Genomic DNA, 144,179 nt, shown 5'->3' with positions numbered 1-144,179 from the left:
CCCTAGTGTGCCTCTGGACTCAGTTTCCAGAGGGGAGCAGATATGCTGGAAGACTGCTCCAGCCACCGGTATCCGGGCCAGGGCAGTTGTATTCTTTTGAATGATTACCAGCTGCATCTTTAATGTATGGATTATACCAATACAGATATTTCTTGCTGGTTTTTCTGAACTCTTCATGCACATGCAATGATTTCTAGTATTCAAATAGCCCGTTCTCTCCCTCCTCTCTCTCTCTCTCTCTCTCTCTCTCTCTCTCTCTCTAAGTACATATGTGTATATATATATATTTTTGAAAAGTTTATACATGTTTTAATATGGAAATTCTAATAGAGAACATGTTTCTACATACCCTGAAAAATAATTCTTGTTCATAGAGAAAGCATGGTACAATCAGGTTACGTTAGTATAAAGAAAATTTTTTAAAAATCCCAATATTTACCTGATATTCCTTAGAGACCAAGTTTCCACCATTGAACTTCTATGTTTTGAATTCTTTTTTGTAGTTATAAATTCTTCACACAAGAAAGGGTCTCTTTCAGAATCTAAAGCTTAGCTGAATGCTTAAGTGATAAATAACTTTCTAATGCAATATCCAATAGAAATGAAATATCCAAACTCTTTTAAAATTTTAATGGTTAACATCAAAAGTCAGCTTGATAAGATTCAGAGTTATCACAGAGGCAGACTTCAGAACATATCTGTGTATATGTAGTGTGACAGGAAGACCTGCCTGCTGAGGCTGCTGTCATATTAGGGCACGAAAGGAATTCAGTAGCTGCTCATGATTTATTGTCCTTCTCTGACCACAAATGTAAAATGTCTACTGTTTCAAGCTCCGGCTCCTCTGATGTCCTCCCTATGAAAGACTGTGCTTTAAGCTACAGTCTAACGTAACCCATAACCTTTTCTATGGAGTTGCTATTGTCAGAATATTTTACCACAGAAATAGAAAAGGCAACTAATGAAATGTGCATGTATATAAATTACATTCTTACTTGTGTTATGGCTCTGAGGGAGAGAACATAAAATGTTACACTGTAGTCTACTCAGCTTCTTGTAGAGGCTTCTTGCTGCATTATCTCATACAGGGCAAAAGGTGAGGAATCACTGTGAAACATGAAATAGCTGGAACAAGACCAATCTGACAACAATAAGTAATACAATGTCATAATAACAGAATCCATGATAAGTTCATTGTAATTTTCTCATTAGGCCTCATTCTAATTACTCATTCATCGTTCACTTCTGAATAACTTCCTCCTAACATTTGAAAGAAAGTTGGAAATGTACTCAAACCAAATTCAAATATATGCAGACCCTCTTAGTTCATATATCACTGCTGTGGTAAATTCTGTTGGTTCTTTAGTGTTAGTCTCACTCTAGTCAACATGCCTCAGATTTATCACTTGATGAAATGCAATAAAACTAGAGTTTGTGACTAGTTCTTACCTGAAAATGATCCTCAAATTAGGGATATATAAGGTTAGACATTGGGTTTAAATAACATGTTTGGAAAATTGTAGCAATTTGTTTCAAATTATTGGTTTAATGTCAGTAGCATTTGCCCATAATATTTAATAATACATTTTAATAATATTTAATATTTTTGTTTGTTTATAAGTTTATGACAAGTTAAGTATTTTAATTGAATAGCATTCCACTAACCTACTATGTAAATTTTCTTTCAAAGAAAATGAAAAACAGATCAGTGAGTTCTAGGCAGAAGACAGAGTAGGAAGTACCAAAAATGTGTCTTCCTACCTAGAAAAAACTGAACTGGTAGATTCACTCTGATGGAACTAGTTTGGAACTCTCGTATGAATCAAAGGCTTAAAATGTCAGTTGAAGGTTTGGGTACTGAATTACAGAAAAATTTAAATCTTTGCTTGTGTGTGTGTGTGTGTGTGTGTGTGTGTGTGTGTGTGTGTGTACATTCACATGCTTGCATTCACTAGATTGTCCTTTGGTGCTTTCATGGGTGCCAAAAGGTAACTTTTGGGAGTCAGGTTTAGGTTCTGAGATCAGACTGAAATCTTTGTGCTTCCATTGCAATTAGGTTTGCATACCAATACATGTAGCTGGTGAGTTTTATTCTGTCATATTTGTTCTCTGTGCATGCTATCAAAAGCATTTAATGATAGCATTTTTATAATTGTCGGGTAGCTTTCAAGAGTCATAGTTAAGAATAAACACTAGGGTTCTGATTTATTTTGCTTAATTTCTCTGGTCACATATATCTCCCTCCAATCGATTATTTTTTAATAAACAGGTTCAATCTCCTGCATGTTTAGGCAAGCTCAAGTCTTTGTCTCAGAATAGAAAGCAAAAGAGTATTAAAGGACAAAGTCTACCTCCTGATAAAACTGCTATTAGTGTCACTAGAGACTCACTATTTTGGAATGATTTTCGTCATCCTATTGGTATTTCCTGACTTTCTACCTTTTATTAAATCAAACAAAAACTTACAAAAGTATGATACTTTAAGACTCTTTCTTTTTCCCTTAAATATCAACAAAGAAAGTCTTTGTAAATGTAAAAAAAAAAATCATCAGGGGCTTCTGGGACACCAGTGGCACTCATCCTATATTACTCTGGTTTTTCCTGAGACACCTCTACGTCTTTTATGTGTAATAACCCCTTCCTGTCATTTTTTAATTCATTATTTTTTACATTTTTATACTTAGGATGGCCTAACCTTTGTTCTTATGAATGTGGATATCAGTGGAAATTTCCATCAGCCTCTTCTTTCTCATTCATATTCTCTCTCACAATGAAGTCATTCTATATGCTTTGATTCTTTTTTTTTTGTGTGTGTGTGTGAACCAAAACTTAATTTTAAAAAATGCTCTGCCAGCACCTGACTGAGATAGATGGAGATAGATACAGCCAACCATTGGACTGAATGCCGGGACCCAATGGAAAAGTTAGGGGAAGGACTAAAGGAGCTGAAGGGGATTACAAACCTATATGAAGAAGATTATCAACTAACCTGACCCCTTAGTGCTCCCAGTGGGTAAACCACCAACTGGCTCCTGCTACATATATAGCAGAGGACTGTCTTGTCTGACTTCTTTAGGAGGGATGCACTTGGTCCTGTGGAGACTTGAACCTTTTAATTAAAATAAAACATATCTTTTTAAGTTTAAATTGCTCTTTATAATGTCCACGCTTATATCTAATTCATTGCCATATAAGAGCCTACCACACAATAGGCAGTGGGTACTTATTCAATAAAAGACAAATAAAATTAATTATTTGTATGAAGAATAGATTCCAGAGTGGAACTAACAACAAGGTATATGACTTCCAACAGAATGTATAATGAAGTAAACAATAAAGTCTATATTGTGAGCACTGCAAGAGAGTGATAAGATAAGGGATAATTCTTTATATGAGATATTTTAGGGCACATAGACTGAAAGATGATATGTTCTAAGTTAAAATTTTTCAATTAAGATCATTTAATAATATTCATATAATTATTAGAAATAGTATAGATCATTTAGGAAAGGTCAAAAGAATTACTAAAAGTCAATAAAATGTAAATACTAGTATTTTCTATTGTATTTATCAATAAAATGGCTACAGATAGAAAATATATCACTTTTAGTTTAAGACATTTTATATAAATGTTAAAATAAAAATGGTGATACTTTTGTAAAATGAAAAACATGAGTAATTTTATAAACATTTTCAAACCACAGTTATACATAAATATATAAATATATACATATAATAGGCTTACATTGATATAATTTGTTTTATTTTTTTCAGACAAATGAATAAATTTTGATTATTTTTCTCATGCATTAAATGTAAGTCCACAGTTAAGATACAAAAATAGTTTTATTTTTATTACTTTCAAGTTTAATTTCTTTCTTTTATTTGAACAGCTATAGACTTCATTTATTCTTTTTTTGCTTGTACTCTGCTGTTAATTTATAGTGTTCTTTTTTATTTACTCTTCTTTTATTTTTAAATTGGCAGCATGTGGTAGGAATTGGGGAAGCATGTATGAAGTTAGGGTAGTGAAGACATCTACTAAATATAGAAGCATCCTACAAAGATTAAGATTGGAAATAATGACAGGAAGGAAGCTACCAAGACATGAATCATCAGAGGAATCTTCCTTGAGGCACAGGGCAAATATTAGTGGGTAAAGATAAAAATCAGCTTAACTACAACTCCATCCTTTAAAAAAAAAGTAAGTATAAAGTATAAATCCTAGATATGAGGTTAGGGGAAAATGGGGTACTTTGCCATTCTATGTGAACAGTTTACTGTTCTGCAAGCTGTTGAGTGGTAGATGAGGATTTATTTCAAAGATTCAACTAGTCAAACGACTAGTTTCTTCTATTATTTTATTATTTAAAAATCATTCCAATATGTGATGCCAATTCTTGGTTGTACAACTAAATTATGTACAAAGTTAAACTAAACCATAAACAACTGAGTAAACCTTTGAGGGAGTTCTCTTAATCAAATCATTTGAAATGAGGGAACCCACTTTTAATGGATGTCATTCTAGGTGGAAAGATCTACCTTAAGCCAAGACACAACTTCTGGCAGTCTATATAAAGGACAGGGAGAATGGTGCTTGTTCTTTGTCTGCATGCTGTCCTTCTTGCTGACAAATATTTCATTGAAAATAGAGCATATTTCTACAGGATTCCAGCATATATTGAAGAACAACTCAGTTTAAGTTACTCAGTTTAAGTTACTCAGTTACTCAGTTTAAGTTCCTTTAAACTTCTAAACAGCTACAGTGGTAGATTTCCATATGACTCTTCAACAGGTCTTTAGTGTTAGTTTGATTTTCAATAGTTCCTCCTACCATTGCCCTTTTCACTCATCCTATTCTATTTTTCACTTTAGTTTTTTATAAAACTATATTCTGTTTTTTTGTTCTATAAGACACTCCCCACCAAGTATTTTACCATACCCTTGTGGTTACTCTTATTGAAATTCTCATGTCTTAAAATTAAAAGTTAACATCTTATAAGAAAAAAAAATATCCAGTGTTGTATTTCTGCATGTAGGTCATCTCACTCAGGATGATTTTAGCTCCATCTATTTGCCTACAAGTTTCACAAATGTATTCTTCATAATAACTAAATAATATTTTATTGTGTAAACATACCACCCTTTCATTAATTCCTCTGTTGACAGACAAGTAGACTCTTTCCAATTCCTGTCTATTATAAATAGAGCAGCAATAAACAAAGATGAACAAGGGTCTCAGTACATCCCCTTTGTGTATTCTCAAGAGTGGTATAGCTGTATATTTTGATATATCTATTTCCAGCATTTTAAATCTCTCTAAAAATAATGAAAAATAATTTCATACATAGTCACAGTGGTCTATAGAAACACCATAGGCAAAGTGTTGTCATGACTTTAAAGAAAATCACCTATCTTAAGTGATTGAGATTTTTATATTTAGATACTGAAATGCCATATTTACATATTAGAGACTCAAAACCATACAGCTCAGTGTTTCATTTTCCTGAGGCACCAGCATTGTATTTCATTTTGTGTCAGTAAGTTTAGGACTTTTTGATGTTTTAGTAGGTAAAATTGTTTGGGTGTTTCTTGCAGCAATAACATCTTATTTTATTGCCTGTTTTGTTTCATGATATTATTATTATGACTTGAAACCCTCTTGGCATTTTATAAGTAATAGAGTGAATAAAATCATATCAACTTTTTCTCTTATTGGAAAATTCCAGCACTCTGAAGTGTTGATATAGAACTTTAAAGCTCAAGGACTTTAAAACAGGAAAAATTCAAATCCATCTCCTTAGCACAATTTCATGTATATCCCAGGACTATTATAATCACAGAAATACCTACCAAAATAATAGTTATCCATGAACAATTATGTAAATGCATACACATAAAACAGAAATTTCTTAAAATATTTTGAAACAATTTTATACTGTAGCTCATTTTATTCTGTTTTGTTATAGTAGACATATATTCATGCTTTATAAGTAAAAAATGTTACCAAAATTATCTGAATTTTTTTTGATAACAGTAGTTATAAGTAGACTGTTCAGGGCAAGCATATAATTTGCTGTCATTGTGTTTTCTGTTATTGTGTTTGATCCATACAATCCTAAATATCTCCTGATACACACAGACTTGATCATTAAGATTTAAACAGATGTTATTTTGCATATTATCTAGATGCAGGCTATACATAGTATGCAGATACCAATTACTCATTCCAAATGGTATCTATTACCCCTTTTGCAGTGTATTCTCACCACATTGCTTTATGCCATATTCACCTCATGCTGGTGTGATTTTCTCATATAGTTTAAAAGTGTAATTAATATCATCTAATGTTTCTAGAGTCTGTTGCTACTATACAGTGGACATCAACCAAGAGGTAAGGAAATATCGTTTAATATTTACTCAAGCAAACAGTTAGCTGTTCCCTGAGTAGTAGAACACTTGTCTTTTAAATCTTGCAAAAGATTGTGATATGAAGGTTTCTTCTCTAATTTAGGATGATTGGCTCTATAGTGAAGATTCTGAGCTTGTTATTTAATGAGCTCTGTAGATACTGATGTTCTCAGAGAAAAAGATTTCAATGGTAGAAGAATACAGTATAGAGAAAGGGCAAAGTACTTGCTCCTTTCATAGGAGACATTTCCATTGTTTGTGGCTTCTATGGCCCCTTGGTGGGGGATGGTGAAGGAGGTTTTCATACGTCTCTTATAGTATGCATAGCTGATGCCATGCCACATGACATGAAATAGAGGATACTAGCAATCTACTGGAACCTCAGAATGGGTCTAGAGCAATGGTTGTGCACTATAGAATTCATATAAATTCCTCATTAGTCCAAAGGCTATATAAAATTCTTTGCTGCTGCACAACACAGTAAACGTGCAACTCTATGCTGGTTTCCAGAGTCTTTCCAGCATTCTTGACTCCTCCTCCTGTATCCCAGTTCCCATAGCTGCTCACTGTTAAATCTAGCTTAAGGAATACACTGGTTTCTGACTCCTTGAATTAATAAGTCTTCATCCTGCAAGTGATTTGAGGCAGATAAGTGGCCCTGGTGCACAAGAAAGGAAACAGTCTGTATTCTTGGCTATATGTTATTATATGCAGATTAGTTTCATAAAGAAAAAAGAAAATATGTTTCATTTTAACTTTATGCATTATGAAATCATTGTAACTTATGGTTGCTTTGGAAACAACATATGAAATAAAAACTACACATACTGCAATTCAATTTTTGCTTACTCTACTTACTAAGATTCATATTATGAAGTCTTACGAAAAATATAAATTTTAAACTCTCCTATGGTCACAGTTTAATTCTTTTTCAGGAATGTGATAAAAATCAATTCAGATTAATAAATATCTACTGATTCATGAACTATTAGGGTTCTTTAACATTGAAAAGCTTTCACAACCAAATAATTTTTAGCTAAAATGTGTTTAATTCAATATATATCTGAGACTTAATTCTATAGATAAGGTCATGGTACTCCTTCTGCCAACCAACACCACTGAGTTATTTATTCATAGACCTTTTGAAAAAGCTTTTTAGATAATATTTGGTGGTAAATCCATGGAGAAACTTTGAAACAAGCAAATTAAATAGAGATAATAAAGTGCTAAACGTATATTAAAGTTTGTGATCCCTAACATCAGTTTGTGGCTACTAACTGATGGACATTTTGTAATAACTGATATGATGTGTATCATGTTGTGAAGAATATATAAATAGGAATTGAAAAGTCTAGAAAATGGTAGTTGATGAGTTTCATCAATGTTTAGAATATGAAATGATTTGAACGTCTCGCAATATAAATTTTCCTAAAATTTTCAAGGTGGTGTGGGGAAGCTGATTCATCATGTTAGGAATTTACTAATACAAGTTGACAAAGGATTGAGCAAAAACTAGGTTGGAGACAGTCTACAGATAAATTAAGAAGAGAAGAACAAGAAGAAGGCTGAAAAGAGATATATAAGAATGGAATTCAGGGAAATTTCAGGGAAGGAAAGAAAACAAAATAGTTTTTATTTTTCTGTGTATGCAGATTTTTCATTGCTAGGACACTGTAGTATTTATAGTAAATATTAATTCTTAAAAAAAACTGGTATTTTTCTGGCTATGAATTCAAAGACAGAAGACCTTCCATGTTAACTGACTGTAGCAACTAGGTGTTTACAATTATGCTACCAATGATATCACTAGAGAAAGTCTCCTTCATCAAATTTGTGTGATATTTCTCCCTGACTTATTATTCACCTTCAATGAGTAAAGTGTCAATGTTTTTATTTTTTAGCATTTATAATATTTAATGAACTAGTTAATGAAAGTCAGCATAACTAATTAGATGTCATTAATGTCTTAGTACTTATATTTTTGACATTTAAGCTCTCAAAATTATTCTTGAAGAGTGGAACAGATCTCATGAAATAAAACTTATATTATAACCAAAATCTAGATAAGAAGGAAATAGATTGCTAAATGTAGGTTTTCTAAATGGCTTCTTCTTGGGAACAGCCCCATCTGCACTCTTTTCTGCTAAACTGCTGAATGATTTCACGGTAGCTTCCTGCTTTATTCTGTGTAACTTTGAAGAACACAGTTTCAGTTTTATTATAATAACACGATGTGAAGAATAAAAAGATGAGAGAGAAGAGAAGAGAAGAGAAGAGAAGAGAAGAGAAGAGAAGAGAAGAGAAGAGAAAAGAAAATTCAAGAAAAACCTGCCAAATTCTATCGAAAATGCCGGCATTTCTCATCAAGAAAGAAATGTATAGTCCAATACAGATTTTTTTCCATGTACCATTTATTAAAGCACTGGATTTCACAATGCAAGACTAAAAGCATGTAAAGAAAATAAATGATATTGTGCAGGAGAACAAACACAGCATTGCAGCATATGGCTTTACATGGTTTTTCTGAATTATTATGTGTAGAGTCATTAGAAATTGTGATGATAATCTCGAGGTTTCAATAGCCAGAGGCAAGACTGTGACTACACACAGCAGATAGCAGACATGCGCCTTTCTCTTGGGAACACATGTATTCAGCTCCAATGCTCGTGTCCAGACCTGAATGTGAGCAGTTTAGTCTGCATTATTTTTATTCCACTTCACCTAGAATCACTTTTCATGGCACCAAAAGTAAAATTCTCCCTTTTACTGTGCTCCAACCACACTGGAATTTTAAACATTTATGCAATGTGACAAATCCCTTTCCATTTCTGGAAAAAGCATTTTAGACATTTTCTACCCACTGCTTCATGTTTGTGGGTATGTTTTTGTCTCCCACTGTCCACCTGGTTGTTTTTAGTTAACTATGTAGTGATAAATTTAAATGTCACTTTCCTAGAAAAAAATTGCAAATATACTGTCCAGGCTAAAACAATTCCTTTGTGTTACCCTCCCACAGAATCTATGCTTTATTTTTTTTATTTTGCCCTATAATAACAACTGGATTTTAGGTATTTAAGTATATCTCATAACTAAAGCTTATAAGAAAAAAAATGAGTCCATCTTTTCTATCCTAGCATTTCCAGTGCCAAATAATAGTTTTTACATAACCAAACAAATGAAGTCTAGTGACAGATCTCTTGATATCAACCAAAACATTTCCTTATATGTCATCTTTCTTTCTTTTTGCATAAAAGACACTTTTTTAGTGGAGCATGGAAAAGAGGAACATGGAAAGGTTTAACACTGTCACATAAGTGGGAAATGAATTAAATGTGCTAACAATCTTTCCTGGGATGCAATTTACATATACTTTTAAATGTCTTTCAAATTGTGGGTACAGGAAAAAAAACAAGATGTTCCATATTTGGTTTTCATCTTATTTGAATTTTAGGCACATGGTTAAAATAAAAATGAACATTATAATCAACGCTCAAATGATGAACACTAAAATAAGTATTAGGGGAAAATGTGAATGTGGAGACAAGTGAAAATTTCAATCAATTTCTGAAGATTTGCAATGGAGCAAATGCATGAATTTACAAGAGACAGTGCTTGGTGAAAGAATGTGACTACTAAAACCATGAGAATGGTAGATTTTGTATGGTTGCAAGAATTTGAAATAGGTGGATAAGGTATAATGACCAGGACCAGAAATTATCTAGTTACATCTTTTCTGTGACCAACTTGATTTTTCTTTGAATCATATGCATTTGTAATTTAAGTGTAGTAGATGCATTTTAACATTGTTTAATTAAATAATAATTTATGTGAATAATTTGTAGTTGTATAAAGATAATGATCTAAAAATGTGAGTGAACAGAAATGAGAGGTTAAAAGATGCTATTCTACTTAATCACCAATAATGACACAAATATGAAAGTGAAATGTCCTCCATAGGCTTGTGTATTTGAACACTTGGTCCCTAGCAGGTAGAACTTTTAGGAAGAGGAGACTTACATTATATAGGCTACTGTGGATGAGTCAAGTTTAATTTTTTAATTGGTTATTTCATTTATTTACATTTCAAATGATATTCCCTTCCTAGTTACCTTTCTACAAACCCCCTGCCCTGTCCCCTCTCCCCCTGCCTCTATGAAGGTACTCCCCAACTCATCCATTCACTCCCATGTCAGCTATCTATCATTCTCCTTCTTTGGTGCACTGAGCCTCCAGAGGACTAAAGGGCTCCCCTCCCATTGATACCAGATAAGGCAATCCTCTGCTACATATGCAGTTGTTGTCATGGGTCCCGTCATGTTTATTCTTTGGTTGGTAGTTTAGTCCCTGGGAGTTTTGGGGCATATTGTTGGTTGATGTTGTTGCTCTTTTTTGGGACTGAAATCTTGAGCTCCTTCAGTCCTTCCCCTAACTCCTTCATTGAGGTTCAGATCTCAGTTTGATGGTTGGCTTTGTGCATCTGCATCTGTATTTGGTCAGGCTCTGTCAGAGCCTCTCAGAGGACAGTTATAACACTGATAAGCGGATATTAGCTAAAAAAGCTCAAAATACCCATGATACAATGCACAGACCATAATCAACCCAAGAAAAAGTAAGACCAAAGTGTGGATGTTTTAGCCCTACTCAGAAAAGGAAAGAAAATAATCTCAGGAGGTAGAGGAAGAGAGGGATCTGAGAGGAAGAAAGGAAGGGGAGGGAAAAGAGGGGGCAGGATGAGAGGTGGGAGGAGACTGAGGAAATGTACAAGGGTCAGGAATTTGAACAGAGATATGTAGCAGTAGGGGAGGGGGAACTTGAGGCAATCACTAGTAAGTTCCAGATGACAAGGAACCAAGAGGTTTCCAGGACCCAACTGGATGACATTAACCAAAATACCCCAAAAGGGGAGATAAAACCTGTAGAGACTAGGCCTCCGGTTGAGAGATGGGGCCACTCTCCCATCTCAGAAATATTAATCCAGAATTCCTCCTGTCAAAAAGAAATGCAGGGACAAAGAGTAGAGCATAGACTGAAGGAAAGGCCATCCAATGACTGCTCAACCTAGAGATCCATCCCATCTGCAGACACCAAACCAGACACTGTCACTGATGCCAAGAAGCATCTGCTTGACAGGAGCCTGGTATAGCTGTCCATTGAATCAAGAAGTTTTATAGTTTGTTTCCACTTTCTGTTTTCTGACTGTGGATGCAGTATGGCCAACCAGTTCAACAATCCTGTCTTTCCTTTACTTGTGAGCCAGGATAAACATGTTTTCCCTCAACTTGTTTCTTGCTAACCAATGAAAATGGTGATTCCTACACTCAGAGCCTTCTGAGGATACTATTGTTATAGATAATGAAACTTTAATTACAAGACAAGAGAAAATGCAACAAGAGAGATGGAAGGAAGGGTTCATTTGTGAAGATTAAGTTTCTGCAATTATGAATGAATAAAGAAATATCAGAGGCTCATAAAATTCATAACTTGATTTTGTAAGACTTTGGATACCAAAATGCAATAAACTTACAAACTACAATCCTATGTTTAACAATACCACCCTTTAAGAGTAAGGATATATATCATTCAAAGATGAGCTGAAGGAAACAGAAATTTGTATATTTTTTACATTTTTTAACATTTGTTGAACATGATTATATTCAATAGATCACTGTGTCTATCAACCAATCCTTTACTAATTCATTGTGTATTTTCTTTCTTTTATTTATGCAAAAAATAATTTGTTTAAAAATGTATTATAATCATGTGTATATTTTTTCTGGAAAATAGTATCCTTAAGATACTGTTATTCAAAGATACTGCCAATGCTCTTGATTCCACTTCAGAACTTGATCACAAGACCATATCTTTGAAAAGAACACATGTATGAGTCATAGTACAAGGATATATCAAGCTGGTACAGACTTGAAAACTTCTTCATACTGCATAGATTTCCTGATGGTTGACATTGCTAATCATGCTACCATGGGGAAATGTAGTCAATAATCTTACAAAATTGTGAACCTTACAATCCACAATAATTCTTGTCTTGTTAAGACATGGCCATTGGTATAATATTGTCATGAATACTTTAATAGCAACCAATCTCTTTCTAAATTGATTAATGTCCTATGTGACAAGATAAAACAATATTTGGTATTGTTACTGGGCTAGAGACAGCATCTGTACGAGTCATGGGCCCTAGGATGCATCTAATACTAATATTCTGCTAAATTGTCATAGTATAAAACTAACTCCTAATGATACATGAATATTTCCATACATTTACCTTCATCTATCAACTTCCATCATAGTGACTTCTATTGGCAGCAGACACAAAACACATAAACACACAACAGGTCCAAGAGCAGAGAAGATACTGTAGAATGCTCAGCCATCAGTGGGACACTGATCTCATTCATGGTTAAGAGATTATGCTGATATTGTTCTTCCTATAGGACTGCAATCCCCTTCAGCTCTTTACTCACTGATAAGCGGAGATTAGCCCAAAAATTTGAAACAACAAAGATTCAACTACCAGATGACATGAAGCTCATGAAGAAGAAAGAACAAGTGAGGATGCCTAGGTCTTTCTTAGAAGGAGTAACTAAATACCCAAGGGAGCAAATATGGAGACAAAGTGTGGGACAGAATCTGAAGGGGGCGTTGTAGAGAGACCATTCCATCTGGGTATTCATTCCATGGGCAGTCACCAAAAAAGACACTGATAGGGATGTCAGGATGGGAAAGCTGACAGCAGCCTGATAAGGCTGTCTCTTTAGAGGTCCCCCAGAGTTGGACATACCCAGAGTCAGATACCCACAGCTATCCATTAATATGATCAAAGATTCCCAATGGAGGAGTTAGAGAGTAAATTGAAGGAACCTTAAGGGCTGGTGGCCCCATGAGGAGAGCAACAATACCAACCAGCCAGAGCTCCCCAGGGTCTAAACCACCAGTCCAGGAGCACATATGGAGAGGCACATAACTCCAGCTGTATATGTAGGGGAGGATGGCCTTGTTGGGCATAGGTGGGAGACAAGGTCATTGGTACCCTGAAGGCTGAGCACTGAGGGAGGGGATCTGAGGGTGGGGAAGTGGGCTGGGGGTAGGTGGGTAAACACCTTCATAGAAGCAGGAGGATGGGGGATGGGATAAGGGGTTCCTGGGTGGTGGGGGAAATATGGTAAAGGGCCTTCAGCTCTTTCAATTCTTACCCTAGCTCTTCCATTGGAGTCCCTAGGCTCAGTCCCATGATTGGCTGTATCTTCACCTGTATTAGGCAGAACCTCTAAGGAAACAGCTATTCCAGGATCCTGTCAGCAAACACTTCTTGGCATCAGCAATAGTGTCAGGGTATGGTGTCTGCAGATGGGATGGATCCCTCCTATAGCTCCCAGGGACTAAACCACCAACCAAAAAGTATTCATGGAGAAATCCATGGCTGCTTTTGTTTCTTTCTTTCTGTTGCCTGTAATTGACACTGTTATTTAAATATTTAGTGAGTTCAGAAAGCAAACTCCTTCCATTGTAAGTCCATAACAGAGGATCTAGTAGATACAAACCTATACAATACCAACTTTCATTATTTTAAGTTTTCTTCTCATGAATATCTTACACTCTTATACTTTGCTATCTTTTTTCATGAATATGATTAAAGTGTTGATGAATAACCCCAAATATTTTGATGTATTAAAAAGAGAGAGAACAGGAGGACAGGAAGGGACAGCACATAGAGATTGTAGAAAAAGAGAGAGAGAGAAGTGGGGAGGGAGGGAGAGAACATTGATTTAGAAGGTAAACTTCTGTTCTGTTCTATTCTGTACAGGTATCTAGAATTTAGATGGATTCTCAGAACACATGTTAAAAGGCCAAGAATAGCAGCATATTCTTATAAAACCAGTACTGAATGGGAATAAGAGACAAGATACCTATGTTTTTCTTACCTGGTAGTTTAATCAAATCAGTGAATGTCAGGGCCTGCTGCATAATATTTATGATGTTCCTGAGATTCGTACCAAAGATTGTCCTCTAGTGACCACACACATATATACTTATACACACATACCTGTACACACAAATTCATATGCACATGTATGAAAATACACAGAGATTTATATGATGACCCTATATTAAATATGAAGTTAATTAATGTAAAATATTTTATTTTGATTCACATATAATAACAATGACAGCAAGAATGAAAAATATGGGAAATTGTTATTGTTTGCACATACTAGTATGAGAGAATATTTTATACACTCATATTTTCTAAGTAAAGTGTCAAGGAATTATGTTATTATGAATGAAATAATTCACAATTATTTCATTATGAATGAAACATGTTATTATGAATGAAATAATCTCATATCTGAAGTTTCAGGCAATCATTAATTATTCATATTATGAAAAAAGAATGAGAGTAGTAACTTTTCATTATATTCCACAATACTTTGAGTTTATCTTTGGCATCTTTCAAAACTCTTTATTTCTTATATCTGGCAAAGTAGAACTTATCTACAAGTGAAATAAAGTACAAAATATATCTTGATTCCAACATTTACCATACAACTTCAATATAGTAATGTCTTCTTATTACATATATAGCACATAAATCCACTAAAACGCAACTATTAGCATTTCTGCAGAATTTTCCTGTATTGTGTAATAAATAATCCCTGTTTTGATAAATTTTATATTTAGTAACCAGGAGCCTTAAATATTTTCAACTCAACAACTGTATTTATAGAGTTTTGCCAAAATAAACTTCTTTAAGTTATCGTTTTCCATTTGTTGAAATATAGACTGGTAAGCATAAATAATGCATGCAAAATTTGATAAATAAACTATACTGATGAGTAAAAGCTTATTGGTGTACATTTTCTTTCATCTTCAAAGATATGCTTACATTAAGCTTACTATGTAAAAAATAATTATTCCTGTACATACTCTAAATTGCAAATAAATGTGTTATACAACTGGAAGTGCCAGGTCAGTTGGAAACACAAGGTAGATACTCCATGCCTTGGAAAATACAGTGACAGTAAGTTCTCGTATTATATCTCATATTTCTGCATGCTCAAAGCATGAGAAGTCTGCAGGTTAGTTACAGCACATTGATTCTGTGAAAAGCCGGCTTGGAGATTCAATGAGCAAAGACAGGTCTATCGTACTTTGCTGTGATCTGGAAGTGACTTTCTTTGTCTTCCATCGTCTTCCAGTTGTAGACCAGATGGGAAGAGCCTTGAACTTTTGCATTCAACTTCTGCAAAACTGAAGATATGTGGCATTAATTATTCACTAGAAATTGAAATAATTTTCCATCGATAACCAGAGGAAAGGCTCCAGTATGCTGAGACCGCTTGTTGTTTAAGGGTACTAGCCCTTTAGTGAGCAATAACAAAGACATTTTGAACACTGAAGTTGACCTTTCTGCAGTGTTGAAGTTATACACCCCTCATTGTAAGCAAAGTTTACTTTTTACTTTCGTACAAACTAAAGGTGCTTAAATCTATTCTTTTAAACTTAAAGCTTTAGTAGAGAATATTCTCTACTAATGTTATTCAGAACCAGTTTCACTTCATACAAGTGTTTTATGCAGTGGCAATTAAAGATTTTCTTCCACACGTTGAGACTTTGTAAGAAAATGATTCCAGTTGCTTGTTTTGTTTTAATAGTTGCTCCTGCGTTTATAGTCCTATGGTTTTTTCACCACCCCTGATGAAGCAATACACTGTTACACTGTGGTCTTATTATAATCTTATACCCCAGATGCGTTTGGAAATGGTCCCTTGCTAATTTTTTTTCCTAAGACATAAGAATGTGGCCTTCTTGAACTTTAAATTGGCATGAACTTTTGTGGAAGATAAATGACAAAATTGAATGTATCAAATGAAAAGAATTCAGTCTTTAGGGTGATGAGCATTGAGAGCCCATTAAAAAAGAAAACTCCATGGAAATGATAGGCTATGGAGGGCCTGCCATCCCTTCACTAACTTACTAAGTAGTGATAAGAATGTCCACTAAGTCACAGGGGAAAGTTAATCCTAAACATTCTGACCTCAATAAGGGCCGCCATTGCCACCAATCTTTCCTAAAGGAGAATCTGTGGTTTCCATTCATTTGTTCTGATGTGGGATGTTTTCTGTGGTCTTCCTTTCACCATGGTGTTCAGATCACATGAATGGCTGACCAGAGGGAGGACTCTCCAGGTTACTCAGCCACATAGTGAATGTATGAGTGATGAACAATATTCTGAATCTATTTAATAATGGCACCAGAAAAATGGCCATTTGCAAATGCTGTGGGATTTAAACAGAGAAAACTGGACTAAGCTCCCTGTCAATTGCCCTCCTACTGTTGTCTTGGTAGTTTCTGGACTGACATAGTGATGATTTGTTCCTTCTGTATTTATAATGAAACATTTTTTTTTTTTTTTTTTTTTTTTTTTTTTTTTTTTTTTTTTTTAGCGTTTCTAAACGTAGAATCTACTTGTTTCAAAATCAAGTGGTTGGAACACTGTCTGAATTTACTTTATACACAGTGTTGATTGAATGCTTCATTGGGGAAGCTTTCAGTCAGCTTTATCAGTCTGATTCTGTAATAAGCACAGCACCAATTTTGAATTGCTATTTGGAGGATCAGTGGTTATTTCAGCTGGATTTTTGTAACCCAGTAGATTTTGGCTTGAGGTCTGATTCCCCTATATTAAAAAATTAAGAATTCTAATGTTGAAAATTGCATAGGTTTGTGTGGAACAAAGCCTAGAGAAGAGACTGTAGGTGGACTAGTGGTCTAGTGTAATTACAGGCGGGGAAGTTTTGGTGCCATAATTTCTCTTTATTGGTGTTGGACTTTTAATCAGCTGAAATGTATTTCTGTATCACAATGTAAGCTTCAATAAAAGTTTGCTTAATTGTCTAGCAACAACAACAACAACAAAAAAAACATAAACTCAAAGCTTTGATTCTAATGTTTGCCAAAAATACCTATTTCCTAACATTTGTGCTTAGAATTATACATATGTGTTTTGACCCACATACCCTGTTTTGAAATAGTTTTGATGTTCATCACATAAAACTTATTTAACTTCTCTCACTCTTAAATTTCTTGTCTGGAATGTGACTACAACTGTGTCCAGTATACAAAAAAAGTTTTGGGAATATATAAATAATTATTTGTATAAATGTATGAAAGTCTGAATACCAGAGTTGGCTTATATTCAGTGCTTAATTAATTGTACTAACATTTTGATTATGCCTTTATTTCTGAAACTCAGTATAATTAGTATAATGTCTTATACAAATGAAATGCATGTTTAATATATGTAAAGTAAATGAATGTATCTTTGAAATATTTTCTTTATCAGACATATCTTGTTTACTACATCTATGTCTTCTTAAGTAATGTTATTTTGTGACATATTCCTGAAAATGAACTGCTGACTGTCTTTAAGAAAAAATTTTTGCTTTAGCATTAATTATTTCCATTTCAACGTTGTAGTAATCTGGTGGCATATTGTACCTTTATGTCCTTGGATAGCAGTAAAAGAATTGCATAGCTGTTGATTCTCAATTTTTTTCAAAAAGAAAATATAGTATCAAAACATATGCATACATATGCATATGTGGGTATTCTGTTTGCACAAAGAAATATATGACTGTGCTTAAATGTTATATTGAGAAATTTCTTATTTGGAACTCACTAAAAGTCATCTGCATATATATGTTAATTTTTTATGTAATTTGTGATATCTTTGAATCCTATGTTTGGCTTGGCCAACTGCTCACATTTCTTTTTTATTGCTTTTAAATGCCTGTTTGGCATGTGTCCACACTCAGAGCTTAAGTTTTGTAGAAATATTCATCCACAGTTCCATACCCTTGTTTAAATGTGATAAAACATAAAAATTCATGCCTTTATTCTCCAGAAATAAAACATTTTTATATCCTATTACATTCTAGTCACATTTACAATTTTGTATTAAAAGTATTAGCTTAATTGATATTTTATTTTGTTTATTGGTTTGGGTAAAAATAAATAACAGTTATTATTATAACTTTTTTAAAATTTAACTATGTCATGTTTTATATCCTAACTGAAAAAAATTAGTGAAAGTTACTAGTATTCTAATAAATATATTTGACATTTTTATTTTATGTTATATTAAAAAGTCTTTAATTTTCAGCATGTATATAATTGATTATAATATTTTTTTTATATCAGGGCTTATTCTAAAGGAGTGTGATAAATTTACAACTGAATTGTAAAAATATTACAGTCCTAGTTGTTCATTCTCAGTATCCAACAATGTCACAATATAATATTAAATTAAAAATCCATTTTAATGTAAGATATACGGAATAGCTGTATTCAATTTAACAGCTTTGTAGAACTGTATCAAGTAAGTATTTTTAGCTTGTACATTCAAATTTTTCTGGTTTCCTGCTTGTAGTCCCATCACTGGAGAAAGCTATGGACAAAAGGCAAGATTCCATTGTTCCTGATTAGATTTGCATCCCAGGGAATGCTTATCTTGCATTAAGGGAGTTTCACAAATCAAGTATGATTGTGGTATGTTAGTCTTATAATTAGTACTTTCTACCTTTATTCACTAGGGCCAAACTCCCAGTGTTTATACTCACTTCTGTTCTGCAAGGCAAGAAATTTGCATGTTGTAAATGGCAGCACTTTCTAAAATGCAGTTAATCATGAAGGGGGAATAAAACCTCTTGGCATGCATTGTTCAAAGTGCAAGAGAAAGGTATTAATATGGCTGTAATTTTCAATTTCAAAGAATTTCTTTAGTACTTAACATAGATTAATGTCCAAATGCCATTAAGTGTTTCTATACTATTATGTTAAAAGACAGGAAGTTGTTATTATACAAACTGGTGAAAGTTCTCTGCTGAAAACACAGGTCAGGTAAAACTTTAAGGCACAAAGAGGCAATCATTGATTTAAAAATACTGTTTTGTTAGTCTTCAGAAAGATTACTTTTCTGCTTGACCACCATGTGGAAGTGTGGCTGACAGTTTGACAGAAGCACCCTCTGCCTCTAGTTACCTGAGAAAAAGTGGCCAGCAAGAATAGCTCTAATCTTTGTGATGAGGGTAAATGCCTGTTTAGCAAGCTGGAAAAGCCATTCTTGTTTTAATAGCAGCAACAGAAAGAAACAGAGAACTCATCAGTGGCCTAGCTATTACCCATGAATAAGACCAATGGCATCAAACAGGCTTCAGTAAAGCAGCTGTGGCAATTGTTAGCTCATTGCTTTGTAAAACTGAAGTGATAAAAGATGGCAGCAGGAATCCTCTGAAACTCGGAGGAGAAATGAGCTCTTTCCAAACGATAAGTAACTCTAAGTGGAATCTTGACCTGAAAATGAAATCTGATTAATTTTCAAATTCCCGGTTTCAGGCTTCAGATTGCTTTTAGATGTTTTATTCAGACTTTGATTTTCTTCTTTTTTTATTCCTTTAGCCTACTTGCCCATTTCCTTCATATCTTCAATATTATTTTCAACTTACACTCTTACCCAAATGTCTAAGTACTCCTTAATGTTTTGAAATTTGGTATTACTGATTTGATAGTTGCATGAATGGTTCGGCACTGGACAAGCAATTAGTGAGCTCTTCTCTGATGAAGACCACACATTCTGCTGTCAGCCTTTCTTAGTAGCCTGTGTTGAGACATCATGGAATTTCCCCATTCATTCTGGCATGTTCACGGCATTTACCCTTGTTCAGTTCATGACTGGGTAGTCATGTTGGTGAGACGTTATGGGTAGAACTTCTGATCTTACTGATAGACATTCTCACATAAAAATCTCTGGTCCTCTCTCATACAAACTTTCATTTCCTCTTCTTATGTTGTCTGAGCCTTAGGTAATGGAGTGTTGTAGGCTTAGATTTTCAAGACCTACTTGTAATAATGATTCTTAAATATTTTATCATCCCTTCTAGCCCACCACCTACCAGAGGTAGTGGAAAGGAAAATTTAATAGAACAAAGGAAAATATGGACCTATTTAAAAATATTTCTTTGAAGCAAATTCAGTCTGCACTGTCAGCACATCAGTAGTTTATTTCATATGAATTAGCAGTGGCAACTAGAACCACTCACAAAACCCATTTGTGAATCAGCAAAGGCAGGTAGATCAAGAAGAAACCATGCAGCTCTGCCAATCAGTCAGTCAGCCAGGGCACCACAAAAAGTGTTTTGGTGTGTTTCTCTTTATGAAGTCACAACAAATTATAACCAACAAAGAATGGTAAGGTATACCAATGCCACACAGCATCTTCAATGAAGACCAGCATAAACAATGGCAAAGCATAAACAAGTGCATGCAGCATTGTCCACTGTTAGTTGGACTATATTTATATCCTTTCCAAACATCATGTGTTCTCTCAAGCAAAACCTCACATGGCCCTTTCCCAGGCTAGAAAAACATCACGTGTCTGTTCTAAACAAAACATCCTCCTACATGTCTGCTTCAGCAAAAACATCCTTGCATAAGCCAGTTTCAGAAACTACATCACATGAAACAACTGAGTCTCCAAAGAAAGTAGAAACTTCCACTTGATTGTGCTTTGTAACTTATCTATTGAAACTAGTCTTCATAGCTCTCCATATTGATTGGTTATATTATATTGTATTGGTATTCTTGTGTGGCAAAGAGAAATATCCTTGGTGACTGTGAGGAATATAATCATTTATGGTTAAAAGGAGAAGCATTTACATTATTTTACTTATTATACAATACATGTGAATGTAAACACACATATATGTGTATACATATATTCTATATTTAAATATTATATATGACATATATAATATATTATGAGGTGATTATACTATAATACCAAATCAAAAATAAAACAAGGATTTGATACTTGGTAAATATACTGGCTAGTTTTGTGTGTCAAACTTGACACAAGCTGGAGTTACCACAAAAAAAAGACTCTCCCTTGAGGAAATGCCTCTATGAGATCCAGCTGTAAGGCATTTTCTCAATTATTGATTAGGGTGGGAGGGCCCATTGTGGATGGTGCCATCTTTGGGTTGGTAGTCCTGGGTTCTATAAGAAAGCAATCTGATCAAGTCAGAGGAAGCAATTCAGTAAGCAGCATCCTTCCATGGCCTCCGAATGAGCTCTTCCCTCCAAGTTTCTGCCCTGTGTGGGTTTCTGTCCTGATTCCTTTGATGATAAAAAGCAATGTAGAAGTGCAAGCTGAATAAACCCTTTCCTCCCCAACTTGATTCTTCATCATAATGTTTTGTATAGGAATACAAACTCTGACTATGAAAGTAACTATTGTTAGGAGTATAAAGGTTGTTATTTTAATGAACACCAATTTCAAATGAATAGTACACAATTTGAGAGTAAACTGAATAAACATATGTACAAAATAATTGTCAGATGGATTTCCAAACCATATTATCATAAATGCTAATCAAATTTACTAATTTTTAAATCTAGGTAACTCTATATACTTATTTTTTTGATAAAAGTTACTTAAGAGTAGGACCCATGCCTAGAAGTAGATGGCTAATACAAAACAAATTTATTAGTCTGTTTGGAGAGTTCATGTCTCATATTCTTTTTTCTGAACATTATTTGTCTTGCTTATCGTTTGATTTTATATTACAGTTTCCAATGTTAATTTTTTGTGAGTTTAGTATGTGTATGTGTGCACTTTCTTATCTGTTTTTTAAAGTTCTGTGTTTAGGTTTGTTTGTTTGCATGCTTGTTCCATTTCTAAAGGGAAGGAGAAAGAGAGATCAAAAGTTAGTGAGGTAGAAAGATGGAGAGGATCTGAGAGAAGCAGTGGGAATGGAAATGCGATCACAATATAGTATATGAAAATTTTTTTTTTAAAAAACTTTATTCTTGTTTAGTATTAAAATACAAGCATGAACAGGTAAATAGTAAGTTTTAAAAGAAAAAGAGGACAAGTTAAATATATTATTTTCATGTTATTAATTTATTTAGATGGTACATGTTATATATACATGTCTATCCTATCCCTTTTATTCGTGATTTATTTTAATAATTTAATTGAAATATAATCACATCACTTTCTCCCATTTCTTTTCTTCCTTCATTTCCTCTGAAAACTCTTCTTCAAACCTGTCCTGTGGCCTATCACTATCAAGTTGATAGTATCTTTTGTGTCATTATTATTATACACACATATTCATATGTATATATGGTGTATGTATTTATGTGAAAAAATATACAAATATAACCTAGAGAGTCAGTTTTTTTCTTGATATGACAATATTTTCAAGCTTGAACACTGCACTGGACAGTCATTTAATGGGTTCATCCATGGGATAAGTTAATTTTCTTTCTTTTAGCAGTCTTAAGTTACTTGTAGTTCTTTGTCTAGACAGCAGTTCTCTAAGCCATGAGCCCCATGTAGATTGCATATTAGATATCCTGAATATAAGATATTATATAGCAACAAATAATTGTATGTTTATGGGTCACCACAGAATGCAGAACTGTATTAAAGTGTTGCAGCTTTAGGCAGGTTGATAACCACTGGTCTAGAGGCTCTTGAAACAAAGTTATATGTTGAGGACCGCACTAGTCCCACATTGGGGTGGCCAAAAAATGTCTCAGCCTGAGCTAAATGTTGAGGCCCGGGCCGACCCACGTTTGGGCGGCCACTGTATCCCGGCCCAAGCTGCCGCTCTGGTCTGCAGGTCGGGGGTTCAGCAAGAGCGAGGGTGACGGCAGATTCTACCTAATGTCTGAGATTCGTCTCTCATGATCCCTCTATAGTCTCTGATCTCCGTCTATATTCTCTGATCTCTGGTTCTGTCTTCGATCATCTCAATCCTGATCTGTTCTGTCTCTGCCTTTTATATGTCTCACTTCTAAGCCACGCCTCTAAGTTACACCTTTAATCATGCCCTTAGGTCTTGTCTCTGACTCTGATCTCTATACTTCTAAGTATACTATTAAGTCACACACCTTTAATCTCACACACCTTTAATCTCAAGGTATCTAAACCAAGATTATCCGAGTGTTCTCAGCTGTTGTAGGCTATTGTAATTTAAATCTCATGTCAGGGTATATGGCTCAAGATGGCTGCAAAGCTGATAGCCGCTTTCTGCTAAAAGTCGGCCCCCAACAGTTATATTTACAAGCTTGTCTATACTATATATTCAACTGTCTCCAATATAAAAGAAAGAATATTCTGTTTTCTGTTGGTTCTCCAAGTGTTTTAAAATGACAAAGAAAGAAGATTAAAAATGAAGGAAGAAAGAAAATAAAAGAATCAAGGAAGACAGAAAAGAAGGAAGAAAAGAAAGAGAGGTAGATGAAGAAGGCTGCAAGATATTCATTGCTGATGATATGACTCAGAAGTTAAAGGCATCCAAATCCAAAACGATTGTTCTAAGCTGATATTTATCACACAAGGTGGATGGAAACAAATTATTTATACCTTTGCTATGTCTGTGCACCAAAACACAAACTGATAAAAATGCTAACTAACTGATTAAAAATTGAGAATTATAATAATTTATAAATAGCACATAAGGTTGGTATTTTGAAAGAAATCCTAAATTTTTATAATCTTTATTTGTTAAATAGAAACTCAGAACCCATATTATGCTATCCCATCTAAACTAAAGAATATTTGAGTACATAAAATGAGAATAGTATGTAATGACTTTTCACAATCCAGTGAAAAACTTGCATATGAGAAAAAAAATCATGCCTAACTTGCATAACATAGTGTTCAATATTCTCATTATAGTACACAACATAGGAGTAATAACGCACACCTGTATTATAGCACTTAAGAGACAGAGAAAGGCAATTTGCTACTACCTAGAGACAAGTCTGTAACATGGACTATATAATATTTTCAAAACTAACTTGTTATGTTAGAAGATTACCTGTCTCATAAGTGAATGAAGACACAAAGAACTTTATTATAGAGATACTCACCTGTCTGCTTGCCTGTGGAGCATTGAGGTAGGTGGGGAAGAAATGGCTCATAGAATAGTCTAGACCTAGGTTGGGACAAACAAGGCTCAGTCTTTAGTCATGATTATATTACTTCCATTTATCCTGTTCCATTTTCATATTTCTATTCTGCTGTCAATTTTTCATTAGACCTAAGCATAATGAAAGAGCAACTTCCCCTAGAATGGTGAGCTTCATTTCAAGGATTCCCATGCAATTAAAATTTTAGATTGAGTAAATTTGTCTTGTTTAGCTCTTAATAATTGTTTTCTTCATATCTGAATACTGGTTATGAATCTTGGGGTAATTTAAAACAGTTTTTCTTGTATAAACAAACTATGCCAGATACATAGCAAACACATTTAAAATGCCAATAGCATTTAAACCACTGAATAATTTATTTCTATCTCTACCTCTATCTCTCTATATATGTATATATGTATATCATCTCTCTCTCTACATACACACACACACATATATATATACTGCCTACTTACAATTATTTGCAAAGCAAATAGAAATAATTGCTTCCTTAAAATGTATGTAAAAATAATTAGATGTGTAACTTTTATTTGGCTATGAACACTTATATTTCCAAGAGAAAAATGTCACTTTGATTTACATTTATAATAAAAGTTATAATCTTGTTCACCTACTTTGGGTTTCTCCCTGGTGTTCACTGATTCAATTTCACTTATGGCACCTTTTATATAATAAGTGACTAAATTTCATAAAATAATATTCTTTTAATTCTACAATATATTTAGTTTATGTTTCTTGTGTTCTACAAAGAATCCCAGAAGTCTTAAGGAATACAAATGATCATAGCATGCAAAGTATTAAGTGTTCTAAAATGTGGATGTTCTTGAAACAATACTATCCGGTAGAATAATTTTGAAACTTAGAAATCATTAAGACAGAATAGAGATCAGGGTAGATTGCGTCAAAAAAATATTAAATGCTTGTATATTCTTTGTTTATAAAAAGAACAAATTAAAAAAGTTAAAGAAGGACTGGGTCTAAGCCTTGTATTCCTAAATGTGTTATACTGGTACAATGCCTATGAGAGTATCAATATTCATCTCACTTTTATATCAATAAGAAGCTTGTACCAATGAAAACCTTAAAATTTGCCATCTAAGAAATTATATCTTCATCTTGATAATAATTGTACAGATTTCTACGAATAGGTTTTGGCTATGCAATAAATCCTAGTTAATCCTCTCGATTTTCACAAAACCACTAATTTTCCCTAGAAAGACAGCCCAACATTTACCACCTTAGTCCCCAAGCCCAGGGAATAGGGGTGCTGACTCTTCATTAGCTTCTTCAAGCTGATTATGGGCATTGAGATATTAGAAGAGGAGTTGGGGGAAGGGCAAATTGACAATCCTCTGATGCTGTGTCTTCACTGCCTCCAGATGGAATTCCCGGACCTCAAAGGTTTGAGCAGGTCTGCCCAGCTTGCTTGTTGAGTAGATACACCAAGGCTGATCATTCTGCAATATACAATTCTCAAAACAAATTTTAGTATCAAGATAGTTTTTTTTTTTTTTTTTTAAAGAGGGCTGACATTTTATTAAGAATGTTGGTTCTAACCGCTTTTCTATTTTTCCCTCTTTTATTGGATATAATATTTACATTTCAAATTTTATCCCCTTACCATATTTCCCCCACCACCCAGGAACCCCTTATCCCATCCCCCCTCCTCCTGCCTCTATGAAGGTGTTTACCCACCTACCCCCAGCCTCCCTCCCCACCCTCAGATTCCCCCCCCTCAGTGCTCAGCCTTCAGGGTACCAATGATCTTGTCTCCCACCTATGCCCAACAGGGCCATCCTCCCCTACATATACAGCTGGAGTCATGTGTCTCTCCCTATGTGCTCCTGGGCTGGTGGTTTAGACCCTGGGGAGCTCTGGCTGGTTGGTATTCTTGCTCTCCTCACAGGGCCACCAGCCCTTATGGTTCACGGTTCCTTCAATTTACTCTCTAACTCCTCCATTGGGAACTTTGATCAGATTAATGGATAGCTGTGGGTATCTGTCTCTGGGTATGTCCGACTCTGAGAGACCTCTAAGGAGACAGCCTTATCAGGCTGCTGTCAGCTTTCCCATCCTGACATCCCTATCAGCGTCTATTTTTGGTGACTGCCTATGGAATGAATACCCAGACACAATGGTCTCCCTACAACCCCCCCCTTCAGATTCTGACCCACACTTTGTCTCCATATTTGCTCCCTTGGTTATTTAGTTACTCCTTCTAAGAAAGACCTAGGCATCCTCACTTGTTCTTTCTTCTTCATGAGCTTCGTGTCGTCTGGTAGTTGAATCTTTGTTGTTTCAAACTTTTGGGCTAATCTCCGCTTATCAGTGAGTAAAAACCATGTGTGTTCTTTTGTGATTGGGTTACCTCACTCAGGATGATATTTTCTAGATACATCCATTTACCTAAGAATTTCTCAAATTCATTATTTTTAATAGCTGAGTAATATTCCATTGTGTAAATGTACCACATTTTTTGTATCCATTCCTCTGTTGAAGGGCATCTGGGTTCTTTCCAGCTTCTGGCTATTATAAATAGGGCTGCTATGAACATAGTGGAGCATATGTCTTTGTTATTTGTTGAGACATTTTCTGGGTATATACCCAGAAGTGGTATAGCTGGGTCCTCAGGTAGTGCTATGTCCAATTTTCTGAGGAACCGCCAGACTGACTTCCAAAGTGGTTGTACCAGCTTGCAACCCCACCAACAATGCAGGAGTGTTACTCTTTCTTCACATCCTCGCCAGCATCTACTATCACCTGAGTTTTTGATCTTAGCCATTCTGATTGGTGTGAGGTGGTATCTCAGTGTTGTTTTGATTTGCATTTCCCTGATGACTAAGGATGTTGAGCATTTCTTAAGGTGCTTCTCGGCCATTCGAGTTTCCTCAGTTGAGAATTCTTTGTTTAGCTCTGTACCCCATTTTTAATGGGGTTATTTTGTTGTTTGTCGTCTAATTTCTTGAGTTCTTTTTAAATATTAGATATTAGCCCCCTATCAGATGTAAGATTGGTAATGATCTTTTCCCAATCTGTTGGTTGCCGTTTTGTCTTGTTGACAGTGTCCTTTGCCTTACAGAAGCTTTGCAATTTGATGAGGTCCCATTTGTCGATTCTTGATCTTAGAGCATAATCCATTGGTGTTCTGTTCAGGAACTTTTCCCCTGTGCCTAGGTATTCGAGGGTCTTCCCCAACTTCTCTTCTAATATTTTCAGTGTACCTGGCTTTATGTGAAGGTCCTTTATCCACTCGGAGTTGAGCTTTGTGTTCAAAGGTTTGAGCAGGTCTGCCCAGCTTGCTTGTTGAGTAGATACACCAAGGCTGATCATTCTGCAATATACAATTCTCAAAACAAATTTTAGTATCAAGATAGTTTTTTTTTTTTTAAAGAGGGCTGACATTTTATTAAGGACGTTGGTTCTAACCACTTTTCTTTTTTTCTCTCTTTTATTGGATATAATATTTACATTTCAAATTTTTTGATGTTTTATTTAGAAAAAGCTGAGTGGAGTGAACAGACTACAGTCCAGAATACCTTACATGGATAGTTGGTTTTCAAAACGTCAGATGTTCACAGAACTTCATGCAGTTTTACTTATATATCTTTTCATTACATTTCTTAAAGAAGGTCCTTTAATTAAACAGTAACACATAACATGCTGCAGTCTCTGCTATACTGAAATGTTGCTTGTTTACAAATATTTATTGTGTCAAGTCACAGATATTCACAGGACAAATAATGTATGACTAGCAATTTTTAGAGATGATAAATGTATTCTTATCCTTGTACCAATTCTGTAAAAAATCAATTGTTGATATGCTGTTGTGGACAAAAAGCTTTATAATAAATAAATAAATAAATAAATAAATAAATAAATAATATAGAACCAGCAACAATTAAAAACCATGACAATAATGAACTTTTGTCTACCAAATTAGCTATTTTTTAATAATTGCCATTGAAATCAACCATAGCTACAAGATAAACATACAGGTCAATTATCTATTGTTTTTTCATAGACTAGATGTTAATCTAAGTAGTGAATGCTCTGAATGAGTTCTGTATTTGTGTATGCATATATATGAGTATGAATATACATGCTTATAAGTGCATTTATAAGCACAAAAGTATGTTATATGCTGAATTTGTGAATTCATCATCTTCTTTGTACTTTAATATGAACTTAGAAAATATATATAATACATAGGTGTAAAATTTGAATCAGTTAAAGTAATGCTAATGAAATGCTAAATATTTTTATAATATATGGAAAAGTTTTTCTCACTGTGAGACTTTTTATGAATTTGATGTTACCTGTAGTTATATTGCTATGTAGAGTAAATATGACAGAATATATTAAAGTTTAAATGCTCCAGGATTCAAAAGTGTTCTTTATCTATTCCAACAAGGCTGCTGGGAACAATAGTTGTTGAAAAGACCGGAAGTTGTTCACATTTTGTCTTCTCTAATTGACTGTGAAAATGGCTTCCAATCTCACTTGTTGGCCAAACTTTCTCCATGTGATATTGCTTACTTAAAGAAAATGTTTTTTTACAGAAATCTAGAAGGAAAATGATGAGAGCTTTGGTATTCTGGCACTAATTGAAATGTATTGTTTTTATAGACTAATTCTGATTGAAGGTTGAGAAATCACCTACCAGGGACTGCAGAATCATTGAAAACAAACTTACTCAAAAAAATATCACATAGCAAACAAAGGATGCATGAAAATTTTATATTATAGATTTATGGTGAAAACTAAATTAAAAGACAAGCTGTGTATTATTTATGTACATTATTTAACATGACAAATTAAAAGTCGCAGTAGCAATACAATGATTATCATTTTATATCCTTATTATATTTCAATGAATTTGAAATTCTGAGACCAAACACAGTATTTACCTACACTTTCAGATATTTGTCTGATTTATGGTTGCTAATAAAGCTAGTGCCCTATGTGGAGTCAAGAGTCAAATAATAGGTGACCAAGAAATGTGTGTACTGAGATCTGTGCTTTCCGGTTGACAAGTCTATGCTGTCAACCGGCACTTTTCCATACTCGATATTATCAATCTCAGTGGATGCCAGATAAGCCCACATTCTCTCTTACAAAATGAAATGTTCAGAGTAAATATGTGAAAGAGAGCAGTGGTAAAACTACTGTTCTTACTTAATACACAATTAAAACATATTAGGTACTCTCCAAGTGGCTACAAGCCAAGTGCAATTACTAACTTGGAATGAATTTTATAGCAGATGAGATAGACGAGGTGTAGATAGATGCAGACAGGATTCAATATGTCACCAAAGGTGGATTGGCAGAGACATACAGGAAGACATAAGGACCTAATAGTGGAAATGCACATAATGGAAATGTTGGGTGTTTTATATGTACAAAATAAATGGGATAGCTGAAAGTAACTAAGGTTGCCTCATATGAAAAAAGGGAATTAGAATGTAAAGTACACTATAAAGGGCGATTTAACTGTTAAAGGAATCCAGCTCTTTTAGTCCCATAATATAGATTGAAACAAAGTATAAGTATACTTACTCATACAAGTAAATAGCAATTCATAAAATAAAGTCAAAGAGTTGGTAATTACAAATAACCCCCATTTCTGTCATTCCTTTAGTCATTATCGATTAGATTTTAAAACACACTGATGTCCTGCCTGTGGCTAAAGGAAACCTTATTTCACTGTGCTTATTTTGCTTGATCAATGGTAGTTAAGAAGATAAAATGTAATATTTTCTTTAGGGGAGAAAGTTTCTAATGATATGAATTCCTGTATACTTCCTGCTGGGTCTTAGAGAAGCAGATTCTATACCTGAGATTTGAATGCAAGACACTGGGTAGCAACCACCAGCTAAAAGGTTGGGGTAATAGGATTGTTTAAAGGGAGAAAACAAAATTTATATAGGACTAGAATATCCTCCAAGTAAATCGTGATGATATCTGAAGCAGGAATCAGCAGTAGGCTTATTCTACAGCAGACTGAAATAAAAGAGGTCTTAATCCTGTGCTTAGGCTTTAGTCTGTCACGTTTTTGTGTGCAGCATTTGTGCTAAGATTATGCCTTTTATTGGAAAGGTTGGACAGAAGCCAGAAAAAGAATAATATTTTCTGACATGTTTAAATTATATGATGTTAAAATAAGTTGCATTGGAGTGTTAATATCCACACTAACCATTATACTGATATCCTTGTTACAAAGAACACAGTGGCATCACAGTAAAAGAGATTCTATGTTCATGATTTTAAACTTTCCTATAGGTTGCTTTATAAGGCAGTGTTTTCACTCCTCCCCTCCTCCACTAGTCTTATTTAGTTACAGACAGAAATTATGCATGATATCATTCTACTGAAAAGAAAATCCTGAAAGTGCTGACAACCTCAAAAGATCCTCCCATTTCAAGGCATAATCTGGCCATATGGTTTTCCTGTAAAACATGGTGGCACATGTCTATCATAGTGTTGATTATGACAAATTATGTATTAACAACAACTCGAGAAAAAGAAACCCTAATTTCAGTTTAATAATGCATTATCCTTTGCATATATATATATGCATATGTATGTATATATATTTGTATATATAATCTCTTTTATCAAGAGAGATACCATTTCAACTATGTTGAGAATCTCACAAACAATTCTAAAATTATGATTATCAGCAAAAATTTTGTTGAGTTTCTCTAGATGCAGCCATAAATATATTTTCTTTTTTATTATTAATTATTTTATTTGTTTACATTTCAAATATTCTTCTTTTTCCCAGTCTCCCTCCATGAAATTCCCTACCACATTTTCTAGGCGTGCAGCTTATATTCATAATTATTGAGTTGTGTTTTCTTTGACTGGTCTTATTGGGTTGGAGAATTACCGCAACAAATTGACACCCAACTTATTGCTTAGAACTCAACTAACCTGAGGTAAAAGTTCACTGCCCTCCAACTCCCAGAGAAAGGGGTTCTAGAGGCCTACAAAGAATGGCAGAGAGTCTTTCTCTCCCAAGCCCCAGACAGAGAGCTACAGCCAGGATCAGGAACAGCACTCATCCTGCACCTGGTCTTGATTAGTGCCCTGTAAATATTTCAGAGAGGAACAGATGATTATAGAACACAACTGCCTACAAGATAGTTTTCAGGCAAAGACAGTGAACTGAGACCTCCGGACCAGGTAATTCTTTGATATAAAAAAGATATATAATCTTTTGATACTTAAAGATGAGAAACACAATAGATACCTTTTGGGCTTTATGTGATGATATTTTGAATGGTTTGACAGGAATCTACTTAGGGAAAATAGACACCTTATCATTTATCAGTATTGCAATATTTATTTTCTTGATTTACTATGTCTTCTCAAAAGACAGGGCCCTAGATTAAAAAAAATCTTTGCCTTAGAAAAGAGATTACAAGTAACCCTAGAACTAAAGGTTCAGGATTTTATTGGTCAAAATAAGCAACAGAAAGAGAAGAATGAAGGTTAGAGACAGAAGCTGGAAGAGATGCTAGAACAGAAATTCCTGAAGTTTATAAGTGAGGCTGAGGAACAGAGAGATAAGCTTGAGACTTGGCAACATAGCCTAGAGGAAATACTAGAACTAAAGGTTCAAGATTTTATTGGTCAAAATAAGCAACAGAAAGAGGAGAATGAAGTTGGAGACAGAGCTGAAAGAGAAGCTAGAAAAAAGAATTTGACAATTTACAGATCAGACTGAACAGCAAGGAGATAGAGATAAAATTTGGAAACAAAGTCTAGAAGATAATTTACTAAAGCTAGTAAATCAAAATAAGGCAGATGCTGCAATATTACAATTACGACATAAAGAGAAGCTAAGATTATGGAAGCAGGGCTTAGAATAGAAGATACAGGAAATTATAGAGCAGCATAAACGTCAGAAAGAGAACATTATGACCTGGCAATGGGGCTTAGAGGAAACAGTAGAATTTAAGACACAGGAAATTATAGATCAGAATGAGAGACAGTAAGATGAGCATGAAGGTGGGAGACAGGAGCTTGAAAGGATGATAGAACAGAGGATGCAGCAGCTTACAGATCAGACTGAGCAACTGTTGGGGTCCACACTAGCCCCACATTGGGGCAGCCAAAATAATGTTGCAGCCCAGGCAAAATGTTGAGGCCCGGGCCGACCCACGTTTGGGTGGCCACTGTATCCCGGCCCAAGCTGCCGCTCTGGTCTGCGGGTCGGGGTTCAGAAAGAACGAGGGTGAGGGCAGACTTGAAGAATGGAGACCAGACAGGGTGTGATTCAATCCCGTTTATTCTTCAGTCTCTCTTCCTCTAAGGGTCTCCTTCTCTGTCTCCTCTGTCTGCTGTGTCTGATTCTCTCTAGAGCCAAGTGTCTTCTACCTAATGTCTGATGTGTCTGAATCTCTGATCTCAGTCTGATTCTGATCTGTTCTGTCTCTGCCTTTTATATGTCTCACTTCTAAGCCATGCCTTTTGGTCACACCTTTAATCATGCCCTTAGGTCTTGTCTCTAACTCTGATCTCTATACTTCTAAGTCATATTCTTAAAGTCACACACCTTTAATCTCACACACCTTTAAACTCTCGCACCTTTAATCTCAAGGTATCTAAACCAAGATTATCGGAGTGTGCTCAGCTGTTGTAGGCTATTGTAATCCAAGTCTCATGTCAGGGTATATGGCTCAAGATGGCTGCAAAAAGTCGGCCTCCAACAAGCAACAGAGAGAAAATACTGAGGAATCAAAGCAAGATTTGGAGAATTCCTTTTTACAATCAATCAATCAAAATAAAATGGACAGCAAACTATCAGAGTTATAATACAAGGAAAAATTCAAAATTTGGAGGCAGAACATTGAACAGAGACTACAGGAACTCAAGTGACAGGAAGAACGACAGGAGAAGAGATATGAAGCATGGGCACAGACCTTAAGGGAGGAATTTAAAATTTTTAATTAAGGAAAATACTCAGGTAGAGACAAAAGAAATTAGAGAAAGTCAACCAAGGGTTATTAAAGAACAAACTTTAGTCTATCTGGTTAATATACAACAAAGACTTCCAGACATTGATTATCCAGTGTTATTAGGCATTTGAATGGCAACCCGTGGATGTGTTAGATCTGAGAAATTTAAGCAAAGTATCACAATATTTGGAATCCATTCACTATTTGTAAACAAATCTTGGCTTCTTGGGCTATTAAAAATAATATAATCCCACAAGACTGGAAAGATATGGCAAGAACAATACTAAAACCTGCTGCAAATTTACCATGGTTTACATGGTGGAGAGATGAGGTGAAGGAGATAGCATGACAAAATAGAACTGGGGAAGAGAGATTTCCATAGACCAACTGCTTGGTGAAGGTTGCTTTGCTGAGGTAGAGGAGCAGGCCGTATATGATGAAGAAACTCTGGCATTGTGTTGATTGTCAGCCTTAAAGGCCTGGGACAAAGTTGCAGAATCAGGGAAAAGACCTGAAGCATTAACTCAAGTCATACAAGTTAAAAAACAAACAAACAAACAAAAAACCTTCCCTGACTTTTTACAAAGGCTAACCTCAGCTGTGGAAATGAGTATATCAGATTCAGCAGCAAGAAAGGCAATAATTCAATAATTGAGTCTTTAGCATTTGAAAATTCAAATGCTGAATACATGGAAATTATCAGACCACGAAGGGCAAGGTCAGCATCAATAGATGAGTGGATTAGAAACACAGCTGATGTTGGATCTTGCTCAGTTGATAAGATGGTAATAGAAGTTACCACTAAACACCTAGAGATGACCCAAGATTTAAAATGTTTTAATTGTAGTGAATGGGGTCATCTCAGAAATGACTGCAGGAAAAACCAAAGTAATAAAAAAGGAGGCCTATGCCTTCTGGAATATGTCAAAGATGCAGCAAAGGCTGACATCTGACTAGGGAATGTAGGGCAACAATAGACAAATGGAACAATACCCTGCCAAAAAGCTCCCAGGGGGGCCTCTTGCAGGCCCTGATGCCAGGCAGGGAGAGTTCTCTTTCTCAGGACAATTAAATGTCACTGCTTCAAAAACAGATGTTCTGAGACAAGACAAGGCTGAGGAAAGTTTTAAAAAATTATCTTGATACTAATTTTTGTTGAGAATTGTATATTGCAGAATATACAGCCTTGGTGTATCTACTCATCAAGCAAGCTGAGAAGACCTGCTTGAAATTCTGATGTCCTGGAATTTCAGCTGGATGCAGTGAAGACACAGACATCAGAGGCTTTCCAATTTACCCTTCCCACAGCCCCTCTTCTAATATCTCAATGCCCAAATTCAACTTGAAGAAGTTAATGAAGAGTAGGTGCCCCTATTCCCTGGGTTTGGGAACTGAGGTGGTTAATATTAGGCTGTTCTTCTAGGGAAAAGTAAGGGTTTTATTGAAACAGGGAGGAATAGTTGATTACTTAGCTATAACCTATTTGGTAGAAATCTGTATAATTTTTATGAAGCTAAAGTTTATTTCTTCAATGGTACAAAATTCATTTTAATTAATTAATATTGTTACTCTCATAGGCATTGTGCCTATGTAGCACATTTAGGAATACAAGGATTAGACCCAGTCCTTAACTATTTTTTAAACTGATTTGAGATGGTTAGCCTGTGAATTAAGGGCCGATAGCAATTGCATGGCTTTGAGTTTATTGTTAGGTGTTTTCTAGATTTTAATTAGAAATTACTGAGAGGAGTTAGTGGACAGTCCAGATTGCCTTACTTAGATAGTTGGTTTTCAAAAACATCAGAAGTCCATAGAATTGATGTTATAAAGATTTCTGTATTAATGTACATTTTGGTTAGAGACCTGTCTGCTCCTGACAACTTTCCTGTCTTGGATTCTAAGAAGAAATTGAGCATCTTTGGAGTTACTCCAGTTGTGGTAAAACAGCCACTAGGCAAGAATTGCCTCTTTTCATCTACAGAGGAAATACTATCCAGAAAATGGACACACTTGTGGAATAGTTGACCGATTATATCTGCCAAGACAGAGTGATCAGCCTTTAAAAATTCTCTATTACTAGGGATGTCAGATGATCCTGGACCATAAGGGTAAAATTTGGAAGCTCCAACGTTTTGAAGTATAGGAACTGTCCAGGTGTTCAGCAGTTTCTATAAATTGGTTAAGTTTTGGAAGATATGCTTTGTGCTTCCCATATCGTCAATTAATTCAGTCATTCTGGATTTCTGAAGGGGTTGAAGACTTACAGTCTCATAACCAACCCAGGCTATTTATGTTGAAAGAACAGATTTGAGAGGATGGTTTTTACTCATTCTAAAGATAGGACATAAACCAGGTTTATAACTAAGTCTTTTAGTTAGGAGAGATAACAGAACTTCTATTTAGTTAACAAGTGATGGACTGGTGTTAGGTCTATATTGTACTTTAACAATTACAATATGGTAATATAGTTGTGTTCAATTCATATCTGAAAGTAAAGAGTCTTTTAATTGGACAGGAAGGGGGAAGTGTTCTGGATAGTCCCAGCCTTGTATTTTGATGCTAATTCCACTTTCTGGGAAGGGCTGCGAAGGAGGAGTAAACCAGTAAACAAGTGAATTCTGGTAAAACTTCTGCCCACCTTAATTTGTAAAATAAAGGCTAGAGCCAGTGATTGGGCAATAGAAGAGGAGGTGGAGAAATAAAGGTTTGTGGGAAGAGAGAGAGAGAGAGAGAGAGAGAGAGAGAGAGAGAGAGAGAGAGAGAACTGAGGAGGACAGAGGAGGAAGATGATGGAGGAACAGGAGGTGGAAGGACAAGCCTGTGGCTTGGAAAACCCGCAAGTTATAAGGGATCTCATAGATGGGTAATGGAGTAGTATAGTGGTGAATTTGCCCTGTGCCTCTAATAGTGTGTCCCCCACCCACTGACCCACCTACTCCTGCCACATCACACTAACATTGATCTTTGCTGAGGGTCACGCCTCCACAGGATCAAGCTCCTACCCTCCCACTGATGCTAGATAAGGCAGTCTTCTGCTACATATGTATTAGGAGCCATGGACTGGCCCTTGTATACTCTTTGGTTGGTGGTTTAGTCCCTTTTAGTTCCTGTGAGCTCAGAGGAGTCTGGTTAGCTGATACTGTTGCTCTTCCTATGGTGTTGGAATTGCCTTCATTCCCTTCAGTTCTTCCATTAACTCCTCCATTGGAGTCCCAGGGCTCAATCCAGTGATTTGGCTATATTTGAATTTGCCTTAGTCAGGTGCTGGCAGAGCTTCTCAGAGGCAGCAACACCAGGCTCCTCTCTGCAAGCACATCTTGGCATCAGCAATAGTGTTGGGGATTGATGTCTGTGGATAGGATAGATTGCAAGGTAGGGCAGTCTCTGAATGTTCTTTGCTTTAGTCTCTACTCCATTTTTGTCCCTGTCTTTCCTTTAGACAGAAAAATTTCTGGGTTAAAACTTTTGAGATGGGTGGGTGGCCCCATATCTCAATTGGTGGCAGTGTCTATCTATTGGTAGTGGGTGGTCTTTTCAAGTTCTATCTGCCTGTTGTTGGACATTTAGGCTTATGTCATCCCCTACTGGATCTTGGGATACTCTCTCCTCCCTGGCATCTGGGAATTTCTATTCATTCCCTCTGTTCCTGGCCCCCTACTGCTACATATTTCAATTCAATCAAATTTTGAGTCACCTTGAAGTTTTGGCAAATGCATATATGATTCATCAATGAGACAGGGAAGGCAAAGGTATTTAAAGGGCTTTACAAATACTTAGTATTATACAGTATTTCTCTAAATATTGGTCTTGGAAACTTATCATATGTGTCTTAGAGAAATTCTGATTCCCTTAATTTCTCTCCCTGATTATTATTCTTTACAATTCTCTCTGAAATGGGTTCTATTCCAAAGAGTTTTCCTTTAATAGATTCTGCTTTTGTGGCTCTTTTCTGAAAAGTTAGTTTGATTTCTCTCTTTTTTTCTTACTAATTGGCATTTTTGAGTCTAATTGTAGTTCTTTTCATTATTTCTTACAGAACACATGAGCACAATTTTTTGCTGTTGCTTTAATGTTGGTTAATATCTAGACATATAATAAGCCCTCTGCAGTTTAAAAATATCTCCCTCAAAGTTGCTGTCAGCTCATTGACATATTGTCCAAAAAGAACTCATCAAGTTCAAAGGAAAACTCATAATACAGGTCTTGAGTTGTTCTTAAAAGTTAATTTAAAAAGATTTTCTTTGGGTATAAACAAAGATAATCAAAGAATGTTGAGAAAATTGGTGTATTTAAAGAGAGGTCTTATAAAACTAGTTAAAGAATGGGGCTTTTTAAATTCTGCTATACTAAATAACAAGACTGTATTATTAACTTTTGTTTTGGAATTCCTGTTTTAATTTGATAATAAATTCTGCAATATTTCAAAAGTGTTTTACAATCATATTATTTTTATATTTAGCCAACATATCTCTTCCTTCCTCACTTGTACTCTTTATTTCTTTTTTTCTCCTGAAGGCTTTTTTTTTTTTTTTAATGACCCAAGGTACATTATTTAAAAAAGAGTAGCTTTTGCTCAAAAAAAATATTATCTTAGCTAAGAAGAAAAATATTCCAAATCAAATACAAGAAAATGTTGCAATGTTAATGAGATTAATCATAAGCCAATCTTCAAATCAATCATAATCTGAGTGTTTCTCTAATTACTTGGTACTGTTTTTAATTCATTCAAAGTAGACTGCATATAGCCAAATAAAGAACTTTGAGATGGGAAAACTACCACTACAAAGATCCTCAGATTTAGCTGTGAGTTCTCTAGGAAAACAAAGTGGTAATGTGGTAATAGAGATGATTAAGAGGAAAATGGAAAAATTTATATACGGATGCAAAAATTTAAGTACTATTAGGAAATTTTATGTGTTATGAATTTAGCAAGTGAGAATAGTGCATTTTCATGACTTCTATAACCGGTGCTTTTATTTGCCATGCAATTTTTAATGTTGAATAATTCATCCCCCATAGTGGTACTGTCTGTAGATGTTATGGAATCTTTAGAAGTAGTAGATCCCTCTTCCCCATATTAGATACCTGATTGGGACCATGCTATATGCCAGTAAGTAGATCTTTCTTTTTCACCTATGCATAAGTATGCCTAGTTGTAGGGTGCCATAGACACTCAGTAGAAAGTTCTTTGGCATCCACATTTTTTAAAATTTTAAAATAAAAAGAATATGATTTAAATAAATTTGTAGTGTATGAGGATATACTTCTCCTGTTTTTATTTTATGAAGATATTGTTTTAAATTTCATGGAACCACAGTACCTTATCTATGAGCATTATAAGGAACCCCAGTAGTATGGGTAATATTAAATTTTTGAAAAATAGTCTCAAATGCTTGACTGCAATAGCCAGTCCATTATCTGTTATTATTATTATTATTATTATTATTATTATTATTATTATTATTATTAAATATTTTATTTATTACATTTTAGATGGTATATCCTTTCTTCATTTCACATGAGAAACTTCTTACCTCATTCCCCCTCATCTTCTCCTACTTCTATGATGGTGTGCCCCCACTTATCCACACATTCCTACTTCTCCACCCTAGAATTCTACCACACTGGGGCATCCAGCTTTCACAGGACCAAGGCTCTCCTCTCCCACTGATGCACAACAAGGCCATCCTCAACTACATATACTGATGGAGACATGGGTTCCTCCATGTGTGTTCTCAGGCTGGCAGTTTAGACCCTGGGAGCTCTGGTTGGTTGGTATTGTCAAAGAATGATGCTGACTTGTGAGCTTGCTGAGTGCCCTGACAATGGTGACTTGGACATATGATCCTGACCCACCTTTGCTTTTCTCTATCCCAGAAGTGACAAGCTGCCCTGCCTCAAGGTTTTTGGACCTTGTGGGATAGAGAATCAAAAAGAAAACTTGTAATGACTCTTGTATTTTTCATAAATGTATCAGTTATTCAGACTCAGTCATGTACTGATCTAGAAATAAATCCAATATTGAAAATAACAGTCTTCATTTGGAAGGTTGGATCTGGACATTTTCAGTGATATATTTGGAAATTAGCTGCAGTTATCTATGATGTTATGTTAGCAAAAGATAAAGGTGAGACAGGATCTGGATTTTAAACATGTGTTAGTTGTATGTGTTATGGCTCTTTTAATTGTCAAGTTAAAATTACTTTTGTTTCTTCTGTAGTGTTTTATCTAAGTTGAATTGATTATACACTTTCTATTTGTATTAGTGTGTTGAAACCTGGCATATCTGTTACAGAGGTTTATCAACCAGTTTTGTTTTATTGCCCTGAGTATCACAGAACGTTGGTCTTCTGAAAAAAGCTTGCAAGTACTAGAAGAAGTGAGTTAGGTTTTAAGCAGATGCAAGAGGGTAGTGGGCTTGATTATTTCTCGTATAACAGCTTTAATTACATTAATTGCTAGCACCACTGATTCTGCAATTGCTTTGACACAGAAGTTAAGACAGGTACTTTTGTTAATCATTTAGCAAAAAAAATGTTACTAATGTGTTGAGTATACAAGAGGATTTAGATAGGCATTTGGAACATCTGACTGATGCTCTTTTTCCTATTCAAATTATTGAAAGGAGGGTCACAGTTTAAGAGTAAGAAGCCATCTCTAGTGTCATGCCAAATATCATTGGATTTATGTTAGTTCTAAAATTACAATGGTAGTCATAATTAGGAAAAAGTTTAAAGACATTTGCAGTGTACTAGGCATAATTCTAACAACTCTTTGGATATTTTAATGTTACATAATGAGATTATAAATTTAAACAATGCTGTTCTGCTGATCTTTGATGCTACAGATACTGCTGATAAAAGTATACATAGCTCAAGGTCAGTATTTTTATTTTAGTCAAGCTTCAAGAATGACATATGTAGCTTGATAATGCTAGCCCCTTTTGTCCTGAGAATACTTTTATTCCTGCCCATAGTGTTAAAGTTTGTCTTTAACAACATCAACATGTTGGCAGTCAATGTATATGACTTGAAACTGAAAATGGACCCCCAGACAGAGTTATTAAATTAACAGGCTGGCAAGCCAAGAATGGCTAAGTTTCTTTACAGAGTCTTACTAACCTAAGACAGAAGTGCATTGCTTTTGATAATGCATATTCTATGATAGGCAAAGAAGGCATTATTGTCAGAATGACCTAACACTGGCTCAGTCTTGCTTATAAAAGAAAAACAGGAGAGATGTGGAGAGCTTTTGGGGCTGCTTAGCAGGAATCTGACATTGGCCAAGGACAAGAAAATGGGCTTCAGGCACAAATCTAAAATTAGGCTAGAACAAAGAATTAATTTCAGGCAGAAATCTAAATCTTAGGCTAGAACAAAGAAGTAGGCTTCAGGCATGGAAATGACTTTGGGCTAGGACAGGGAATTAGGCTCAGATATTTCGGTCATTCTGACAGGTCCTTAGAATCAATGATCATAGTGGTGATCATGGGACTTTGTTTTTTGCCTTGCTTATACTTTGACTATTTTTATTTATTATCTTGCTTGTTTCTTGACTGTTTGCTTCTATTGTATTGCTAGTTCCTCAACCTAGAACTGACTTGAACACTTGCATATAATTAAAATGGTATAAAAGAAGAATGGGGAGGGGGATGGGATGGGAGTTTCTGGGGGGTGGGGAAAGAGAATATCATCTGACATGTAAATAAATAAAATATTCAATAAAAGAAAAGGAAAAAAAAAGTAGCAGATCCTAGGAAGTTGGTGCTACTCTGTACACTTCACTCATTCAACCTCTTGCTTGTGGTTAACCTTGAATTCTTGCTCAGGCCACTTACTGCCATGCTTGAGTGCTAAGCTTGACTCATCATTATTGAACAGTATGTTAAAAATAAGCACCATCATCTATGAATTGCTTTGGTCATGGCATTTTATTACAGCAACAAAAACATAACTAATATACATGCCTGGAATATATTTACCAAAACAGTAACCTCAATGGCTCAAGTCCAGGTGTCCAACATTATAACTGCCTTAAACTACCATTATCTGGGAAAAGCTATTCAAACTTATAGATACTTTGGGCTGTTTAATATTCAAATCATGGGTGCAGAAATGAGAGTTCATCAAACAGGGGTGCTGTTTCTCTTACAGGACTGTTTTACTCCCAGTACCCACATAATGATTCACAATCCATAACTGTAGTTCTAATGTATTTGAATTTGAGAGTCTCTTCTGGCCTCCATAGGCACTACATTCAAATGGTATACATACATACAGATAATTGAAGCAAAACATGCATACATATTAAATCAATTAATCATTTATAAATCAATCAATAAATTTTAATGTAGATCCAAATTATGACACACACTTCCCCAAACAAATATCTATTTTATTGGTATTTGTGCATTTTTTATTTATTTATATGGAATAGGCTCAGGTAATGCTGGCAATCACAAAAACTTTCAATTTACAAGTTACAAACCTAAAAAAATCTCATTGTGCTGTTCAGATTGAGTCCAAAGCTTGAGGAATGGTCATAACTTAATAACTAAAGTTAAACAACAAAATCATGCATCAGACAGAGAGTAAGGTCATGCTTTTTCTGTCATTGTGTTCAACTTAGATCTGCTATAGTCTGCATGAGGCCTATTCACAGTATATAAATTAGTCTGTTTTTTTCAGTTTATTGATTCAGAAATAATTTCATCATGAAACATTTTTTACAGACACATCTATGAATGATATTCAGACTATATTGGTTATCCTGGGTTCAGTGAAGTGGTCTCCTATACAACCACTATAATCATCAATCACAATTGATAACTTTTTCACAAAATGAATTTCTTCTGTTCTAGAAGTCATAGTATCTAACTCCCAAGTACCATTTGTATGCAAACATGAGAACCAAGGATAATTATTTCTAAAAATGTTGAATTTCACCAGTTACTTAAGTAGGTAGATATTTTAAGGATTACATATTCATATTTAGGCATAATTTATAATTAAATATGTATCCATCAGATAGTTTGTGTTCAAAACATCAGAAGTCCACCGAATTGACGTGACAAACATTTCTGTATTAATGTTCATTTTGATTAGAGACCTGTCTGCTCCTGACAGCTTCCTGTATTGAATTCTAAGAAGAAATTGAGCATCTTTGGTGTTACTCCAGTTGTGGTGAGACAGCCACTAGACAAGAATTGCCTCTTTTCATCTACAGACAAATTACTGTCCAGAAAAGTTCACGCTTGCAGAATAGTCCACGGAATACATCTGCCAAGACAGAGTAATCAGCCCTTAATAATTCTGCATCACTAAGGTCTGTCAAATGATCCTGGGCCAAAAGGCTGAAGATCAGATGCTCTAATGTTTGGTAGTATAGGGACTGTCCAGATGTTCAGTGGTATCTATAAAATGGCTAAGTTTTAGAAGCTATGCTTAGTGCTTCCCATAATTTCAGTCAACTCAGTCATTCTGGATTTCTGATGGGGTTGAAAATTTATAGTATCATAGCCAATCCTGGCTATTTACTTTGAGAGAAAAGATTTGAGTGGATGGTTTTCAGCTGACATTCATTCTAAAGCCAAGAAAAAAGCCAGGTTCAGAACTAAGTGTTTTAGATAGGAGAGATGACAGAGGTTCTGGTTATTCAAAAAATGATGGACTGGGTATTAGGACTATCTTGTACCTCACTGGTATAAATTGGCATAATTATGCTTTAATTGTATTTTGAGAGAAAAGATTTATTTTAACAGGAAGGGTGATATGTAGGAGGAGCTAAGGTGGAAGGAGTACTGAGAGGAAGAGAAGGAGTAAGGAGAGGAGGAGAAGAAGGAGAGGAGAAGCTAGGTAATGAGAGAGAGAGAGAAAGAGTGGGGAGACAGGGAGGCAGATGTTCACCTGTCTCCACCCGTCAAAGATAGTTGATATATCTCGGTTGGGTATTGGGTTACTCTTCTGATTGAGCATTATCAAACTTATAAAGCCTTTGACTAACATTTTTAAAAATTTGTATAAAACCAAAAAGGAAAAGGGGACATGGGATAGAGATTTTCTAGGGAGGGGAAATGGGAAAAGGGGATAGCACCTGAAATGTAGATAAAATATCCAATAAAAATTATAATAATGAAAAAATAATTATTTATCCATCATAATACATAACTTTCAAAAGTGGCATGTTATAATTTATATTTTATCAGATTGATTTTTGGGTGTTGGGATATGAATATACTCATTATGATTAGTTTTAATATTGATGCATAATAAGTATAAAAGATAACAGTAGATTGAATTACATAGTAAAATAATCAGTAATGAGAGGAATATGGTTTATATTGAGGCCTCATAGAATAGCTAGACAAAATGGTCATATGTGAAGAAACCAAGGAGTAATTTTCTAAATTTTGAAAGTGAGAAGAGGATTTTGAGTTAAATAAAATACAGTTTGAGATATGCATTCAATGCCTAAGTTGACATATTACAAACTACACTTGCTAAGTGGCACTTAGAGTAAAAATATAAGTTGGAGACACATTGAAACACTCAAATATTCTGCTTACCAACTTTCTATCATACACAACCAATTTTGTTGCACGATAGTTTATCTGTCATCTATTCCCTCAGGTATGTCTGCCATGTTTTCTTTTCAATACAACCTCTCCATATAACTAGCTTTATATATAAAAATCATGGGTTTTATAGTTTCATTTCTTCTTACACATTTGAAGTACAAGGTATATTCTAGAGTATCATATTCACTTGATTTAGATTGAAATGCTGTCTGAAGAATATTATTCTTTCTCCAGCTTTCAGATATCAAAATTTAATTTTCAGAAGGTTGGCACTGAGTTTTCTTTCATCACTGTTGCAAACATGTTTCTAACTGTGGTATCACAAGCAATCGAGAAGATCTCTAAATAAAATTCTTATTGGCAGCTTCTGATCTTAGAGGCTTCTGAGCTTAGACTGTACCTATTTTTTTTCTCTGTCAGTTTTTTCTCTATCTCAGGGATTACTCATTAGGATTTAGCTAGTTTCCTCCAACATCACATCTCTGATGCTGAGATTGAGTTGTGTTAATGAATAAATGTTACCTGTTACAAAGTTACCTAGTTGTTTCTATGGCTTGTTATGGTTCTAGTTACCATGTATTGATGATACCTATAATTTGTCAACTTCTTTGTTGTCAGCATGACTTTATATTGAATGAATAACAATTTAGAAATGGAAGGCACATCTGTGACATATTTTCTGATTGATTTTGAGTGGGTAAGTCCACTTCAAGTTCAGAACCTTGAGGTAGAAAAACATATATGCCTTTGATCTGAATTAGTTCTGATCTGGAGGTGGGAAGACACATGCTTTCAATACAAGCCTTGAGGCAGGAAGACATATTTGTAATATAGGCCATACCTTTAACAAGATCCAAAAGAAGGAAGTATTTGCTCTTTGCCTGGTTGCCCTCTTGTTGTTATCACATTTATTTCTTCACTGGCATTGAAGCCTAATACTTCAAAATTCAAACATATACAGAAAATCAGCTGAGATATCCAGCCTTGAAGACTGAGAATCTACTAGATTCTTGGCCTTTATTTTTACTTCTAGCCATTGTTGGATAAATGTGCAACATAAGGCATTTCAATACACAGACAGAAAGCAATACAAACATACATATATACATACATACATACATACATACATACATATATACATACATACAGAGACAAAGACAGTTAAAAACTCATTTCATAAGTTTTGTGACTCTAAATATTCCTGGCTAATACAATAGCATAACAACCCTTTGGATTTCTGTTTATTATTTAACTGTTTCCTTTAATCTTTTGTCTGTAATGTGTTGCTTGAATATGTGGACTGTTTAACATTATGAATCAGTGGAGCAAGTTCAAGAAGCTAGATGGGGATTGTAAAGTGAGAATAAATGTGTCATGTAGAAACTAAGGTGAAATATGACCCAGAATAAAATAAGTAAGGACTGGGTATTAGTACTATCTTGTACCTCACTGGTACAACTAGGAATAAGTATGCTCTAATTGTATTTTGAGAGAAAGTTTTACTTTAACAGGAAGAGTGATATGTAGGAGGAGCTAAGTGGGAAGGAGTACTGAGAGGAAGAGATGGAGTAAGGGAGAAGATGAAGGAGAGGAGAAGCTAGGTGATGAGAGAGAGAAAGAGAGAGGGGGCATGGAGGCAGATGTTCACATGTCTCCACCAGTCAAAGATAGTTTTTATATCTAGGTTGGGTGTTGGGTTACGCTTCTGATTGAGCATTACCAAACTTGTAAATTCTTTGATTAACATTTAAAAAGATTGTATAAAAGCAAAAAGGAAAGGGGAGGGGCATGGAACAAGGGTTTTCCAGGGAGGGGAAATGGGGAAAGGGGATGGCATCTTAAATGAAAATAAAATATAAAATAAAATTAAATAAAAAAAATAAGTAAGTTAGTGTTAATTTTCAACTTGACAAACTCTAAAATCACCTGTGCCTCTGGGTTCTCCTGTGCTGGACTACCTTGATTATATTAATTAAACTCAAAAGACCTACCTACAATGAATGATGCTATTCCAAGTCTGAAATCATATACTGTATAAATGAAGACAGGGAACTGAGTAGATGGAATACACCTGTCACTCACTTCAATTTTTCCTATTAATTATTTATTCAATTTATATCAACATATCAGCCCCTTACTGTCATCTAGTCCCCCTTCCCACATCTTGTTCCCCCATTCCCCCTTCCCTCCTCTTCTGAGAAGGAGGAGGCCCCCTGGGTGTCACTCTACCCTGGAATATCAAGTCACTTCAGGACTAGGCACATCCTCTCCCACTGAGGACAGACAAGGCAGCCCAGTTAGAAGAATAGGATCCATAGGCAGATAACACATTTAGACATAGCCACTATACATTGGGGACCCAAATGAAGACCAACCTGTAGAGTTTCTACATATGTGCTAAGGGCATAGGTCCAGCCCATACTCTGTCTTGTGTTGGTATTTCAGTCTCTGGGAACCCCTAAGTGTCCAGATTAGTTGACTCTGTTGGTTTTCCTTGTGAGTCCCAATCCTTTTGGGTCCCTCAATCCTTCACCTAACTCCTCCACAAAACTCCCTGAGCTCCATCTAATGTTTGGTTGCTGGTATCTGCATCTGTTTATATCAGCTATGATTCCCAGTGTAGGGATAAGAGAACAGCAACCACTCACAATGGCTTTGACCTAAAATGTGCCTTGCCTATAAGATATGCATAAAGATGGAGCAGAGACTGAGGGAATGGCACAAATTGAGACCCATTCAATGGGCAAATCCCAATCCCTGACACTATTAATGATACTCTATTAAGCTTATAGACACATAACTAATATAACTCTGAAAAGGCTACTCCCAGCACCCAATTGAAAGAGATGCAGAGAGATTCACTTCTTGTTGACTTTGGATGATATGTAACTGAATTCTTAATACTCTTGAAGATGTTATTGGACTACAAATCAGTAATACAATATGAACAGTTATATAAAACTGCTTTCCCATATTTTCTTGTCAGGACATTACATCACAACAGAAACAACAAATAAGCAAAAACCTAAGACATCAAGGAACCTCAGTATTCTGAGACTCAGAGACTTGGTAATGGGTTTGAAAGTCATTAGGAAGCTATAGTAAGCTAAAGAATAATACTGTCACTATGATAATTATAAAATTTGTGTGACTGAAATAATATTGAGATTCATAGAAAATAAAGCATGGTCAAAAACATTTCAGGAAAATATGAATATATATATATATATATATATATATATATATATATATATATATATGACTTACTCTGTTGGTTAGTGATTGTTTCAACAAGCTTTCCATCTCTAGAAAGTTAAATAACCCCAATGATGAGTTGGGGAAAGGACTGAAGAAGCTGAAGGGCTTTGTACCCACATAGGAAGAACAACAATATCAACCAAGCGGACTCCCACGAGCTCCAAGGGACTAAACCACCAACCAAATGTACACATAAAAGGGACCATGACTTCAGCTGCATATGTCTCAGAGGATGGCATTTTCTAGCATCAATGAGAGGAGAGGCCCTTGGTACTATGAAGGTCAATGCTCCAATGTAAGGTAATGCCAGGGTAATTTGGTGGGAGTGGGTGGGTGAGTGAGCATCCTTATAGAAGCAGAAGAAAGAAGTATAGGATAGGGGTTTGGCAGAGGGGAAACAAGGAAAGGGGATAACCTTTGAAATGTAAAAAAATCCCATAAAACAAAAGCAAATTAAACAAACAGATAAATTGGATATTAACATATTAAGAAAAGTTTAATGACTTTTTTTCTTGAAATATTTGTAGAAATGTGTTGATAATGTTCATTTAATAATTTCTTATGATTACATTAAGAAAGTTCTGTCTGTAAGAGCAATAAGGAGAACTTCTTTTAGAAGTGCATGACAATCAATAACATTTACCTATGTTCCAAGACAATATGTAATGCATTGATTTTTCACTTTAATTAAAAGTACTTAAAGGATTAGAAATAAAGTACTTATTTATCAAGGAAACTCTTTTAATTTGACTTCAGTAATGTCTCCTCAAAAGAAGAAGATAAAATCATTTAATTGCTTCCTATTAATGAGATAAACATGTTTCAGATTAGCCAAAGAAATGAACAGCATGCCATCTATACACAGATACACAATCTCAGCAGGAATTTTAGAAGTGAGTATTATTTCTAAACAACCTAAATAATAACTTCAAGTGCCACCAGTCTTCACGTGTAGATCTATAACTGATTAGTATTATTTCATGATTTTATTATAGTCTATATAAATTTTACTTTGATCATATTGTCCTCACTTAAACTTTTTCAGGGAGTTATTCTTTTGAACAAATTGCCTTTCTATTTTTATATCTTTCCCTTTTCTTTGATTTGTGGTATATTATATCTAATTTTGGTGGTATATAGAAGCAGGGGCTAGAAGTGTTATTTACTAAAATAGGTAAAATTTCTATTTCTCCTATGGTGAATATTGATGGATATATCTTGTGTAAATCTAATTCTAGTCATGACAGTTGTGAGAGCCCATGGGCACAACAACTTTGTCCTTTCTAAAAGAGATTTCATATCACTTCACATTTTCTAATTTTTATCCCACCACTTCTTTTGTGATGTGTTGTTTTGAATAGCTTACATCATGTATCATAAAATTCTCCAATATTTAAATGTAGTTTGTTTGACACACTAAAGTATTCACTCATGGCAATGCCAATTGGTCTTTATCATACTACACTGAATGTCAGTTACACATAGGTTAACTATAAAAGTTAGTGTGTAATTACTATCAAAGAGAATGGTCATCAATTTTAGTACAAGTAAAGGAGATTAAATTGGGATTTTTTTTCCAGTAAACCACTGCAATTATAATCCAGAGAACCACCATAATTTTGATCTTATAACTTTTTACAAACATTTATTTTCTTTCCTATTGCTTGAATGCCAACATTTTATTATCATCTCTCTAGCTTAATTTTCATGTTACATAGTTTTGAGTATTCCATAAACACACTATATTTGTATTTATAACTGCAATTATTTGTATGTATAATTATATCTACAATATGTTTTTCATTATCACTTAAATGAGGAATTTTAAGAGGGCACTGATTTATTTTACTACCAATGGATAATCTGTAATATCTAGTAATTTATTTTTAAATTATTAATATTTACTGACAATCTCAACATTTCATGATGATTAGGATTGTCTGAATTTATATACGGCTTTAAAATCTCAATAAGTATTTTATTATTTGTATTCTCAGAAAGCTAAAATGAAGATGTATGAAAATTCTGATGAAGAAATTACAGAAAAAGGAAAAGAATTGTGAGACAATGAATATTTTACACAGTATAATCTATTTCTAATTTAGACATTTGACAAATGTGGATTCATCTTTATGTGTTGCTTCAATAAACATGGTGGGGCAAATGCATAGATGCATTTACTTAGACTCTTTATCCTTATCACATTCTCAGTTTTCCACTTTGTATTGAAAAAAACCTGTAGGTCACCTGACAAAAAATTCTATTGTCTGAAAATTTAGGAAAGCTGTGGTTATACAAATGCAGACCAGCAAAGATTTACTCCTTTGAGTTTATTTAATGTTCTGCCCTAGGATCACTTAAAATTTAATATTTAATGGGAATTATAAATACTCTAAAGGAAATAGGATATGAATTTTGTCATTAGTTAAATACAAATTTTTTTGAAAGAGTTCTAATTTAATAATTTTAGAATAGCAGTGCCCACAGGATTTCTCACTGTGGCCATAATTATTTGCTGAGAATGTAAAACTTTCAATTGGTAGAAGAAATCTGGGTCATTCAAACTCTCTTCTTTCTTTGGCTTTTGAAGACATATGAAGTAAAATTCCTTCTGCCTCTATTCTTGAAAATAATCATGTTATAATTCTTTATTCTTATATTGTGACTGAATACATCTAATCACAGTAAATATCACTGCAATAATATCTGCTGAAATTGGGATTCTGAATGTCTCTAACAATACCAGGTATTTACAGCTTAGTCCCAAGTCTGAAAGCTATATTCAGACTTGATATTCAGAAGATAGAATCTAAATGAAGGAAGTTAGGTCAGTGAGTATACAACATTGTGAAAAATATTGGGAGCCAGGTCTTACTTATTTGTGGTTCTCTTTGCTCCCCAGTAGCAGAATCATTCACTATGCTCATACACATATGTACTTTCTTACTACAGGACCAACGTCAATAGTGTAAAGTGTGTGTGAACTGAAACACTTGAAACATGGAGAAAAATAATAAATCTTTCCTCCTTGTAAATTGATCACGTGAGATATTATGTCACAGAACTGACACATCAGCTAAGATTAGATCAGCATACAAAAAGGAGCACCCTACAAATTTGCTATATTATATCTAAGCAGCTGCATAGTTATGCCTAGTCTCTTGAAAAGGTAACAGATATACTTGTTGACTAGGCAAAATTGGAACATTAAGTAGATAATACTGTAGTGTAGAGATTGTGTGATGCTGTTGGAGGAGGATAAAGTCTAAGGAATCAGTACTGCTAGATAAGAATAAGAAAGAAGAAAGATAGCAAATAACATTTCAAAGTAAGAAATCCAGAAGATACAGTGTCCCATGGGCCTCTGAAAACCTCTGGCTAAGATGATAGAACCATAGAATTCTGTAGAAGTGTAGTTTTCACTCACTCCACTCATATTTTCTTTATATTTTATATGTAATTTTACATATTTTTCTCAGCTTGATCACTTGAAGAAGGAAACCTAAGATCTATTGTTTTTGCCACAATAGAGAGCCAATGACGAATTAACTAAATGATCCTGAAGATTCAGCTATAATAATATTAGCCGTCACATGTGCCATTCCAATATAATCCTTTATCACCAAATTATACCACTATATTCTATCACTTATCCTTTGAAAAGGCATATTTTGTTGGCAACTTAAATTCCTAACCTCTGTGATTATTTGAAAAGAAATATTCATATCTTAAGATTTAAAGCGGAAATGCAGAAAATGAGAGAAAACCGAGACTATCAATCTTCTTAACCAATCTCCAGATTTGAAAGTGTGACCCTATTACAGATGACACCACATATTTGAGTCACAGAACATGTAATAATCATGACAATACTCAGGTGGAATCTTCCTTCTTATTTTCAAATTGTCACTGAGCAGGAAGGTGTTACACATGTTGCAAAAGAGAGAAGAGAAATCTCCTGTTTCCCCTAGCTATGAACAACAACCAGTGACTTGACAAGTTATGTCCACTTGTGCAAGAGTGGCAGAGATGTTATAGGAGTAACATTCTGATCATATCTAAGACATGTTCCATGAGATAAAATTTCTAGGAGCAACTATTAGAGAAGCCAATATCCTGTGGATAGATATGTCAGAGGCCCAAGGGAAGAACTGATGCTATTGTTAAAGTAAATGGAAATAATAGTAAAATAATTTCTAAGTATTTCTTAGTTTATAAACAGTTGATAATTTCCCTCAGCCATCATCAAAGAAGTATTTTATTTGCTTGTAGTAGAAGGTAATTATCAAGTAAGACCCCCTAGAAACCTATGAATGTGCAAGGAACACAATAATTTGGAATGTTGAGACTTACCTTGGACATGCATACCACACTACACACACACACACACACACACACACACACACACACACACACCAATGCTTACTGATCTTTGTGGAAAGGGGTTGAAAAGATTGTACAAACCTGAAATGGTTTATAATGTTAATTAAACTGTTTTTTTTTCAGACGTGACTGCAGCTGCACACTTCTGCACAGTGATTTTGCCAGTATACATAAGGCCTGTGACAGCTTCTCCTAGACAGAATCCCACCATACAAAGTGTAGGGTAGTCACTAAATCCCATCACTAGTTGAGGAGCTATTTACATTTGATAGATACTGAAAGAGGGTGGGTCAGTTTTCTTTAGAGTGTAGTGGGAAGATAAAATGTGAGAGAATCAGAGTATACAGACTATGGTTCTAACATCTTTAAATCACAGTAGTTTGAAGTTAATAAATCCATAATCTTTAGATTTTACTAGTTACATTCCTATGATTGTCATATGTAAAATTTTATTAATAACAAAATTTTTTTTTTGGTTTTTTGAGACAAGGTTTCTCTGTGTAGTCCTGGCTGTCCTGGAACTCACTCTGTAGACCAGGCTGGCCTCGAATTCAGAAATCCACCTGCCTCTGCCTCCCAAGTGCTGGGATTAAAGGCGTGCGCCACCACCGCCCAGCTCTTAATAACAAAATTTAAAAATGACATCTTATTACATTGAAAGTGTTAAGTGCATTTAGAGTTGTTTCTTATATACTTAAGAAATCTTTCTTTTCAAAACTTTAATCAGCACTTAAACATAAACAAAAGCTTGATCAATTTAAACAATATACATCTATTATGATTTATAAATTGTGTCTTTTGATGATTATTAATAGTAATTGCCATTTGTCTAAAGATTTTCACATGCAAAAATGAGGTACTTTTAATAAAACATCATTTCATTGGTTTTTCTAAAATCAAATGTTTTCTTCTTATGCTAGGATAAATGAACTGATGCAAGACTACCATGTTTCTTGTACCTCATTTATTTACTTCCATACTATTTATTAAATAATTAAGAGTTATTGAATAGTCAGTACTTATATTAGAGACAAGATTTGATATTAAAAATAAAATAATATACTTGATCATGTCTTTACTCTTATAGGATTTGTATTCTAAAATCAGGAACAAAGCAAATAAATACATGATTATAGTGTTGACTAAGAAACTTAATCTGGCCTTATTTTTAAAATTAAAAGCATGTATATAATAATGTCTATGAACATATTTATATAGGCTGTGAAATTATGTCCACTGAGTATAACATGGTTAATGCTATCTTGTATTCACAGAAGCTCTAATTATGAACTTAGGAAATTCAATAGATTCTAACCATTGATGTCAACTCTCATGGCTTAGCAAAGGCCTAGCAAATGGTTGAGTCAGTTCAAGAGAGAGTGACAGATGTAGTGAAACAGACTGTCCCTCTGACAAGATTTATAAGCATTTAACAATTGTTGGGCACAAGGACACATGTCCTTCATCAGTTTTCTGTAAATTACTCATGCTTATTTAGGTAGCCAATGCCCTCCAACCATATAAAATACTACAAGTAAAGGCATTGCTTCATAAAACTTTACTGGAAGGGAATTGTTTCATTCTGCTGTCACTTGGTCCATCCTAGAGTTAGGAAATTTCTTTTCCTATCTTGCCAGAATAAGTAAACACATCAAATTCTAACAGCAGTTATTGACAATCCTTCTTTATAGGAGTCTAGAAAATATATATCAATATTTTCAGAGGTTAATTTAATAAAATTAGCAATTTCAGGAACAATGAGACAGGTTGACAGGAAACATCTGAATCAAAGAGAACAGCTATAGTGTTCTCATTATCTAAAAGCTCCAAATCCAGATCTCATGTTACTAATTGTGCATAAATTCTCTACAGAGCAGTGAGAAATATTTTCCTTCATCTAAGTACATATAGAAGTCTTTATTTTGTAAAAATGTATTTATTTTATTTATATGAGTACACTGTAGCTGTCTCCAGATGCACCGATATAGAACATTGGATTCCATTACAGATGGCAATGAGCTACCATGTAGTTGCTGAGAATTGAACTCAGGACCAGTAAGTTCCCTTAACTGCTGAGCCATTAGTATATGGGCTCTCCAGGCCCATATACTAATCTTAATCCATTTTCTTCTTTCCTTGCATTAAGTCTCATCACTACAGGGTGTTCTTTAAACACCCTTCTTATTTTCTCATTGATTTCCTTTCCACAATTCTGCTGCATCATATATGAAATATCTGCAAATCATACCTTGTATAACAGATAATAGAATCTTTAGGTTTTTAGATATACCACTTGAGTTATAATTATTCAGCTCACTTAGAGAGACATGGACACAACCATACACAAATGCATAAATAAATTAGCTGAGTTCATTAAAATGGCACCTGCAAATCATAATGGCAATCCTTATTTGCCCCATGAACTGGAATGTGCATACCTCTAATGGATATGAAAAATCCCTCTGCTGAGTTATTTTTAACTATAATAATGTGTACTCCAGCATTAAAAATTAGTAAAGGTAAATTTTACAAAAGGTACATGCATGTGAGATACCTGAGAGTTTTAAAAACACGACACAAGCTTAAAAAATAAAATCTGTTATCTACATAATTTAACTACAATCTTGATAAATACAGCTCCATAAACACAAAATCAACATTAAATCCAGAATTTTTCACTTAGAATTCCATATCAAATATCATTGCAGAGAGTTGGATGATGCAGTGTATTTTCTTGTTAGGCATAATATTCTGGCTTTAAAAACAGTAGAGGGAAAATATAGAGTTTATGACACAGAGACAAAATGTTGCTCTTGTCTTTTTCTAGTTTTTGCTCTCCAGTTGTTTTTCTAAACAACATGGCTTTCAAGTCTTCAAAAATTGTATGTTAGTTTAAAACCAGAAACAAAAATTAAGGGAATATAATTCTGCAATAATTTTAGCAAGTACATATCTTGAACTGCTTCTCAGCCATTGGAAGTTCTTCTGTTGAGAATTCTGTTTAGCTCTGTACTCTATTTTTAATTGGCTTATTTGGTTCCTGATGTCTAATTTCTTGAGTTCATTATATATTTTGGATACCAGTGTGCTGCTCTGTGCCGTAGACCTCCAGCTGCCTGACCATACTCGCCCTTGGTAGTTGAGGATGAGGTGGCACAGAATCAATGGATCAGACTCCAGGAGAAGATAAGAATATTGCAGCAAGCTCATTCAGTATTGCATTGGGAGACCTTTATACCCTCCACCCTTAACCCATTCACCCCAAGCAAGCATCTCTTCCACATGACAGTTCCTGATTGACTGACACTATCTGTGTCAACAATCTCTAGGTTCTTGGGGAGGCTTCAGTTTGGCCCCCTGTGGAAGTTGTTTCCTGGGCTGTGTGGCCTCCCTCTTCCGTGACTTGTCAGTGCTCCCACATTAGTCCTCTGTCAGATGTCAGGTTGGTGAAGATCTTTTCCCATTCTGTAAGCTGTAGTTTTTTTTTTTTTCCTATTGATGGTGTTGTTAGCTTTGAAAAAGGTTTTCCTTTCCTTCATCTCCTCCTCTCCTTACTCCTTCTCTTCCTCTCACCTTAACTCCTCCTACATATCACCCTTCCTGTTACAATAAACTTTTCTCTCAAAATACAATTAGAACATAATTCTACCAATTTGTACCAGTAAGGTACAAGATAGTCCTAATACCCAGCCCATCATTTTGTTGAATAACCAGAACCTCTGTCATCTCTCCTAACTAAAACTCTTAGTTCTGAACATGGCTTTTTTTCTTGGCTTTAGAATGAATGTCAGCTGAAAACCATCCACTCAAATCTTTTCTCTCAAGGTAAATAGCCAGGATTGGCTATGAGACTATAAATTTTCAACCCCATCAGAAATCCAGATTGCCTGAGTTAACTAAAATTATGGGAAGCACTAAGCATAGCTTCTAAACCTTAGCCAATTTATAGAGACCTCTGAACACCTGGACAGTCCCTATACTACAAAACATTGGAGCATCTTATCTTCAGCCTTCTGGCCCAGGATCATCTGACAGACCTTAGTGATGCAGAATTATTAAGGGCTGATTACTCTGTCTAGGAAGATATAATCAGTCGACTATTCTGCAAGTGTGTCCTTTTCTGCACAGTAATTTGTCTGTAGATGGAAAGAGGCAGAGCGAAAAAGGGGGAGGCATGGAGGCAGATGTTCACGTGTCTCCACCAGTCAAAGATAGTTGATATATCTAGGTTGGGTATTGGGTTACACTTCTGATTGAGCATTACCAAACTTATAAAGCCTTTGATTAACATTTAAAAAAATGTATAAAAGCAAAAAGGAAAAGGGGGCATGGAATAGGGGTTTTCTAGGGAGGGGAACTGGGGAAAGGGGATGGCATCTGAAATGTAAATAAAATATCCAATTAAAAAAAAAGAAAGAAAGAAAGAAAAAGGTTTTCATATTCATGAGGTCCAATCAGTATTTGTTGATCTACATGCCTGTTCTATTGGTGTTCTATTCTTGAATTTGTCTCCTGTGCCAATGAGATCAAGGCAGTTCCTCATTTTCACTTTTATCAAATTGAATGTTTCTTGTTTTATGCTCATGTCTTTAATCTACTTTGACTTGAGCTTTGTAAAATTTAATAAATCTGGAACTATTTGCATTTTTCTACATGAAGTTATCACATTAGAATAAACACCATTATTTGTTGAAGAGTCTTTCATTTTTCATTTGTATAGTTTAGTGTTCTTTGTCCAATGTCAAAAGTCCATAGGTATCAAGGTTTATTTCTGATTCTTTGATTCTATTCCATTGATCACCCTTTTAATTCTTACACCAATGCCATGTGGTCTTTATTACTATTGCTCTTTAATATAGCTTGAAATCTGGTATGGTGAAATGTCCAGAAGTTCTTATATTATACAGGATTGTTGCATCTATCCTAGGTTTTTGTTTTTCCATTTAAATTTAAAATTGTTCTTTCAAGGTCTGTAAGAATAGTGTTGAAATTTTGATGGATAGGAATTGCACTGAATCTGTAGATTGCTTTTGCTAAGATGGCCATTTTCTCTGTGTTATCCCTACCAATCTATGAACATGAACGTAAGATGTCTTTACATTTTCTAGTATCTTCCTCAACTTATTTCTTCAGAGCCTTGAAGAAAGATCCTGTCATGTAAGCCATTAACTTGTTTGGTTAATATCACACTGTTGTGGATTTAGTTTATTGTTTGTATTATGTTAATTGTGTTTACAAAATTATATGGGAATTAGTTTATCTGTATGTAAGGAACCAAAGTTCCCTGTCCCTAGTGAGTTTTGATCAGTAAAAAAAGTTGTCAGCAGCCCTTGGCTCAGCAAGGAGACAGAAGCAAAACTTTTGGGATTACCAAGAAAGAAACACTGGAAGAAGCAGAATCCCAATGCACAAATAGGAATAAAAACCTGGCTTGAGAGCTGCAGGAAGAGATGCATTTCAATCATGTAAGAGACAAACAAAAGAGATCCCAGTATCCTATCCCAATTGGACTTGGGGTAGCAAAGATGGGATATAAATTACAGTAAGTAATAATCCAGGAGTATCAGAGGGGAGGTGTTAGCAACCTGGAAATTTGGGAGTGGCTCAGCCATTGAGCTGATTGAGGCATATAAATATACAGCTGTGTATATGTCTTTCACTTGAGAATCCAGAGAATTGAGGCAGAAGTGAGGAACTCGTACTGTAGTCACCAGGGAGATTAGAACAGGTTAATATCCAATGGCTACATTACACCAAGAGATTTTATATTATTTGTGGATATTATAAAGGGTGTTTTTTCTCATCTTGTTTATCATTTTTATGAAGCATGGTTACTGATTTATTTATTTACTTATTTATTTTTGAGTTAATTGTGTATCCAGAAAATAGGGTGAATATGATTATTTGCTATAGTTCTCTGGTAGAGTTTTGGTATTATCTGAGAATAGTGATGTTTGACTTTCTCCTTTCTAATTTATATCCCTTTGACCTTAAGTTGTCTAATGCTCTAGCTAGAACTTCAAGAATTATATTGAACAAATATGGAGAGAGTTGATATCCCTCTCTTTTCCCTGATTTTAATGGAACTGCTTTAATTTTCCCTCTAAATAATTTGACTTTGGCTATTCACTTGCTGTTACTGCCTTTGTTTTACTTAGGTATGTGCCTTAGATCTTAGAACTCTCTAAGACTTTTAATATGAAGGAGTGTTGGGTTTTGTAAAAGACATTTTTAGCATCTAGTAAGATTACCAATGACTGTGTGATTATTTTTTCAGTTTGTTTATATTGTTACATTGATATTGATTATATTGATCAGTTTTTGTATATTGAACTATCCCTGGATCCCTATAATGAGGCCTATTTGGTCATGGTGGATGATGCTGTGTTCTTGGTTTTAGATTGAACATATTTTATTGAGTATACTTACATTAATATTCATAAGAGAAACTGGTGTGAAATTCTCTGTTGTTGAATCTTTGTGTGGTTAGTTATAAGGGTAACTGATGTCTCATACAAGAAATGTTGCAATAATTCTTTTCTTTCTATTTTGTGGAATAATTTGATGTGGATTGGTATTAGCTTTTCTCTGAATATCTTATAGAATTATAGACTAAAGCTATATAACCCTGGTTTTTGTTGAGAAATTTTAATGACTGCTTCTATTTCTTTAGAGGTAATAAGACAATTAGATTGTTTACCTGATATTGATTTACTTTGGAAAAAGGCACCTATCTAGAAAATTATCCATTTCATTTAGATTTTTCAATTTTGGGGAATACAAACTTTTATAGTAAGATTTGATAAGTTTTGGAATTTCCTTAATTTCTGTTATGATGTCTTCATTTAATTTCTGATTTTGTTAATTTTCATATCAACACTCTGTTTTTTAATTTGTATTGTTCTCTTTGTTTCTTATTTATTGATTTCATCCCTGAGTTTGATTACTTCCTGTTGTTTTCCTGTTTTGAGTGTGTTGTCATCGTCATCATCATCATCATCTCCTCCTCCTCCTCCTCCTTTTCTTCTTCTTCTTCTTCTACTTCTTCTTCTTCTTCTTCTTCTTCTTCTTCTTCTTCTTCTTCTTCTTCTTCTTCTTCTTCTTCTTCTTCTTCTTCTTCTTCTTCTTCTTCTTCTTTTTCTTCTTCTTCTTCTCCTTCCTAAAGCTTTCATATGGAAAATTACTAGTATTAGATATCTATAATTTCTTCAGGAAGCCATTTAGTGCTATGAAATTTTCTCTTAAAATAGATTTCATTGCTTTTAACATTTTTGTATATAGTGTGCCTTATTCTAGGAAATCTTTAATATATTTATTTCTTCTGTGCTTCAGTGATTATTGAGTAAAAATTTATTCAGTTTTAATGAATTTGTAATATTTCTGTGGTTTCTGTTCTTAATTATTTATTCCATAGTGGTCTGATCCCATAACAAAAGTTATGTTAATTTTCTATATCTATAGAGGCTTGGACCAATTACTATGGTCCAGTTTGGAGGAGCATAAAGTGCTAACAGTGTATTATTTTGTTTGGGAGTAAATGTTCTATAAATATATTTAAGGCCATTTGCATATGACATCGGTTAATTTCACTATTTTTCACTTTAGATGCTTTTGTCTTGATGACCTGTGCATTATTGAGAGTAGGATGTTGAAGTCTCCCAAAAGTAATGTGTGGGGTTCAGTGTGGAATTTAAGACATTAACAATATTTCTTTTATATATGTGTGTGGCATTATGATTAGGGCAAAGATATTCAGAATTGATATGTCATCTTGGTGGATTTTTACTTTGATGAGTATACCATGTTCTTTCCCATCTATTTTAATTAATTTTGTTTAAAGATACATTTTATTGCATATTAAATGTATACTCCAGCTTGATTCCTGTTTTTGTTTGCATGGAAACCTCTTTTTCCAACACTTCACTCTAAGGTAATGCCTCTCTTTACTGCTGAGATGTGTTTCTTGTATGCAGCAGAGTGATGGATCCCATTTTGCATCCATTCTATTAGCCTGTGTCTTTTTATTTGGGGAATTAAATCTATTGATATTGAAAGATGCTAAGGACTGATGATTCTAGATATTTTAAAATATTGGTAATATTAGTATTTGTGTGTACTTGTGTGTGAGTGTGTGTATGTATGTATGTGTGATTTTTTCATTTTCATTTTGATATAGAATTATTTTTATATTCTGTGTTTTATTCTGTGTATTTAACCTCGATAGGTTGGAAATTACTTTCTAATATTATCGGTAGATCTGAATTTTTATTTTGTGGCTAAATATTACTTTTTGTCTTGAGTCCTGGCATATTTTTTTTATTTTTGTTTTTTTTTCTTTTTTCCTCTTTTTTCCCCCCTTTTTTTATTTCTCCAGTTCTATTCATTTTCTGTCTATTTTTATTTTTTTATTGGCTGTTTTATTTATTTACATTTCAGATGTTATCCCCTTTCTCCATTTCTTCCCCAGAAACCCACTATCCAATTTACCTCCTCCTGCTTCTATCATGGTGTGCCCCCAACCATACACACTTCTACCTCTCTGCGCTCAAATTCCCCCACATTGGGGCATCCAGCCTTCATGGGATCAAGGACCTCATCTTCCACCTATTCCCATCAAGGCCATTCTCCACTAGATATACAGTTGGAGTCATGGGTCTCTCCATGTACCTTCCCAGGCTGATGGTTCAGACCATGGGAGCTCTGGTTGGTATTGTTGCTCTCCCCATGGGGCCACAAGCCCCTTCAGCTCCTTCATTCTTCTCTGTAACTCCTAAACTGGAGACCCATGATCAGTTCAATAGTTAAGATGTTAGCATCAACTTCTATATATGTCAGGCTCTGGCAGAGCCTCTCAGAAGACAGCTAAATCAGGTTCCTTTCAGCATGCACTTACTGGCATCCACAACAGAATCTGGATTTGGTGACTGAATATGGGATGGATCTCCAGGTGGGGCAGTCTTTTGAGGGCCCCTCTTCCAGTCTCTCCTCCATACTTTGTCTCCATATTTGCTCCTGTGCGTATTTTGCCACTCCTTCCCAGAAAGACAGAAGCACCCACATTTTGGTCTTCTTGTGACTTTTGTAAAGGGTGTAATTTCCTTAATTTCTTTCTTAGCCTGTTTACCTTTTGAGTACAGGAAGGTTAATGATTTGTTTGCATTAATTTTATATCCAGCCACTTTGCTGGAATTGTTTATCAGGTTTAAAGTTCTCTGATGAAAATTTTGGGGTACTTAATTAAACTATCATATCACTTGCAAATAGTGAAATTTTGACTTCTTTTTTTCCAATTTGTATCCCTTTGACTTCATTTGGTTTCTAATAGCTCTGGCTAGGACTTTAAGTACTGTATTGAATAGGTAGAGAGAGAGTGTGCAACCTTGTCTAGTTCCTGATTTTAGTGTGATTGTTTCAAGTTTCTCTCCATTTAGTTTGATGTTGGCTACTGGCTTGCTGTATATTGCTTTTTCTATGTTTAGGGCCTCGAATTCCTGATTTTCCAAGACTTTTACCATTAAGGGATGTTGAATTTTGGCAAATGCTTTCTCAGCATGTAGTGAGATGATCATGTGCTTATTTTTTCTTTGAGAGTGTTTACACAGTGGATTAAATTGATGGATTTCTGTATATTGAACCATCCCTGCATTCCTGAGGTAAAGCCTACTTGATCATGATGGATGATTGTTTTGATGTGTTCTTGGATTTGGTTTGAAAGAATTTTATTATTTTTGCATCAATATCTATAAGGGAGATGGGTCTGAAATTCTCTTTTTTTGTTGGGTCTTTGTGTAGTTTAGGTATGAGTTAATTGTGTCTTCATAAAACTAATTGGACACTGTTCCTTCTGTTTCTATTTTGGGGAGTATTTTGAAGAGAATTGATATTAGGTCTTCTTGAAAGGTCTGATTGAGTTCTGCACTAAAGCCATCTGGTTCTGGGCTTTTTTGTTGGGGAGACTTTTAATGACTGATGCTATATCTTTAGGAGTTATAGAACATCTTAGATGGTTTAATCTGATCCTGATTTAACTTTGGTACCTGGTATCGGTCTAGAAAGTTGTACATTTCATCCAGATTTTCTAGTTTTGTTGAGTATAGGTTTTTTTAGTAGGAGCTGATGATTTTTTTTTTAATTACCTCAGCTTCTGTTTTATGTCTCCCTTTCAGTTCTGATTTTATTAATTTGCATACTGTCTCTATGCATGCTGGTTAGTATGGCTAAGGTTTTATCTATCTTGTTGATTTTCTCAAAGAACCAGCACCTGGTTTCACTGATTCTGTGTATAGTTCCTTTTGTTTATCCTTGGTTGATTTCAGCTCTCAGTTTGATTATTTCCTGCCATCTACTACCATTTGGTGTGTTTGCTTCTTATTATTCTAGAGCTTTTAAGTGTTCAGTCAAACTGCTAATGTATGCTCTCTCTAGTTTCTTTTCGTAGGCACTTAGAGCTATGAATTTTTCTCTTAGCACTGTTTTCATTGTGTCCCATAAGTTTTGGTATGATGTGCCTTCATGTTCATTACATTCTAAAATGTCTTTCATTTCTTTCTTTACTTCTTCCTTGACAAAGATATCATTAATAGAGTGTTGTTCAATTTCTACATGTATGTGGACATTCTATTGTTTTTGTTGTTACTGAAGACCAGCCTTAGTTCTTAGTGATCTGATAGGATGAATGGGATTATTTCAATCTTCTTGTATCTGTAGAAGCCTGTTTTTGTGACCAATTATATAGTCTATTTTGGAGAAAGTACCATGAGATGCTCAGAAGAAAATATTTTCTTTTGTTTTAGGATGAAATGTTCTACAGATACCTGTTAAATTCATTTGGTTCATAACTTCTGTTAGTTTCATTGTGTCTCTGTTTAGTTTCTCTTTCCATGATTTGTCTATTGTTGAGAGTGGGTTATTGAAGTCTCCCACTATTATTGTGTATGGTACAATATGTGCTTTGAACTTTAGTGAAATTTCTTTTATGAATGTGGGTGCCCTTGCATTTGGAGCAAAGATACTCAGAATTGAGAGTTCATCTTGGTAGATTTTTCCTTTGATGAATATGAAATGTTCTTCCTTATCTTTTTTGATAACTTTTGGTTGAAAATCAATTTTATTCAATATTAGAATGGCTGCTCCAGCTTGTTTCTTGAGACCATTTTCTTGGAAAATTGTTTTCCAGCTTTTTATTCTGAGGTAGAGTTTGTCTTTGTCACTGAGGTGTGTTTCTTGTATGTAGCAAAATGCTGGGTCCTGTTTATCTATCCAGTCCTTTAGTTTCTGTCTTTTTATTGAGGAAGTGAGTCCATTGATGTTAAGAGAAATTATGAAAAAGTTATTTTGTTTTTTTGTTATTAGAGGTGAAATTATGTGTGGCTATCTTTTTTGGATTTATTGGAAGATTATTATTATTATTATTATTATTATTATTATTATTATTATTTTGCCTTTTCAAAGGTGTACATTTCCTTTTTGTATTGGAGTTTCCCACATATTATCCTTTGTGGGCTGGATTTGTGGAAAGATATTGTATAACTTTGGTTTTGTCATGGAATATCTTGGTTTTTCCACCTATGGTAATTGAGAGTTTCAATGGTATAGTTTGGGCTAGCATTTGTGTTCTCTTAGGGTCTGTACGGTGTCTTTACAGGACCTTCTGGCTTTTATTGTCTCTGGAAAGAAGTCTGGTATAATTCTTATAGGTCTCCATTTATATGTGACTTGACCTTTTCCCCTTACTTTTGCTTTTAATATTGTTTCTTTGTTTTGTCCATTTGGTCTTTTGATTATTATGTAAAGGGAGAAATTTCTTTTCTGGTCTAGTCTATTTTGAATTCTGTAGGCTTCTTGTATGTTTATGGACATCTCTCTATATAGGTTAGGGAAGTTTTCTTCTATAATTTTGTTGAAGATATTTACTGGTCTTTTAAGTTGGGAATCTTTGCTCTCTCCTATACCTATTATCCTTAGGTTTGTTCTTATCACTGTGTCCTGGATTTCCTGGATATTTTGGGTTAGGAACTTTTTGCATTTTGCAATTTACTTGATAGTTCTGTCAGGGTTTTTGATGGTATCTTCTGCACCTGAGAGTCTCTGTTCTATCTCTTGTATTCTGTTGGTGATTCTTGCATCTATGACTCCTGATCTTTTTCCTAAGCTTTTTATCTCCAGGGTAGTCTCCCTTTGTGATTTCTTTATTGTTTCTACTTCCATTTTTAGATCCTTAGTGGTTATGTTCAATTCCTTCACTTGTTTGGTTGTATATTTTTTCAATTATTTAAGGGATTTTTGCGATTCCTCTTAAAGGGCTTCTACCTGTTACCTGTGTTCTCCAGTATTTCTTTAAGGGAGTTATTTATGTCCTTCTTAATGTTCTCTATCATCATTATGATAAGTGATTTTTAATCTGAATTTTGCTTTTCCAGTGTGATGGGGTATCCAGGACTTGCTATGGTGGAAGAATTGAATGCTGATGATGCCAAGTAATCTTGGTTTCTGTTGCTTATGTTTTTATGCTTGCCTTTCACTATCTGGTTATCTCCAGTGCTACCTGCACTCACTGTCTCTGACTAGAGCCTGTCTCTCCTGTTATCTTGGTTATGTCAGAACTCCTCAGAGTCCTGTTGTCTCTGTGAACCTGTGACCCTGCAATTCTGGATGGAAGAGCTTCAGGGACTCAGGCTGCTTCTGAGATCCTGAAATCCTATGAATCTGGGCTTTTTAGAGTTCCTTGGAGCCCAGCTTCCTTTATGATCCTGGACATGTTAGAGCTCCTGGGAGTCCAGCTTCCTCTTGTTGTGGGATTGGTTGCAGAATTAATGTCCAAGGTCTGTTCAGGGCACCAGCTCAGACTGGAAGGAACCCATGCCAATGGGTCAGGATAAGGTATCTTCATGGGAGCAGACTATCTAGGAGGCTACCCCAGCCAAAGGGGAATATCTTGTTTTATTCATCTATGGTGATTGATTTTTGCTGGGTTGAGTAGTCTAGGTTGGCATATTTGGTGTCACTACAAGATATTTGTTAAGTCCTTTCTAGCTTTTAGAGTTTGTATTGTGAATTCGGGTGTAATTCTGATAGGTCTGCTTTGTAGGGCATTTGTTTTTTTCCTTGCAAGTTTTATTATTCTTTATTTGTTCTGTAAATTTAGTGATATCATTATAATGTGGCAGTAGGTTTTTTTCCTGGTGCCATGTAACTGGTGTTCTATAAGCTTTGTGTGTTTTTATAGACATCTCTTTATAATTTTCTTCTACAATTTCAGTGAAAATATGTCTGGTCCTTCGAGCTGGGACTCTTAATTTTTTTCTATTCCTATTATTCTTAAGTCAGGTCTTTTCACAGTTTCCCAGATTTCCTGGATGTTTGGTATCAGGATTTTTTTTTTTTTTTTTTTTTTTTTTTGTAGATTTAACATTCCTTAACTGACCTATCAATTTCTTCTATAGTATCTTCTACACATGGGACTCTCTCTTTTGTCTCATAATCTGTTGGTGATGCTTGCTTGCACCTCCTTTTCTTGTTCTCTTCCCTAGATTTTTTCATTTCTAGCACTACATTAGTTTGTGGGGTTTTTCCATTTTCAAGTCTTGAACATTTTTATTAATTTTCTTCACCTGCTTAATTGCATTTCCCTGTAATTCTTTGTTTCCTTTTTTCAAGGATTCTACCACCTTTATAAGTCTGGGTTTAATATTATTTTCTTGTGTTTTGGTTTTTAAAGCATATCCAGGGCTTGTTGTAACAGGACAACTGTGTTCTGAAGGTTCTATATTGCTCTGGAATTTTTTTTTTACTGTGTTGTTATTCTAGTCTTTACCCATTCGGGTGTCACAGGAGTTCTTGATTAAACATGTATTGGCAAAGTGAACCTTACTTGGATTTTTCTGGTGCAACATATCTCCAATACCTAGCCTTGGGGTGAACATTGGAACTCAGGGAAGAGTACAAATTTCCCAGCCGCTGGTCATTTTTTGGGGGAACATGGTAAAAAAAATTACAAGTAACATGACTGCTTTAGCAAGGAATCACATATGAAGAGCTTCCAGATTTATGCGACCTGGCTGGAATGCAGATGTGTTCTGAATTGCAGTTTTATCAGGCTGAAAAACAGACATGCCCTTAGTATATACTTATAATCCCAGACATTGAAGGTAAAGTTAGTTTGTTAAAGGAAGTAGTCATGTTTGAAAGTGATATTTAATTGAGAGCAGACAGAGTCACCATGTCAGAGAAGAATTTGATACAATGAGTCAGACATAGTAGAATCCCAACTATCATAGAAAAAATATAAGAAAAAGATACAAGATACATAAGAGCAGCAGGGGGAGATTAGAGAGAAGGAAATTTCAGTGAATGCAGTTAAGTTTGCGGTTCTAATTTTGTTGTTGTTTTGGTTTTGGTTTATTTCCTTGGCCTCTGCAGTAGCTGCTTCACACCAAGCAGGACTTAGCAAGTGGGGAAGAATAGAGCAAAGCTGAGTTGACATAGTCTCCACCTTCCCTTGAGGTGATTAGACCTAGTAGACACCTTCTCTGAAGATTTCAATGTTCCAGTTCTTTTGTGTAATAGCTTTTGTGTTACAGCTCTGTTAGCTAGTATTCCATGAAACAACTGTCTTAGAGAATATTCAGTGAAATAACTTGTTTACTCAGAGTGAGAAAAGGACTATATAAACCTCAGGAAGTAGGCAGGGGTTCTCCTTGAGGTGAAATTTTATTGGTTGAGGTTTAAAGTTCTGGGGATATCTCATTTACATGAGGATGTGTTCCAGACTGATAAACCTGTAATTTTACCAAGGAATATATGACATTCCACAGGTAGAGTGTGGGGGTTTTGGCTCCTCAGATAAAGTAGAGAGTTTAGGTAATGCAGAGAAATTCACCTGAGTTCAGATCAGTGCAGTTCTGTACACTTCATTTGAATGCAATTGAATTCATTGATTTTTCTGCAGTTCCATTCAATTTGTGCAAGTATTGCAGCAAGAATAGTTCAGTTAGTGGAATTCAGAGACAGTTTTTCCAAGCAGAGCAATTCAGGGAGAAAGTGAAAGAAGCCAGTTTGAACAGACTTTTTGGAACATTTGATTTTAATGAAGGCTAGAAGCTTACAGACCTAGGTATAGGGATTGATGTAACAGAGAAGGAAACACTCTGGGCTCAGCCCCAGCCTTATTTTTTGACAGCTTGGGTAAGGCTCTTATGTTATACCTTTATCTGAGGAAATAAAAGATATGTTTACGCATACACATATAAATGATGGGGTCCATTGAAAACAAATAGTCAAGGAACAAGCAAGACAATAAACACAAATAGTCAAAGAACAAGCAAGGTACTAAACAAAATCCCATGATCACTCCCATGACTGTGATTACTGTTTCTAAGGACTTATTAGGATGACCTGAATATTTGAGTCTAATTTCCTGTCCTACCCAGTCATTTTCATGCCTAAGGCCTACTTCTTTGCTCTACCCTAAGATTTAGACTTCTGCCTGAAAGTACTTCTTTGTTCTAGACTAATATCAGATTACTGCCTGAAGCCCATTTCCTTTTCCTTGGCCGATATCAGATTGCTGCCAAGTAGTGACAAAAGTTCTACACATCTCCCATTTTTCATTTCATAAATAAGGATGAGCCTGTCTTAGGTCTTTCTGACAATCATGCTTTCCCTATCCATCATGAAATATGCATTATAAAAAGCAATACATTTCTGTGTTAGGTTGGTAAGGCTGTATGCAGAGTCTTACCCATCCTTGGCTTGCCAGCCTGTTAATTTAATAACTCTGTCTGGGGGTCCATTTTCAGGTTCAAGCCATGTACTTTGGTTGCCAACACATTGATGTTGATAAAGACAAACTTTAACATGATAGGCGGGAATAAAATTATTCCCAGGACAAAAAAGGCCAGCATGATCAAGCTATAAATGCCTTCTTGAAGCTTGACCAAAGTGCAAATACTGACATCAGGCCATGGATAATTTTATCAGCAGTATCTGCAGCATCAAAGATCAGCATAGCAACTCTCATTACTATTTCCTAATACTAAGATACAAAACTCATTGCCTACTTGCATTGCATAGGTTTAATTCACTCATTTTGAATACAACTTAAATTTCAATCTCTTGTCTTTATAATTCACTATGGGATTTGTCCAAAGGCTACCCTTGGGAATGTGTTTTGATCAAAGTAAATCATGTAAAATAAGTCCATGTATGTTTTCTATTTGCTATATACTCAATGTGCTTAGGTGGACTTGTATGCTATTTTCAAAACTAAAAAAAATAAATTAATTAATAAAAAATAAAAAATTGAATATCTTCTAATAGAAAACTGCATATGATTAAGCTTTGTCAAATATTTATCCAATGCTTGCTGATGAACCAATAGCATTTATGGAATAGTTCTTAGACAAAGATTAAAATTTGAATTGGCTATGATAAGTAGAAATTCTTCAAAATTTAATACTAAGACTGCATCATCAATTTGAGCAATATTTAATATAAATAATTTTGCATATCAGTTAGAGGAAAGATTAGAGGAGAGTCGAATGTTTATTCTTAGAATCTAGCTTAAAGAAAGTAGCCATAGTTTTAGGTAAATAGAAGTAAAAAATATAAAGCTGCATTTGGAATTTCAAATATCTGCTCCTCCCTGAGATGGTTCTCTATGCTAGCTTTCATATTTAATATTATTCACTTAATTTTTACAATGAGAGTTAGGTTTTAATTTTTGCATTTTCTACTAACTTCTTCAACTTATGGGGTTTGAACTCAGAATAGTGTATTCCATACTATCAAAAACCAATGTTAATATTAAAGGTATATATTTAGGGCAAATCAAAGTATAGAAAAACTGTATTTATAAGTATAAAATTTTCAGCCATCAAATTTCTAATATTTAAAGCCATAAATTAATCTGATTCACAGGAAACAATATGTTCAGTAAAAGAAAGCCAAAAAAAGTTTCTAAGAATACCAAATATATTAAGAGTTCTCCTTTACTAGAAAAGCAATAAGACCACACAAATAAAATTTTGTAGTGAGCAATGAAAAACTGACAGATACCACTATCCCTGTTACAGTATAAGGAACCAAACTATACTATTAGATTTATCATTAAGCTAATATAAATATACTATTTGATTTACTTAATAAAATATATTAACAATAAGAAGACTTTTCATAATAAATTTATTTGATATCATGAAGTTATCCCTACAAATTAACTATAATAAAGATGAAAAATGGATGGTTGTAAAATGTTTTGGTTGATCAGTAGACCATTCAGCAGTATGTGGTAATTACTAGAAATCATATAGTCATGAGATGAGATATTTTGTGACTGTTGTACATCTTTGTTATGTTTGGTTGGCCAGAGTTGCTTGCTATCATGCATACTCTCTGGATCTTACAATTTTTCTCCTCCTCCAGAGTGTTAGGAGCCGCGGTGAGCGTGACAACTACTCGCCATTACAAGATGGCGCGGACATCCTGTGCTCCCACAAGTAAACAACTAACTGTGCAGGTGTAAAAGGCAAAAGCACGCCAAGCCACTGTCCATCCCGGGGCATAATATGGGGTGATGAGTGAACAGCCAATCAGAAGTGAACACACCACTCTAGGGTACATATAGCATTGCCTTTCCCAGGCTTGGGGTCTTCCGCTTCTACTGATACAAGAATAAAGCCTCATTGTAGTAACTACCCGAACACTGCCTCACGTGTCTCTTTTGCGGGCGAAGGGGACTCGGAAGGGGCGCGGAATATCTGGAGCCGAAACCCTGGACTTTCAAGGTGCCACGAAAACCCCCTGAGATTTGGGGTGGGTTAAAAGACTACAGGATCGAGGTACGTCTCTGAGAGATATGTTTGGGGTGGAAGCCTTCATTGCAAGCGGATTTTCACCCATTGCCGCCGCTGCACTAGTTGGCCTCTTGCTTGTGTTGCTTTTGCTTTTAGCTTATTTGTGTTGTGGGGATCCAGCTCGCAGCACATCTATTAGGGCAAGTCAAGAGGTTTCAGGAGAGGTCTACTCCAGGTATCAGAGGTCCAGGGTATCAGAAAAAGAGTGTGTTAGCCGGCATCAGGCCAAGGAGCCTGGAAAGGAGAAGCAGGCAAAAAAGCCTGGACAACAGAGACAGGCCAAGGAGCCTGGTCAAAGAAAAGAGTACTCAAAAGGAACAGGGTCCAATGCAGGGCCTATTAAGGTTAAGGACCCTTCACCAGCTGGTGAAGAGAGAGTAGAGGTCAAAAGGACCCCCCTATACCCCATTAAGGAGCTTGCCGCCATAGACCTTAGCAGCTCCAAAGAAGAAAGCCTACAGGAGGAGGCAGCCGCCTATACAAAAAATAACTGTTCTGAGATAAGACTAAGAAAGACCTTGAGTCCCTCGGCCCCTCCCTTGCCTCCGGCCTATGCTCCAGGCAGTGTCTCTAATTCATTTCTCAGCCCAGGAGATCGGAGACAGCTACAGCTGGCATTTCTGGTCTTTGAAGGGGCAGAAGGCGCCCGTGTTCATGCCCCAATAGAGTATAGGCAGGTCAAAGAATTAGCTGAGGCAGTACACGCATATGGAATTGGGGCTAATTTTACTGTAACCCAAGTGGAGAGGTTAAGTGCAGCTGCTATGACGCCAGGAGACTGGCAGGACACAGTGAAGGCGGTACTTAACAATATGGGCCAATACCTAGAGTGGAAGGCCTTGTGGCACGAGGCACTGCAAGCACAAGCCAGGATTAATGCAAACACTGAGGGACAACAATTATGGACTTTTGACATGCTGGCTGGAGTTGGCGTACACGCGAACGACCAGACCACTCATCCCTGGCAGGTCTATGCACAGATAGCATCAGCTGCAATAAAGGCATGGAAGTCTCTCCCTAGGAAGGAAGGCAGTAATCTTTATTTGTCCAAAATAACTCAGGGGACCAGTGAGTCATCCATCTCTGACTTTGTGGCCTGCATGACTGAGGCAGCTGGCAGAATCTTTGGGGATCCAGAGCAGGCAATGCCATTAATTGAACAAATGATCTTTGAAAATGCCACAGCTGAATGCTGTGCAGCCATTGCTCCTCGGAGAGCCAAGGGATTACAAGACTGGTTAAGAATCTGTCACGGCTTGGGAGGTCCCCTCACTAATGCAGGACTTGCGGCAGCAAATTTAGAGATGGCTCCTGTCCTTCTCCAAGGTCAGGGATACGATAGACCCCCGCCATGGCCGTGGAGGGGAGCTGTCTGTGTTTTTCCACAGGGTGAAGACAATCCAATTTGGGTCCCCACGCGACTGGTGTAGATCGTGAAGAATGAAGCTAGATTGCAAGATAATGGCTCTGATTCTCCTGATGCTGATGTTCGATTTGGGGATAAGTATACCAATATGGGCCATAGTTAGATCTTGGCCTGTTCCCATGCCAGTACATTCAAATTCTACAGTGCTGCCGTTGTTTACAGCTACTGAGTGTTACATGGATGCCCCATGCTCTTGGCGCACCTACCAGCAGCCTGAGTTATATAATGCTACAAGTTTTCCATTAAATTTTACACTTTGTTTTATGGCAACAAGCAAGGATAATAGACAAGTAAACTGCATACACCTTGTATGATTCTTAAGAAAGCTACTCTTGCTAATTGGGTGGATCCTGTGACTTACAGTAAGGTGGAGACAGGAGTGCTAGGGGCTGTCTTGAATCAGATTAGTTCAGGACAGATGGAAGGATCGGGAAATATCGGTCTGAATTAATCAGCACCTATAAACAATACCACCACCATGATTAGAAGTAATGTTACTATAATTAAGAGGTCCAATTGGCATACCAATAATGCCACTTCACAACAGATGATACCGTGGTACTATCCAGATTTGTCCTTTCCAGTGGTGTTTTCACCTTGCCAGACTAAGATTAAACCCAAAAAACAAATTGCCAGAGGATTTAATTTATCCCTTCCTCTCGATTTGGCTATAATGAATAATACAGGTAAGAACACTGACATAGAAAATATTTGGCCCTTTTATCATTGGGTGTTGAGTAATGAGGCTGGAGCTAGTGCCAGTGTATCTGCCTTTGCCTTGTTGAATGGTATATTTCATGAAGTACAAAATGTTTCAGCTACACGATCTAATATCTCTAGCCATTTGAATAACATTAAAATTAATAAGGTGTGTAAGAATGCATCTACACAACCAGTGTCGGTGTGTGTGGACCCCCCATTTTGCTTTATGTTATCCAACTTTCAAAATAATTCTGATATCTTGGATTATAAGAATGTTACATGCTTTTTAACACAATGCTGGAATGGATCACTAGACCTAGCCTTGGTCTTGGACCTTTGTGCCCATCCCAGTAGAAGCTGATCCTGAAACTTTCCCTATTACATCATTAATAAGACATAAAAGAGACTTTGGCATTACTGCAGCCATTATCACTGCTATTACCATCTTTGCAGCTGCAGCTGTGACAGCCGACATAGCCATGGCTAATCAAGTTACAGCAGCTACTGTTGTTAATCAAATTTCAGAAAAGACTTCTGAGGCTTTGACCACTCTACAGAAAGTGATGCACACTTGGCATCAGACATTCTGTTGGTCAATCAGAGAGTTGATTTGCTCCAAGCCCATATAGAACAACTCACAAATGTGGTTAAAATGAGCTGCGTGTCAGCAACCGCACATCTATGTATTACACCTCTGAGATTTATGAATGATACATTTATTCAAAGCCATAACCTTTCTGCTTATTTACAAGGGAATTGGACTAGGGAGCTGGACCAGATGCAACAACAATTGCAGATCCGGATCTTGAGCCTTGATGGAACACGAGTGGACCCTGCTACCCTTGGCGATTTTACTTCTTGAATTTCTTCTGCCTTTTCTTTCTTTAAGGAATAGGTGGGGATAGGCCTGTTTGGTGCAGCCCTATGTTGTGGATTGGTGTTCATGTTATGGTTGGTCTGCAAGCTCAGAGCTCAACAAAAACGTGACAAGGTCGCTATTGCCCAAGCACTCATAGCCTTGGAGCAAGGATCTTCCCCTGAAATTTGGCTATGTATGCTAAGAAAGAATCTGATGACTGAGACCCTCAGTTGATGCACCCCAAGGGTTCAGCCCATTGCACTGGGTCGATGAGAGGTCTAAGTCTAGCCAGCCCTTGCCTGAATAACTGTGGTACCTAAATATTTAGAGGTGTTTGTGAGTGGGTACTCGACAGGGAATGTTCCACGAGTGTGGATAGATTTCCTGAAAGTATGCCTGATTGCACAAAGGTTTGATGCCAAAACCTCCTCTCCGCGCACGGATGGCCGCCGGGTGCTCCAGAGTGGAGGCTCCCTTTCCCTGACAAAAAGGCATCGAGATGGGTATGGGAAGTATTACTCATTGCACGATGACAAGAGAAGAAACCCATTACAATATCTCATTTTGCACAGGGGATCAGGCCTCTGCTTTCCCTCACTGAGTTGGTGCTGCGCTTGATAGGCAAAAGGCTGTTCCATCTTAATAAAATTGAAAGGGGGAGATGTTAGGAACCGCGGTGAGCGTGACAGCATTCGCCATTACAAGATGGCGCGGACATCCTGTGCTCCCACAAGTAAACAACTAACTGTGCAGGTGCTAAAGGCAAAAGCACGCCAAACCACTGTCCATTCCAGGGCATAATATGGGGTGATGAGTGAACAGCCAATCAGAAGTGAACACACCACTCTAGGGTACATATAGCAATGCCTTTCCCGGGCTTGGGGTCTTCTGCTTCTACTGATACAAGAATAAAGCCTCATTGTAGTAACTACCCGAACACTGCCTCACGTGTCTCTTTCGCGGGCGAAGGGGACTTGGAAGGGGCGCGGAATACCAGAGGATCCACTGAATCCTGAAGGCAGAGATTTAGTAAGAGACATCCTTTTAAAAACTAAGTGCGAAAAGGTCTCTTATTCTATTCACATTGTCAATCTGAAGGTGCTCATATGTGTTTCTTCCCACTACAGATGGAAGCTTCTTTGATTTTCGTTGAATAAGACACTGATCTATGACTGGTGCTTAATGTCTTTAATATATTACATACCTTTAGCACAACAGTAGTATTTATTTTCTCTGAGATCCATGGTCTGTATTGTCTCAGGATAACACCACCAAATAAGTCTCTGGCTTTAATATCTTTTTCCCATCTTGGGATGAAAAAGTCCTAAAGTTCAGGATCCCTTTATGTGTCAGTCTCTAATTAACAAAGAGAATGTTCTTAGCCTGAGAAAGTATCTTGTAAGTTTGAAGTTTAACTCTTTACTATTATTTCCTTAAACAGGAAATTTAAATTCTATTGAGGGCCTTATGAAATAAAATAATAATAATATGGAAAATACTACTTTAAAGTAGATTTATCACTGAAATATTTCAATAAAAAATGAAGAATATGGTTTGCATCTATTCACTTCCTTTTCAATTTATTGACTTTTCTATATAGATGAGGTGCTAAAATGATTTTTAAGAGCTTTCACAGTGATCAAATATATTTATTTGCAATTTGTTTCATTTAGATTGCCAAAATCTTGCATTAATGAAGATCTTTACCAATAATTTCTACTAAATCAGTTAATTAATCCTTGTCTGATCTATTTGCTGATTATTATCCTTCTAAATTTTATAGATTGCCATTCAGAATATTTTTTTAAATGTGCAGACTTAATTTGTTACTAACAAGAAGTTTCTTTTGTTCAAAACATTTTACCTACATGTTATAACTTCAAAAAAGAACTTGCTATCATATTAATATTTAAAATTAAATCATATTGAGGTATTAGTAATTTATACAGTAAATTTATATTTTATAATAATTGTGTTAATTCTCATTACCAATGGCTGAAAATGTTCTTATTTTGCTTGGATATTTGGTAGCTTTTTAATATATATCAGGTAGACATAATTTTTCAGCTTTCAGTGACCTCAAATTATTACTAGATTATGGTTCACAAAACAAATAAGAAAAATAAAAATAGGATAGTTTAGATGCATTTTCTGAGTGATAATTAGGAAATGGTGAAGTGAGTAAAATCCCATTTTTCTTTAGCTTGATTTACAACTTGTCTGCAGTGGTTTTACCACTATCTCAGCATAATGTATAAACTACAACGTATCAGTGTCTATACAGGAATAAGGAATATAACTTTTGCATCATAGCCATTCAAAGAACATTTATTAAACCTTATGTAATATTGTGAAAAGAATATTAATATAATTACCTACCCCCATATATACTAGCACTTAGCACTTGAAAGGTAAGTACAATTATTCCTATTAGACAGTACCACATTTGGCCAACATACTGTGTATACATAAAGGATAAAAGGTGGAATATGTACATGTTCAAACTATTTGAATTAATTCTCCATAACCAAGCACAATAATATTTATAGTTCCATATACTGTCAAATTGTTGGGGGCCGACTTTTAGCAGAAAGCAGCTATCAGCTTTGCAGCCATCTTGAGCCATATACCCTGACATGAGACTTGAATTACAATAGCCTACAACAGCTGAGAACACTCTGATAATCTTGGTTTAGATACCTTGAGATTAAAGGTGTGTGAGATTAAAGGTGTGTGAGATTAAAGGTGTGTGACTTAGAAGTATAGAGATCAGAGTTAGAGACAAGACCTAAGGGCATGATTAAAGGTGTAACTTAGAGGCGTGGCTTAGAATCAGACTATAGAAGGCAGAACCAGACATCAGACCAGAGAGAGAGATTCATAAACATCAGACATTAGGTAGAATCTGCCCTCACCCTCGCTCTTGCTGAAACCCGACCTGCAGACCGGAGCAGCAGCTTGGGCTGGGATACAGTGGCCGCCCAAATGTGGGTCGGCCTGGACCTCAACATTTTGCCTGGGCTGCAACATTTATTTTGGCTGCCCCAACTTGGGGCTAGTGCGGTTCCCAACATTATTTTGGTGCCTGAACGTGAGGCAGCAAGAACGAGAGACCCAGTGATGGACTTTACCAGAAGAAGGATCTGTGGATTGTCCCAGGAATCTGCCTCGTTGAGAAAGGTAAGGAAATGGGACAAGAGATTAGTCAACATGAATCCAACTCTCTGTTTTGGTTTGCTTCGAGAAAGGTAATGAAAATGGGACAAGAAATTAGTCAGCCTGAATTCAACTCTCTGTTTTGGTTTTGTTATTTGCTGCTCACATGTGTTAATTTTCTGCTTTTGTTCTTGAATGCTGTCTTTTTTGTTCAAAATAAAAGGAAGCGTAAGTTAGAATCCAAAATACAACCAAAGGTTGATGACAATTTGTCAGAGCCAGATTGTGCTGACCAAGAGAAAGAGGAAGTCAAATTTTAAGACACTGAAATGCCCCCTCCCCATGCACCTCCACCTCCAAGTGCTCCCCCAATGGAGATGGTGGTTATAGATCCCATAAGGGAGTTACAGGAAAAAAATATCTGTTCTTAAACAACAAATAGAGTTAGAAAAAGAGTATCAGGATTTAATTAATCAGCTACAAAAATTAAAGACAGGAAAGATGTCTCAAGAGGTAAACTATGAAAATCCCCTGGCTCCTTGCATTACTCAACCAGGAATCCAAAGGCAGTCCCTATCACCTAGCTTAAGATTAGCCACAGATCAGCCAGAGGAGGGAAAGGCTGAGGCTTTCCCTGTATCTGAGACTAGAGACAATCAAGGAGTTGCTTGGAGACATCACACAGGTTTTAATTTTCAAATTATTAAGGAATTAAAAAATGCAGTATCTCAATACGGTGCCACTGCTCCTTTTACTCTTGCAATTTTAGACTCTGCCACAGAGGAGTGGCTAACTCCTAGTGATTGGAATACGTTAGCGAGAGCAGTTCTTACTGGTGGAGACTATTTAATTTGGAAATCAGAGTATCATGAGAATTGCAAAGAAACAGCTAGGAGAAATATTCAGGCAGGTAATGGTTGGTCCTTTGATGCCTTAGTAGGAGAAGGGCAATTTGCTTCTAGTGATAACCAGATGCAATATGACCCAGGTTTATTTGCTCAAATTCAAAATGCAGCCATGAAGGCTTGGCGTAAACTTCCGATAAAGGGAAACCCTGATGCATCTTTAACAACAGTCAGGCAAGGGCCTGATGAGCGATTTTCTGACTTTGTTCATCGATTAATGACAACAGCAGGAAGGATTTTTGGTAATGCAGAGGCAGGTATAGACTATGTGAAACAACTTGCATATGAAAATGCTAATCCTGCCTGCCAAGCGGCCATTAGACCTTATAGGAAAAAGACAGACCTTACGGGGTATATCAGACTTTGTTCTGACATAGGTCCCTCTTACCAACAGGGCTTAGCTATGGCGGCTGCCATGCAAGAAAAATCAGTAAGAGATTTTTTGGCAAGTAAAGACAGAAAGGCATGTTTTAAATGTGGTAAGCCTGGACACTTTGCAAGAGATTGCAAAGTAGAAAATGAGTTAAGCCAGAGACAGCCCAGAAAACAGCCTGGGCTCTGCCCAATTTGCAAACGTGGAAGGCATTGGGCTAGTGATTGTAGGTGTAGTGCACAGCCTCGTCGATAAGGAGAACGCCACACTCAGGATTCTTCTGACAGCATTTATTGAACAGCTCTTCAAGATGGAGAAAAGAGGAAGGACTCCAAGCTCAGAAAGCCCACTGCTTAAATAGAGCTTTGAGAGACGTGCAGATCCCTCATTGGCTCAAATCTTTCATCCAATTGTCATACTCGGTTTTCGCGCCACGCGCAGGCGCATTCTCAAGTAAAGCTTCCGTGAAGAACCAGGAAGCAGAAGCCTGTGCCATCTTTTAATGGCGAATGCGGCTCCTCACATCTCCCCCTTCCTTATTAAACTGCAACAACAATCGAGGACTGTTAGGTTGCCGATCTAGCCCACCGTTCTACCGATAGGCATTCAAGGCAGTTAAACAGTACGAGACCCTTCACACCTTTTATCCCGTGCAATGGGAACCTGAGACCCGGGAAGTATGGAGGACCACCACTAGGATACCTGGTGCAATGGGAACACGAGCCCTCAGGATATCCTGTTAAGTGATGGTGTCTCATTGTTTAAGCAGATTCAACCAGGCTTGAGGGGATGTTCCCTGCTCCACGGCAAGCAATGCTTGCGTGATCACCACCTTATCCTTTTGATGTTGTTGTTTGAATTTGCAGAGCAACCAGAGGGTAAGCAGCACTCCCCCAAAGATCATGCAGCCAAATAACCCTACCCCCACCCATTCCTTAAAGTAAGAAAAGACCAAAGAGATCCATGAGGAGAGTCCCTGGGTCAAGGAGAAATCCAAGCGAGTAGAATTGATCTGGACGATAGCAATCTGCAATCATCGCATGGTCTCATCAAAATCAGCCGTTCAATTCTGCAATAGCTGCTGAGATAAGGTTCTTGAAAGGTTAGCTGCCCGAGTAAAATTTTCATATTGAATGGAGGCATTTATATACACAAGCAGGAGAACACAGGTGAAAACACTTTACCACGTGCACCATACAGCTGAGGTCACTAAACAGCAAAACAAGCTATGTGGGATAAACAATATATTTATCAGAGTGCGCTTCAGCTGTTATAGGCTTTTGACAACCAAGTCTTTCATCAGGGTATATGGTTCCAGATGGCTGCAAAGTTGATCTAGCCGCTTTCTACCAAAGCCATCAGTTTGAGCAGCATGAACCCGAGAGACAAGAGACTTAATATCTAGACTGTTGATATAAAAGCAACACTCTTTAAGGCAACACACAACTTCCCCTGTTGGAGAAGTAAAAGGTCTAAGCCTTGTACCCACAAATTTTCAATAGAAGAAATTATACCAATGAAATCCTTGAATTTTACATCAGCTTAGTAACAATTATACAGATTAAGACAGCCTAATATTAATCACCTCAGTCCCCAAGTCCAGGGAATTGGGGTGCCGACTCTTCATTAACTTCTTCAAGCTGAACATGGGCGTTGACTTTTAGAAGAGGAATGAGGGGAAGGGTAAATTGATAAGCATCTGAAGTCTGTCTTAACTGCATCCAGCTGGAAGTCCAGGGCATCAGTGAACATGCAGGTGATAAGAAGATTCATTCACCAAAGCTGTGTATTCTGTAATATACAAATCTCAAAACAAGGTTTAGTATCAAGATAATTATTTTGATTCTCTGAAATCTAGTGTTCTGGAGGCCTACCTCTGTCATGTCTGATCCATATAATTCTGGAAGACATAACTACTACATTAATGACCTCATCAGAAAACACATAGAAAAACCTTTTCCAAATCAGCCTTTCCTTAAGCCAGTAACCAGAAAAACCTTTACATTGAGTTTTTATCCAGAAAAATATTATACAACTCAGAATCACACCCATTTTGAAAGTTAAATCAATTAACATTATCATTCTGCTTAGCTCTCTGTCTAGAGCAGCCTTCTATTTATTCCTCGCATCTTTAAAGCCTTTTTCATCTGTTTTTACTCACTTATTTCTTGCCCCATTTTTGTTACTATACAATAACCTTTGTTTCACTTCCAAATTCAGCTAGCTCCGTCAGTCGACTGGTTCTCCAGCACACGGTGTCTTCCACTGTATCCCGCTTACTGGAGTTCCTTGCAGAAAAGCGTCTAGACTCTCCGCTCTGTCAGTTCTGAATCCTCTGCGAGCCAACAGGGTCCTTCGTGACTGGTCACGAAGTAAAGCTTCTGTGAAGAACCAGGAAGCAGAAGCCTGCGCCATCTTTTAATGGCGAATGCGGCTCCTCACATGTAGGTCTAAACAAGACGCACAAGGTAATAAATACCCTTTCCCATAATCAGGGAAACGGGAACAGGGGCCAGCTCCAGGCCCCGAAGCGACGAAAGCCAAAACAGGCTTATGGAGCAGTCAGTGTCCTACCAGCGAACACCAATCCCTTTCTGAACTTAGTTGAGCAACACCAGGAAGTGCAGGATTAGACCTCAGTTCTGCCACCCACACAGTATTAACCCCAGAAATGGGACCTCAGGCCTTACCCACTGGAGTGTTTGGACCGCTTTACCCAAATGTGTTTGGCCTGATAGTGGGAAGAAGCAGTGCTACTATGCAGGGACTACAAATTTTTCCTGGAGTTATAGATAATGATTATCAGGGTGAGATTAAAGTAATGGCACAAGCAATTCAAAACATAGTCACCATTCCTGCAGGAAAGAGGATAGCTCAACTATTGTTACTTCCATTGTACCCTACTAATCACAAATATAATAATCCTAAAAGAGGGGATCAAGGTTTTGGTTCCTCTGATGCATACTGGGTACAGCCTATAGTTAAACAAAAACCTATGATGACAATTTGGCTAGATGGAAAGGCATTTCAAGGCTTGGTTGACACAGGAGCTGATATAACTATCCTAAAACAAAGTGATTGGCCTGCTACCTGGCCTCTGACCCCAACCTTAACCAATTTAAGGGGTACTGGCCAAAGTCAAAACCCACTACAAAGCTCTAAGGTGCTGATGTGGAAAGATAAAGAAGGAAATACAGGAAATATACAACCCTATGTCATCCCAGGCCTTCCCATTAATCTCTGGGGCAGAGGTCTGTTATCCCAGTTGGGATGATCTTGTGCAGCCCTAATGAAATGATCACAGCTCAAATGATAAACCCTGGATTTTCCCCCAGGGAAAGGATTAGTAAAAAGTGAAGAAGAGATTATCTAACTTGGATCTGCCAGGCGGTGGTGGCGCACGCCTTTAATCCCAGCACTGGGAGGCAGAGGCTGGTGGATTTCTAAGTTCAAGGCCAGCCTGGTCTACAGAGTGAGTCCCAGGTTAGCCAGGGCTACCAGGTCCTCTCTCTGAAGGAAATACCAAGGCAGAACTAGCTACTCATATAGCTGCAGTGACTTTAATCAAATCAGAAATCTAATTTGGATCAGGCCATAAAGACTCATGAGTTACATCACCTTAATTCTAAAACTTTAAAAGGTATGTTTAAAATTACCAGAGAACAAGCTAGACAAATTGTCAAACAATGTCAATCATGTGTTAAACTTTTACCAGTTCCTCATTTGGGTGTAAATCCAAAGGGACTGATACCAAACAGTATCTGGCAAATGGATGTTACTCATTATAATGAATTTGGCAAGCAAAAATATATACATGTATGTGTAGACACATACAGTGGTTTCATCTATGCAACATTACAAACTGGAGAAGCAAGCAAGCATGTGATCGCTCATATGCTTGCTACAATCACTGTATTGGGTGTGCCTAAACAGATAAAAACTGACAATGGCCCAGGTTATACAAGCTCCAGTTTCCGCCAATTTTGTGAAAGATTGGGAATACTACATAAAAAGGGTATTCCATATAATCTACAGGGCCAAGGTATAGTAGAAAGGGCACATCAAACCATTAAATGTCAATTTGAAAAAATTAAAAAGGGGGAATGGTACCCTACCAAGGGATCCCCCAGAAATATCCATCATCATGCACTCTTCATTTCAAATTTTTTAAATTTGGATTCTGAAGGAAAATCTGCTGCAGATAGATTCTGGCATGCTGATACCAAAAAGAACTTTGCAACAGTCCTCTGGAAAGACCCATTAACTGGAACCTGGAATGGGCCAGATCCAGTGCTTATCTGGGGAAGAGGTTCTGTTTGCATATATTCCCAAACTGCAGATGCTGCACGTTGGCTGCCAGAGAGACTGATTAAACAAATAGACAACAATAACAAATCCAGGGAGGAGAAACCCCCTGAGAAGCGTATTTTTTCTTCACAGGAAACATGAAGATGCTTCACAATTGCCTTCAAACTGGAACAGATCAACTAGTAAACCTGACTTGGGAAGTTATCAGTGCTGAAGGATACATCACCACCCATATCTCCAGGGTGGCTCTATTGGACTCTTGATTCCCTGACTTATGATTTAGTGGGGAACTATATTGTTTTAGATTTAGTGGAAATTTAGATTGTTTAGACCCAAGAGAAAACCCACTACCACAGTTACTATAGTTGTTTTTTGGGTTTGAGATTGACTAGAGCAGGAACAGGGATTTCCTTAGTTTTCTTTAGATCAAAGCTATGATCAGTTTTGTATTTCTATAGATTTAGATTCTGATATAAGACATTTATAAAGAGAATAGAAGAAGCTTACACTTTTTACTCCTCTGATAGAGGGAGTTATATGTTGCCCTTTAAAAAGAGTGTTTCTGTCATACTAACTATTCAGGCATTGTTAAGTCTCTTGTCTTTTGGGTCCATGCGGTTCAACAAACTGATGGCTTTTGTATGAGATGCTATTCAAATGAAACCCACACAGGTCCATTATTACAGGCTGGAAGTAAGGGATTGTAAAACCTCTGTCATCAAGACTAATGAGGTATATCCCCTAACTTACGCACTAAGCCGGATAGTCAGTGACGGGTAAGAGAGCATACCGAGACCCTTGCCCCTAAAAGAAGGGAGGCCTCACCATCCTAAGACAGGAGCTCAACCAATGGCTGTTGAGTATCCAAGGACAGGAAAGGGAAGCTGGGGTCCTTTGCTCCAACCTAGGGCAGGCACGGTTTCTGTAAGTTTTCCCAGCCTTCCCTTTTGAAAAAAAAATTTAAAAAGGGGGACCTGTTGGGGGCCGACTTTTAGCAGAAAGCGGCTATCAGCTTTGCAGCCATCTTGAGCCGTATACCCTGACATGAGACTTGAATTACAATAGCCTACAACAGTTGAGATCACTTCGATAATCTTGGTTTAGATACCTTGAGATTAAAAGTGTGTGAGATTAAAGGTGTGTGAGATTAAAGGTGTGTGACTTAGAAGTATAGAGATCAGAGTTAGAGACAAGACCTAAGGGCATGATTAAAGGTGTAACTTAGAGGCGTGGCTTAGAATCAGACTATAGAAGACAGAACCAGACATCAGACCAGAGAGAGATTCATACACATCAGACATTAGGTAGAATCTGCCCTCACCCTCGCTCTTGCTGAAACCCGACCTGCAGACCGGAGCAGCAGCTTGGGCTGGGATACAGTGGCCGCCCAAATGTGGGTCGGCCCGGGCCTCAACATTTTGCCTGGGCTGCAACATTTATTTTGGCCGCCCCAACTTGGGGCTAGTGCAGTCCCCAACATCAAATAGTATCTAATATATCTCCTCTGATTTGAATATAAAATCGTACATACAGCCTATAGTTAATGATGTGATCAATAGTAGCTGATGGACTCCCTGCCTGGAACACTGGTTCCTTCCTGTCTGGGCCAGAGCACTGAGCAGATCTTTGGTGGCAGCTCTGCCCCCAACATCCAAGAACCCAGAGGAAACAGGGATCCCAGGCGCTCGAACTTAGGCAGTATCTTAGGTAAGCAGACAGCAGGGCCCGCCCTAAACAGGGAGTAACTGGGAACCAAAAGGACCCAGGAAGTCACTCCCGGCCTGGAACACTGGTTCCTTCCTGTCTGGACCAGAGCACTGAGCAGATCTTGGGTTGCAGCTCTGCCCCCAACATCCAAGAACCCAGAGGAAACAGGGATCCCAGGCACTGGAACTCAGGCAGTATCCTAGGTAAGTAGACAGCAGGGCCTGCCCTAAACAGGGAGTAACTGGGAACCAAAAGGACCCAGGAAGTTACTCCTGGCCCAGAACACTGGTTCCTTCTGGTCTGGGCCAGAGCACTGAGCAGATCTTGGGTGGCAGCTCTGTCCCCAACCTCCAAGAACCCAGAGGAAGCAGGGATCCCAGGCGCTCTAATTTGGACAGTGCCTTAGAAACTAGTTCTCAGATCTGAGGCCTAGATCAGACCTCTGCCAGGTCTGCTGTTGTGTGGACCCCGGATTCCACCTGAGACATACTGGAAGTTCCACTCAATCCAGATCCACAGAGGAACAAATGAACTCAGAGCTTCAGACAACGTATCCTGAGATATTCTAGAGGAGACACTGCACCCAGAACAGCAGACACCTAGCTGGACTACTACCTTGGAGGCACCATATCCTGAGGCATCCTAGAGGTACCACTATAATCAGTGCAGCTGGAAAAGATCACAGAGACATCTGGACCCCTAGGAGATCAGACACAAGCTAGATAACTAGAAAGACAGGTTTCAGTCAGAGACAGCAAGTACAGGCAGCACTAGAGTTAACCAGATGGCAAAAGGCAAGAGCAAGAATGTAAGCAACAGAAATCAAAGTTACATGGCATCATCAGAACCCAGCTCCCCCATCAGAGCAAGCCCTGAACACCCCATCACACCAGAAAAGCAGGAATCAGAATTAAAATCACTTCTCATGATGATGATAGAGGGCTTTAAGAAAGACATAAATAACACTCTCAAAGAACTTAAGGAGAGCACTGGTAGACAGATAGAAACCCTTAAAGAGGAAACACAAAAATCCCTTAAGGAATTTCAAGAAAATGCAACCAAACGGGAAAAGGAATTAAACAGAACCATGCAGGATCTAAAAATGGAAGTAGAAACAATAAAGAAATCACAAAGGGACAATACCCTGGAGATAGAAAACCTAAAAAAACGATCAGGAGTCATAGACACAAGTATCACCAACAGAATACAAGAGATGGAAGAGAGAATCTCATGTGCAGAAGATACCATGGAAAACATTGACACAACTGTCAAAGAAAATTCAAAATACAAAAAGCTACTAACCCAAAATATACAAGAAATCCAAGACACAATGAGAAGGCCAAACCTAAGGATAATAGGTATGGATGAGGGGGAAGACTCCCAACTAAAAGGACCAGTAAATATCCTCAACAAAATTATAGAGGAAAACTTCCCTAACCTAAAGAAAGAGATGTCCATAAATATACAAGAAGCTTACAGAACTCCAAATAGTTTAGACCAGAAAAGAAATACTTCCCGCCATATAATAGTCAAAACATCAAATGTACAAAACAAAGAAAAAATACTAAAAGCAGTAAGGGAAAAAAGGCAAAGTAACATATAAAGGCAGACCTATAAGAATTACACCAGATTTCTCACCAGAGACCATAAAAGCCAGAAGATCCTGGACCGATATCATACAGACCCTAAGAGAACACAAATGCCAGCCCAGACTACTATACCCAGCAAAACTGTCAATCATTATTGATGGAGAAACCAAAATATTCCATGACAAATCCAAATTTACACAGTATCTCAACACAAATCCAGCACTTCAAAGAATAATTGGTGGAAAACTCCAACACAAGGAGGGAAACTACAACCTAGAAAAAGCAAGAAAGTAATCTTCCAAAAACCCCAAAAGAAGAGAGTTACACAAACATATCTCCACGGATGTTAGCCCAAAAGCTTGGATTATCGAAGACTCAACCCACAGACCACATGAAGCTCATGAAGAAGGAAGACCAAGAGGGGATGCCTCAGTTCTACTAAGAACGAGAAATAAAAATGCTCAAGGGAGCAAATAGGGAAACAAAACATGGAACAGAAACTGAAGGAGGGGCCATCAGGAGACCTTTCCACCTGGGTATTCACCCCATGTACAGCCACCTAATCTAAACACTGTTGTGAATGGCTGGAAGTGCATAATGTGAGGAACATGATATAGCTGTCTCCTTAGAGGTCAGCCAAAGACTAAAACTCTCAGAGGACAATGTTCACAATTAACCACTAATATGATCAGGGGTTTCCCAATGGAGAACTTAGTGAGAGGACTGAAGGAGCAGAAAGGGTTATTGACCCCAGGTGGAAAGCAACAATACCAAACAACCAGAGCCCCCCAGGGTCTAAACCACCAGCCTGGGAACACATAGGGAGGGACTCCAGAGGTATATGTAGGGGAGGATGGCCCTGTCAGGCATAGGTGGGAGAGGAGTTTCTTGGTCCCATAAAAAAAAAATGAATGAAAAATGAATGAATGAACACACAGTGGGGGGGGGATGTGAGGGCGGGGAGGGGATAGTGAGGGGGGTAGGTGTGGTCACTGCCTCATAGAAGCATGAGGAGGGAGATGGGATAGGTTTCTGTGTAGTGGGAGGAAGTAGGCTAAGGGGATAAAATCTGAAACGTAAATACTACAACCAATTTTAAGAAGCGGGGGGAAAAAAAAAAGTCTTCAGAACCAACATCTTTAAAAAAAAATGTCAGCCCCGTGGGGGTGGAAAAATTTTTTTTTCTTGATACTAAAACTTGTTCTGAGAATTGTATATTGCAGAATACACAGCCTTGGTGTATCTACTCATCAAGCATACTGAGCAGACCTGCCCAAACCTCTGATGTCCTGGAATTCCATCTGGATTCAGTGAAGACACAGCATCAGAGGCTTATCAACTTACTCTCCCCCCCACCCCTTTTCTAAAATCTCAACGCCCTTAATCAGCTTGAAGAAGTTAAAGAAGAGTCAGCACCCCTATTCCCTGAGCTTGGGGACTAATGTGGTTGATAATGGTCTGTCTTTCTAGGGACAAGTAGTGGTTTTGTTGGAACAGGGGGCATTAGCTAGGACTTACTGCATAGCCATAACCTACTGGTAGAAATCTGTATACTTATTATCAAGATGAAGTTATAAATTCTTAAATGGTACAAAATTTACTTTGATCTCAAATTTAAGGTTTTCATTGGTACGAGCCTCTTATTAATATAAAAATGAGATGAATATTGATACACTCATGGGCATTGTGCCTGTATAACACATTTAGGAATACAATGCCTAGACCCAGCCTTTTTTTAACTTTTTTAACTGATTTGCGATGGTTAACCTATGAGTTAAGGGACTATAGCAAATTCATATTTTTGAGTGTATTGTTAGGGTGCTTTCCATATTTTACTTAGAAATAGCCGAGAGGAGTTAACAGAAAACAGTCCAGGTTACCTTACATGGATAGTTGGTTTTCAAAACATCAGAAGTCCATAGAACTGATGCTACAAATATTTATATATTAATGTTCATATTGATTAGAGACCTGTCTGCTCCTGACAGCTTCCTGTCGTGGATTCTAAGAAGAAATTGAGCATCCTTGGAGTTACTCCAGTTGTGTGGTAACAGCCACTAGGCAAGAATTGCCTCTCTCCATCTACATACAAATTACTGTCCAGAAAAGGACACACATGCAGAATAGTCGACTGATTATATCTGCCTAGACAGAGTAATCAGTCCTTAATAATCCTGCATCACCAAGGTCTGTCAGATGATTCTGGGCCAGAAGGCTGAAGATTTGATACTCCAACTTTCGGTAGTATAGGGGCTTTTCAGGTGTTCAGAGGTCTCTATAAATTGGCTAAGTTTTAGAAGCTATGCTTTGTGCTTCCCACAATTATAGTTAACTCAGTCATTCTGGATTTCTGACGGGGTTGAAAACTTATAGCTATTTACCGTAAGAGAAAAGATTTGAGTGGATGGTAGTCAGCTGACATTCATCCTAAAGCCAGGTTCAGAACTAAATGTTTTAGTTAGGATAGATGACAGAGGTGCTGGTTAGTCAACAAAATGATGGACTGGGTATTAGGACTATCTTGTACCTCACTGGTACAAATTGACATAATTATGCTCTAATTGTATTTTGAGAGAAAAGTTTCATTTTAACAGGAAGGGTGATGTGTAGGAGGAGCTAAGGTAGGAGGAGTACTGAGAGCAAGAAAAGGAGTAAGAAGAGGAGGAGAAGAAGGATAGGAGAAGCTAGGTGATGAAAGAGAGAAAGAGGGGGGAGACAGGGAGGCAGATATTCATGTATCTCCACCAGTCAAAGATAGTTGTTATATCTAGGTCGGTCAGTGGGTTACACCTCTGATTGAACAATTCCAAACTTATAACGCTTATGATTAACATTATTTTAAAAAAATGTATAAATGCAAAAGGGAAAAGGGGGCATGTGATAGGGGTTTTCTAAGGGGGGTGGGGGGAATGGGGAAAGGGGATGGCATCTGAAGCGTAAATAAAATATCTAATAAAAAAAAGAAAAAAAAATAGTAGCTGATGGCATTGTGTCTTAGTTAGGGTTTTCTTGCTGTAAATAGGCATCATTACCAAGGCAACTGTCTTAGGATTTCCATTGCTGTGAAAAGATACCAAAGCAAGACAACTCTTATAAAGATCAATATTTTATTAGGATTGTCTTACAGGTTCAGAAGTTCAGTCCATTATCAAGGCATGGCAAGGCAAGGAGCATGGCAACTTCCAGGCAGGCAGGATGCAGGATGACTTATAAATTTTGATCTTACTGCAGCCAGGAGAAAACTAATTCTTGTACATTGCATTGAGCTTCAAAGACCCCATTCAAAATGACACACTTCTCCCAAGAAGGCCACAAATCCTAACAATACCACACCCTATGTGCCACGCATCTCCAATCTACCACAGCAACTTTAATAAAAAACAATATTTAACTGAGGTTGACTTACAGTTTCAGAGGTTCAGTTCACTATCATAATGGTAGAAAGTATGACTGTAGGCAGGTAGACATGGAAAAAGTACTCTACATCTTGGTCAAAAGCAATTCGAAGACAAAAGAGAAGACTTCTTTCCTAGGCAGCCAGATGTAAACTCTTCCACATTGGGCAAAGCTATAGCATAGAACCTCAATGTACACCTGAACAGAGATGCCATTCCTCCAACAAGGTCAAAATTACTCCTACATGGCCACACCTTTTTGTAGTAGAACTTCTCATGGACCAAGCATATTCAAACTACAACATATTCACTCAACAAAATTCTAGAAAACTTAGCATTTAGAAAACGTATGTCATTAGAAAACATAACAATGGTAACAGTAACTTGTAACCTCTTACATTCTTATTTCTATCTACCATGAGTTTAATTACTTTGCTGATTCAACCCTTTCTGAGATGATCCCAGGATGCAGGACATGTAATCACCCTGCAGTAGAGTTAAACCTCTAAAAATATATGTCAAACATAATTTCCCTATGTATAGATATTCTTTCTGATATTTTGTCACAAATAAAAGCATCGAACAGAGATTAAAGATACTTGTGGAGTCTATCTTTTGGGAGTTAACTTGACCATGAGTTTCTGAGGACTCAGAAACTAGGATGTAAGTGACACTGATGTATTTGACAATGTGGACTAGACAAGAGAATGTCACAAACAAATCTAAATTCACTGACATGCAAGAGTGCTGTGGATCAAATATGCAGATTGAAATGTGAACAGTCCACACTGCTCATGAAGAATAAAAGGGAAAAATACCTACAAAAGTAGACTAGAGGCTGGCAAAGAATATTTTTATGTACTGTCTGTGTTCTGAAACTTGGGGGAAGGAAGAGTGTAAAGAGATTGAATAATTGTTGAAGAGAAAATTCCCTTAGGCTATGAAGTTATTATGTATTATTTCCATTCGCAAGTCACTTCAGACTTGATCTGGTCACTAGTACTGCTCAAATACTGTTCAAATTGATAGTGCAACTTTCCCTTGTTTATGGGATGCTGACTTTGAAGGAGAACAAAATTCACATGTTACTGGATTGAAGTAGGAATTAGAATTTAAAGGATGGCTTTGGAGGCCAATACAGTTTTTCAGAATCAGAATTCCTGGCATACACTTTTCAAATATATTTCCACATTCACAATATCTAACCCATGGAGCAAGGGTTCACTGGATAGAACTCTCATGACCTAATTAATCACTTCCTCAAGATCAAACTATTGCTACAGTAAACATTAGACATAAACTTTTATGATTATAAAAGTTATAATAGAGTTTCAAATCATCAGTAACCTTGTTTCAACTTTCATTTGAGGAGATATCTAAAACACTACTTTATTTTTAAATGAGTTTTGCCATCTAAATATCCCAGACATAGAAGATTATGTAAATGCTAACTTAGCTATATATAAAACTTGAGTGACAAAATTTAATAACTAAAATGTTCTCAAATCTCAAATCTTAAAAAAGATTAGAAGGGATTAGGAATGATATCTTTCTTCTTAATGTCACCACACAAATAAGATTGAACCAAGATTCCATGCATGGAAAAACTGAAGAAAGTTGTTTTATTAAGCTTTGTAAATCATGCCTATGGAAACATATGAACAGAACTGGGTTATTTAGTTTTATATACATGTGTTTGAATTTGTGTGTATGTTTGTGTGTTTGTGTAATTAAACAGCTTGAATTGTGTAGTGCATAGTTGTTTTTTCTGAAGATTTTCTTTAAGTCATATATTTCTATATATGATTTATATATAAGTATATATAGTTATATCTTTAAATAACTAATATATAACATATACATATATGGATATTTGTAGTATGACTTTAACTGATAAAAATAATTAGTGATGAGTTGTTGAATTGAAGCAGGAGTTATACTTTCTTTTATGAACACTCATAAAGCAGATTGATTAAACCTGTTATTGCTCTAAGAAAACTTACACATTTTGTGTATTGCTTACCCTCAGCCCTTTTTGAATCCTCGTATTGGGAATGAAAATTAAGGTTAGTGTACTAGCCAGGCATCTGGGCCTTGGTTGTCTTGTCAGTAATTGGAATAATTACACATTACTAGTGTACACCTGTAACTTGGGTTCAGGCAAATCTCTTAGAAGCATGGTTTATCCAAATGGTATTTTCAATAACTACATGGGCTGTCAGCTGTCAGAATGTGTTTTCATTCTCAGGTTTCACACAGGGTGAATACAGAATAACTTAGTTTGCAAATTATAATTTTTCTGATAGCTACTTTTGACTTTTCTTCAATCTTTCCATATCCAGCAAGCTCAATTATATAACTACCATTTCTTCTTTGTAATGCTCATTCATTCTTTCTTTGACAGCAAAGGCCTGGACTAAGTACAATGCTCAATCTGAAGAAATACCTTATGGAAGAAAAAACTATATTCAGTATTCATAATAGAGAAAAAATAAATATAACTATTCAAAATCTAAAAGATTAAGAGAATAATTTCAGATCATAAGGCATAGCCTTCCACACTTCTGCAGATAATAAAACTCAATTCAGCACAGTACTGTAAATGACTCACAACCCAACGTATATAGGTGAATACTTTACTTTCGACCATTCAGTTTAAAAATTACAAAATTACTTATATTAAGCAATACATTCTCAGAATATAAAAGTTCAACAACTAGTTAAACATGAACAAATACAAAAAGCTTCACTAATGTTTAGTTAACAAAATAATAGTGAATAGATGTTCTGAAAGGTTCTATAAGTCTGACACTAGTATCTTATCAATTTAATTTAGATAAGGTTTTCAAAGTTTATGCAGGAAATAATGCAATTTTGAGTCAACAATAAATGAGAAACTATTTTTATATAATTAATATGTTACTCTTTCTATTTTGTGATGTATGTTTTGTAATGTGATGACTTTAGAGATGACAGTACTGAAGCTCAAAAATATACTAGTTCAATAAACAAAAATTTTCATATCATCTTCTTCAGTCAGTCACCAAAAAAGAAAGGAAAGAGAAAGTCTAATAGAAAGTTTAAAATAGACTTAAGTTTTCATTATCTATCTATCTATCTATCTATCTATCTATCTATCTATCTATCTATCTATCTATACAGATAAAGCTGAAGCCAGAGAATCATACAACAAAAGACAGTTTGAGCTACAAAGTGAGACTCTGAAAAATAATACTGAAAATTAAAATGTTATGAAAGGTAAACAGTGAGGTAATTTATGGTGTAATATATATGTGTGTTTCATACTAAAAGGGTACACTAGCAGTAGTTGAATGAAAATCTTTATAATTTCTCTGTTTTTATTAAAATTGTTTGCATTTTAATCTTGTAAAACATCAGCACAGGAGATTATTGAGATTTCAATTATGAATATTATTCATGTCTTATGTTGCCATTTTCTGACAGTTATTTGTGACAGATTCAAATTTCTCTTTAAAATACTAGTAGAAATTAATGAAAACCTAGATGATCTTAAAATGTGAGCAACATTTTTGCATCACACTGTTTATGTTAATTATATTAAAAGACATTTCTGTTTTATTTCAGTTAGTTGGCCAAGTTAAGTTTCTTAGTATTATATCAAAACCAGAATGTTGAAAGAAAAGTTTAACCTTCCTAAAAATTAAAAATGCTTTTTACATCTTAAATGTGAAGATAAACCAGGTTCAATAACTTCTTCAGTTCAAGACAAAAATATTCAGAAGTTAATAAAGGATGTTTACTACAGATGTATATGTATAACCTACATGAAAGATGTAAAATGACAAATCTCCTTTTGTTCATGAAGGAAGGCATCTTTCTTTCATCGTGACAGTGTCTCAGCTTTGTGTGACAATGGTACTATAAACACCAAAGGATGTGTTGTTGGTGAAAAGAAAGTGATGTCTGTCTGTCTGTCTCTTTCATTTTTCAATGATGGAAAAGTAATAGGATTTTTATATTTTGAAAAGGAAGTTTTTGATACTTTTTTGCTGTTTTTGAAAGAAAGTGGTTTAGAAAATACAAGGGTTTTTTTTGGATATTTTATTTACACTTCAGATGCCATCCCCTTTCCCCATTCTCCCTCCGCCCCAGAAAACCCCTATCCCATGCCCTCTTTTCCTTTTTACTTTTATATACTTTTTTAAAAATGTTAATCACAGGCCTTATAAGTTTGGTAATGCTCATTCAGAAGTGCAACCCAACACTCAACCTAGATATATCAACTATCTTTGACTGGTGGAGACATGTGAACATCTGCCTCGATATCCCCCCCTCTCTCTTTCTCTCTCTCATCACCTAGCTTCTCCTCTCCTTCTTCTCCTCCTCTCCTTACTCCTTCTCTTCCTCTCAGTACTCCTCCCACCTTAGCTCCTCCTACATAGCACCCTTCTGTTAAAATAAAACTTTTCTCTCAAAATACATTTAGAGCATAATTATGCCAATTTCTTATATTCAAAGTGTTACCACTGGATTTATAGTCTAAAAATGTATTCATAACTGTGTTTAAAAAATTACCTATGTAGAAAATCCAAAACAATGAAAAAAAATACTTATCAGAAACTAATTTATTACAATTACAGAAACTTGCCTGATAGGAAAGTTTTGATGCTGAAGATATTTGCAGGTTAAGCTGGCCATGATAGATGGCCAAGAAATAGTAATATTCCTTATGTACAATATACATACTTAATGTAAATAACAGGACATAGAGTGGAATTTAATTGACAGAAACTAATCATAAATGCAGTGTTAAATCCTATTAGTTTTGTTTTGAGAATCTCTAACATACTAGTATTGAGAGTAGTTTCTCAATAAATTAATATATTTGAAAAAGGTTAGTTACTAGAGAGTTTGGTAAATTGAGATGGGAAATACAGCATGTGTAGTACACATGTTAACCTGAAAGTAAACTGTATAAAAATGCTATAATTACTAGTCATTCTTTTTAGTTAAATATGTTCAGTTACTTATTTCATATTTTTCTAATAATTTATAATAAAGTCCATGGCATTATATTCTTTCACTTATAGATACCCTAACAAAGTATTAATGTCATATATTTAGAAAAAGGAAAAATATTTGTTTGGAAAAATTAAAACTTGTGTGAGTCACGCCACATGCTCATGCACATTAATTTTAACAAAATAAACAAGACCTCAACAAATATAAGCCAATGCAGTAACATAAAATTTTTGATATTGAATGACTACATAATTTATTTGTCTTATTTCAAGGTTTATCAACCCTAATAAAATATCCAGTCAAGTATACAGTTGCTAATTTGTGAAATAATTCTCATTTTCCACAGATACTAATTTTGAATAACAAATTTCCTTTACCGAAATAAGTGTACCCATTAGTGCTTGCTGTACTTTGATTTTGAAATTTTCTTTGTATATTATTTATTGCCACTTTAGGTTTTCTGATCAATATATATTATATATAATATTTACATTTTATGTGTTATATAATACATATGTTATATTAATTATATTATTTATTTATTTCCCAGTACACAATTAAAATAAAATGCTAAAATACCAATCTTTATTTTTCTTCCTCCTCCTCTTCTTACTTCTTTCTTTCATTTTCTCTCTTTCTCTCTCTGTCTCTCTCCTCTGTCTTGGAGTCACAAACACAGTTTGTGGATGAGGAAGGGATTGTAAAAACAGAAAATATTTACTGTGTCTTAAATAAATAGGGATTTTTTTCTGGGAATAATAAGGCAGAATCTATTTCATGAGAGAAGAATCTTATAAAATACAAAGTTTCCCAACTAAGGAGATAGAGAACCTATCCAAAGGTTAGGTATGGCCTTGTTTGAGGGATGAGGCCACCCACCTAACTCAAAATTTTTAACCCATAATTGCTCCTGTCTAAAAGAAATACAGGGACAAATTGTATAGCAAAGACTGAAGGAAAGGAAATCCAGAGACTGCCCCACCTCAGGATTCATCCCATATTCAGACACCAAACCCAGTAACTATTGCTGATAAGCCAAGAAGTGCTTGCTGACAGGAGCCTGACATAGTTGTCTACTGAGAGGCTCTACCAGAGCCTCACCAATACAGATGTGTATGCTTACAGCCAACCTGCAGACTGAGCATGGGTTCACCAATGAGGAGTTAGGGGAAGGACTTAAGTAGCTGAAGGGGCTTGTAACCCCTTAGGAAGGACAACAATATCAACCAACCAGATCCTCTAGAGCTCCCAGGGACAAAACCATCAAGTAAGGAATACACATGGAAGGACCCGTGGCTCCAGCCCCATATCTAGCAGAGGATGGCCTTGTCAGGCATCACTGGGAGGGGAGATCCCAGGTCCTGTGAAGGCTCAATGCCCCAGTCTAGGGGAATGCTAGGGCAGTGAGGTTGGAGTAGAAAGGTGTTTGGGAGAGCACCTTCATAGAAGCAGTCGGAGGGAAAATGGGTTTGCAGAGGGGAAAACAGGAAGAAAGATTATATTGGAAATGTAAACAAATAAAATAACCAATAAAAAATCAAACAAACCCCAAAGTTTTCAAAAAAATTGACAAATTTCCCCTCTCTTCCCTCTTCCTATCTTTTATAATGACTAGTTATTCTTTAATATCTTGCCTATTAGCAGAGGCCCTGATTTACTGTGCTGCATAAAGAACCTGATTGTAATTAATTTAGCTGATACTGGTATTATTTCATTATTTCTACTGTTTTAGGATAGATCCAACCTGAGGACAGAGGTCATACTGCCTTCGTTTAACTTCCAATATTCAGTTTTCAACTGTTCATAATTTTTCTGGTGTAGAGACAAATGAACTTTTTATTACAGTGCAATAGTATAAATGAATGTAAAAATCAGATGAACATGATACTGTCTGCCAGCACTTCAAGGATCCACAATGTAAACTGAACAGATTCTATTTATATATTAATGCATATATATATATATATATAAAACGAAATGACAGCTAAAATAAAAGATGCCATGAATTTGAGTGGGAGTAAGAAGAATGGCAGTATTTGAAGAGAGCACACTAGGGCAGGTTTAAGGGAGTTACAGGAAAAGGGTGAATTGTGTATTATAATTTTAATTAGAATAAAAATTAAGAAAAATATATTTTCAAATATTTGGAAGCAGTAAACAGCAGCATAAGTCTCTGGCCTGGTAGGTGCATAGTGAAGATTTTTTTTAAACCTGTTCAGCTCCTAAGTATATTGTCCAGTGAAACTTGGGGTTGTAGCCTTCATGATAGAATAAGCATTGCAGTGATAGATATGCTTTTGTTATATCCATATCTTGTAAATTGCCTCAATAGACAACACATTTGCTCACTCAGTTTGACTTTGGCAGATCCAGTTATTTGGTCTGTCTTGGATCTCTCTCTCTCTCTCTCTCTCTCTCTCTCTCTCTCTCTCTCTCTCTCTCTCTTTCTCTCTCTCTTTCCTGAACATTACTTCTTTTTAAAATTTTTCCATTAATTCACTTTCACTTTACATCTGGATTGAAGTCCTAATCAGTCCTGCAGTGACTTTATGTCTTTTTTTTTTAAGTATGATGAATAAATTTTTCTATGTTCTTAGAGAAATCACAATTAGGAACAGGAACAGTTATAAATGAATAAAATTATAATCCCTCATTATCAAAACATGAAATGGTTTATTTTGTATTTAGATTCATGTTTTAAGGTATTTTGAAATACAAGTAAAAGTCTTCTAAGATACATGAATTTAATTTTTACAAAGAGAACAGTTTTGCTTTATATACATGTTTGAGGCAGTATTTATTTCATTTGTACTGTTTCATTTTGAATGCATCATTTCTGATGATCACTATTAAAAGCAATGAAAAAAAAAGATGTAACCCACAAGAGGAAGATATTTGCCAAGAAAAACATTTAACATTCTCAAAGCAAATGGGCTGTTTGCTCAGTCATGTGAACAACAAAATCAAACTGAGGCATTGAAAATACACTAAAATGTTTATGCATGAAAATACATGCAGCAAGTGGATATAAAAGCCCTGAAGTTTCTGTAATATATTTAGCTCTCATGGAGAACAAACAAATATAGAAAATTAAGATACATGCTGGACTTCTTCTAAAAAGTGAATATTCTTATGTTCTGGGAGATTCCACATTAACATACACAGTTTTTTTTTCTCCTTGATCTGATGAATCAAATCTTTAAAGTACATGAATTATAAAGAGTATTTTTAGTTCAATTACAGTTTCAACTCTAAGTCCAAAGTATGCTCTAATCAGTGAGGTACCCAGAACAACAAACTGTAATAGAGATAACACTAATTTTTACTTGTGGTTTTCTATGTAAGTGATGGTTTACATTACGATGTTATTAAAAAGGTAGTTACTAAACAATTCGTTTTTTTTTTTCATTTTTGTAATAATGTCATGATGTTTTCACATGTCCTTCAAGTAACTTAATCCCAAGTTCAATTGGTCACTGGTTGGCCTTTCCTTCAGTCTCTGCTCCATTTTCCTCCTGGTTTTGTTTTTGTCAAGAACAAATCTGAGTCAAAAATTTGGAGGCATGTTGGTGAAACCATCCCTCCACTGTGAGCACTGTGTATCTGCTAGAGGTGATTTCTTCGGGTTCCATCTCCTTACTGTTGGGCGTATTAATAAGGCCATCAACACAGTCCTGGGAACCTTTCACATGCCAAGTCTCTGGGACCTTCTAGAGGTTCTCCCAAAGTTCCATATTTCTATTCATTTTTCTTGCCCATTGGGCTTCTTTCCTGTCTCCCACACACATGATTTTGGCACCCTTTCCACTACTATCTTCGTTTTCCGACCCAGATTTCTCCCTCCTTCTGCCTCCCGTGGTTACTTTGTTCCTTCTTCTAAGTGGGATTGAAGCATCCTCATAATATCTGTGGTTATTCTTACAAATGTATCTTCTGCAAATGAATCAAAAAAATCAAGAAACAAATAATTATTTATAGAGAAAAAAATTATAGTAGGAACAGGAGGAAAGTACATCTGATTAACATGTAGTGAATTCCAAAAGGGGCAAACACAAAGACATAGAATTCAGTTATAATTGAGATATGAAGATTTGTCAGTTCCTTTGAAGTATTAATTTTTCTTGTTGTATTTGACCACATTAATACATGCATTTACCATTTACCTGAAAGAGATTTGTTTGTATATTTTTTTATTAAGAAATTATTAGTTTTCCTGTCAGTAAAAATTGCTCAATTCTCCTAAAGTGAATCTCTCTTGACAATACATAATTGGTTTTCATTAGCATAAATGATCCTTTTTTTCCATAGATACTATAGTGAGAGTAAGATAATGAAGATGAATTAAAAGCAAGGGACAATGGGTCAGTGTCAACACAGTTTTTTGCTTTACCTATTTTTAAATAGGATTGACAGAATGAAGCCAAATCATGAAATGTACTTCCCCCAAAGAAAAAAGGAAGTATTGTGTAATTATTGCCAGATTAGAGACATTTGGAGATAAAAAAAAGTAGGCAAGACATTCTTTAAGTGGATTTATCTTGTATAACATAATTAATGGCACATTTTCACACCCTAGCTTTTAACAAGTGTGCTATGATGAAAACATTAATATGCAATTGATATGAAGTAGATTTCTTATAAACATCTTTTAAAAGACGTTTGAGAGGCTAGAGTGATGGCTTTGCAGTTAAGAGCACTGACTGCTCTTCTAAAGGTCTTGAGTTCAGTTCCCAGCAACCACATGGTAGCTCACAACCATATGTATTGGGATTCAATGCAAGCTTCTGGTATGTCTGAAGACAGTGACAGTGTACTCACATACATAAAATAAATAGTCAAATATCTAAAAGTAAGTTTGAGTATATATGATTGTTTTTTCTCTCATATCTTTATTCGATCACTGTAACTCTAACTTTGTACAACATAGGATCTGTTTCAAAACCTCAATTGCTTTAAAAATATAGCATGTAGAATTTTTTTCCTGGATTCCAAAACTTGATGAGTAAGTTCAACATGATGTACTGAAACTTTCTCAGGAAAAAATAACATTACCAAAGGCAACAATAAGGAATTAAAAGGCACATAATCATGAAATGCAATATATTTTGTTCTATAAGCCAGGAATAGACATACACAATATGTTCTGGTATGTAAACACTGCTTGCTCAGAGAAACAAGTAGATTTCTTATTGACCAATAAAACTTAATGATAGATAATTTGATTATAAATATGTAATCCAACAATGAATATAATGAGTAAATAAAAAGTATATTTTAAAAATATTGTCAATTGGCCTTGTAAATAAGAAAAATTTATATCAGTGCTATCTATTTATATTCAGTGTGCAAAGAGATATGTAAATATTCTGACATTTGTATTAGGTTTGAATCAGAAGAATTTGAAATTAATTTAAGCATAATTCATGAATAACACAGAGAACATATTAAACACATGAAGTTTTTTGGACTGTGATAGTTTGAATGTAATTTTTCTCCATAGGTCCATAAGAAATGGCACTATCAGTAGGTGTGACCTTGTTGGAGTAGGTATGAGGAAATATGTCACTGTGGAAGTGGGCTTTGAGGTCTCAATGCTCAAGCTATTGAGTGTGACCAATAGTCTCCTTTTATTGTCTGCTGATCAAGATGCAGAATCTCAACTTCTTATCCTGTACTTTGTCAGTATGCATGCTGTCATGCTCCCAAACATGACAATAATGCACTAACCCTGTGAAATGTAAGTCAGCAACTACTTAAACAATGTTCTTGTCATGCTGTTTCTTCACAATCATAGGACCCAAATTAATACATGGACTACAAATGCAAGTCTTGTGTATTTGATTCTTTGTGTTCTAGGGCTTTCGGGTGTCCTGTTAAGCTGCTAGTGTGTGCTCTTTCCAGTGCATTTTTTAATTTTTTTTATTGGGTATTATATTTACATTTCAGATTTTATCCCCTTATCCCACTTCCCACCACCAACCAGAAACCTCCTATCCCACCCCCCTCTCCTCATGCATCTATGAGGCTGTGCCCCCACCTACCCCCACCCCTACTCTCCACTCCCCACCTTCACATTCCCCCCTACTCTGTGTTTGTCCATCATGGGACCAAGAATATCCTCTGCCATCTATGCCTGAAAAGGCCATCCTCCCCTACATATACAGGTGGAGTCATGGGTCCCTTCCTATGTGCTCCCAGGCTGGTGGTTTAGACCCTGGGGAGCTCTGGTTGATTGGTATTGTTGCTCTCCTCATGGGGTCACAAACCCTTTCTGCTCCTTCAGTCTTCTAACTTCTCCATTGGGAAACTCTTGACCATATCAGTGGTTAGCTGTGAGCATCGTCCTCTGAATGTGTCAGTTTCTGGCAGACCTCTAAGGAGACAGCTATATCATATTCTTGTCAGCATGCACTTCCAAGCATCCACATCAGTGTCTAGCTTAGGTGACTGTACATGGGATGGATACCCAGGTGGAATGGTCTCCAGATGGCCCCTCCTTCAGTTTCTGTCACACGTTTTATTTCCATATTTGCTCCCTTGAGAATTTTTGTTACTCTTTCTAAGTAGGACTGAGGCATCCCCACTGGGTATTCCTTCATGAGCTTCATGTGGTCTGTGAGTTGAGTCTTTGCTATTCCAAGCTTTTGGGCTAACATCCACTTATCAGTGAGTAAATACCATGTGTGTTCTTTTGTGATTGGGTTAACTCACTCAAGATGATAATTTCTAGATCCATCCATTTACCTAATAATTTCTCAAATTTATTATTTTTAATAGCTGAGTAATACTCCATTGTGTAAATGTACCACATTTTTTGTATCCATTCCTCTCTTAAGAGACATCTGGGTTCTTTTCAGCTTCTGGCTATTATAAATAAGGCTGCTATGAACATAGTGGAGCATATGTCTTTGTTATATGTTGGAGCACCTTCTAGGTATATGCCCAGGAGTGGTATAGCTGGATTCTCAGGTAATGCTATGTCCAGTTTTCTGAGGAACCGCCAGATTGATTTCCAGAGTGGTTGTACCAGCTTGCAATCCCACCAACAATTGGAGTAGTGTTCCTTTTTCTCTGCATCCTCGCCAGCATCTACTATCACCTGAGTTTTTGATTTTAGTCATTCTGACTGGTGTCAGGTGTTATCTCAGGGTTGTTTTGATTTGCATTTCCTGATGGCTAAGGATGTTGAGCATTTCTTAAGGTGTTTCCCGGCCATTAGTGTTTCCTCAGTTGAGAATTCTTTGTTTAGCTCTGTACCCCATTTTTAATGGGCTTATTTTGTTGTTTGGGGTCTAATTTCATGAGTTCTTTGTATATCTTGGATATTAGCCCTCTATCAGATGTAGGATTGGTAAAGATCTTTTCCCAACCTGTTGGTTGCCGTTTTGTCTTATTGACAATGTCCTTTACCTTACAGAAGCTTTGCAATTTTATGAGGTCCCATTTGTCAATTCTTGATCTTAGAGCATAAGCCATTGGTGTTCTGTTCAGGAACTTTTCCCCTGTGCCTAAGTATTCGAGGGTCTTCCCCAACTTCTCTTCTATTAGTTTCAGTGTATCTGGTTTTATGTGAAGGTCTTTTATTCACTTGGATTTGAGCTTTGTACAAGGAGATAAGAATGGATTGATTTGCATCCTTCTACATGTTGACCTCCAGTTGAACCAGCATCATTTGCTGAAAATGCTAACCTTTTTTCACTGGATGGTTTTAGCTCTTTTGTCAAAGATCAACTGATCACAGGTGTATGGGTTCACTGCTGCATCTTCAATTCACTTCCATTGATCTTCCTGCCTATTTCTGTACCAATACCATACAGTTTTTGTCACTATTGCCCTGTAATACAGTTTGAGGTCAGGGACTATGATTCCCCCAGAAGTTCTTTTATTGTTGAGAATATTTCTCGCTATCCTGGGTTTTTTGTTACTCCAAATGAATTTGCAAATTGCTCTTTCTATCTCTATGAAGAAGTGATTTGGAATTTTGATGGGGATTGCATTAAGTCTAAAGATTGCTTTTGGGAAGATGACCATTTTTACTAAATTAATCCTGCCGATCCAGGAGCATGGGAGATCTTTCCATCTTCTGAGATCTTCTTCTATTTCTTTCTTCAGAGACTTGAAGTTCTTGTCACACAGATCTTTTACTTGCTTGGTTAGATTCACTCCAAGGTATTTTATATTGTTTGTAACTACTGTGAAGGGTGTCATTTCCCTAATTTCTTTCTCACCCTGTTTATCCTTTGAATAGAGGAAGGCTACTGATTTATTTGAGTTGATTTTATATCCAGCCACTTTGCTGAAGTTGTTCATCAGGTTTAAGAGTTCTCTGGTGGAAATTTTAGGGTCACTCAAGTATACTATCATATCATCTGCAAATAGTGAAATTTTAACTTCTTCCTTTCCTATTTGTATCCCTTTGACTTCCTTTTGTTGTCTAATTGCTCTGTCTAGGACTTCCAGTTCTATATTGAATAGGTAGGGTGAGAGTGGGCAGCCTTGTCTATTCCCTGATCTTAGTGGGATTGCTTCAAGATTCTCTCCATTTAGTTTGATGTTGGCTACTGGCTTGCTGTATATTGCTTTTACTATGTTTAGGTATGGGCCTTGAATTCCTAATCTTTCCAAGACTTTTAACATGAAGGGATGTTGAATTTTGTCAAATGTTTTGTAGTGGATTACATTGATGGATTTCCGAATATTGAAACATCCCTACATTCCTGGGATAAAGCCTACTTGATCATGATGAATGATTGCTTTGATGTGTTCTTGGATTCAGTTTGAGAGAATTTTATTGAATATTTTTGCATTAATATTCATAAGAGAACTTGGTCTGTAGTTCTCTTTCTTTGTTGGGTCTTTGTGAAGTTTAGGTATGAGCATAATTGTAGCTTCATAGAACGAATTGGGTATAATTCCTTCTGTTTCTATTCTGTGGAATAGTTTGAAGAGAATTGGTATTAGGTCTTTTTTGAAGGTCTGATAGAATGCCGCACTAAAACCATCTGGCCCTGGCCTTTTTTTGGTGGGGAAGCTTTTAATGACTGCTTCTATTTTTTTAGGGGTTATGGGACTGTTTAGATGGTTTATTTGCTCCTGTTTTAATTTTGATAATTGGTATCTGCCTAGAAAATTGTCCATTTCATCCAGATTTTCTAATTTTGTTGAGTTTAGGTCTTTGTAGTAGGATCTGACAATTTTTTAAATTTCCTCAGTTTCTGTTGTTATATCCCGCTTTTCAGTTCTGATTTTAATTTGAGTACTATCTCTGCGCCCTTTGCTTAGTCTGGCTAAGGGTTTATCTATATTGCTGATTTTCTCAAAGAACCAGCTCCTGGTTTTGCTGATATTTTGTATAGTTCTTTCTGTTTCAACTTGGTTGATTTCAGCCCTGAGTTTGATTATTTCCTGCCATCTACTCCTCTTGGGTATATTAGCTTCTTTTTGTTCTAACACTTTGAGGTGTGTTTTCAAGTTGTTTGTGTATGCTCTTTCCAGTTTCTTTTTGTGGGAACTTAGAGCTATGAGTTTTCCTCTTAGTACTGTTTTCATAGAGTCTCAAAAATTTTGATATGATATATCCTCATATTCATTAATTTCTAATATGTCTTTGATTTCTTTCTTTATTCCTTTCTTGACCAAGTCATCATTGAGTAGAGCATTGTTCAGTTTATGTGCATATGTGGGCTTTCCATTGTTTTTGTCAACATTAAAGACGAGTCTTAGTCCATGGTGGTCTGATAGGGTACAAGGGATTATTTCAAGCTTTTTTTATCTGTTGAGGCCTGTTTTGTGACCAATTATATGGTCTATTTTGGAGAAGGTGCCATGAGGTGCTGAGAAAAAGGTATATTTTTTTTTCCAGAATGAAATGTTCTATAGATGTCAGTTAAGTCTAATTGGTTCATAACTTCTGTTAGTTTCATTGTGTCTCGGTTTAGTTTTTGTTTCCATGATCTGTCCATTGCTGAGAGTGCGGTGTTGAAATCTCCCACCATTTTTGTGTGAGGTGCAATGTATACTTTAAGCTTTAGTAAAGTTTCTTTTATGTATGCGGATGCCCTTGCATTTGGGGCATAGATGATCAGAATTGCAAGTTCCTCTTGGTTGATTTTTCCTTTGATGAATATGAATTGTCCTTTATCTTTTTTGATTACTTTTGGTTGAAAATTGATTTTATTTGATATTAGAATTGCTACTCCAGCTTGTTTCTTGGGACCATTTGCTTGGAAGATTGTTTTCCATCCTTTTACTCTGAGGTAGTATCTGTCTATTTCACAGAGGTGCGTTTCCTGTATGCAGCAAAATGCTGGGTCAAGTTTATGTATGCAGTCAGATAGTATATGTCTTTTTATTGGAGAATTGAGTTCATTGATATTAAGACATATTAAGGAAAAATGAATGTTGCTTCCTGTTATTTTTGTAATTGGAGGTGGAGTTATGTTTGTGAAGCTATCTTCTTTTAGGGTTGTTGGAAGATTTCTTTCTTGCTTTTTCTAGGTTGTAGTTTCCCTCCTTATGTTGGAGTTTTCCACCAATTATCCTTTGAAGTGCTGGATTTGTGGTAAGATATTGTGTGATTTTGGTTTTGTCATGGAATATTTTGGTTTCTCCATCAATATTGATTGAGAGTTTTGCTGGGTATAGTAGTCTGGGTTGACATTTGTGTTCTTTAAGGGTCTGTATGATATCAGTCCAGGATCTTCTGGCTTTTATAGTCTCTGGTGAGAATTCTGATGTAGTTCTTATAAGTCTGCCTTTATATATTACTTTACCTTTTTCCCTTACTGCTTTTAGTATTTTTTATTTGTTTTGTACATTTGATGTTTTGATTATAATGTGATGGGAGGTATTTCTTTTCTGGTCTAAATTATTTGGAGTTCTGTAGGCTTCTTGTATATTTAAGGACATCTCTTTCTTTAGGTTAGGGAAGTTTTCCTCTATAATTTTGTTGAAGATATTTACTGGTCCTTTAATTTGGGAGTCTTCCCCCTCATCTATACCTATTATCCTTAGGTTTGGCCTTCTCATTGTGTCTTGGATTTCCTGTATGTTTTGGGTAAGTAGCTTTTTGTATTTTGCATTTTCTTTGACAGTTGTGTCAATGTTTTCCATGGTATCTTCTGCACATGAGATTCTCTCTTCTATCTCTTGTATTCTGTAGGTGATACTTGTGTCTATGACTTCTGATCTTTTTCCTAGGTTTTCTATCTCCAGGGTAGTCTCCCTTTGTGATTTCCTTATTGTTTCTTCTTCCATTTTTAGATCTTGGATGGTTTTGTGTAATTCCTTCACATGTTTGGTTGTGTTTTCTTGCAATTCATTACAGGATTTTGTGTTTCCTCTTTAAGGGTTTCTATCTATCTACCTGTTTTCTCCTTAAATTCTTTGAGAGTGTTATTTTTGTCTTTCTTAAAGTCCTCTATCATCATCATGAGAAGTGATTTTAATTCTGAATCCTGCTTTTCCGGTATCATGGGGTGTTCAGGGCTTGCTATGATGGGGGAACTGGGTGGTGATGATGCCATGTAACTTTGGATTCTGTTGCTTACATTCTTTCGCTTGCCTTTCGCCATCTGGTAACTCTAGTGTTATCTGTACTTGCTTTGTCTGACGGAAGGCTCCCTTTCCAGTTATCTTGCTTGTGTCTGCTCTCCTCAGGGTCCAGATTTCTCTGTGATCTTCTCCAGCTGCTCTAAGTACAGTGGTACCTCTAGGATGAGTCAGGATATGGTGTCTCTTAGGTAGCAGATCAGCTAGGTGTCTACTATTCTGGGTGCAGTGTCTCCTCTAGAATGTCTCAGGATAAGGTGTCCACTGCTCTGAGTGCAGTGGACCCTCTAGGATGTCTCAGGAGGAATCCAGTGTCCACACAGGAGCAGACCAGTCAGGGGTCTGTGCCAGGTCTCAGATCCGGGAAATCCCAGTGCATTTTGAAAAGAGAAGAATTAAGCTTATTGTTACCTATTGTATAACACTATTACCGAGTAGACATAAACAAAATTCTTACTAATTTAAATTGAAAACTGAAGATAAACCAAAGTGTAGAACCTACTAGACCATAACATGGTGAACAAGTTGAGCCATATTTAGTTACATAAAGAAATAGGAATGATAGGCTACTAATTGAAGAAGAGGTATTATAAAGACAACTGCATCACCAAAGTCCACTCAGTCTTGGGTGAGAGTTTATAAATAATGAATACCTAAAGTATACTACATAGCCTATAAGAAGCAAGAAAATGGCTTCCCAGGCAGCTTGACTGGCCTCTACTTCTTCCAAGCCAATTATTCTGAATGTTTTTAAGGCAGTATTTCTAGTATGGAGTCTTCATTGCAGTTTGCTTTCTCTGAGTTTGAGTCTTTATTGCTCATGACTGAGGGTCAATTTCAGGGACTTACTAAAGCTATTTTGATTTGATTATATGTTTCATCACTCTTAGAACATCCTGGTCCTTTACATTCCAGAAAATATTCTGTTCTAATATATCATGTTGTTTACTTCTTTTTTTGTAAGATGCTTAGAATGATTCCTCCTCAAGTGAAAGGTTTTTATTTCAACAGGAACTGCCACTAAGCCCCACTTCCAATATTCAAAATTTTCGGGTTGGCGAAACACTAGATCAAATGATTAAAACATACATAAATTATCTTATTATATTGATGAAGATTACCTTAAAATATGTTAAGGGCCTATGTTATATTATATCAAATTACAATGCTAACATTACAGAGGTTTAACATAAACACATACACATTTAAAGAATAATTTAAATATAACCCTTGTACTGTTACAGGAGAATCTAATCTGTATTACGGTTTCTGGCTCACAAGATTAAGAGACTATCCTTAATTATACTTTCTATTGCTGAGAAGAGATACTATGATCACTGCAACTCTTAAAAAGGAAAATATTTAATTGAGGCTACCTTAAAGGGTTTTTTTTAATTTTTATTAATCATTCCATTCTTTTATATCTCAAGTTATATCCCACTTCCTTGTTACCCCTCCACCACCATCACTTCATCCCACATCTGCCCTGCCCCTTAGTTCATCATTATTCTGTCAGTGTTAGGCAGACATGGTCGTGGAGATGGAACTGAGGCTCCTACATCTTGATCAGTAGGAAGCAGAAGCAATTTTGAGAATATGTCTAATATTGTGAGCAATTCTGGGCATAGCTTGAGCATATGTGACCTATAGGTTTCAGTCAACAGTGACATACTTCCTCCAAAAGCCCACTCTTATGTCAACCTTATAATACTTCCTGTAGTCCAAGCAAACACATGGATCTATGGGGCCCTTTCTAGTCAAACTATCACATATCCTGTGCCTGATTCTGTGAGAATCTCCACCTTCTTCTTCGGTTCATGAATATCTAAAACTATATACAAGTCTAAATAAGATTTTTAAAATATGACTCATATTCTCATTTCTTTGCAAAAATATTCATTAGTTCTACATCTCATTTTGCATGAAATACAAAATCATTTCCCCAAATTATAAACCCTTAAGCTGTTTCTCCATTTGGTTAAAAAGATCTTATAATTTATTATTATGAGATTTGCTTCTGTATGATTTGGAATTAAAGGACATTATTTTTGAAGAAAATATATTTGTTATAATGCTTAATTATTTTCTAAATTAACATATAAATCCCATGTCAAAATTAAATGTCTACATATATCTGCTCATTCCTGATGTGATTCTTTATTTTATTAACAAGTACAATTTGTTTAGTCCCTTAATTTGTTCTTTCCTTTTATCTTTGTATTAGTTGCTTTAGATGTGAAGAGTTTTTGGTTTCTAGGAATTTGACAGGAACTTGACATTGTGCTATAACAAGGAAGTAGGCTCCAGGCCAATTTCTTCCTTGTATCTTGGTCCTACTGATAAATTATTAGATGCAGTGACCATGGAACTTTGTTTATTGCCTTGCTTATTCTTTGATTGTTTTGTTTATTCCTTAGGATTGATGATATTTTTTATGTACATAAAATGATATAAAAGCAGATTGAAAAAAAATAATCCTGTTTCAGCTTCAGAACTGGTGGTGGTTATGTTATAGTGCTGTCTAATTATCTTTTCTTTTCAATCCTCTCTCTCTCTCTCTCTCTCTCTCTCTCTCTCTCTCTCTCTCTCTTTCTCTTTCTCTTTCTCTCTCTGGAGACCCTGTTGGTTGACTGAGCTAGCTTGGTTATTTAGACCTCTACCTACTGTTTCCAAAATTTATAGGTCAAAATCCAGGAGAAAATGTGTTCCATAACATTCAGTGGGTTGTTACTGAACATACAGAACACTGTGAAGGAAAGTCAATACTCATTTTTTCAACTTATTAGTATAACTATAATGTTAGTGTGATATTACTATGCATTTATGAGTATACATTAAAACACTTTCTAATGTTTATAAATAGCATTTACTGAAACTGTTTTTTGATCTATCTCAATTTATATGTTTTGTTCCTTTTGTCATGTAGATGTTGTACATTACAACACAAACACATTTATTTCATTAACGTTTCATTTATGTTGTGTTTAAAATAAAAATAGCTGTCATTTTATTTCATATAGTCTATGCTGGTCTTACCAAATTCTGGTCTTTAACAGTAGTAGGTGATATTTTTCTCCCTTATATTTGGCTTGACAAGTTTCTATTGTAATCAATGCATTTGAATGAATGTTAAAGTGTCTCATCTAACTTTAAACTAAACATATCTTTCTCTGTCTTCTTCCTATCTTCCCACCTTCCCTTTTGTTTTGAGTCAAAAGAATATCAAGTGTTGTTTGTGAGTTAATGATTATTATGAATTAAAAATCTTTTTTCAGTTTGTCCTGGCAAGTTATTTATATAGGTAATCTCACATGTTGCCAATGTTTCTAATGAGAGGAAATCACTAAATAGGTCCCATATGATTTGAGATTGTTATTACATTTATGATTACCTGCATTTGTTACTTGATAATTAAAATTTACATGTCTTTCAGTTGATTTTTGACACCTGGTATTTTCACTAGACTTTCCAGGATATAATTATATTGTCTATTTGGTATTAAATTTCTCATGTTTATTCTTTAGATAATGAATGTGTTATTTCATATAAGTGAGATGCTTAATTCATTCATATACACATTTTCTTTCTGTAACACTTAAAACATGAAGTTTTGATATTTCAAACATCAAACTATTTTAGCAATGTTCTACACTGTTGAGAATTATGTTTTGTTAGTTCTTTTACTACTGTAATCAGGATATAACATAAAAATAAGTTTAATATTTTTGTATCTAATTCCTTTTTTTAAAAAGTCATTGAATTATTCATTGTGCTCTGTACTGTATTGTGTCACATGATAGAATTTTATTTACATTTTTATGTTTTGAGAGTATAATGTAATTATATCATTTCTCACTTTTCCCTGCCTTCAAGCCCTTCTATACACCATTGCATGCTCTCTTTTAAATTCATAACCTTTATTTCTTTTAAACTTTTTTTATCTTATTGGGTATTTTATTTATTTACATTTCAGATGTCATCCCCTTTCCCCATTTACCCTACACCCAGAAACCCTCCATCCTATTCCCCTTCCTTCTTTTTGCCTTTATACCATTTTAATTACATGCAATTATTAAGGTCATATCTAGACTGAGGAAATAACAATACAGATGTAAATTATCAAGGAACAAGCAAGACAATAAACACAAATAGTTAAGGAACAAGAAAGGCAATAAACAAATTTCTGTGATTAGTCCCATGATCACTATTTCTAAGGGCTTATCAGGATTACCAAAATATCTGAGCCAACTTCCCTTTCCTAGCTCAAAGTTATTTTCATGTCTGAAGTCTACTTCTTGGTTCTAGTCAAAGATTTAGATTCCTTCCTGAAAATACTTCTTTGTTCTAGCCATAGGAATATTTAGTCATATTCTTGCCTGAAGCCCACTTTCTTGTCAATGGTCAATGTCAGATTCTTGACAATCAGCCACAAAAGCTATCTGCCTCTCCTCCTTTTTTTATTTTATAAACAAGACTGAGCCTGTCTTAGGCTATTCTGACAAGAATGCCTTCCTTACCCATCATGGAATATGGATCATCCAAAGCAATGCACATTTTGTCTTAGGTTGGTAAGACTGTGCAGAATCCTACCCATCCTTGGCTCGCAAGCATGTTAATATAATAACTTTGTCTGGGGGTCCATTTTCAGGTTCAAGCCATGTACTTTGGCTGCCAACATGATGTTGTTAAAGACAAGCTTTAACACAATAGGAAGGAATAAAAGTATTCCTAGGACAAAAATGGCTTGCATGATCAAGCTATGTATGCCATTCTTGAAGCTTGACCAAAGTAGAAATATTGATATCAGAGCATGGGTAATTTTATCAGCAGTATCTGCCACACCAATTCACAGCAGAGCAGCATTCTTTATTTTTCTTTTTGGTTTTGGTTTTTCAAGACAGGGTTTCTCTGTATAGCCCTGGCTGTCCTGGAATTCACTCTGTAGACCAAGCTGGCCTCGAACTCAGAAATCCGCCTGCCTCTTTTTCCCAAGTGCTAGGATTAAAGGCATGCACCACCACTGCCTGGCAAGCAGCATTCTTTAAATTCATAAGCTCACTATGATAACCTTTATTTCTTTTCATTATTGCTACATGTATATACACACATATACACATTTACAAATATAACCCACATAGTCTGAATTATAGTATTTATAATCACATTCCTGAGGCCAATAATTTGGTATTGAACAATGATTAATCAGTATTGGTTTTCCTTATTGTAATTTAAACCAATGTATATTTTTCAGGTTCTCATTACTGTTTCTCTTCCTTACTCCTCAAATACATGTTATTCATTTATTTCTTCCATCCTGCACCTCTTTCTTATTCCCTAAATACATGTTCTACATACCTATTCTCTATCCTTTTTTCTTTCATGTCATGTGTGTTCTATTGCCCTGCTCCTACTGCCTCAACATCTTTTATTCTACATACTTTTATAGTGTTATGTTAGACCCACACTTGCATAAAAACTTACATATATTATGTGCTATAATCTACATATAAGACATAAGAGACATTTTCTGTAGTGTCAGTTATTGCATTTAATATAATAATATTAGGTCAATATTCTGCAAATTTTAATTTATTTTTCAAAGCTGAATAAGCTTGCATTTTGTATATGAATAATTTTTCATTTTATGCTCATTTGTTGACAAATAGGTCAGTGCTATTACCTAATTAATATCAATAATATAGCAGTTTGATGACTGTGGATGTGGACTACAAATCCACCATGACAATAATACCATGATACTGGCAATAAAAGAGATAAAAATACAAAATTGGACCATGATAACCCCTTCATAGCTATTTGTTTTGACATTGACGCACAGAGACACACTCAGCCTCTCTCTGTCTCTCTGTCTCTCTGTCTCTCTGTTTCTCTCTCTGTCTCTCTGTCTCTCTGTCTCTCTCTCTCTCTCTCTCTCTCTCTCTCACACACACACACACACACACACACACACACACAAGATAGCCTGCATTAAAAACTGCTATGGGCTGTCTGGGTATCTACAGTCAGAGAATGAAAAAATATCTATATCTCTAACCAAGCCTAAAAATCAGTTCAAAATAGATTCAAAACAAAAGACAAAGACAAAAATGAAACCCTTTAATTTACAAACTGAAATTGCTGGAAGAATGTATAGAGAACTGACTTAAAATGTAGATATAGATATAGAAAGGAGCCTTTTAACTAAAACAATAATAGTACAACAAATATTCTCTAGAATTTAAAATCTGGACTACATAATAATGTAAATTTTCCAAATGAACCAAAATCTGATTTACCTTGAGACCATCTCCCAGAGGAAGAAGCTGACTCTATCTGGTGACTCTATCTCTTCATCTTATACTATTCTCCAATAATTACACAGAAAATTACTACTTACTTATTACTGCACTTCAGTAGCTTAGTAGTTACATGATCTCTCTTTATGTTCTATACTAATCTGGCTATTTCCCTACCCCATCCCAAGATATTTGCAGATTAATATTGATCTTGATTTCCTTGATCTCTGTCTGGACAACTTCTTCTTGGCTCCAAATTCTCCCTCTCTGATTCTCCCTCTCTCCTTTCTCTGGTTCACAGATATCCTACCCTCTTCTGTCTTCTGCCAAGCTATTGGGTTATTGAATAATCAGCATTTATTGACAAGGCAGAGAGTAAATGCTAAGAATTGTTTACACAAACTTCAGACAAGAGATTCTTGATATAAGCATTAGAATACCATGTCTGGATTGAAATGAGATATGAGGGAAGAGAAATTAGTATTTGAATACTTCAAGGGTAAACTTTACACAATATCCAAAACCACAGTGTTGTTAGAAGCCCATGCTTTGTACTGCCTGAATGGCCAGAAACTGGAGGCTGGAAACCCAGAAACAGACACACAGTTAGATGTTATTGGGAGAGAGAGAGAGAGAGAGAGAGAGAGAGAGAGAGAGAGAGAGAGTTTATATGTCTATATTGGAGGTTTACATCGGTTCACTCTTTTCCTTGGAAAAGAGGAAGGAAAGACTATAGTAGTCAGAGTGAATGGTGGATAACAAAAAAAAAAAGGCCCACTAAGTAAACTAAGCAGGGTTCATATGGGCTCACAGAGACTTCAATGACTTCAGACATAGGGCCTCCAGTCTGAAAGGGATTCTCTGCATAAATATTTTGGCTATTACCTTGGTTGTTTTGTGGTACTTATACCTCTAGGAGCAGATGTATGTGAGACTATTTGCATGTTCTTGGGAGTCTTTTATTCCTATTGATTTGTTGTGTCCAACCTTGATAGGAGGTCTTTTGCCTTGTTTTCTTGCAAATTTTTTATTGACTTGGTTGTTGTCCTGAGAGGGGAGAGGGTGGGTCTGGAAGAGAGAAAAGGTGAAGTCTACTGAGACTAATAGAGGGAGGTGAAACTGTGGTCAGTATGTAATGGATGAGAGAATAATCTATTTTCAATAACAAATTTTAAAAACGTTAAAAATTTTAATATATAGAAAATGAAACCAATAGCACAGTGAACACATACCTTACAAAATGAAAGACAATATTTTCCATTTTGTTGGTGGTTTGAATAGCTATGTTCCCCATAGAATCATGTTTTTTAATGGTTAGCCCATAAAGATATCACTATTAGAAGGTAAGTCCTTGTTAAAGTAAGTATGGCCTTGTTAGAGAAAGATTTTATTGAGTTCTCCTATGCTCAAAATATGACTAATAATAATCTCCTGTTGCCTGTAGATCAGGATATAGAACTCTGAGCTCCGTCATCCACACCATTTCTGCCTTGGACACTGCCATATTCATCTCTCTGATAATAATGGACTGAACCTCTTAAAAGTTAAATTAGCCCCAATTAAAATGTTTTTCTTTTAAAAAGTTCCCATGATCATGTTGTCTCTTCACTGCAATGGAAACCTTAAGACATATTTATATATCATATGTGGTTTAATATTCACAAATATATAAAGAAGTATATCCTGATGCTCTCCTCTCAAGTCTTTTCTATCCCATTGCCACCTTTGATCTTTTATAGACCCATTTATCTGTGGATTCTCCATATCATGTACTCACATTTGAGGATTTGAAACTAGAACCACAGATGAATAAAGAACTAGAATCCCAGTGAGATTTGCCTTTCTAGGTCTTGGTTAATTTACCTTATATAACCTTTTCTACACCCATTCACCTTTGTAAAAATTTCTGGATTGCATATTTCTTTACAGCAGAATAGTATTCAACTGTATATACATAGGACATTTTATTATACATTTCTTGGTTGGATGACATGTCAATAGCTTCTAGTTCTTAGTTGTTGCGAATAAGGCAACTCTAAATATTTCTAAGGAAGCATCTGTGTGCATAGGGTAATATTTCATCTCTTGCCATGTATTTCTTATTGTTTTCCTGAATATTCTACATTCTGATTTCCAGAGTTATTGCATTCATTGGTATTCCCAGCAAAGTGAGAACTTCTCTTTTTGCACAACCTTATAAGCCTTTGTTATCACTTGTTTTATTGATCTTGACCATACTCACCATTGTAAGATGATATCCCGAAGTTGTTTTAACTATATTTCCATTATCACATGATGATAGCCAACACTACTTGAGGTGTTCATAACTTGAGTTATTTTTATTCTTTTAAATTATTTAAATTACAGGGCCATTTTTAATGGGTTCATTTGTTTCTTTGACTTTGTACATTTGAGTTTTTTATAGATTATATACAGTAATCCTATTCCAAATTAATCACTGGCAAATATTTTCTAAAATTTTGTTTGTTTTTCCTTCACCCAGTTGATAGTTTCCTTAGCTGCAGAGAAGTGTTATCATTTTATGATATTAACATTGTTGATCAATGGCCTTAATATTTTAGTAAACAAATTTCTGTCCATAAAATGCTTTTGTACACCCATGTCTTGTAGAGCATGGATTATTTTTCTTCTAAAAGTTTTAGAGTTTCAGGTTTAAAATTGAGGTCTTTAGTCCAGTTCGATCTAATTTTGTGTGATATGATAGGTATGGGTCAAATTCCTTTATTCTAAAAATGAACATTCTAGTTTTTATACAAGCATTTGTTAGACATTTGTATTTATTATAATGTATGTGTTTTTTGCTCTTTTTCACATTTCAGAAAAGTGCAGATATGGAAGGACAATGGAGGAATAAAACAAGGCCTGGAAAAAAATCACAAGTTGTAAGGGATCTCATAGCTGGGGAATAGAGTAGTGCAATGGTAAATCTGCCCAATCTAGGCCTCCAGTTTATATCCATAAATATTGAGGTGTTTTTTTTCTTTGGTTTTTCAAGACAGGGTTTATCTGTGTAAGCCTGGCTGTCCTGGAACTCACTCTGCAGACATCGTACTCAGAAATCCACCACCTGGTGAGTTGTGGTTTTCTTTACAGGACTTACTTGGGTTGGAGATTTACCACAACTTTGAGTGTTCTATTTTATTCCATACCTACATAAGTTTGTTTTCGTTTTAATGCCATATTGTTTTTATTGCAATCACACTACATTTCAAAGTCAGGAATAGCTATTCCTAAGTATTCTTATTTTGCCCAGGCTTCCTTTTCAATTTGTTGTCTTTTTGGTTGTATATTAATTTTGATACTTTTTTCTATTTATATTAAGAATGTAGGTATATTTACTGAAATTTCATTGAACCTATAAGATTTTATAATATTAATAAAACTGATACAGAAGCATGGGATATAGTTATATTTCTTAATATCTTTTTCAATCCTTTCCTTTAGATATGTGGAGTTTTCATTGTAGAGAAATGGGAAATGTCATAATTGGGAGGAGAATTTAACTGAAGAAAAGTCACAAAGAACAAGGAGGAACAAATAATAACATAGGTGTTTTCTAATGCCTCTAGGAATATGTTCTTTTATATTTACCCAAAATTGTATACAGTAGAATGTGTGTGTGTGTGTGTGTGTGTGTGTGTGTGTGTGTGTGTATGTGTTCCTATATGTATATATTACTAAAAGGTCCTACGTGGACTTATACACCTGTCTAAGAACCATAAGCTAATAAGAATCTCAGTATTATCCATAAGAAACCTCCTATTGAAGGGTTGATTGTGGTAGCCCAAGTATATCTAAAAACAATATAAATTAATCATTCTATTTTTGATTGCCTCTCCTAGATAGCCAAAGACACCACATAATTAAGAAATATGACTCAGATAACTCAAAATGAAAGAAACATATTTAAGACTGTTTTCTGCATTTTTGCTTTCAGTACTCTAGAATGTGCTATGAAAGTTTCCAAGCAAGGGAAGAGAAAAATTAAAAATCTTTCTTTCCTACAATACCTACAAATAACAGCACGTAACTACATGGTAAGACATACGTAAAGGTGTATATGAGGCATTCACATGTCACTGGAAACCAAAGTTGTCCAATTGGATTTAAGCCCTACTCAACAACAGGAAAATATGTTTCATGCTGAGTATATAAATATGGAAGACTACAAATTCTTAATAATTACTTAAGATAATGAGTTTTATTTTTCATTTTAAAAATGTGCTCTTTTTAAGCAATGAATATTAAAATACTTAGCTTTTAAATTTTTCTTTGTTTAATCTATCATAATTTTTTCAAAACTTTCTAAGTATATAATAAAAACATATATTTACTGTTTCTTCCAAGTTCATTGTATGCTTTTATCATGAAATGACATGACTTTTACTTCCTAACAAACTTTTTATATAAATTCATTTTTTATTGTGCACATAATTATACAACTGTAGACTGTCTTGAGTTGTGGCTTGGATTGTGATTATTTTTTACATTACTTTGTAAAAACATAATATATATTAAGTATAAACTCCAGTTCTAGTTCAAATTGTGATGTTTAAATTTTTCTTTCACTGTTGAACAGTGAACTACTTCACTTAATTAAATGCCATACTATTGAATGTCAGATAAATAGAATGAATGTCAGATAAATACAACGAATGCAGTTAAGCAATTTAATTAGTCTAACTTCTTCAGGATGCTTTCTGGAAGATCAATTTGGGACATTTCTTAGTAGTTGGAGCTTTTGGATGTGTTTTATTCATTTTTCTCCCTTCAATGGCTCATATCATGTTAGTTGTCATGGCTACTGTATGTCTCTCAGCTGTTCTTCAAATCCACTTCAAGCTCACACAAAGAAAATGCACTTTGTTTGCTGATTCTCTTTTAATGTGCAGTTCCTGATGGTTTATGATGTTTCCATTTTTTGAACTGATATTTTATCACCATAAATCTTCTGTGAGGTGTTTTGGCATACATTGTTTCTTTACACTGAGCTGCATGTTTTTTTCTCATTATGGGGTATATTAGGATGCCAGTCTTTAAACATCTCTGTCTCAAATTTCTTCTCCATCCATTACTGACATTTAATTTTTAGTTTCATGGAATAAATATTTTATATACCTCTGATATGTGAGTACTGATATTTAAAGGCACACAGCCTCTCCCTGTACTGCCACCTAAAAATTTTAAAGTTCTAAATTTTGCATTTACATCTGTGGTCTATTTTCAAGGACTATGTAAACAATATATGATATTTGTTTAGACTCTTGGTTTAACAATGGGTTTTAAAATATTTGAATTTCATTCCTTCTGTAGTCAGTATCATTGGAAACCATCACCTTTTCAGTACCATCTGTCATATGTAGACATACAAATACACATATAATTGTTTTTTATTGGCTATTTTCTTTGTGTACATTTCAAATGTCATCCCCTATCCAAGTCCCCCTCTCCCCCCCGCGAACACCTTATCCCATTCCCCACTACCCTGCTTCTATGAAAATATTCCCCCAGCCACCTATCCACTCCTGCCTTCCCACCCTCAAATTCTCCTACACTGGGACATCAAGCCTTCACTGGGCCACAGGCCTCTCCTCCTCCTATTAATGTCCAACAAGGCCTCCTCTGTTACATATGCTGCTGGAGCTATAGGTTTCTTCAAGTTTACTCCTTGGTTGCTGGTTTAGTCCCTGGGAGCTCTGGGGGTCTGGTTACTTGATATTATTGTTCTTTCTATGGGATTGCACACCACTTCAGCTCCTTCAGTCTCCATTGGGGTCCCTGTGATCAGTCCAACAGTTGGCTGCTAGCATCCGCCTCTGTATCTGTCTGGCTCTGACAGAGCCTCTCAGGAGACAGCTATATCAGCCTCCTGTTGGCATGCACTTCTTGGCATCCACAATAGTGTCTGGGTTTGATGAACATATATGGGATAGATCCCCAGGTGGGGCAGTCTTTGGATGGCCTTTCCTTAAAGATGAAGCTTCGTTAGTTGAGGATTGAGGTACTAGGAATAATTCATTTGCATGGAGAAAGTAGTATTTCAAAAAGTTGAACCTTTAATTTTGTCAAAGATTACATGACATTCTTTAGGTAGAGTGTTGAGATGGGGCTCACCAGATAAGGTAGAAGAGAAGCCCTGCTAAGAGAGTCCTCCATTTTGTGCTGATCTTAGGGGAGTTGTTGCCCTGTCAGAGTAGACTACAAACTGTAAATAGCAGGATCTTTCAACAGATGTCAATATGAATATGAATACCTATCTGTGTATATTTTATTGGAGTCTCACAGACTTACAGAACTTTTCCCCATACATATCATTAGAAAGATCAATTTTATATCTGCAAGGCCACATGGTAGTTCAAGATTAGTAAAGTTAGAATAATTATTGACTGCTGCCAGGTGTTTAACCTGTTGACAATTCCTTTTAGAAACATTTGGTCTTTCTTGTAAATTTGAACATCCATCAGCTCTTTATACATTCCTCCCATATCTGACAGGATAATTCCAGTCTTCATTACAGAGCTCAGAGAAATTCCTGCAATTATTATAGCTATGACCCATTTTCCCCAGCAGATAAGTATTATGGTAAAATTCAGGAAGAGGGCCATTTGGCTTTGGGAAGCAGCCTGAAATCTTTCACTCTAAAGTTTCCAGGTGGTGCTTTACAAGAGGCAGGTTGTGGCTTGCCTTCCCAGGATGCAAAGACAGAGGGCTAACAGCTTTGTTAGGTCCTGACAGTATGTTTAGACATTTGACTTGCTCTGTGAAAGAGGATAGTCTGGACCCTGATGTGAGACTTCCCTTAACATTGGCATTCCACTTCACACCAATGAAAATACTAACTTTTGAAATTCTGCTCACAATCTTAAAAATGCTTGCCTTGAACTGCACATGTATGACAGCCTGTCTACTGCATTCACAAACCAGTGTGTATGTTCAGTGGGGTAAAATGTGGTTTTTGAAACATTTGATAATTTAAATCAATATTCTTATTATTTGAATCTACTTGAAGCTCATGAAGAAGGAAGAACAAGTGTGGGTGTTTCAGTCCTTCTTAGAAGGAGTAACAGAATACTCAAGGGAACAAATAGGGGGACAAAGTATAGGATAGAAACTGAAGGAAGGGCTGTCTGGGGACCAACCCACTTGGGTATCCATCCCATGTGCAGTCACCAAAGGTAGACACTGATGTGGATGTCAGGAAGTGTATGCTGACAGGAGCCTGACATAGCTGTCTCCTTAGAGGTCTGCCAGAGTCTGACGTATTCAGAGGCGGATACTCACAGCTAACCATTGAACTGATCAAGGGGTTCCCAATGCATGAGTTAGAGAGAAGAATCTGAAGGAGCTGAAAGTGTTTGTGGCCCATGAGGAGAGCAACAATACCAACCAACCAGAGCTCCCAGGGTTTAAACCACCAGCCTGGGAGCACATAGAGATGGACCCATGGCTCCAGCTATATATGTAGGGGAGGATGGCCTTGTCAGGCATAGGTGAGAGAGAAAATCCTTGGATCCATGAAGGCTAGATGCCAAGTGTAGGGGAATTATAAGGTAGGGAGGTGGGAGTCGGCAGGTGGGAGTTGGGGGTGGGGGCACATTCTCATAGAAGCAGGAAAACAGGGGATGTGATAGGGGGTTCCTGGGCAGGGGTGAATGGGGTAAGAAGATAACATCTGAAATGTAAGTAAAATATCCAATAAAAATTAATTGCTAAATAAATAAATAAATAAATAAAAGTAAACTATTCCTGTGTGCTTATGATAACTCAGTGAGAAAAGTTGCTTGTTACAAAACTATTCCTCTGACTTCCACACTGATGTCATAGATGTGACCTTAGACACATGACAAAGAAATGTAACTTTAAATTATTTTTTATATGTTGTGGTCAGTGTAATTTTAGTAGGTCATAAAGACATCTTTGTCAATCATATAAAGTAGATGATAAAATTGGTAGAGGTCATGAGCCATGGTGTTGTACACAGAGCAAAGTGGAAAATAAGAACCACATTTATTATATTTAAATTTAGTCAAATATAAAATAATAATGGTATATGTGTTCAGTGGACAAATGCAGCACAGGAGGTCTGAAATAGGGTTTAAGTTTCTGTTGCTATAGCTTGAACATCTCTGAACTCAACTCATAAAATGGGGATAAGAAATTAACTACTTGAGGCAATAAAGATGGCATATAGAAGCCAATAAAATATAAAGTAGATGCATTATGTATTAATATAATTAATCACTGTCAAAGTGAGAACATGATTTGTAGTCTGTACCTGTGTTTGCTATTTATTCAATATTTTATAATTTTGCTGCCTCCAGAACACAGACCAGTGCTTTAGTATGTTTCTTCTGGTCCATGAGAACTTGAGATTGAATAAATTGACATAGTTCACAGTTGACTGAGACATTTCTTAGTTCTATTTAGATAGTTAATGTTCTCTATGTCATATGACATACTTATAAATATAAAAATATATGAGGAGATGATGGAAGCCCAAGGAAAAGATGCATAAAGCACAAAGTGTGATAATATTTGGGAATGAGTGCAGAAAAGACTTTTACAAATGTATGTCAACTTTTCTGCGAGTATGAAAACTTTGTATCACAATTTCCTTGCAAAAAAAGAGTGTGTTTAATATAAAGGTTTTAATTTCTTTTTTCTGATCAAAATCCCCAAAACTGTTTAGGAACAAATAAGTAACTGACATGCAAGGTGTCAATTTGTTTACAGAAATAATAAAATAATTGTAAAATCAATACACACATCTTTCATTTCTGACTTGTAATACGGACTTCTTTGTGGTATGGATGTTTAATAAACTTAAAGCAGTGAAATTATTTTCTATTTTTTTTTACTAATTTTAGGACTTTGCAGTCATCAGTTAATGCATATCCCAACTATTTAAAAATTCTACATCTATTTAAAAATACATACATTATGCCACATATTGCCTGTAAATCACTCTTGGATGTCACTGTGGGCATTTTGCCAATGATATACAATTTATAATTATACCAGGAGGATCAGCTTATATTTTATCTAGAATCATAAATATAGTTATATTGAATCATCTCAATCCTTTGTTAAATTTTCTAATAAACAGTAGAATAATAAAAGAAGAGAAAAAAGAAAAATAAGTATTTTTCTTCAATGAATATTAACAACTATCACTATTTATGTATACTTTGATAGACAATTCAAGGCATTCCTTTTTGGCAGCCATATTTTAATTTTAAATAAATTTTGTTTTATTGAGAGATTTTCCTATCCGTTTCCTATTATCTTTAAAATTGAATTGCATATACTTAATGAAATATAATTACTTTAACCCAATGTCATTTGGGTTAAAGGCCCTGACTCAAAGGAAGATCTGTTTTATATCCCAATTATTTTAGAGTTGACTCATGATCATTGGCTACTTTGTTTTCTTATGAGAGAGAAAGAAAGAAAGAGTGTAGATTTCAGCGGGTATGGATTTGGCCATATTTAGTAACAGTTGGGAGAAGAGAAATAATAATGAACATATATCATATGAAAAACAAACTATTGTAAATAAAATAATGATGATGATAATAAGCATAATAATAGACAAAACACTTATACTCAACTGATAAAGTAAAATAAAACTTGTGATGTGTATTGACTGTAAGAAGAAAAATATGGAGTAGACTGGTGTACCTGCACCACAGGTTTGTTTGTCTCCCAGGAGGACTGCTCTAAAAAAGACACAGATCTGCTCTAACCAGAGGCATAGCACTGCCTGCCTCTCAGGAGGCCTGCTCTTACTTGGAACATACAGCCCTGCCTGTTTCTAGGGAACACTACTCCAACCTGAGACAACAAGGAAAGTTGACACAAGAGACATGGTGAAAGGCAAGTACAAGGATATAATCAACAGAAGTCGATGCAATTTGTCACCATCAGATGTCAGCTAATAAAACAAGTCCTGAATACTATAAAAAACATGAAGAGCAAGATTCTGATATTAAATCCCATCTCATGAAGATGATAGAGGACTTTAGCTAGGATATAATTGGCTTGAAGAAATATAGGAAAACACAGACAGAGAGGTAGAAACCCTTAAAGAGGAAAGAAAGACATCTTATAAAGAAATACATAAAAATACAATCAAACAGGTGAAGGAATTAAAGAAAGTTGTACAAGACACAAAAGTGGAAATAGAGGCAGTAAAGATATCACAAATGTAGGCAACCCTGGTGATGGAAAACCTAATAAAGAGAATAGGAAATAGACATACAAACATCATCAACAGAATACAAGAAATAGGAGAGAGAATCACAGATGTAGAAGATACCATAGAGGATATTGAAGCATGTGTCAAGGAAAATGCCACATGTTCCTAACCCAACACAACAAGCAAATTTGGGACACAATGAAAACATCAAACCTATGAATAATAGGAATAAGAGAGAGTGAAGACTTCAAGTTCAAGGTGCCAGAAAATAATCTTCAACAAAATCATAGAAGCAAACTTCCTTAAACTAATGAAAAAGATGGCCATTAATGTGCAAGAAGCCTACAGAACACCAAATAAATTGGACCAGAAAAAAATCATTCTGCCACTTAATCAAAATACTAAATGCACAGTACAAAGGAAGAATATTAAAAGCTGTAAGGGTAAAAGGCTAAGTAAATATAACAGCAGATCTATCAGAATTACACCTGACTTCTCAACATAGATTTTCAAAGATAAAAGACCTTGTACAGATAGATGTCTTTCAGACTGGAAGAGTCCACAGATGCCATTCCAGACTACTATACCCAGCAACACTCTCAATCACCATAGATGGAGAAACCAATATATTCCATGACAAAACTAAATTTAAACAATATTTTTCTACTAATCCAGCCCTACAGAATAACTAGAAGGAAATTTCCAACACAAGGAGGATAACTATACTAAAGGAAACACAGGAAATTAGTTATCATAACATACCCTAAAGAAGATAAATACAGACTCATAGAAAATTGTCCAAAACCAAGACATTAGGAATTAATAATCAATGGTATCTCTCAATATCAATTGACTCAATTCTCCAATAAAAACACAGGATAACAGACTGGATACATAAACAGGACCCATCATTCTGGTGCATACAGAAATCATACTTCGGCAACAATGATAGACACTACCTCAGATTAAAGGGCTGGTAAAATGTTTCTCATTCAAACAGTACCAAGAAATTAGCTGAAGTAGATAGTCTAATATTCAATGAAATATACATTCAACAAAAAGTAATCATAAGCCATGGGAAAGAAAACTTCACACTCATCAATGAAAAAAATCAACCATCATGAAGTCTCAATTTTGAACAGTTTTTCTCAAAATGTAAGAGCATTCACATTCATAAACAAAGCAAAATAAAACAAAAACTTTACTAAAGTTCAAAGTGCACATTGAACCCCACACAATAATATTGGGAGACTTCAACACTCTGATCTCAACAATGTACAGGTCATTCAAACAGAAACTAAATAGAGACACAAAGAAACTAATGTAAGTTATTCATCAAATGAATTTAGCAAATATATACAGAACATTCCACCACCCCCAAAATATACCTTTCTCTCAGCACCTCATGAAACTTTTTCCAAAACAGATCATATAATGGGGCACAAACCAAGCTTCAGCAGTTACAAAAGATTGAAATAACCCTTTGCATTCTGTCAGATCATCACAGACAAAGGCTGGGATTCAACAAAAACAGAAGCAACATACTCATTGAAAATCTACATACTTATTGAAACTGAACAACTCCAAAAAGTTGATAGCTTGGATAAGAGAGAAATGAAGAAAGAAGTAGACTTTAAAATTCAATGAAATGAAAGGCACAACCTACCCAAACTTATGGGACACAGTTAAAACAGCATTAAGAGAAAATTTTGTCATACTAAGTGCCTTCATGACAAAATTTGATAACATCATATATTAGCAACTAAACAGCATACCTGAAAGCTCTAGAATAAAAAGAAGCAAATACACCTAAGAGAAGTAGATGGAGGAAATAGTCAAATTCAGACTGAAATCATCTGGCTGCCAGATAATTAAAAACAAACAGAACAATAGAAAGAATCAAGACAACTAAGAGCTAGTTCTTTAAGAAAATTAATAAAATAAACTGTAAGACTCTGGAAAACACTGAAGGAAGGCCCCAAATTAACAGGCTGGCACCTGGTGTATTTGTGGTGTATATCTTATGACTTTTGAGTAACAGTATCTGTAACACCTTGGAATGTATTCTAAGTTTCAGAAGTCAGCTGCTATCTCAGAAGTAAGCAGTCCTATTATAAAAGGGACACAGATGTCTCTATCTGGGTTGCCGTTCTGAGCAAGGCTAACCTTTGCATACTAGATGTTTCTGTGGAATAAAATGCTCTTTGTCTTTGCATGCTATCTGAATTTGTTTTTTGAGACAGGCTTTCTCTGTATAGCCCTGGCTGTCCTGGAACTCATTCTGTAGACCAGGCTGGCTCGAACTCAGAAATCCACCTGTCTCTGCCTCCCAAATGCTGGGATTAAAGGTGTGAGCCACTACTGCCAGCCTGTTAATTTAATAACTCTGTCTGGGGGTCCTTTTTCAGGTTCAAGTGTATACTTTGGCTGCCAACATGTTGATATTGTTAAAGATAAGCTTTAAGAAGATGGGCAGGAATAAAAAGTATTTCTCAGACAAAAAAAGCTAGCAGGATCAAGCTATATATGCAGTTCAGGCAGGAATTCAAATCTTAGGCTAGAACAAAGGATTTCAGGCAGGAATCTAAATCTTAGCCTAGAAAAAAAAAGAAGTAATTTCAGGCAGGAACCTAAATATTATGCTAGAACAAAGAAATAGGCTTCAGACATGAAAATGACTTTGGGCTAGTACAGGGAAATAGGCTCAGATATTATGGTCATCCTGATAAGCCCTTAGAAACAGTGATCATGGGAGTGTTCATGGAATTTTGTTTATTGTCTTGCTTGTTCCTTCACTATTTGCAGCTATTGTATTGCTAGTTTCTCAAACTAGAATTGACCTTAATACTTGCATGTAATTAAAACTGTATAAAAGCACAAAGTAGGAGGGGGAATCAGATGGGGGATATTCTAAGGAGGGGAAATGGGGAAAGGGGATGGCATGTGAACTGTAAATAAATAAAATATCCAATTAAAAAACAACACCAAAAACAAATAAAAAACAAAATATGAAAATTAACCTCCTTAAGACAAACCCCTTAGCCAAACTAAAAGCATCAAGACAGTATCCTAATTAACAAAATCCAAAATGATTTTGGAGAGGTAACAAGAGAAAGTGAGGAAATTAAAAAAAACAAAAACCAAAAAACTTTAGGTCTTACTATAAAATCTTATGCCTAAAAACCTTGAAAATCTAAATTAAATGAATGATTTTCTAGACAGACACCACGTACCAAAGTTAAGTCAAGACCAGATAGCCTTTCTATATAGTCCCATAACTGCTGGTCTGTGTATTGGACACTGCCTGTGGAGATCTGGGGAGCTGCATGATAACCTGGCAGGGGGCTGGAATCAGATACATGCAAGCTGCCCAGTCTCTTTGATGGCCACCACTACTCTGGTGTTTACACAGGACAGGAGCTAAGAACCAAGATTGCAGCCACAGAGTGAGAAGTGACAAATGTAGGCTTGATTAGCTTCCAGCTGCCAAAGCTTTAGGAATTTTTCTTCCCCTAAGTGTTACAGCTCTATATAACAGAAGTGCTCAGAGAGTCCTTGATAAAATAACTCATGTGTCTGTATTTCTTGTGGACAGGTTCTTATAGACATTTTGGAGTGGGTTGGGGGTCTATAAGCAAATGCTTTCTATGGGCTTAATCTGAGATGTTAGGCATACTGCATCTGCATGTGGAGGGGTTTTGGGTGCTGCCATTATGTGACTGATTGTCACAGTCCTCTACAGGAGGAGTCAAGGTCATGTGTTCTAGGACAGAAGTCTGGTCTGGAATTGTTAAAACTCCTACCTGTTGGGGCCCGAGCTACCTCACCTTTGGGGGCCAAAAATGTTGAGAACCACTCTACCCCATATTTGGGGGCCAAAATGTCTTAGACCGTTCTGTCAATGTTGGGACCCACACTGCCAAAAGCTTTGGGGGCTAAGTTGTTAGAGCCTGCACTACCCCAAGCTGCTCTGGTCTGCAGGTCAGGGTTCAGCAAGAGAGAGCATGAGGACTGACTCGAGGAATGGAGACCAGACAGAGTGTGATTCGATCCAGTTTATTCTTCTGTTTCACTTCTTCTCCAAGTCCCAAGTCTCGAGTTCTTAGTCCCTAGTTCCTAGTCCCTAGTGCCTCCAAGTTCCAAGTTTCTACTCTCAGTTTCAAGTGCCTAATACCTAATAATCTGTTCTTCCTCCAAGTGCCTAATAACTAATAATTCTTCCGAGTTCTCTAGTCCAAGTGTCTTCTTCCTCAATACCTAATTCCTACTCCAAGTTGTACTGTTCTGAGTGCCTAATTCCTACTTCCAAGTTGTTCTCTAGTTGTACTTCCGAGTGCCTAATAATCTGTTGCCTAATAACTAACTCCAAGTTGTACTGCCGAGTGCCTAATAATCTGTTGCTCTCTTCTGTCTGCCTCTCGCCTTTTGTATGTCTCACTTCTAAGGCACGCCTTTAAGTCATGCCCTTAGGGCTTGTCTCTAAATCTGATCTCTAAGTCACACCCTTAAATCACACACCTTTAAGTCTCACACACCCAAGGGAAAATCCTGGGTATCTAAAGCAAGATGTTATCAGAGTGTGCTCAGCTGTTGCAGGCTAATGTAATCAAATCTGTTATCAGGGTATATGGCTCAAGATGGCTGCAAGGATGATAGCCGCCTTCTATCAGCTCCCCACACTGACCTTCTTCAGGTATAAGGGTACCTGGGTTTCAGAATCCACATGACCTTTCCTAGTTTTTATCTGGTAATATGGTACTGCTTTCCCTGCACATAACCCCTAAGGAAATAGAAGCAGTCATTAAAATATTCAATAAAACAAAATAATAACAAAACAAACAAACAAACAAACAAACAAACAAAAAACACTGTGTAGGACCATGAAAGTACAGCATTGTTTCTGGTCAAGCACTAGCTAGAGATGGCCAGAGACCCAGCAGATTGAAGACCTCAGAGGTTTCCCTGCAAGGAACTGCATGCATGTCGCCATGCTCCCAGACTCCAAGCTCCTGTCATAAGGCTGAAGAGCTCCATCAATCCGCACCTTTTAGGAATATAGGACAACCCTCTACAGCCCCTCCCAAGAGAGGTTTGTGGCATTGGTCACATAGCACAGTTTTGACACAGCTGCAGAGCCTCAAGACATCTCCATATTCATGAGATATCTAAAGGTCAGAGGACATAACCAATTAAGCATTCCTTCCCAGACCCTCCTTCTCCTTGCAAAAGGTATTTAACCTTATGCCCGCCCTGAGAACACAGGGTACATTCATTTTCCACACAATAAATATTTTAAAACCATGAACTAACTCTCGTCTTTGGGGCCTGCCATGAGGAACCATGGAGAAGGTCTTCAACTATTGAGCAGCCAGCCGGCTAACTTCCCACCCCTCTATTTTCTAGCCACAGAGGCTACCCACTCAAGAAAGCTAGCTGAGCAAGCCATGACCCAGCCAAGTGAGTCACTGTGACCTGCAGGCCTCCACTGGAGCTCATCTTCTCCCTCTTGCCCCTTCCGCTGTGGGTCGATCCAGCCCTTATGCCTCCATCTCAACCCCTCCACAGCACCTGAGTGCCCAAGGGCTTGAGACAAGTCAGTCTCTGGACGCTGCCTGGCCCAGGGGATCCCCAACCCAAAAGCTCTGCCTCTATGGGGCCTCAGACTGTGTTCTCTCCATGCCTGGAGTGGGGGAGACCTGTGGCTTCTCACAGACTGGTGTCCACCTGGCATTGTGTAGAGTAACACAGTTGAATTCCCACACTTCTTCCCTCTGAGCCATGGCTCTAGCCGCCTGGGACACCAGACTCGAGGAACCCACTGATTCAGCCCAACAGGACCCACAGATGTGCACACCACAGCCCAACACACCGAGGGACAGATAGTTTTGGAGCTAAGTCGTACTAGAACATCAAAGAAGATACAGTACCAATACTCTTCAAACTATTTCACAACATAGAAACAGAAGTAACACTACCTAATTCATTGTATGAAGTCACAGTTATTATGATACCTAAACTATACAATGACCCAACAAAGAATGGTAACTTCATACCAATTTCACATTTGAACATCTTTGAAAAAATACTCAGTAAAATTCTCACAAACTGAATCCAAGAACATGTCAAAACCATCACTCAACACAGTCAAGTAGATTTTGTCTCAGGGATGCAGGGATTACTCAATATACAAAAAAAAAAATCCATCAATATAATCCACTATATAAACAGACTCAATGAAAAAATCATATGGTCATCTCATTAGATGCTAAAAAAATCTGTCAAGAAAATATAGTATCTCTTCATGTTAAAAATCTGAGAGAGATCAGGAGTTCAAGGTGCATATCTAAAAAAAGAAAAAGCAGTACACAGCAAACCAATAGCCAATATCAAATTAAATGAAGAGAAAATTGAAGCAATCCCACTAAAGTTAGGTACAAGACCAAGCTGCCAAATCTCTTCCCATATATTCAATACATAGCTTGAAGTTCTAGCTAAGGCAATGAGACAACAAAAGGAAATCAAAGGGATACAAATTGGAAAGAAGAAAGTCAAGGCTTCACTATTGATGGATGATATGATAGCATCCATAAGCAACCCCCAAAATTCTACCAGAAAATTCTTATAGTTTTAAAGCACCTTCAGCAAAGTGGCTGGATATAAAATTAAAGCAAAGAAATCAGTAGTGTTCCTTTACCCTAAGGATAAATAAACCGAGAAAGAAATGAATGAAATAAGACCCTTCACAATAGCCACAAATAATATATATTACCATAATTATAACAAAACAAGTAAAAGATCTGTATGACAAGAACTTCAAGTCCCTAAAAAATGAAATCAAAGAAGACCTCAAAAAATAGACTGTTCTCCCATGCTCATAGATCAGTAGAATTAACATAGTGAAAATGGCCATCTTACCAAAAGCATTCTACAGATTCAATATAATCCTCAGCAAAATTCCAACACAATTCTTCACAGACATGGAAAGATCAATTCTCATTTCATATTGAAATAAAGCCCAGGATAGCTAATATAATTCTTAACAATAAAGGAACTTCTGTTGTAACACCATTGCTACCCTCAAGCTGAACTTCAGAACAATAGTAACGACATGGTATTGGTACAGAAGCAGACAGATTGGTCAATGGAATAGGAGCTGAAGACCTAGAAACAAACCCATACATCTACAGACACTTGATTTTTGACAAAGAAGCCAAAACTATACAAAAGAAAAGAGTCTTTAAAAAGTTGTGCTAGTCTAACAGGATGTGTTCATGTAAAATAAATGTAGATCCATATATATCACCCTGCACAAAGGTCAAGTCCAAGTTGATCAAGTACCTCAACATAAAACTAAATACAATCAATCTAATAGAGGAGAAACTGGAAATAACCTCAAAAATATTGACACAGTGAAAAATTTCAAGAAGAGAATACCAGTGGTTCAGGCTCTAAGAACAACAATTGAAAACTGGGACATTATTAAACTGAAAAGTTTATGTAAGGCAAAGGATACTGCCAATAGTACGAATTGGCAGCCCACAGATTGGGAAAAGACCTTTACTCACTCTACATCTGATAGAGGACTAATATCCAAGATGTATAAAAAACTCAGTAAGTTAGACTCCAAAAAACAGAATCGCCCAATTAAAAAATGGAATAGAGAGCTAAGCAGACAATTTTCAACAGTGGAATCTTCAATGAAGATAAGTACTTGAAATGTTCAACATTCTTAGACATCAGGGAAATGCAAATCAAAACAACCCTGAGATTCCACATTACACCAATCAGATTGGCTAAGATTAAAAAAGCTCAAGTGACAGGGCATGCTGGAGAGGATGTGAAGAAAAAGAAACACTCTTCTATTGTTGGTGTGATCTGCAAACTGGTATAACTACTCTGCAAATTAATCTGGAGGTTTTCAAAAAATTGACATTTTTCTACCCGATGACTCAGCTATACTCTTCCAAGAAATATATCCCCAAAACGGTCAACTATATCACAAGGACACCTGTTCCACTATGTTTATCAGGGATACTATTTAGCTATTAAAAACAAGGACACCATGAATTTTGCAGGCAAATGAATAGAACTAGAAAATATCAAGTTCAGTGAGGTAACCCAGACCCAGAAGTACATGCATTGTATGTCCTTACTTATAAGCAGATATTAGGAAACTTTGTAGAATACCCACTGTTCCTAAGAAGTTAAAGATGGATGGCCCATGCAAAGATGCTTAAATCCTACTTAGAAAGGAGAACAAAATAGTTGTGGGTGGCAGAGGGAGGCAGGGACCTGGAAGAGAATGGAGAGTAGGAGGACAAATTGAGGTGGGTAGGCAGGATCAGGTATGGGGTTAAAGAGGAGAAAGTTGCAGAGTGCCAGGAGAATGAATGCAAACATCCAGCTGCTGGTGGTGGTTGGTGGTGTGGGGGAACCTCTAGAAAGTCTCAGAACTGGAGTCGGGGAGATTTCCAAGACTCAATGTGGGTGACCTTAACCAAAATGCCCAACAGTGGTCATAGGGAACCCAAAGAAACCACCTCCAATATTCAGACAGGATCTCTAGTGGAGGGATGGTAACATCAACCCACCTACAAAACTTTTGACCTCAAATGGCTCCTGTCTAAAAAACAGTAGAGACAAAAATGGAACAGAGACTAACAGAATGACTAACCAGTGACTGATCCAACTTGGGATACATCTAATGGGCTGGTACCAAACCAAGATATTATTACTGATATAATGTTGTGCTTATAGACAGGAGCCTAGTATGGTTGTCTTCTGAGAATCTCTACCGGTAGGTGACTGAGACAGATGCAGATACTCATAATCAAAGCATTGAACTGAAGTCAGGGACCCCAGTGGAAGATTTAGGGAAGGGTTGATGGAACTGAAATGTATTGTAATCCCATAGGAACACCAACAGTGGTAAATAGCTTGACTTCTAGGAACTCCCAGAGACTAAGCCACCAATCAAAGAACATAAACAGGCTGGCCTGAGGTCCTCAGCACATATGTAGCAGAAGGCTACCTTGTCTTGTCTCAGTGGGATAGGATACATGTAATCCCATAGAGACTTGAGGTCACAGGGTGTGTGGATACTGGGGGACAGAGGGAGGTGTGGTGGGTCTTAGAGACAGATGGGTGCATGATGGGGACTAACAGGAAGGAAACATTTGGGATGTAAATAAATAAAATAACTAATTAATTTTTAAAAAGATGAAAAAAGTTTGTCTTATGTTTGACATGTAATACTAGTATTAAAAATTTTAATACATATTTCTGAATGTTATTTTACTAAGATTACTTATCATATTATCTGTTGAAAACATCAACTTATCCTTTAGTTTTATTCTTTGGCTATCAATCAGTAATTTTAGTCTTATGATATATTCAAGAAAGAAATACAATTATTGATCCATGTGTAATATAATTGTTATATTGCTTTACATCTATTTAGTGCTATGATGTATTCAAGAAAGAAATACAATTATTGATCCATTGGTAATATAATTGTTATATTGCTTTACATCTACTAACCAAAAGCTGAAAACATGCCAATAAATGAATGATGAAATGTATTATATGACACAGCAAACAGTTGATGAATAAAGTTAAAGAATGTGATATGTGAACCCATTTCTTTAAAATTCAAAAATAGATGGCAGAGGACAGAATACAATGGCAGATGCCAGCCATTGAAGGACCAAGAAAATGTCTGTGAACAAAAATTTTATACTATGCTCAGCATGACTCCCCTGTAAGTCCAGGATAGCCAAGAGATAAAGTATAGAAAATTACTTGAGACAAATACTTGAAGATTGATTTATTTTGTATTTTATAAATTTAAAGAACACTGTATCCACTTAAGGAAAAAAAGTAACAAGATTTAGACTGATATGTTTTTCTGAAGTATAATAAATTATATATAAGCTGAACATCATGGTAAAAATACATTTTTAGTATTATATAATAGATTATTAATAACAGTGACATAATTCAACAAATAGTCATCAGTTAATTACACAGCAAATGTCTCTCACATTCATGTATACCTTCAATCGAGATATAAAATTAATACTTAATTTAAGAACCATACTTAAAATGAAATAACTATAGTATTATCTAATAAATATTTACTTCATATTTTTAAAGAAAAATAAAGTTGTGAAGGCAGGGTAAGAGTTAAGTAAAGACAAGTACCACGATGAATAATACAAATCTGTGTTTTGTATGCTCATAGTCACTCATTTATTTGTAATATCTACACACACATAATTATGGATAACAAAATGCTGAATGCAAAATAGAGATTTATTTGTTTGTGGTCTCAAAATATCACAATAAATGGTGCATCTTTTTATGGCTTAAAGGAAAAGTGCATGCCTATGTGTAACTCTTTTATTTAATTATTTATTTACAACAATTTTTCGTACAATTTCAGTCCCTTTCCTTCTGAGAAGGTGCTCCCTCATTCACCCACCTATTCCTACCTCACTCTGCTAGCAACCCCCTTCCATGGGAAATCAAGTTTCTACAGGATTAAAGGCATAAAGCATGTTTTCCCACTGAAGCCAAACAAGTCAGTTCTCTGCTACATATGTAGCTGGGGAGGGGAAAGGGAGAGGACCAGCTCATGCATCTTCTTCGATTGGTGGTTTAGTCTCTGCAAGCTCCCAGGGTTCAGGGTTAGTAGATACTGTAGTTCTTTCTATGGGGTTGAAGTCCCATTTAGCTTCTTCAGTTCTTCTCCTAACTCTTCCATAGTGGTCCCTAACCTCAGTCCAATGGTTGGCTCTAAGTATCTACATCTGTCTCTGCCTGTCAGAAGACAGCTATGCTAGACTCCTGTCTGCAAGCGCAACATGGCATCAATTATATTGTCCAGATTTTGTGCCTATGCATGGATAGATTCTCAGTTGGGCTGGTGTCTGGATGGCCTTTCCTCTATTCTCTGCTCCATTTTTGTCCCTGAATTTCCTTTGCACAGGAACAATTCGCTTTCTGCAGTTAGAGACAGGAAAGCTTGAGAGGAGGGTTCAAGAAAAAAAATCAATGTTTGGTAAAGAGATATGAGAATATATTCTCATTCATAGAAATAATCTTTTCTGTGAAGTATCATGAGAAAAGGAGAAAGCATTCTCCCATAAGTCTCTGTCCTAAGGACACTAATTACAATTGATGGGCCTATGTTCTTATGAACTGATGACCTCTCAGATGACACATGTATTAACAGCATTACTCAGATTGTTAAACATTAAGGAACAAATTTCTGGATATTACAAAAGTCTATTTACAGCACCAACTTTCATAAACAATTCAAACTCTGAAAAACTGATTATGTAAAAATGTATAGTGAAGATTAAGAGTGGCAGTGATTTTTTAAAATATTAAGACTTCCACATTTTCTCACTCCCAAAGAAATATCTTCACACAGTTTTGGAAACAAAGAAATCTATGAAGATTAACCTTTCATTTTTCTCTGAAGCACTCATGGAGAATCTAATACAGTGAGCTCCTAATAGAAGTATCAAGAATTATTGTAAAAGGTTCAAATGAACTTTTAATTAATAAATTATAAGCAGTTCTTTTCTCTGTAATGAATGAAAAACATCCTTCTTGTGCAAAGCAAACATTTCCATGTTAATATCTAGGTCAAGGTGGCTCTAATGGGACACACTGAGAAGAAAAGTGTTGTTTAATAACACTGTGACTGATTTACTTCATAGACTATATTATATGATTAAGCATCTAACCATAATTCTCACCAACAGGATTGTGGAGCCAAAAACCATTGGTCACATTTTGATAGGTTAGTTGACCTACCTCTGAAATCCTTCTATGAAATAGCTTCAGCATTTGCATGACATCAGTACCTGAGACTTCTACTTCTACTCTCTTGACTTAATCTGATTGTCTTCTGTTCCAACCAACTCCACTAACTCATTACTCCCCTTGATTACCCTGCTTGTCCCCTTCAAATGAGCAACCAAAAATACCCTTATTCATTTTCTCTGGATGGGTATACTCTAATGTTTTTTCTATCATATCAGCACATCTAAAAGTACAACAGCATCGAGTTGAAACTCTTCTTTAGAATCACAGTGTTGTTTATTAATCAAGAGCAGATCTGTTCTCTGCCAGTTGGAAATGTTTTCATAAAGTAATAGTTTATGGGAGGCATGTCACATAATCTCCACACTAGAAGTGAGAACCATGCCTCTCAATTCAACTTTGTGTGAAGAATTTCTGATGAGAATTACAAAGCATGATTTAGAAGCAATTATACTAATAATTATACTTCAAGAGAAACCCAAAAGATGATTCATACCAACTTAATAATAAATAGCTCAAAAGCTTTAGCAACGTGAAAACCCATAATTCTGTCCAAAGAAGAACTTACATAATTGAAAATGATAGCAATGATGTTGGGTTTTGCTTTGGTTATTTAGTCAATTCTACCTGATACTGGTTTCTAGTCTCTAATATCTCCAAGTGAAAGTATGAGTACTTCCAAACATATATGGTATGTAGGTATAACTTTAATAATAAAAATTATAAATATACAAATGTATGCAAGACCTTCAAGGGGTCATTCAAGTAAGAGAAGTAGGAGATTTTATTTTCTTATTTTCAGGAGAGATTCCTGAAACCAATATAAATTGTAATGAAATTATGACTCATACATACACTGAGGTAATACATATTTTTAGAGCTTTTAACAATGAACATTTTTTGAGGAAGTCTGAAACTGAGAACAAACTCCATTTCTGTCTAGTGAAGTGAACAGTCTCACTGGATCAATCACAGGTAAATCCACATTGATATATTATCTACTAGCCTTAAGCATATAAATGCTATTACATCTAATTTTTTGCTTTTATTCTTAAGCATGTAAATGTTCTTACTCTTAACTTCCTTTGGTTTTAAGAAACCCTCATTATCTATATTGCAACAAACACTAAAGTAAAGTACCTTTCAGAAGGTGATTTTCATAACTCTTAGTTTCAAATGGTTAAAATATATGATATATATGTATATATATATACATATATATCATTATATACTATATATATATATATATATATATATATATATATATATATATATATATATATATATTTCTTCTCTCAAACAATACATCCTGACTGCACTTCTCCTTCTTCAACTCTTCTCAGCACTCCAACTCCATACGTCTTTCTTTCTTCTCCAAGTTCCAATCATTATGCTTCAATCAAGATAGCATAACAAGACTTAATAAGGATAGGCACAAAACCTCATATCAATAGGCAAGCCAACCTTGGAGAAAGAAATGGAACCTAAGGACAGCCCAGAAAGTCAGATACCCTTACTGCAGCTGGTAGGATTCACACGTAAATCTCAAGCTATATAACCAAAACATATATGCAAAAGACCTAGCTCAGGACCATGCAGTCTGCATGATTAGTACTTCAGTCTCTGTGAGCCCATATGAGCCCTGCTAAATAGATTGCGTAGATCATGCTCTCCTGGTGTCCTCAAACCCTCTGGCTTGTATAATTCTTAAAAAACCCTTCTCCACAAGGTTACCTGATTTTTGACTAATGTTTGGGTATGTGTTTCTTCATCTACTCTCATCACATGATAGCGGAAGGCTTTCTCATGATTAGACTATGCTATTTGTGAGTATAGCAGAATATTATTAGGAATCATTTCAATGACTTTTTTGCCAGTAATTTTTATTTTACTTTAGGTTTCTGTGCCATCCAGCCTCCAGTTGCAGGCTATCTAGGAAATGTTAAAAATGGACTCCCTCTTATGGTGTTAGAACAGTCATTGGTTGGCCGCCTCAACAAGCTCTGAGCTACCAGGGTACTAGCACAACTTCCATGCAGGGCAGGTCAAGGGTTTTGTGGTAGTCCTAGACCCACCACTGGGTTGAAAACTTACTTTCACTTTTATAATAGAACATTCAGTTTTTCTGTCTAATATTCTGACATATGAACTATAACCTTCTTTATAATCAGATCCTTAAAGGCATTACTTGATTGTGCTACAGAAGGACCTCATGGGAATCACTTCTAGGTCATATGAAATTTTTTTAGAGCTTGTTTGTTCAACTCCAATATATCCAAACAACTACAGGCAAGGATGTTTTTCAGAAATGGAATTGAATTGAGTCTCTCTACTTGTCTGCGCCTGAGCTTTTCAGTCAAAATGCTCTGAAGAGAGGAACTGGAAATATTCTCAGGCTTCTACCTAGTTATTGACAAACCTTTTTCTTCCTAATTTCTCCCAGATATCACAATTGTTATTTAGAATATGCTTAAAAAATATATCATAGTTGGAAACTTTGCTAGTCTCCCACTTTGTGCTTCCAAGAATTATGATTATATTCCAAGAATACTCATTATAACTATTGTTATTAGAATAACACTAAAACAATAATAATTACTATCAATAATAATACACATAAATCATGGCACACACTTCCCAAAGAGTCAAAGGAATTCTCTGCATATCAAGGATTTATAAAATGCATGATATAAAAATATTGGTAAAAACAGAAACATTTGTATAATCATCTTAACTGACAGTGAAAAATAATGTAAGAATTGAGTCTAATTATTTATTTTTAATAATGATGCTGAAGTAACATTTAAAAATCATATTCTGAAGAATCTTCCATTTGTGTTTTTTTTTAAATTCTTGATATTATCTCTTGCTGTGCATAATCACCAATCACCAACATTTAATAAAGGTTAAAAAGCTTCTTTGGTAAATAGCAAATTACACTGCTCTACCTTATCTCAGTGCAATTTAGAGCAATTCAAGGAGCGTAATTAGATACTCTTTGATTCCTTCAATTGGATAGTAGAGGATTTTTATAAGACACATTCTTCAATATTTAAAATATATAACATTAACAAAACAGAATTCTTAAGAATATTTTTCTGAGCCATAAAAGTGTACATGTTTGATTATTTGATGAATAATATTTTAGAACCCAAAACACTGAAAGTTGGATTAAGCTGTTAAATGTACCCTTTTCATGAGAACTTTGAATTTCTGAGTTAAATACTAGCTCGTGGGCTAGACAAGTGGCTCAGAATTTAATTACATGAAAGTAACTTTCCTTGCAGAGAAATAGAATTTTATTCTTAACACCCATGTCAAATTATTACAACTATCTGTCACTCTAGATATATAGGATTAAATAGCCTCTTCTGGCTTCTAAAGGCACCTATATGCATGTGAATGTAATTATGCATACATACACACAGAGAGACAGACATACATTTTCTATCTCTCCTATTGCTTTGAGAACATAACATGATGAAGAAAACATTTTAAAAAACTGAGCTTGAAGTAGGAGTTTATTTATGCTTAAAATTCTAGAGAACTAGTGTCCACAGTGATAGGCACTGTGGCAACAAGCTTCAGACATGGCAGCTGGGCTGCAAGGTATATGCTCAGGGATTACATCTAGAACCACAAAGAGGAAACAGAGGAAGAAACCAGGGGGTCATGTAAAGTTCTGAAATTTCAAATGCACTGACAGTGAATTACTTTCTCTTGCACAACCACTCCTCCTAAGTTTTTCTGTAAAGCAACCTCATCTACTATTCAAATATCCATGCCCAAGACTATGGAGGATTTCCTAATTAAATTTTCTGAACTCACACATGCATACACGTGCTCAAGCAAACACATACACACACCACAAATACAACAATAAGCCCCATATCTTAAAAAAGACTAAGATTTTTTATAGAAATGATTTTGACTCAATAACTACTTCCTGCTAATTTTAAAGCAGATATTACCACTATTATATATTTTCTAGGCAAGATTTTTTTAAAGAAAATTTTGTTTTATATTAAATATCTGGCCATAATATTCATGGAAGTAACATCAAAGTAAATTGAAAGTTCTGATATTGAGAAATAAGCTGAAATTCTAACTCGACTTTAAAATGTATTTTACCTTTTAACATTTACTGTCATTTATACATTAATGATGTTTGCAAAGTGAGAAGATTCAAAATATAGAAAGATTTGTCCATACGCAAAATTTTACATTGCAAGAAATAGTTGCAAATGATGAATTTTAACTTAGAAAATCATGTATTATTATTTCATGAGTACATCTCAAGAATCACTCAAAATACTAAAGAAGAAACTATGTAGTTAAAGATGCATTAAAATAAATATATAATAATGTGTTTTGTACAAGCTTCATGTTCAAACTATAGAGAGACAATAATCATGTGAGTTAGGACTATTAATGTAATGAAAAATATCCTTTATCCATTCTATCTTCGGTGACTTCCAAAGCACATTGTACTGTAATATTTAACAACATATTCAGGAAGTGATAAATATATCATATTGCCCCTTTCTTCTGTTCTAACATGAATGCTTTTGTTGATTTTTCTTGTCTGGTTCTCATTGTTTTTACTCTTGTCACTGGGGCCAGTATGTGTTATTTCTTAAATCAACTTTGGAGAAAATACTTTCAGACATTCATAACTGATTGCAATCAACCAAATAAGTTTTGCAAATACCCTTCACTGTGCCTGAGAAAAAAATTTCTATATCTATCTTTTTGACAGATTTCATCAAGGAAGTAAGACTTTGAGAACAGGTTATGGAATCAATTAAGATTATCATTCGTCTGTGTCATTCATTAAGTCTGAATGTTAAATCACAGTTGTACTTTTACACATTTAAACCAAAATGATTGCTGTTACATATTTTGATATTTATTCTATTTTGTGATTTAATTTACATCATTTCTTCTTTTCTTTTCTCCCTCTAAATCTTCTACATACCTCTTCTTGCTCCTTTTCATATTTCACTCAGAGCAGAATATAGTTTTCTTAGTACTTCATTAAAAACATTTTTGTTAATATCTATCACCTTATTTTTTATCACCTTATTGTTTTATTTTCTCGTCATCTTCTCCACCAGAATGGTGATCTTGGCATCACAACATAAGCTTGGAATTATTTTCTCTTCTACTGCTTGTTTTTGTAAAAATTTGGGAATAAATGCTCATTCTTTATTTTAGTGTTTTTGTAGAAATCTTCTATAATATCATTTGGTTCAGGATGTCTGTCTTTTGGAATTGTTAAGATTATTTCAATTTCTGTTTTTAAGGACTGTGTTTATACTTTGTTTTACTTCACTCTTCACTGGTCATAAGCTGCTCGTAGGAAATGCTAAATTTCTTCTGCTTGTCTAATTTTGCCATATAGTTGTTCGTCATTATAAAGATTGTTCTTATTTCCAACAACACAGTCAAACCTAGAGGATACTGTTATGCATAATACAGAAAATATTATCTCATTTACATGTACATTTTCAAAACAAAACATACAAAAAACCAAGTTCATAGAAGTAGGCAGAAATAGATTAGCTGGGAATAAGCAGAAAAATCTGTAGTGATTGAGAAGGTAAGTACAGTGTTTGAGTTTTGTGTGTTGGGTAAGATAGAGATATAGTATCAGGTTAAAAGTATAATCAGTAATAATATTGTATTTATATAATTGAATTTTCCTAAGAAGAGAAAAGTTGAAAAACTTTTACATCACTTGTGGTGAACTATGTATAGTATAGTGGTTTGAATAGGGTTGGTCCCCATAACTTCATGTGTTTGAATACTTGTCCCACGGGAATGGCTCTATAAGGAGGTGTTGGTGTAGGTATGGCCTTGCTAGGGGAAGTGTGTCACTATGGGGGTGGGTGTTGAGGTCCCTTAAAGCTCAAGCTGTACACTGTGTGGAGTCAGAGCCTCCTTCAGGCTGTTTGCCAAAGTCCCTTTCTGCTGCCTGCTGATCCATGTGTAGAAGTCTCAACTCCTCCAGCATCATGTCTGCCTTCATGCTGCTGTGCTTCCCACAATCACGATAATGAACTTCCAAATCCTCTAGATTCCTCTTTGTTGTTCAACAAAAAAGAAAAAGGAAAAAAATCACACTAAAATCTCTTATTACCAGATGATATGTGATGTACTTAATATGCCTTTAATTGTTTGTTTTAGTTTATCTTCGGGGTAAGGAATATATTAGCTGTTAAAACAGTTACATGAATTTTACTATGTGATAAAACAAGTTTACTTACAAAAATATAGATTGAAGTAACTAACAATTTTAACAGATAGAAACTGAAACTCTGGATCCAATGTTACAGATGATTTCATCAAAACACTGAAAATAAAGAGTTAACACTCATCCACAAAGTCCTACAAAGAAGCAGAAGTAAAGGAACTATATCTAAACTTATATTATAATGTATCTATTTTCTCAAAATAACCTGCTTAGTTTGTGTGATATTGCTTTTACGTGTGTTTTCATGGCTAATCATTTGGTTTTGTGTAACAGTTTGGTGTACTCTTCTCTGAAAAGAATATTTCTCTGACTCCCAGCATTTTGTTGCTTATAATTTTGGGGGTTTTGGGGTGGAATGTGTGTGATTTTTTTTCTTCCTGATGTAATTAAAATTCATAAAATTTCACCAAAATCTCTCAAGGTGAGGACAGAAATAATAAAGTACATTTCCTGTCTTTAAGTTTTAAAAATAATCAAATAGATTGAGGCAAGTGTTTATAGCTTCACAGAATATGTTTTATACTGCTTTAACGTAATTCACCCTCTCTCCTCCAAGTCCTTCCATGCCCACCCCTGCTATTCCACACTCACAATGTTGTGTCTGTTTTACAATGCTAATCAGGTCCTATTGTGTTTCCCAGCTCTTCTTGGGTATGTGTTTTTCAACTTGGTTATGTGGTTGGCATACTGGGGACAATACTATTAGGAAAAAAAAATCCTCTTTATTCTCCCAACATTTCATAATTACCCTTAGGTGCACAGCGAAAGTTTAGGTTATATTTTGTACCTCATATTCAGCTGTATACATGTATTTGACCTTGCTTGGTTTTTAACAAGATTTGTGTGTACTGTCACAATCACTGTGAGTTCATATGTGCAAGTGACTTACTGTGTCCTACAGACAGCATGTCTATGTAGTCATCCAGTATCTCTGGATCTTACATTCTTTTGTCCCCTTTTCCTCAGGGAGTCTTGACAAGAGATGGTGTGGTATATATTTCATCTATGATTAATTTCTTTTTCATTTTGGTCAGTTGTGGGTTTATGTTAACCACAATCTAATGCAAATAGAAACTTCTCAGATGAACTGATCTATGAGTATAGTAATAAGGCATTAGGAGTTGGTTTCATGCTATATGCATTTAGCATAATACTTGTAATGGATACTCCCTAAGTCTGACCCAGTATATGAAGATTTTGACTGCTGAGAGTACAATACAGCCAATATAAGATGAAATATTTTGCCATTAGTCTGGGCCTTGGGCAATCAATCATTCTGTAAGCTATGTTTTCCCCACAGTTCTTCTACTAATTATTATCAACTCATTTGAATGACAAAGGAAGAATTCTCTCCTTTGGCATAACAGTTTAATATAGTGTTAAAATAAAGCATACCACCAGGATTTGATCTCAGTGCCACATGCCATCAAGATTTTCCTTCTATATCAAGTAGCACCATGTTAAAATTCTGAGTTCTTTCTTCATTCTATTAAAAAGCATAAAACATCTTGTTACAGAAAATGAACTGTCAGATCTCTTCATGCCCATGAACTAATTCAAGTTGAGGAATTAAATTTAGAAAATTGAAATTGTGTCTTTTGCACCCAAAAAGAAGGAAAGATCACTAACATGTTTCATTCTATGATTTTGATTAAGTTTGTTTATGTACAATTGTTTGTCATTACATTTATTATTTGTTGTTTACTCTCAGTGTGTATTAGAATTACTTAAAGATGGATAAATCATGCAGTTCCTCTGCAGATTCTGTTTTTGTGTATTGAGCAGAAGCCTGGACTATGTGAGGAACAGTTAGCTTTCAAGACAACTGATTGAATCAGACATTTATTTTGTAGGGAAGAAAACAAGTGTGAATGACTCGGTCTAAACCTTATAAGAAAATATTGTAAATTATTTAAAAAATAGCAGTTTTGAAATTATAACTGCATTATATTATTTCTCCTCTCCAAATCCTCCTTGGTAGTCTTGAAACTGATTTCTCTTTCTCTTTAAGTATTGTTATACACACATATACTCTGTGTATGTGTTTGTGTGTGTGTGTGTATGTATATGTGTGGTGTAAGTATTTATATATTTATAAACATGTATATTTTAAAATGCATGTCAAAATATGTATAATACACACATACATATGCATATATATATATATATCCTGCTCAGTGTGTATAGTGTTGCTATTTTTTCAGGGATGACCATTTGGTGTTGAATAACTGATTAATGTGCTCTGCCTTAGGGATACTACTTCTGCTCTCAGCACATCTTACTTGCCTCTAGTTCCTTGATTAAAGTTGAGGCCTGATATGTTTTCCCTTGCTTGTATTAGCAGGTCTTGGTGTTGTCTTTGTCCAGAATATGTTTGTATAGTCACGTTGTTGAGAATTTATGGATGTACCTTCTGACATTTCTAGATAATCTAATCTTACAGCAAATTCCATTTTTTGTCAAGCTGTTACAATCTTCCTGTCACCCCTTTCATAATGATCCCAGAGTCTTAAAATCAGAAGCCTTCACATAGAATTCAGAATTAGTGAGGCAAAACAGAGAGAGGTAACCCCATCACCTCAAGTTAGATGACATCTTCAACCAAACCATGATTTTTCTCCGAAGCAAATTCTTTAGGAAGCTTCCTAGATATATTAATATATTAATATTACATACATATACATAGTATATATTTTAGGTTTGTGACATGTGTATATATAGTTCATCTCTATATGGCAGATTGTATATAAGTGTATTCATGTGTGTATCTGTGTGTCTTTGTGTTCCTGCCTGTGTGTCTGTGCTTGTGTGATATATGATTCTGTGTTTATGGGTGCATAGGTCCACTTAGAAGCCAAAGGAAGCCATCTGGTATTTTATATATGGTATAAAAAATAATATATAATATATAACTAATAAATATAAAATATATTAAACTTTATATATTCTATGTATATATTACACTATATGACATATAAAATGTTATAAAATATATTATATTGTGTTTATAAAAATAAAATTACAAGGAAAAAGATGCCATGAATTTGAAAGAGAATGTGAAAATGCTGAGAAGAGTTGGACCAGGAGCAGATGAATAGAAATTGTAGAAAAACAATACTGAGGTGTGAAATTTCAAAAAAAAAAAAAACAGGAAATAAGCATAAGAACAAAAATACATGAAAATATTAGATTCTATGAATTCATTTTAATGAAAAAATATCACCACAAGTTTAAAATATTATCAAATTTTAACTATATGTTCAATGTCATTATTTGAAAGGTGTCTACCTATATTTCCAAATTGTGATATTCATAAAGGATTCTAACATTTCACAGAAAAATATTTGATGTACAGATTTACTTTTTGGAAATGAATAGGAATCTATTCTTTTATTTACTTTTTACTTTGCTTCAAGTTTTCATGGAAAATTTAAAATTAAATCACAAGAGTTTTATGTAGACATGTTGATTTTGATCAGTGTGTCTGAGGAAAAGAAAAACAAAAGTAGCCTTCTAAGTAACAGATGCATACTGGATAGCAGACAAGTGCAGAAGTTTTGAGAAGTGTTTTATTTAACATTCAATGTACCTGCTACTCCAAAACTTTTACGAATTTTCTGTTTTAATTTTGCTTCACAGGTGAGCATCATTGTACTGCTTTTTCAAACTTCAATTCAGTCTCATTGCTCACTTGTATTATGTTCGACTATTTCCTGTAACTAGAGAAATCTCAAAACAGGTGTCTTAAAGCACAGCTATTTTCCATTTGGCTCACAAAGTGGGAACAATACAAACAGCCATTTCCTCCTGCTTTGGCTCCACACCAGTTAGGCAGAGCCGTAACAGAAGCAATCGCTCAGAGAGAAAGGAGCATTGCAGCCCCTGTTCTGGGAAAGCTATAATAGACGTGAAAGATGATTGGCTTGTGGGGCTGAAATGAAGAAAAAAAATAGTCAGAATCCAGTTGTGATGAAATAAAGAAGAGATCACACTATGCATGAAGAGTGTATATAAAATATTAAAATATGCAAGGTTGAGGACATGAATTAAATGGTCTTTTATTTCTCTACTTTAAATAACCATTCACAAAAGTAAACCCAAACTTCTCAATTAACTTTTCAGTATCTCCAAGTATCTCTACAGAATTTGGATACTCTGTGGGTTCTGTCACCTGAGCTTACTCTTCTAATTCCAAAAATTATTTTTCATCTCCATAATATTAATGATCTTACACAGTCAAACCCTTTTCTTACTATATCCATGATTCTCCCTAAAAAACCCCTTAATATTGTGTTCCTTATTGCTCTGATACCATGGTGTTTTTGTTTTGTTTTCCATTTCTAAGTTTCATACACACACACAATGACACTTCTGTTAATGTTTAAGTTGGGACAAGTTCTGGCTTTTCATTTTGGTATTTAATTTACATTTTTTCTAAAACACATCTCAAATATACAAATGTGCCTTTATAGTTTTGCAGATTTGTTTATTGCCATTCAGGGACAAGTTCTAGTACCTGCACATATGAGCTATATGCTCTACCATTGAGCTAGCACCTACTCAGCCACTCTGTGAATTTTGACGCAGTTCCTTTTCTCCAACTTTACGAATCCAAGTAATTTTCTCTAACATAATGTGGCATTTGTTGGAGTCTGTGATTTTCTCCAGTTGAGGGTTTCTTCTTGCAGTTCCCAGAATGCCACACATTTGCTTTCCCACTCCATTAGAGAACAATCTTTGTCAATTTCTGCTTAAAATATTTCAAAGATGTATTCTTTGCATTGTTTGTTATTACATATCCCATAAGTGTCAACATTAGAGTGATCCCTGGTTTTATTATCAAACCTGACAATTGAGGAAGTCTTGTCTTTAGATGTCTAGACTATTTCTTCTGTTAATTTTACCACCTGAAGGAGTGAAATAAGATCAATATTAATCTTTCAGCTTTCATTTTTTGTTGAACTAGAGACTGACAAAAGACTAGAAAATTATTTAATGCACTTCAAGAAAAAATACACTTGATTTTTTATTAATTTATTCACTTTACACCTCAGTATCACCCCCACATTCCTAGGATCCCCTAAAACAGCCCTAACCCCCTCTCTCCCTTTCCTTATTCTCTGAGAAATGGGACT

Source organism: Arvicanthis niloticus, chromosome 12, assembly GCF_011762505.2.
Source record: "Arvicanthis niloticus isolate mArvNil1 chromosome 12, mArvNil1.pat.X, whole genome shotgun sequence".
Lineage (NCBI taxonomy): Eukaryota > Metazoa > Chordata > Mammalia > Rodentia > Muridae > Arvicanthis > Arvicanthis niloticus.
The sequence above is the reverse complement of the archived record's forward strand: the minus strand, read 5'-3'. Positions refer to the sequence as shown.